The sequence below is a fragment of the Ziziphus jujuba genome, chromosome 10 (assembly GCF_031755915.1).
Source record: "Ziziphus jujuba cultivar Dongzao chromosome 10, ASM3175591v1".
Classification (NCBI taxonomy): Eukaryota; Viridiplantae; Streptophyta; class Magnoliopsida; order Rosales; family Rhamnaceae; genus Ziziphus; species Ziziphus jujuba.
Window position 1 is genome coordinate 23855296 of NC_083388.1, and position 138737 is coordinate 23994032.

At 33.9% G+C, this 138737-nt stretch overlaps 14 protein-coding genes and 1 pseudogene across 23 annotated transcripts; 11 read left to right on the forward strand and 4 right to left on the reverse strand.

Moving 5' to 3' along the window:
• Positions 1-5313: 5313 nt before the first annotated feature.
• LOC107412137 (MDIS1-interacting receptor like kinase 2-like) lies at positions 5314-9544 on the forward strand (annotated as a pseudogene).
• A 6995-nt stretch (positions 9545-16539) lies between these two features.
• LOC107412138 (ankyrin repeat-containing protein ITN1-like) lies at positions 16540-20500 on the forward strand. Its single transcript, XM_048469005.2, is given in 4 exon segments — positions 16540-17268; positions 18096-18371; positions 18373-18854; positions 19634-20500. Coding segments are annotated over 4 exon segments (2118 nt in total). The 5' UTR covers positions 16540-16679; the 3' UTR covers positions 20405-20500.
• Positions 20501-31034: 10534 nt separating this feature from the next.
• LOC107412191 (uncharacterized) lies at positions 31035-32037 on the forward strand. The gene has a single exon (XM_016019908.4). It carries the CDS (start codon positions 31228-31230, stop codon positions 31762-31764), a length of 537 nt encoding a protein of 178 aa, XP_015875394.3. The 5' UTR covers positions 31035-31227; the 3' UTR covers positions 31765-32037.
• Positions 32038-35331: 3294 nt separating this feature from the next.
• LOC107412220 (uncharacterized) lies at positions 35332-39598 on the reverse strand. The gene is made up of 2 exons (XM_016019942.4): positions 39156-39598; positions 35332-37934 (listed from the first exon to the last, which is right to left on the reverse strand). Exon 2 carries the CDS (start codon positions 37820-37822, stop codon positions 35567-35569), a length of 2256 nt encoding a protein of 751 aa, XP_015875428.1. The 5' UTR covers positions 37823-37934; positions 39156-39598; the 3' UTR covers positions 35332-35566.
• Positions 39599-42918: 3320 nt separating this feature from the next.
• On the forward strand, positions 42919-47718 carry LOC107412219 (myosin-binding protein 1). 3 transcript variants are annotated; one of them, XM_016019941.4, is made up of 4 exons: positions 42919-43245; positions 44171-45277; positions 45559-47080; positions 47197-47718. In XM_016019941.4, exons 2-3 carry the CDS (start codon positions 44275-44277, stop codon positions 47055-47057), a joined length of 2502 nt encoding a protein of 833 aa, XP_015875427.2. In that variant the 5' UTR covers positions 42919-43245; positions 44171-44274; the 3' UTR covers positions 47058-47080; positions 47197-47718. The 3 variants fall into 3 exon arrangements, with proteins under 3 accessions (XP_015875427.2, XP_015875426.2, XP_015875425.2); XM_016019940.4 differs by having other exon boundaries at positions 42921-43245; positions 44088-45277; positions 45556-47080; XM_016019939.4 differs by having other exon boundaries at positions 42921-43245; positions 45556-47080.
• A 678-nt stretch (positions 47719-48396) lies between these two features.
• On the forward strand, positions 48397-54513 carry LOC107412170 (phosphoribosylaminoimidazole carboxylase, chloroplastic). Of its 4 annotated transcripts, XM_016019879.4 has the most exons (16): positions 48397-48834; positions 49460-49675; positions 49836-49947; positions 50150-50212; positions 50318-50456; positions 50984-51039; positions 51789-51862; positions 52019-52166; positions 52259-52432; positions 52681-52768; positions 52872-52988; positions 53249-53346; positions 53420-53537; positions 53618-53712; positions 53870-53976; positions 54079-54513. In XM_016019879.4, the coding sequence occupies exons 1-16, from the start codon at positions 48590-48592 to the stop codon at positions 54170-54172; spliced, it is 1944 nt and encodes a 647-aa protein (XP_015875365.2). In that variant the 5' UTR covers positions 48397-48589; the 3' UTR covers positions 54173-54513. The 4 variants fall into 4 exon arrangements, with proteins under 4 accessions (XP_015875365.2, XP_024927044.2, XP_048325108.1 ...); XM_025071276.3 differs by lacking the exon at positions 48397-48834 and having other exon boundaries at positions 49535-49675; positions 49832-49947; XM_048469151.2 differs by lacking the exon at positions 48397-48834 and having other exon boundaries at positions 49535-49675; positions 49832-49947; positions 50322-50456.
• An 8294-nt stretch (positions 54514-62807) lies between these two features.
• Positions 62808-67436, forward strand: LOC107412171 (GRF1-interacting factor 1). 2 transcript variants are annotated; one of them, XM_016019880.4, is made up of 4 exons: positions 62808-63425; positions 65562-65638; positions 66055-66139; positions 66749-67436. In XM_016019880.4, the coding sequence occupies exons 1-4, from the start codon at positions 63345-63347 to the stop codon at positions 67175-67177; spliced, it is 672 nt and encodes a 223-aa protein (XP_015875366.2). In that variant the 5' UTR covers positions 62808-63344; the 3' UTR covers positions 67178-67436. The 2 variants fall into 2 exon arrangements, with proteins under 2 accessions (XP_015875366.2, XP_024926849.2); XM_025071081.3 differs by lacking the exon at positions 62808-63425 and adding an exon at positions 63837-64070.
• Positions 67437-80732: 13296 nt separating this feature from the next.
• On the reverse strand, positions 80733-93051 carry LOC107412172 (myosin-11). The gene is made up of 38 exons (XM_025070441.3): positions 92344-93051; positions 91250-91378; positions 90794-90937; positions 90543-90688; positions 90292-90448; positions 90100-90158; positions 89599-89758; positions 89350-89499; positions 89126-89262; positions 88888-89034; positions 88669-88770; positions 88423-88480; positions 88241-88342; positions 87936-87973; positions 87590-87716; positions 87330-87500; positions 87011-87142; positions 86793-86902; positions 86600-86660; positions 86181-86358; positions 85783-85988; positions 85583-85702; positions 85351-85449; positions 84911-85132; positions 84190-84329; positions 83788-83899; positions 83659-83703; positions 83291-83545; positions 83033-83188; positions 82733-82939; positions 82483-82623; positions 82179-82249; positions 81977-82076; positions 81842-81898; positions 81671-81727; positions 81497-81577; positions 81262-81344; positions 80733-81098 (listed from the first exon to the last, which is right to left on the reverse strand). Exons 1-38 carry the CDS (start codon positions 92344-92346, stop codon positions 80975-80977), a joined length of 4587 nt encoding a protein of 1528 aa, XP_024926209.3. The 5' UTR covers positions 92347-93051; the 3' UTR covers positions 80733-80974.
• Positions 93052-93534: 483 nt separating this feature from the next.
• On the reverse strand, positions 93535-96045 carry LOC107412145 (F-box protein At5g03970). Of its 3 annotated transcripts, none has more exons than XM_016019857.4 (2): positions 95759-96045; positions 93535-94947 (listed from the first exon to the last, which is right to left on the reverse strand). In XM_016019857.4, exon 2 carries the CDS (start codon positions 94928-94930, stop codon positions 93716-93718), a length of 1215 nt encoding a protein of 404 aa, XP_015875343.1. In that variant the 5' UTR covers positions 94931-94947; positions 95759-96045; the 3' UTR covers positions 93535-93715. The 3 variants fall into 3 exon arrangements, with proteins under 3 accessions (XP_015875343.1, XP_015875340.1, XP_015875341.1); XM_016019854.4 differs by having other exon boundaries at positions 93535-94993; XM_016019855.4 differs by having other exon boundaries at positions 93535-94930; positions 95759-96044.
• A 991-nt stretch (positions 96046-97036) lies between these two features.
• LOC107412169 (uncharacterized) lies at positions 97037-100896 on the forward strand. Its single transcript, XM_016019878.4, has 10 exons — positions 97037-97528; positions 97681-97722; positions 97832-97976; positions 98409-98638; positions 98882-98939; positions 99167-99244; positions 99429-99517; positions 99753-99834; positions 99998-100189; positions 100278-100896. Exons 1-10 carry the CDS (start codon positions 97356-97358, stop codon positions 100416-100418), a joined length of 1230 nt encoding a protein of 409 aa, XP_015875364.1. The 5' UTR covers positions 97037-97355; the 3' UTR covers positions 100419-100896.
• A 537-nt stretch (positions 100897-101433) lies between these two features.
• LOC107412180 (uncharacterized) lies at positions 101434-103724 on the forward strand. Its single transcript, XM_016019892.4, has 5 exons — positions 101434-101588; positions 101698-101770; positions 101951-101999; positions 102478-102601; positions 103492-103724. Exons 1-5 carry the CDS (start codon positions 101571-101573, stop codon positions 103576-103578), a joined length of 351 nt encoding a protein of 116 aa, XP_015875378.1. The 5' UTR covers positions 101434-101570; the 3' UTR covers positions 103579-103724.
• Positions 103725-104103: 379 nt separating this feature from the next.
• On the reverse strand, positions 104104-106700 carry LOC107412179 (large ribosomal subunit protein eL20z). 2 transcript variants are annotated; one of them, XM_048468095.1, is made up of 5 exons: positions 106604-106700; positions 105227-105346; positions 104878-105031; positions 104505-104622; positions 104104-104260 (listed from the first exon to the last, which is right to left on the reverse strand). In XM_048468095.1, exons 2-5 carry the CDS (start codon positions 105321-105323, stop codon positions 104207-104209), a joined length of 423 nt encoding a protein of 140 aa, XP_048324052.1. In that variant the 5' UTR covers positions 105324-105346; positions 106604-106700; the 3' UTR covers positions 104104-104206. The 2 variants fall into 2 exon arrangements, with proteins under 2 accessions (XP_048324052.1, XP_015875376.1); XM_016019890.4 differs by lacking the exon at positions 106604-106700 and adding an exon at positions 105490-105612.
• Positions 106701-106756: 56 nt separating this feature from the next.
• On the forward strand, positions 106757-111648 carry LOC107412159 (AT-hook motif nuclear-localized protein 14). The gene is made up of 6 exons (XM_016019867.4): positions 106757-107180; positions 108777-108829; positions 109194-109325; positions 110592-110744; positions 110890-111160; positions 111279-111648. Exons 1-6 carry the CDS (start codon positions 106799-106801, stop codon positions 111338-111340), a joined length of 1053 nt encoding a protein of 350 aa, XP_015875353.1. The 5' UTR covers positions 106757-106798; the 3' UTR covers positions 111341-111648.
• Positions 111649-113605: 1957 nt separating this feature from the next.
• On the forward strand, positions 113606-118295 carry LOC107412206 (protein EIN4). Its single transcript, XM_016019920.4, is given in 4 exon segments — positions 113606-114056; positions 114294-114731; positions 114734-116428; positions 117322-118295. Coding segments are annotated over 3 exon segments (2364 nt in total). The 5' UTR covers positions 113606-114056; positions 114294-114605; the 3' UTR covers positions 117865-118295.
• A 326-nt stretch (positions 118296-118621) lies between these two features.
• Positions 118622-122021, forward strand: LOC107412185 (uncharacterized). The gene is made up of 7 exons (XM_016019896.4): positions 118622-119077; positions 119594-119703; positions 120085-120296; positions 120389-120480; positions 121146-121248; positions 121361-121503; positions 121728-122021. Exons 1-7 carry the CDS (start codon positions 118832-118834, stop codon positions 121824-121826), a joined length of 1005 nt encoding a protein of 334 aa, XP_015875382.1. The 5' UTR covers positions 118622-118831; the 3' UTR covers positions 121827-122021.
• Positions 122022-138737: the final 16716 nt, after the last annotated feature.

Consider the following 138737-nt stretch of genomic DNA (forward strand, 5'->3'; position numbering starts at 1 on the left):
AATCTTCCACCTTCACCAATCACTTTATATTACAAGAACTCCCATGAGGATACTCCATTACATATCACAGAAAGGGCGGGGTGCCTGGAAGTTGTCCAACTATTGATAAACTGTCTAGAAGCTGGAAGCGGAGAGATGAAGAAGCAAACCAAAAGGCAATCAGACTGGTAAACATGGCCAAGGTCTGATACAGTGCTGCATGATGTTGTTCGAAATGGTCACGTTGATATTGTTGAATTACTAATGAATGAAGGCCTAGGATTGGCTTTTTATAAATGCTGCTGGTGAATCACCACTCTCCATGCAAGTGAAAAAACAGTTTTCTGATATTGTCCAGCATTTGTTATAAATTACAGAAGAATGTCGTCATGGTGAAAAGGATGGTATAAACTCCTAGCATTGCATGCAGTTGTTCTACGCTTGACCAGAGTGATCATTCCTCTTTGGGCACCTTAACTCATGAGAAAGTACTTTCTGCCCTCGTACGCAAGTAAGCAACTGGCCTTAGATTGTATCGAGATACGTGCCCTTCTCATAAGGTGTTGTAAGCTACGGGCCATAAAATCTCCAACAAAGCTTAAAGCAGGCATCAAGTGTAACACCCCGTCCCAAAGTACAACGGAAATTTTCCAACTTTGACCGAGATTCACCGTTGACCGTTGACTTTGATCGTTGATCGTTGATCGAAGGGGCCAAAAGTTGACTTTTTGACTCGGATGAAATTATAGGTTGACTGAGGTACCGTTACGAAGTACACGTTGGCACGAGTTCGTAGACTAGTAGCACGTTGAAAACGGAGCTATGGTTTGAAAGATATGAGCAAAACAAGATTGGGGTCCAAACTGTCTAAGGGTGCCGGAGTTGACTTTTTATTTGTGGGGAAATGAGCTTTGACTTATACGTGGTTGTGAAGTGCTCATCGATACGAGTCCACAGACTAGTGGCACGCCTGATTTAGACATCCTGTTAAAAAGATATAGACCTGCAAAATTTTAAGATACCGTATTATTTTAATATTATTTTTTAAACGTGTAACAATATGCCACGTGTGACTTAATAAATGTGACCATGCTTCACCATGATGAGATGCCATATGTCAACCATGTTTAATACCATATTATTTTATTATTGTTATTTTATATAATAATATTATTTTTAATATTATTTAATTATTTTATTTATTTTCTTTTTCCTTTTCTTTTGTTTTTTTCTTTTCTTCTTCTTCTTCTTCTTCTTCTTCTTCCTTTGCCCCGACGGGTCCACCTTCTTCCTCCCTCATCTCCGGCCGATTGACCACCGTGCGGATTGCAGTAGGCCGCACGCGCTGGACAGACCGGCGGCCCACAATGGCACGACCTTGGTCACTCAATCTCCGGCCGGTGGAGTGGCTAACGCACTAGGATCGGCGCGTAATGCAGGCAGTCGGCTCCTTCCCCGTCGGCTGGTTTTCCGACGACTAGCAGCCGTGCAACCGGTCCATTCGCACCAATTTAAACCCCTTGAGTCCGTTTCCAAGCTCAAATTGGCTCAAACTTCGCTCGTTTGTGGGACATTGTGGAGTTCAAAACCGGCCGTGACTTCCTGATGGGATTCCGGCCATCTCTGGCAGTGGTGGGGTAAATTGAAGGTATATTCTTGATGTCCTCGTTATAAGCTTCGATTTGGTACCTTATTTGTGAATTGTGATTGAGTATTTTGAAAGATGCCATTTTTGGATAAAATAATATTATTTTAATGTGGTAATATGAAAAATGTATGTGTGATGTTTAAATAATTGTTATTTATACTGATGATGTCCAATTGTGTTGAATTACATAAATATGGGTTGAATTAATGTTTTTTTAAGTTTGGAAAGCTGTAGATTTTAAACTGCTATTAAATTATTGTTAACTTTACTGGGAGGTTACTGTAAAGTTATGATAGCTAATAAAATGTATCTTTATATGCTTAATTATTTATGGAATTGTATGTGGTTCTACTGACATTTAGTATGAATTAATTTGAAAGTTTGCGGAATTGATTATATTGAATTATTATGGAAGAGACTAATTTTATGAAATTATGATTTAAATTTTATTATGTTTATTGATGCTAAATGGAAATTTGGTTTATTAACGAATTCTTGATTTTTATTGTTGGGATTTAATTGTATTCATTACGTATGAGCAAGGTGTTTTCATTTAATTAAGTGTACTTGGATTTTAATATTATTAATGAGCAAGGTGTTTTCATTTAATTAAGTGTACTTGGATTTTAATATTATTTTTGGGCATGAATTGGCTTTAAATATTTTGAGGAAAATATTGGTTAAGTTTGGTGGTTTCAAATTATATAATTATGCCCTTGGAATATTATTTAATTGATTTTATGATTTGGGGAAAAATTATTTGTATATTATTATCGGTGGATTTAGGCTGGTGTTATTAAAGAAAATGTGGGATGGTGAATTCAAAAAATGGTATAATTCCCACGGTGAATTTTGAAAAAAATTGCGTATTTTAATAATAAATATGGTTATTTATTTTAGATGCACCCATACACGTACTGGTGTTCTGTATTGTATATGTTATTATGATAAGCACGCAAGTTATAATGTCTCCCGTGAGTTGCCATAGGACTTAGGGCAGACAAGTTTTATGTAATGTGCATTAGCCGCCCCCTTCCGTGGCCGGGATGACGGTTTAAGCAGCGGCGCTGTCGGGATGCCGAAGCGACCGTATGCAAGTTTCTCTCTTTAACCCCCCCCCCCCCCCCGGTCAGTCGGTGCTCGGGACGCTGGGTACCTTTGGGCATCACTGGTATATAGTATGGTGCATCAAGTATATATATATATATATATATAAATATATGTGTATTCGTACATATATTTGTATGTTATATTATTTGATATTATTCTGTATATACCGCACCATATGGAGGCGGCGAACAAATGTGGTCCATTTAGAGCTAGCCCCATAATCATGTTGCCTACGAATCCAGGGGATCGGATGACCAACATAGGCAACCACCCTGGTTTGTATTGGTAGTAAGATGCGGCGACAGCTGGAATCATGGATCACGTACTATGTCAGAAGGTATCGTACATATCTCCATTACGAGCGTGCATATTTCATTTTATGCTATGGAATTTAAGATATGATTTTTATGTACTTATGTTATGTTATCTAATTGTGATTTAATTTCTTACCAATATTCTTAATCAATATTATTATATTAATATTACTACCATATGTTACCTTCGGATAAGTATAACAGCCTATGGGCAAGAAAGATAGCCATCGGGCAAGTATAATAGTTCTCAGACAAATCATCTGTAAGCTAGTTGTCAAAGGGGCCTGTTGGCCCCCTTCTTAGCTCTTGATGTCACCTACCCAAAGGCTATATTTCATCATCCAGATATTATGGAGGAGGTCATAGGAAAATGCCCATCAGCTATAGTAGAAGAAGATGACTAATGGCATACTCATCTTCTGTGATGCAATTTTTGGTCGCGTAGAAGTTACTGATTTGTTTCTCACAGATGATAACTAGCTTACAGAAAAAACAAGGTTGGCATGTCGGCTTTTCACATTTCAGACATGGAGAGAAAAGCTTATCAGCAACAATATAAAATGAAAATTTTGGCAACAATAAACAAATAAACATATATGGTGATTCAAAGTATTGACTGTAGAAAATGAAAATATCCCTTATGAATTACTAATGAATGATGACCTAGGATTGGCTTTTTGGGTAATAATCGACTAAATTTTATCCTCTTAGCACAGCACGTGCCTTGCTTCACTCTAATCTTGATTTGTTCTTCCCCTTTCTTCTTCTTCTTCTTCTAAATCTTCATCCTTGTAGAATAATTTAGGAAAAAAAGTAATAATAAAAAAAGGTTTAAAATACTTCAAGACTCATAAAAACTTTAAGTGTTTAAATTCCAATATAAAAATTAGTAACTTAAAATCCAAAAGAAAATGTGGAAGGTGTTCCAATATGGATATTGATCAGGAAGTTTTATCTTTTGGAAATAGCTGTTTGACTACAAATATGGATCCTGAACGAATTAAGTTTATAACTTTCATTAGGCTAATGCATTAAAATTGAAGCCTTTTTTCCATGAGACCAATGTCTATGTAATTAAAATTGAAGCCTTTTCTCCATGAGAACAATGTCTATGTAGTAGGCCATTTTTTAAATATATATTAAAAAAAAAAAAAAAAGGTCTATGCAGTAGGTAGTATTCACCTGAATTGCCCAAAAAAAAAAGAAGAAGAAAGAATTTGGCAATTAGAAAAAGTCAAACTGATTTAAGAGTCAAAGGGAGTGTTTTCTTCCAAACTAAAAAATATCAAAAGCTACCAATCGAAACATGCTTTAATTAATCGTAATAGTCAATATATTTGGCTGGAAGTGTGGCCCTGTATTGCAGGCCATAGGTTTTCTGTTATTGAATAAGATTCATGGCCAATAAAATAAAATAAACTAAAATATTGAATGCTATAGATAATTATATGCATATATACATATATATATATATATATATATATATATATATATATATATATATATATATTTAAATACAACAAGAAGAAGATTAATAGAAATAATTAGTGGCGGGTCGACGATTCCACCCACATGTGACATATGTGTAGATGGAGTAGATAATTTAGCCAAATGGACGAATTATGACTTTTATTTTTATTTTATTATTACTACTATTTTCTGCTGGACATGAAAGATCTCTTTAATGCAAGTTGGATACAAAAAATATAAATAAATAAATAAACCAAAAAAGTTCTGTTTATTTCAAATAAGGAATAAGGTTAATTAATTAACGTTCAAAGGCTTAAGGTTTTCATAACTACTTTTGGATATATAAATATATATATATATATATTATCTTCTTCCCATCCGCATGTAGTTGGTTTAGTGCTGAAATTCGTTGTTTTCTCAAACAATTTTCTGAGGGAAGTCGTTTGAGACATATTTTAAGTCAGACTATTTTGACCAACATGTTTATATATTTATTTATTTTTGATGTTTATGTCAAGCATAGATACATTACGACACATGAAATAAGTTCAAATTCTCTGTTGAAGCAATCAATTTCCCTTAGACTCTCGTCAAGATGAAAACATTGGAAAGCTCTGTGTGCGTGCCTATTGTCCATAATAAAACCAAATCTAATTAAAATATATAAAATGACCGTAATATAGTAATAATAATACTATTCAGGTAAAAAAAACCTAAAAGCCACTCTAAACTGTTAAAGTACAAATTAATGATTAATACATGATCATAGTAAGGTTTCTTTTCAATTCGGGTTTGTAGGCATGTTTAACGAGCAAAACTTTAAAAGTTATACATACAGAAATCAAAAGCCATGAAAACCAATCAAAAAACTCCACTTATTCTCCTCCTCCATTATTATGTTCTCTTGCTTCCCTTGCTTCCATTGAAGATGATAACATCTTCGCCAACTCAAGCTGAAGCTCTCATCAAATGGAAGAACAGCTTGTCTTATTCTCCACCCTTCTCTAAGTTCATGGTCTCATACCAACATAAGCAACCTCTGCAACTGGTATGCCATTCACTGTGAAAACACCACCGGGACACTCTCTCAATTAGACCTCTCCAATTTGAACATAACCGGAACACTGAACCACTTTAACTTCACTTCATTTCTTAACCTGACAGTGTTCAACCTTAACAACAACAGTCTCAAAGGGCCAATACCAACAGCCATTGGAAGCCTCTCCAAGCTGACTTTGTTGGACTTGAGCGACAACTTTTTGGAAGGGGAAATACCTGTGGAGATCAGCCGGTTAACAGAGCTTCAATATCTTAGTCTTCACCACAACAGTCTCAATGGTACCATCCCCTATCAACTCAGCAATCTCCAAAAGGTATGGTACTTGGACCTTGGATCAAACTACTTAGAATCCCCTGACTGGTCCAAATTTTCAGCCATGCCATCTTTGACCTACGTTGACCTTTATTTCAATAACCTTAATTCAGAATTCCCATGTTTCATATCTGATTCTAGAAACTTGGCGTTCCTTGATTTGTCTCGGAATATTAATTTGAAAGGGCAGATACCAGAATGGGAATTTGGCAAGCTGGGAAAGCTTGAATATCTCAATCTCTCAAATTGCCAACTCAGGGATGTGTTGTCATCAAACATTTCCAAGCTTTCCAATCTCTTACACCTTAATCTATCTTTTAGGGATGGTACCATTCCTGCAGATATTGGTTCTATACCCCATCTTGAACTACTTGATCTGCTTGGCAATTCTTTTGAAGGTCAAATTCCTTCCTCCATAGGCCAACTCAAGGAGCTCTCCTATCTCGATCTTGGAATGAATTAATTGAACTCTACAATCCCCCATGCGCTTGGTTCTTGTACCAATCTCACCTACTTGGCCTTCGCTATGAATCGACTTGGGGGGAAGCTGCCTTTATCACTGTCCCATCTGAAAAATCTCGTTGTTTTGCGTTTATCTGATAATTCATTTTCTGGTCGCGTCTCCCCTGTTCTGATCTCCAATTGCACTGATCTGGAGGTATTGCAACTTCAAAAGAATAGTTTTAGGGGGAAAGTTCCACGGGAACTTGGACAGCTTGTTAGAGTTTGTGACCCGAATTCTTGTTGACCCGACCCGAAAAGCTCGCGGTGCGACCCATTTGGTGAAACTAAATTTTGGAGAAAAATTTGGGGCTCTGTGGTGGAAGTCTTCTGTACTATATATATTTAGTTTTCGGCTGTAATTAGGGTTAGAAGGTATCGCGCAGTCAGGCTCGCCTTTTGTACCAATCTTTCGATATTGGATTTGTTCTCCCTGCCCGTGGTTTTTCCCGTCAAGGGTTTCCACGTTAATTTTGTGTTTGTTCTTCGCTTTCTTTGTTTCCGTTGCTATTTGTTTTTCTCTCATTTCCGTAACACAGCTGATAAAGCTCAATCTTCTTCATCTCTACAAAAATAATTTCATTGGTCCTATTCCTCCTGAGATAGGAAAATTGAACAACTTAAGAGCTTTAGACCTTTCCGGAAACCAACTTTCGGGGCATATACCCTCTTCTCTGTGGAATCTTAAAAATCTTCGGAACCTCCACCTTTTCTACAACTACCTGATCGGGACAATCTCTCCGGAGATGGGAAATATGACATTGCTGGTTAGCTTCGACGTCAACAACAACCGATTGTCAGGTGAATTTCCGGATACAATTTCTCGACTCAATAACTTAAAGAGATTCTCTGTGAACAGCAATAAATTCTCCGGAAGCATTCCAACAGATTTCGGAAAGAGCAGTCCTTCGTTGACCACCATTAGCTTTTCGAACAACAGGTTCTCCGGAGAATTACCCACTGAATTGTGCAGCGGGTTTGCTCTCCAAATTCTCACGGTGAATGATAACAATTTGACAGGGCCATTGCCTGAGTGCTTGCGAAATTGTTCGGAATTAAGAAGAGCACGCTTTGATAACAACCACTTCACCGGAAACATTACAAATGCATTTGGTGTTTATCCAAAACTCCAATTCGTCACTCTCAATGACAATCAGTTTGTCGGTAAAATCTCACCGGAGTGGGGCCAATGTGAAAATCTGGCAAACATGCAAATGGGCCGGAATAAAATCTCCGGTGGGATCCCACCTGAGCTTGGAAAGCTAAGCGAGTTGTATCGTCTGATGCTGGAGTTCAACGACTTGACAGGGCAAATTCCATTGGAACTGCAAAATCTAGGCAAGCTGGCCCTCCTCAACCTTAGCAACAACCATTTATCAGGGGAATTCCCTCAGAGTATGGGTGCTCTGGCTTCTATAAAACATTTTGATTTATCAGCAAATGATTTTTCCGGGAAAATACATTACGTGCTTGATAATTGTGTAGCATTGTTAAGCTTGGACCTAAGCCACAACAATCTTTCTGGTAAAATCCCCTCAAATTTGTTCAATCTCTATGATCTGCAAATTCTCAATGTCTCCTATGACCACTTTTGGGGCCCAATCCCATCTTCACTTTCCAAAATGGTTAATATACTTTCTGTTGATTTTTCTTATAACAACTTGACGGGTCCAATCCCAACTAATATAGGCTCTTCAAGATATCATCCTGCAAAAGAAGCTTTTGTTGGAAACTCCGGTTTGTGTGGAAGCTACGTTTATGGGGTTAATCCATGCACAGTTTCTAGCTCCAACAAAGGATCCCCCACCAAATCCTCTAACATTCTGACAGTCATCCTCGTAGCCCTCTGTGTTCAGGTAGTGATAGCCGGTATTGTCATTGCTACATTTCTCCTTATGTGTCGAAAACCCAGACCCCTGAATCATAAAATAAATAAAACTCTAATTGAAGAATTCGAGAAGTTGGAGTCCTTGTTGATATGGGAAACAGAAGGAAAATTCACATTTGGGGATATCGTGAAGGCCATCGAGGACTTCCACGAAAGGAACTGCATTGGGAAAGGAGGGTTCGGTATCGTTTACAGAGCGGATTTGCCGTCGGGTGTCGTTGTAGCAGTTAAGCGGCTCAATACAGAGGACTCGAGTGACATTCCCCAAATAAACTGGGTAAGTTTCCAGAATGAGATACGGAGTCTGACAGATATCCGGCACCGGAATATCATAAAGCTATATGGGTTTTGTTCCTGGAGGGGTTGCATGTACTTGGTTTACGAGTTTGTTGAGAGAGGCAGCTTGAAAGAAGCATTGTACAAGGAACAAGAAGAAGAGAATCTGGGGTGGGATAAAAGGGTGAGAATTATGCAAGGACTAGCTCATGCGCTTTCCTATTTGCAACACGATTGTTCTCCTCCAATCATCCACCGGGATGTGACTTTGAGCAACATATTGCTGGATTTGGACTTCGAGCCCAGGCTTTCAGATTTTGGCACTGCCAGATTGTTGAGCCCTGATTCCTCCAACTGGACCACTCTTGCTGGCTCCTACGGCTACATGGCACCCGGTAATCATATGACTACCCTTTTTTTTTTAATAAAAAAATAAAAAAATAAAAAAAAGATCGTCTAATTATTAATTTTGGTGTTTTGTTTTATATCTGAATATTTAATATTCGAAATGCTGCAGAACTTGCTTTTACAATGCGGGTGACAGAGAAATGTGATGTTTATAGCTTTGGAGTGGTAGCTTTAGAAATGATGATGGGAAGACATCCAGGGGAGTTTCTCCTTTCATTATCATCAACATCAGCGTCATCAAGAGCATTGTTGTTGAAGGATGTGTTAGACCCCCGGCTCCAACCTCCTAGACGTCAAGTTGCAGTGGCAGTGGTGTTAGTGGTGACCTTAGCCTTAGCCTGCACGAGATCCTCTCCGCAATCACGACCTGCCATGAACTTTGTGTCACAGCAATTATCTGCTCTTAATAGCAGGACTCGGGCATATTTGTCTGAGCCCTTTGACACTTTAACAATCAACAAGCTTTTAAGCCTCTCCTAATTACTTGAAGTAGTACAAAAAATGGAAAATTGCCGTGTCTCAATTTTGTTTACTTTCTTGTCTCAGTTTGCCCAGTTTTTATTCTGTTAAAACCACATAGAAACCGATTAAATCTTGTCACTATGCCGGTAAGATGGATGATCATTTTTTTTTTTTCCTTATAATTTCTGAAAAAAAAAAATCAAATCCCACGTGTCACCTTATCAAATGAGGACTTTCATCAAACTTGTGCTTTTCCTTTTGACTATGCTTTCTCTGTCTTCAACGACATACAGAGAAAAGCTAACAAAATTACACAAATATTTTGCTTTAGATACAGTGTTGTGGTTCTCTGACCACTTTAGAGAAGAAATATGAGAAGAAAATAAAAGAATTCTATTAATCTCTTAAAAATAGAATACAAAAATAAAAACTTCTCTCATGGAGGATTCTCTCGTGGAACCTCTCTCTGCACTCTCCAATTCTCTCTGGAATTGCTCACTCTTCTCTCAAGTTCTCTCTGGGAACTTAAACAACTCTCTCTCTTGGAGTTTTCTCTCAATTCTCCTCACTTAGGAGGATTGAGATTGCTCTCTTGGCTTGGTTTTCATGCAAAGGTAAGGAGCCTATTTATAGGCTTACAAGGCCACACTTTTCAACATCTTAGCCCACAATTGTTGATCAACAATGGTGGCTGTCAACAATGGTGGCTGTGGTTGGTGCGGCTGTGGTTGGTGAGGTTGGTTGGTGCGGCTGGACTTCACAATTCTCCCCCTCCAGCCGCATTTAAAACTGATGGTCATCTGCCATCTATTCCAGCTATGTCTCTGCATAGCTTCAGCTTATCTTGAGCAACAACTTTTGTTAGCATATCTGCTGGATTCTCTTTTGTGTGGATCTTCATCAGTTTCAGCAACTGTTGATCTATTACTTCGCGTATCCAATGATAGCGGATGTCAATGTGCTTTGTACGGGAATGATACATTGAGTTTTTGCTCAAATCCATGGCACTTTGATTATCACAATGTATCTTGTAGTCTTCTTGCTTGATGCCCAATTCTGTGAGAAAACGCTTTAACCACAACATTTCCTTACCCGCTTCCGCTGCGGCTATGTACTCTGCTTCAGTAGTGGATAAAGCAACACACTTCTGCAATCTTGACTGCCATGACACAGCTCCCCCTGCAAAAGTGTAGAGATAACCTGATGTAGACTTTCTATTATCAGGGTCTCCGGCCATATCTGCATCTGTATAGCCTTCTAAGATTGGATCACCTTCCCCGTAGCACAAGCACAGCTTCGATGTACCGTTAAGATACCTGAGAATCCATTTGACTGCTTCCCAGTGTTTCTTTCCAGGATTTGAAAGAAATCTGCTCACAACACCTACTGCATGAGCAATGTCTGGTCTGGTACACACCATTGCATACATCAGACTTCCTACCGCTGAAGAATATGGTACTGAAGCCATCTCCTCTATCTCTTCTTTGGATGAGGGGCACATTCTCTTACTCAACTTAAAATGATTTGCAAGTGGAATGCTGACCGGTTTGGCTTTATCCATGTTGAATCTCTTTATCACCTGTTCAACATACTTCTCTTGAGATAGCCATAACCTTCTATTCTTCCTGTCTCGGATTATTTGCATTCCCAAAATTTGTTGAGCTGATCCTAAGTCTTTCATATCAAAAGACTTAGACAATTCTTTCTTCAGCTGACTAATCTTCATTGCATCTTGTCCAACGATCAACATGTCGTCCACATATAGCAAAAGTGCAATGAAGTTTCCACCTGAAAATTTTTTAATATAAACACACTGGTCTGCTGCAGTCCTTTTATAGCCTTGACTCACCATAAATGAGTCAAACTTCTTATACCATTGTCTTGGTGCTTGCTTGAGGCCATACAAGCTCTTCTTTAGCTTGCATACGAGGTTTTCTTTCCCTGAAACCTCAAATCCTTCTGGCTGCTCCATGTAGATTTCTTCATGTAAATCACCATGAAGAAATGCTGTCTTCACATCCATCTGCTCAAGCTCTAGGTTTAGACTTGCTACTAAACCAAAAATGACTCGAATTGAAGTCATTTTTACCACTGGTGAAAAAATCTCATCAAAGTCAATTCCTTTCTTCTGAAGAAATCCTTTGACCACCAATCGGGCTTTGTGTTTCTCCACCCTTCCGCTGCCATCTTTCTTGAGCTTGAACACCCATTTATTCTTTAGTGCCTTCTTTCCTGTTGGAAGCTTAACCAACTCATAAGTATGATTTTTCTGCAAGGATTCCATCTCATCTTGCATTGCTTGCAGCCATTTTTCCTTCTCTTGATGAGAAACAGCTTCCTGGAAACTCTCTGGCTCCCCTTCTTCAGTAAGCAGAATATACTCAGATTCTGGAAATCTCTTTGATGGAATTCGGCCTCGCTCAGATCTCCGAACTTGTAAACCACTGGTTTCAGGAGGTGTACCATCATCTGACCGCTGTGATGGCCCTGCAGCTGCTTGAGAGGATTGAGTCTCCCCCTGCTCATTATCTCCTTCTTCCTCCTGGTCTGCTTCTGGTATATCTTCATGCACCTCATTATCCTCTGTGGCTATTTGTGCTGGTGCTGGATTAGGACAAAAATTCTCGGCACTAGAACTACAATTAGGAGACATTCTGGGCTTTTCAATGTCTTCCATTTTCTGGTTTTCTTGGAATACTACATCCCTGCTTCTAATAACCTTCTTTGTTTTCGGGTCCCATAACCTGTATCCGAATTCTTCGTCTCCATATCCTATAAAGATGCATGGAGTAGATCTTGCATCGAGCTTCTGTCTGAGCTCCTTGGATACATGTACATAAGCTATACAACCAAACACTCTTAAATGAGAGTAGAAGGGAATCTTACCCGACCACACTTTCTCCGGAATTTCAAAATTCAACGGTACTGACGGTGATCTGTTGATTAAATAGCGGGCGGCACGAACAGCTTCTCCCCAGAATGGCTTTGGCAGCTTAGCCATACTGAGCATACTTCTGACCTTTTCCATAATGGTTCGGTTCATTCTTTCGGCTATTCCATTATGTTGTGGGGTGCGAGGGACCGTCTTCTCATGTCGAATGCCGTGTCTTCTGCAGTAGGCATCGAACTCCTTGGAAGTATACTCGCCTCCATTATCTGAACGGAGACATTTCAACTTCTTTCCTGTTTCACGCTCTACCATGGTATGAAACAGTTTGAAGTAATCCAATACCTGGTCCTTTGTCTTCAAGAAATATACCCACACCTTCCGAGAAGCATCATCAATGAAGGTCAGGAAATACTTGTTGCCACCTAATGATTTCACCTCCATGGGACCACAAACATCAGAGTGCACCAGACTAAGCAACTCTGATTTTCTCGATGCAGAGGAACTGAAGGAGACTCTATGTTGCTTACCAAATAAGCAGTGATTACAAGGATCTAGCGCAGCATCCTTGCAAACAGTGATAAGCTTCTTCCTTGCCAAAGTGGACAATCCTTTTTCACTCATGTGACCGAGTCTCTGGTGCCACAGATTTTGAGACGCCTCTCTTTCTGCAATATTGAGGCTGTCTGCACATATCTTCACATGAGTCTTGTACAACGTTCCACAAATATGTCCTCGGGCGACAACTATGGCACCTTTCGTCATTTTCCATGTGCCTTTGCTGAAATAGTTGTCATAGCCTTGCTTGTCTAAGGCTGCTCCCGAAAGTAGATTAAGCCGAAGATCTGGAACATGACGGACATCCTTCAAAGTGATTGTACAACCAACATTCGTTTTTATCTGAATATCACCAGTTCCCATAATCTTTGCGAAACTGGAATTTCCCATCTTTACCGTACCAAAGTCTCCTGCTTTGTACGTTTTGAAGAAATCTCTATGTGGAGTGACATGGTAGGATGCTGCAGTATCGACTACCCACTCAACATCTTGGGTTGATATATGAAGGCATGTCTCTTCTTCGGTGGAGCAGAGCGCCACTTCTCCTGTACAAGTGACTAGTGTCTCTCCATCCTTCTTCGGCTGATTACCTTGGAGTCTCTGCTCTCTCAACAACTTTCTGCAGTTCTTCTTCATGTGACCCTCCAGGCCACAATGATAGCACTTATACGATGATTTTCTGCCGTCTGTAGATCTGCCTCTGCTCTTGCTCCTGCCTCTCCCCCTATCTCGACCACCTCTTTGCTGTCTTCCTCTCTCTGTGACGAGGGCATGTGACTGATCCATGCCAATGTCCTTTCTCCTGGCCTCTTCATTAAATAGGGCATCCTTAACCATAGCCATAGTAAGTTTGCCATTCGGGGCCGAATTGCTGAGAGAGACTACCAATGTCTCCCAACTGTCTGGAAGAGAGCTTAGAAGTAGGAGGGCCTGATCCTCATCCCCTAGTTGGTAATCCACAGCAGATAGTTGATTTACCAAGCTCTGGAACTCACTGGTATGCTCGGCTACAGAAGTTCCACTCTGTAATGTTAGATGTACCAATCGCTTAAGCAACAGGGCTTTGTTCCGAGCAGTCTTGGCCTGGTACATGTCCTCCAATTTTGTCCAGAGGGCATATGCATCCGTTTCCTTCGCTACATGATGGAAGACACTGTGGTCGATCCATTGCCTGATCTGACCGATCGTTTTCTTGTTTAATTTCTTCCATTCTGCTACTTTGCTGGGATCGGGGTTTTCGCCTTTAGCTTCTATAGGATCAAACAGATCCTTACAATTGAGGAGATCTTCCATCCGAGGTCTCCAAAGTGTATAATTTGTGGCAGTGAGCTTAACCATAGCTCCCGAAGATGATTCTTCCATTGACATTATGGCTTGACCAAAAATGGAGCTGAATTTGGCAAAACGGAGTTAACCGTTGCGTCCGGAACGGCCGAAAATGGTGGACTTGACTCTTCCGGGGTCAAAATATAATTACCAGAAATTTTGGGGCCAAAATGTAATTTCACAAAATTTCTGGGTCAACCTGCAAATACAGAAACTACAGGGGTCAATCTGTAATTTCCAATAGTTCAGGGGCTGCACCGTAATTTCAGAAAACTATAGGGGTCACTCTGTAATTTCCAATACTTCAGGGGCTGTTCCGTAATTTCCGAAACTTCAGGGGCTGTTCCGTAATTTCAGAAAATATTGCTGACGTGGCAGATGGTGCTGACGTGGCACCACGTGGCATATGACGTGTCAGATGACGTGGCGACACGTGGCAGATGACGTGTCGGCTGGCGTGGCAGATGACGTGGCAGGGGTTCGCTGACGTGGTCGTCTTCAACCTCCAGACGGCGCGTGGGCGCGTGAACAGTTGCAGAAAAATTTCAGTCGGCGCGTGAGGGCGCGTGTGACGTCCGTTTTCTCTCCAGCGAACTTCGTTGTTCTCCTCTCGTCGGGTACTTTCACCTGGGATTGTCAAATTAATTATTTGAGCAACTTTCCGAAACACCAACTTGAAGAACAGTAGCTTTGTTTCTTCAAATTTTGGACCCAAGCTCTCAACCAGGAGCTCTGATACCACTTGTTGTGGTTCTCTGACCACTTTAGAGAAGAAATATGAGAAGAAAATAAAAGAATTCTATTAATCTCTTAAAAATAGAATACAAAAATAAAAACTTCTCTCATGGAGGATTCTCTCGTGGAACCTCTCTCTGCACTCTCCAATTCTCTCTGGAATTGCTCACTCTTCTCTCAAGTTCTCTCTGGAACTTAAACAACTCTCTCTCTTGGAGTTTTCTCTCAATTCTCCTCACTTGGGAGGATTGAGATTGCTCTCTTGGCTTGGTTTTCATGCAAAGGTAAGGAGCCTATTTATAGGCTTACAAGGCCACACTTTTCAACATCTTAGCCCACAATTGTTGATCAACAATGGTGGCTGTCAACAATGGTGGCTGTGGTTGGTGCGGCTGTGGTTGGTGAGGTTGGTTGGTGCGGCTGGACTTCACATACAGATGTTGGTGATGATGATATATGCTTTCAATGAATAAAAATGGGGTCATGTGCAAGAACGATACTTTCATTCGACGGAAATTATCACGAAGATCAAGAAAACTTTGCCGAACTAGCAAAGCGCTTCGAATTGACTCCTCGAACTGCCTTACCATTTCCATCGGCAATACCTCATTCAATACCTCCATCCTAAAAACAAACAATTAAAAAGAAAAAAAGAAAAATTTGATCAAATCCCAATAACCATGCATACCTATACAATACATCAATACATGTCCATATTATTCTCATCGGGGACGACCCGCATCGACATCTCACTTGGTGGCGGCGACGGCGGCATCGCCTGTCTCATCAGAACCTTTGGATTTATTCTTCTTGGCCTTCTTAACGTTGGACTTGGTCCTCCTGTTGTTCGCCACGTAATTCATCTTCCATGAGAGACTCCATGGCTGAGCCAAATTTAAGCCAGTCGGCGGGTTTAAGATTTCGTTGAAGACAAAGAAAGCAAAGTCAAAGGGAAAGCCCCGTGTTTGATGAAAGACCTCATCTGATAAGATGACACGTGGAATTTCATTTTTTCCCTAAAAAAAATTTCAAAAATTACCAGAAAAATAAAATATTTAAACATATAAACGTCGAAAAGTGATCATGTGAAACACATGACATGCTTCGGTCTGTATGATTTTGATGGAATAAATAATAAAGGTAAAAATTGTCAAAAAAAAATTTACAATCCGTAAATAAAAAATATGAAAAAAATAAAAGGTACTAAAATTTATTTTGACCCCAAAAAAATATATTTTTTAAAAGTATGACTGCATCAGAAGATTAATCAATCTATAGCTATAGAAAATAAAGTGATTTCTTACTTGTCCTGGAAAATTATTATATCGTACATGGCATACAAGATAAACGTGACTCTTTATTATAATATCCTTGACTTGAGGATGAAAAAAGAATATATATATATATATATATTGAATTGATACTTTACTATATTTCCACCTCTAAGAATCTGCTTTGCTTCACCATTTAGTTATTCTTTCCCCTGTTCTATAGTTAACTTAATCTTGGTCCTTTCAGAATTCAGAAAAAATTATTAATAAATAAATAAACTTCAATATACTCCACGATTATCGAATACTATACATAAATAAGTCCATAATATATTGTTTACAATGGAAAATTAGTCGCTGCAAAATCCATAGAAAAAAAGTGGAAGCCCACCAATATTGCTAATTTTTATTTATTTATTTATACAGGGTGATCAACTAGTTTTATCTTCAGGCTATAGCAGTTTGAGTACTGTAATGGATCCTAAACTGTTCGAAGCAGCAGTTTCGAGTGACGAAGAACTTCTCGAAGGATTATTAGCCACTAAAGATTCAAGTATCCTACTGCAGAAAACTTTCAATGACAACTCTGTTCTTCATATTGCAAGACATGAAAAGGTAGCAGAAAAGATCCTCAACGTAAATTCATCGCTTTTATATTGGAAAAACGCCGATGGAGATACGCCATTGCATACAGCATCAAAAGTAGGGCGTCCTGAAATGGTGAAACTTCTGTTGAATAGTGCCAAAAATAACAATATCATTGATGCAAACCCAGAAGAACTGGAAGCAGGTGAAAAGCTCATAAAAATGGTAAATATGGAAATGGATACAGTGCTTCACCATGCCGCTCGGAATGGTCACGTTGAAGTTGCAAAGCTACTCATTGAAGAATGCTGTGAATTGACTTGTTGTGTCAATAGCAATGGAGAGTCACCACTGTTTCTTGCTGTGGATGGAAAACATCTCGACATTGCAGAATATATATTATCAACGTCTCAATGTTCTTACGGCGGAAGAGACGGTATGAATGCTTTGCATGCCATGGTGATTCGAATGTGTACAGGTAACACCACAAGACAATATTTTTTATATATATGTATAGTTTTTTGTTTTTTTGTTTTTTTTTTTTTTTTGGGATGAATATATATATATATAGTTATTTCTCACATCATGCACATGGAATATATAATCCATATAATAATTGGTTCCTTGTGAGTTATCTCATATCACTCGTTATAATGGAAGACACATGGTGATGTGATAAAGTTTTTTATATGTATATATATATATATATATATATGTGGTTTAACACCTTAATAAAAAATTTAAAATTTAACATTAAAAAAATTTGTTGGGAAAATGATAACCACTAGCATTTCATGTTAAATGTCTTCAATTATAGGTTTTCAGAGATCATACGTAGCTCCCTCATGACCAAATTAATACGTATATATATACATGTATATAAATATATATATATATATATATATAGGTACTCTCTTGATCTTATGTAGCACAAATTATACATAAAGTCCAGAATTTTAATTTTGACCTTTTGGATATTGATCAAGATTAAATTCAAGAAAAAATAAAATCTAACGTTACCTTCTCTCCATTTCCAATTTTCAGCAACCTGAAGGGAACGTACACATTTTTCCAGCACAAATACATGATTAGCAAAAATTGGTAAAATTATAGTATCTATATTAATTAGTATGTCGCTGCTTATGATCTACGTACTAAAGCTTCTTCTTTTTTTCGAAACAACTTAACTATATATATATATATATGTGTGCGTATAAAATAAGGGAAAAAAGCGCAACTTAAGCAGTCTGTCTTCAAATGTATTTTTTAATTAAACTAAAATAACTAGTGTCTTACGCCTTGCAGGTCCCCAATTTGGTGGTGGTCTCTTCAAAATTGTTCCTCGTTTCTTATATTGTCTTCGGCGATATCTGTACAACAAAGACAACCGTTATGAATTGAAAATACTAAGAAACACATATTCAGGTACACTCGTAGATGTTGTCTGTATTCTGTTTTTTTTTTCCCCCCATATATATATATATATACGTATGGTATATATTTGGTCTACTGATTATTTTAAACCAAGATTTAATCAAAGAGTTGGTGAGCAAATCTTCATCAGCAGCAAAATATGAAGCAGATAATATTAAAGGATGGGCTCCTCTTCACTATGCAGCTCGGTTTGATGCGGTAGACTTAGTTGAGTTGTTTGTGTCAGCTGACAGACTCCTGGCTTACAAAAGGGACAAGGAAGGCATGTTTGCTTTCCACATTGCGGCAAAATATGAAAGTATTGGAGCAATGAGAAAGCTCATAACAACACATCCAGACATATGCGTACAGTTGAACAACAAGGGTCAGACCGCTCTTCATGTTGCTGTAGAAAATGGAAAGAAATATGCTGTCAAATATCTATTGACCTTTGCTTCTGAGACTACTCTTTTAAACCTGCATGATCAAGATGGAAACACCCCTTTGCTTTTGGCTGCCGAGTGTGCAGACTTTGCCATTCTAAAATTGCTCACAGATGATAATCGAGTGAACACAAGGGCCGCAAACAAGAAAGGTTTGACAACTATCGACATTATTCATTCTTGTTCGGAGCTAAGTGAATCTGAAAAGGTACATATATTAGCTTCAAGCATACATACATGTATAAAATTTTTCTCTTATATGGAAAATCTTAGATGAAATTCTTCCAGAATTTTCTAGATGTGAAAATCACTATATGCATACATATATATCACAATTTTTATATCAAAATCTCATTTATGGGTGATTGGATTACTTTAATGACTGAAATTTTAAGATATTTTTGCGATTTAAATTTGTCTATGCAAAATTCATTTTACCTTTCTAATGTTTTAGTATTTCATCAAATTTATATAAACCCTAACGATACTTTATTATTTCACAAATCTCATTTTAGCATTTTTAATATTTCAATACATATTTAAACTTTAGATTTGGAAGCAATCCAAAAAATAATAATAAAATTGTTATGGTTTTTTCAATAAAACGGTTCTGATGGAAAAAATGACTTTTTCTTTGTATAGTGTTTTATACATGTAAAAAGGTTTTTTAAAAATATTTTGACAAGTTTGACCATTGTTTTTTTTTTTTTTTATAAAAATAATCTTGGAATCTTATATGCACTTTGGGATGAAATTCGTTTCAATTAAAAAAAATAAATAAATAAAAATAAAAATAAAAAGAAGCCGAAAACAGTTGTCAAAATTCTTAGTAAAAGAAACATGTCTTTAGCTACATGTATACCATATTAGGCCAAATTAATTTAAGTAGACTACATAAGTAGTTAATTTTGATTCCCTTATAAAATTAATAGAAATCAATTTTTATATGTAATTAATTAATAATCAAAACTTGACTACTGCTTACAGGAGTTTATCACATGGAAGCTAGGAAAGATGGGTGGCCTTTCAAGTTTGAAGCAAGGGGTACTTAGTAGAGATGGTGGTATGAAAGAAGGAGAGACACATGAAACGAAGAGCGAAAAATATAGTGAAAAAGACGAAGGCAATCAGCTGGAGGAAAGTAGTTTAAGGAAAGAAAGTAAAAGAAAGACATCAATCAGAAACATATCAAGTTCAGCATCTTGGGATCAAAGGATGTCTGATTCCGAACTTAAAGAAGCAGCCAACAATAACATACTGGTTGCTACAATCATAGCCACTGTCACCTTCTCAGCGGTTTTACAAATTCCCGGTGGATATGAGAGTGATGGTCTTCATAAAGGCTTTCCAATTCGAAGGAACAGTATAGATTTCTTTTACTTTCTCATGTGGGATTCTTTGGCACTTAGTTTGTCATGTGCATCAATTTTTGTCCATTTGTTTGCTTCCTTGGAGCAATCGCCTCGTCGTTTTCGCCTCCTTTTCAAGCTAGTTGTACTGATCAATTTCTCGTCCATTGTAGCAATGGGTTTTGCTTTTAATTCAGCAATAGATCTAGTTGCTGCAAAATCTCTGCCAATAAAACTAGCAGCCAATATAGGTATCGTGGTCGTCCTAGCAGGCTTTATCATCCTTGGGCGACAAATTATAACTTCCAGTATTATATACAAACTGGTTTCAGACATTGTCCAAGCAAAAAAAAGACAGATGACCCAATATTTCTACACATTGGTTATAAAGTGCAATCTAAGTGATTGATTGAGTTTGCATTTTATGTCACAAATATTCTGGCCTGCATTCTTCTATTTGGCATGCTGTTGGATGTGTACACTGAAATTTGTATCTACCATTTTAAAGCACAATTATTTGTAATTTAAATATCCTATATCAGTGGATGTTAAAATAGCAGAAATTTTTTTCCTTTTATGTTGGTAAATAACTTCTAAATTTTCATATAATTTTAAATATGTATGTTCAAATTCTACAAGTTTGTTTTGGGACAATATTTACAGGTTGTCATATTTTATGAAATTATGAATGGTGTTAGGGTAGGATGATAGACTTAAATATCATAGATGTATGTAAAACTAATAAGAATATTCATTAGATTACACCTTTTATTTTGTGGTCATATAATTTACCCCTCGCTGGCTAGTGATGGCCCAAAGAAACGGATAGAATGCACATTTGGGGACCTGTAAAGACATTAATTTGGCATTGAGAGTTTCCTTTTAGACAACCAAATTTTTTTAACCATAGATTATCTTTAAATTTCTCTTTACAATATCAAATTTTGTGTCGGAGAGTGGACAATCTACCTTATAATTGAACATTTAAACATATGATAGACGCAGATTACCAGATATGGCATATTCGGTAGCTTATGGCCCAACATCCTAAAGTGTTCGGTAATATGAGTTCAAACAATTTGAAAAATATTCAGCCAACCAAACAAATCTTTGGTTTGTATAAAGAGGATGAGTTTTCAAATTTGGACTTCATGGCAGACCCTATTCATGTCTAACTCTAACCCAAGGTTGGCATAAAATGTACCATTATATGAAAATTATACAATAAATATAATTTTTACACATGATGGATTGGACAATGTCACCCAACAAACTATAACTGACTGTACATCACTTTCCATATATATATATATATTTAAATGAATAGTTTTACACTTTTTTCTTAACGTGTATGTCATCAATTATTTAAATTTAATCATTTTTCATTCCGTGACTGAAATTGCATTATTTAATCTTTCTCGGGAAAAAAAAAAAATTTACAGTATAGTCATTTTGGTAATCGCCATGCCCTTTTTTTTTTTTTTTTTTAATATAGTCAGCTACGTTATGTAGCTAGAAGCATTTTTATTTCAGTTAAATAGTCATAATGTTTGATTTTTAATTATGAGTAAATATAAGACTATCTCTAATGATAAATGTCAAAAATATTATTTTTAAAATCTGATATTAACATATACTTTCTAATAATAAATGCTAATATCACTATTAAATTTAAGCATTTGCTCTCAAATTTGAGCATTGGCATTCTTTTTGGCGAAATTTGTCTAAAGAGAACAAGCCTCCATCTCCTTTTATTTTTTATTATGAGATACCATTTTTGCTGAAGAATTCGACGTATAGTTTCTTATCCAAATAAGCATCTTCTTCTGGTGAACACCACAAAACAACACCACTATTTATGTAGCGGCAAAACTTGGCAAGAAAAAAATTACCAGTGGCCACTATCACAGCCAACAGTGACCTTCGCAGCCGCCATCAATGCCTGGCAGGTACTAAGCCATACCAATACCTTTATTGCTTGTGTTGGGAGCTTGATTTTGGATTGGAAAAGGATCTTAGGATTTCATTAAAAATCTAGTCTGTCCCAGTGCTATAGTCTTATTATGGTATTGTAATTGCTATGCTATGCCTCTATGCAAACAAATTTATTACATTCTATGCGAATATATCATAAAGACTATATTGGGTTTTTCTTTTTTCTTTTTTTATGTTGGCAATTGATTTCAATATTTTTGTTATATATAATTGAAATATATGTGTGTAATCTATAAGATTATATTTTGTACAATCTATTTGAAGGTTGTCACATGTTCTGAAATATTTAATGTATGCTAGGACGATAGATTTAATTATTGTGTGGTGGTCATCAATGAAATTCATCTTAAGAAGACAAGTACTAATTGAATGCATTAAATTATATATTGATTTTTTATACTAAAATCCATTAATTAAACAAAATCAACCATTTTGGATAGCTAATTAAATTGCCAAATTGTATATGGGTTCCATCAATGATTGATCATTTTGGTAACAAATAGCATTTTTTGTATTTTTATAGTGCAGAGAGAGAGATGTATATATAGGTGGTTTAATAAAATATTAATTCCTCTATTATGACAGGGTGTTTGGTAACTTGGAGACCAAGGAAAGTTATAAGGGCCTAGAGTTGTGTTTGTAATTTTTTTTTTTTTTAGTACATATAAATATATAATGATATTGAGGATGGAGATTCAAACTTAAATTATTATCCAAGCAAACAGGTAATTTTTATCATTGGGCTATTCGGCAGGTACCTAGTGTTTGTTGTTGATGGCTTGGCTGGGTCAGTTCTAATTAGTTATCCTTTTTTTAGTCTTGGCTGGAAAATGATGGTGCTTATTCGTTCTACATTTAGATTGTCCCGTCCAAGATATGTATCCTTCCTGACTAACCGAATATTACGAATTTTGACTTTCTTTTATGTTCTTGTAAACTAATTAAGCTTGACATATATTCTTGATACAATAAAGCTATGGGCTACCAACCATATACTTGCAACATTAGTAGGTTGAAAAAAAATTAGAACAGACAATTGGGTCAATACACGGAAATTCGATTAGAATATATGAACCAGGAAACTTCAAGAGACCTCATTTACCATACTTGATAAAAGCTACTAGTTTCCAAATTTCCATTTGGGAGCTTTTTTTATTTTTTGATTTTATATTAGGTAACTTGGCATGCATCTTGGGACATCAATTATATTTTAGAAAGTTATAATATTAGTATGTTCCCTCTGCCAATTAATTAATGCTTTTTCTCTATTTTTTTGTCAGATAGAATTGTTAATTTTATATTAATAATGAGCTATAGTAGTAGTGATTTTCCACCAGAACCATGATCGAATTTGGTAGAATCATGATTTAATTTTTTGTGCCTATATTATATAGTAAAAATATATATAAGAGCTGCACATGGGTTTTTTTTTTTGGTTGGTTCAAAGTTTGATAATTTCAATCCGAATCCAATACGGTTTCGCTAGATTCTATTTTACTTGATTCTCCTTCTCCTTCAACCTTTTCATTTCTTTAATTGGAAACTAAATTAGTTTAGTTCACATTTCGTGTACAACAGCTACAAGAATATCTTCATTTTCTAATCTCTTTAAAAATAGAATTGGATTAGGTGCGTTGGTTTCTAATTAAAAAGATATTTTGTTGAAGAAAATAGCAGCCGAGGAAACCTGGAAGAATATATCCCGACCCATCAAATCATTTGGAAAATAACCTAAAAAAGCTCCCCACTATTTTTTTTGGGGGAATCTCTGCCCAACTTTCCTCTTTATTTTCTTGGATATAAAATTAATTTCAGTGTTTTTGACGCAAGGATCACTAGGATCGAAGATACTTTTCCAACTTTGATAACCTCCATAATATATTCTTTTAAAACATTATTTTAAAGCTCACTCCTATTCCATCATGCATAATATAAATACTCACCCTCTCTAGTCCTCACTCTCACCGAATCAAGTGTCGTCCATTAATTTTCACCATTTTTTTAAACCTTCACAACAAACCCATCTTCACTATCTGTTTAATTTTGTTCTTTTGAAATGGAAAATAACCATCATCATCATCATTTCAGTAATATGTGTGAGAAAATCTTTGGTGTTATTTATCCAACCTTTCATAAAAACCATCACCAAGACTACTCGGGCCCTGCAGCTATCCCAAACCATCATCCACATCATGATGGTTATGGGAGCAATTCTTATGTAACCCAAACCAAACCATCTTCGAATGGAATTCCACCAACCAGTGCCAAAGCTACCTCACAAGCAGTCCATGCCAGGCATATGCCCAATTATCTTGTGGCACAGAAGGAGAACTCAGGAGGAGTAGATGATATTAACAATGCCTTTTCTGATTACATAAACCATGCAAAAATTAAGATCAGAGCTGTTTCAAATATTGGTGATGGTGAGGAAATTGTCTCCCGGGTAGATAATGTTATTGACAGAGAGAAAGAAGATGATGATGAAGATGAATTTTCGAGTTACATCAATCGTGCTAAGCTCAGGATGAGGAAGACATCTAGCATTGGAAGTAGAAACATGATCTCATTTAAAAGAGAGTAATTAATTATAAGAAACTCGAAATAAACTGTGAGGCATAACACTCCCTGTTGATGCCTGACATTTGGGTATGGTGGTAATTTGGTTTCAAAAAAGGGTATGAACAATGGTGGTGCTGGTATATAATCAGCCTTCGTATAGCTAATTATTGATTAACGCTTCTATGCTTTCTCTCTCTCTTCCAGATTCAGATACTCTGTTCATTATTCATTGTAATATTAGATGATCGATCAGATTGATTTCGGAAGATTTGTTTCTCAAGTCATTGTAATAATGGGTGTACTTTTGATCTCAAGAAAATACGTTCCATATGTTTCTTTACTGTATCCATCAATACCATATATAGATATATATATATATATATATATTTTTTTTTAATCTGTTCTTTCGTGCAAACCACATAGTTACAGTAATATGCTTATATTATGTATATTAGCTGGATGATTGAGTTATTACTTTAAGACTTGTACTTGGTGGAATCAACTCAATATGAACATAAATATCATATAATTAGTTCGTTTAATCATTTAATTTGCCCCATTACAATTTCTTTTTGGAACGGTTGCTAGCTAGATGCTTTCCATTTCATATAAAAGGGAATTTACAGATTATACATTTGCTTACATTTTGAAGACGCTGGACCAAGTCAGCATGTATAACAATTAAATTAAATTAACAGGACAAAAAAGATATATATATATATATATATTTGGCTGTTATTCACCATTGAGTAATTCTTACACTTCTTGCACTTATATCTCTCAAAAGAACAATTCATTATATAAATCTATTCATATTTATATATATATATATATACACACACACACACACATATCACATGTTCAATATTTTCTTACTTATTATTTTCTTATGTTAGGGGTGGGAGATTTGAACTTTAAACCTTCATAACGGTGTCTTTTCTTTGCCACTGGGTTATCCAGACTATGGCGGTAGAGCAAAACTAAGAAGTTCCCATATACCATTCCTCGAATGATGGTGAAGCAAGGAATTAATTAATTAATATCTTCATTAATGGAGCTAGCCTAGCCAAACAAAACCATAAAAGCTTCTGGATTATTCATCTTTTGAGTCTAGTTTGGTGCTGAAGAATTAAATCCTTAGAAAGTCTTCAAATCTGTGGTTCTTTTTGATTTTGAAGGGATACAGTAATTTGGACAGTTTCATGTATTGTCAATTCTGGTAATTCCTTTTTTAATTTTTCTTCTTTTTTTTTCGATAAAATAAATTCTGTTGATTCTACAAGACTACAACTAATATGACCAAGTATTGAATGTAGCATGGCAAATTTGACTGCTGTTTTCTATAATTAATTTTTAAATATTTCAATTGTCCCTAAAAAGAATTACAAAAAATGGCTAAAAATTTTCAAATATGTATAAAATACGCAATAAAAATGAAAAACTTTAGAAGACAGAGGAGAAGTAATGTGCATATTAAACATTGATCATCTTCTTCCAAGTTCCAATCGTTGTAGTTTATGGAAATAAATATCTAGATAGTGGATTTAAACTGTTGTATTAAACAAATATTAGAATGCATCACGTTATACTAAACTTCCGTTCTTGACGGTCACAAAATATGATTAATTTTCAACTAATGGATTTATAAGCAAGAATATTAATTTACGGCCAAGAATTAATAAGTACCAACCGACAAAATTGATCTATTCGATTGGCTGTAAACTAGCTAATTTTTTAAGGTTTTATGTACATACCAAGACATAGAATTGTGATTTGTCTTTTCAAACTTCTTCAATGATGGGCAGCAGCATCATCTCTACAAGGAGAATCTTGCCGCTGATTTTATAGTATTTGATTTGTCAAAAAAAAATTGATTAATTTTCCAAGATGCTATTCGGACAAGTTAATTGACAACTCTCTTTTAACTAATGATTTTCTTGTTCCTTCAAAACTAAGCTTGTCTATCATATGTTGAATAAAACTCTTCATGGAGTATTTGAAGTCTCCTTTGGTGGGTCCTGACTTGTATTAGGCGGTGATTTGTAAGATTCTAATTTTTTCCACACACACACACAAAAAAAAAGTGAGAATATGATCCCTACTATATCTGTCATATATCACTCAGAAGGAAAAAACCCAATTGAAAATTGATTACATTTTCTCATGTTAAATTACGAATCTTAGCCAAACTTTTCTATCTATAAAAACCACCACTTATCATTTTAACTAAATACAAATTCTCTTGTCCTTACAAATTAAGCACTTGTTTAAACTTCTAGCTTTTGTGTGTTATCCAAAACTAAACCATACTCATTTTTTCCTTCTGTTTTCTCAATAGAAAGAGTCAAAGTCAGCTCAAAACTCACATGGGAAATGCAATTTTCTGTTGTCGAAATGATGAAATTTCGCACCACCAGCACGAATCCATGTCTCATGATCGTCATGCCATTGCTGAGAGAAATGAGCTTCCACAAATCCATCTTTCGTTGAAGGGAAAATCCAACCAGAACTCAGAACTGAATTCGCAAACAATGGTCGTTGTCGGGCCAAATCAGTCTTCCATGGTTGACAAAGAAGGTCACAAACAAGGTGTGGAAAACAACGATGCATTTTCTGACTACATAAATCGTGCAAAGATCAAGATCAGAACCACAACAAGTATTGATGGTGAGAAAATCAATGCTTTGCAAGATGGTAATGTTGGTGATCAAAAAAAGAAAGAAGAGAATGGTAGCAAAGACATATTCTCAGATTATATCAATCGTGCTAAAGTGAGGATCAGGAAGACATCGAGTATTGGAAGCAGAAAGAAATAAGAAAAACTACAAACAGAGGAACCTGATGATATATAGTCCGATTGAAGAATGCCTTGATGAGAGTGGTGTTATTCACCAAAAAAAAAAAAAAAAAAAGAAGAAAAGATGAGAGTGGTGTTCATAATGTCCTAAATATTTGCTTGAAGGTCTTGATGAATAATAATGGTAGTGGTACTTGACTACCACTCATGATTTTCCTTGTTAGTATATATGTTAAGCCTTTTCGTTTTATTTCATTCACTTTATAGATATAGGTTCCTTCTGTATCCTATTATTGATTTATTTAATTGTGAAACAATATAATTTTCTATTTATTATTCTAAAATGTGACCACCTTCGTTTTCTGAAGGATATTATATATTATGCCTCAAGTTTCTTGTTGTGATTGATCAGGTGTGGTTGGATAATTAATCTATGTCATATAGAAAAAGAAACTTCAACAACAAAATGTTTGCTGGTTTGGTCCATACGACAATGATAACTGATGTTAACCTTCATATTCTTGAATAGATTAGATCATAATGGAGCTGAAAAATCAATTCACCTTCCTCCAAGTTTATATATATTAAAAATAATAATAATAAAATATAAAAATTTCTGCCCTATTTCCACTATCACGTGCAAGGCATGTGAACTCCACCACATTACAATAATACCATCAAACGAAATGCACTCAAATTCATTGTTAGTCCATAGACATGATAAGGCCAATAGCTGCTTTACAGTCTCTGTTGAAACAATTAAAAGTCAAAAAATGTTACTGGAAAGAATAGTTTGTTTACCATCTTCTGTATGCTAACCAATATTATGTTGTTTTTATAAATGAACTTGCTATGTACATCTAGACACAATTAATTTGTCAATTGTTAACATGTTTAATTTTTTAAAAAGTTATTTATCTATATATTTAGATTGTATCCATTTATCAACTATTAAAGTATATATTGTCGTAACGTACTCATGGTCAAAAGGCAAGTTTGGAGTTTAGTTCGTTGTAATTAACAGATTGAATTCAAATCATGATTTGGCTAAGAACATGAACCAATTATTCAACTTCAATAAAACTAGCAAATTGGAGAAGCTACAAGTATGCTGTGATGTATCATAAGTAAAAAGGAGGGACATGTTCCTAATAACAGAACACTTTTTCAGAAATTGAATGCTACAATCACGAATTCCTCCTTAACGGTGATTGTTGGAGTAAATATTCATAGAGCAGATAATTGGGCTTATATCACGTAATTACCTATGAAAACCCATTTACTTAATTACCAATTAAACTAAGAAAAACAAAAGTAAATAAATATAAGTGAAGAATTCATTTGCAGAAAACAAATATGGTTAAATGCATTTTCGTACACTTAACTTATAGGATTTTACTTCAACTTTAAAAAGTAGCATTTTACATCTTTAATTTATAAATTTGTTGCAATTTAGTCTAATTTTTAATTTTAGCCAAACAAAATAAATTGGAAATAAGACAGTGAACCAACCAATCTTCTGAAAAACAGCTCTTTTGTTACAATAATTTAAGACTGGTTACTAAACCTAACAGCATTTACAAGTTTAAAATCTTTCAAATTAGCATAATAAATATCTATTTGAGTAAGCTTATCTTATGCCAATCTCTTATGTTTATTGCAGGTCTACAAACGAATGCATCCCGCTCTTGATAATCAAAATAAGGAATTAATTATATATTTTTAATCATATGATATTTATTTTTAATGTGGTATATAGAGCTCATCTTTCAATAATGCTCATATCCATCTACTATACATGGAAAAAAAAAAAAAAAAAAGAAAAGTACGTAAGCGCACCAATATTCAATTAGAAATGGCTACATGTATGTATCATATAGGCCAAAAAGTAGTCATACTTCTAGGAGGGTTAGGTTGATTAATACAAATCATCTTAAGAAGTTTAAGCTGTTCTGAAAAGGAGAAGGGAAAAAAAAAATGTTTTTTCAGGGATAATTGAGCTATCGTTTTTAATATTACACTCAAAAAGAAAATAAAGTAATAAATAAATCTTTTTTTTTTCAGGGATTACAATATTCTAAACTAATATTATGTTTGGATTAAATGATAGAAAAGAAAAGGAATGAAAAATAAAGAAAAAAAGTATTTATAATAATTGTTGTTTGAATTATTACTCATGAGAAGAAAAAGAAAAAATAATTAACATCTATTTATATTTTTTTTTATAAAAATACCCTGCATACAAACTATCTCAATCAATCAGTTTTTTTTTTTTCTTTTTTTTCTTTTTTTTTTTTTCCCTTTATCTTTTCCATCAATCCAAAACATAGTATAAAAGGGGAAGGAGATTTAATGTGGTTTTACCTTGGACTAACCCTATAAATATATACTACCAGTCTAATGTTTGTTTTCCTTCTTGATTTGCTTCATATATATACATATATATATATATATATATACACACACATTAAACATTGGAGATTTGGATCATTATGAAGATTTTTTTGTTTGTATTCGTAGACTTGGCTTACTGAGAATATACATTCAAATATGGGTTCAATCAAATGAAGATGATATTTCGTTTTCTTTTTTTGATATAAAATATACTATAATCTTGATAAAAAAAATAAAAAATAAAACTCGGATCATTATCAAGGAACCATTTTACTGTTTCTGGTCGTAGTGTTTGTTGTTGAATCAGCTGGATCAGTTCTAATAAGAATTTTGAATTTCTTTTATTTTCTTCTAAATTAATTAAAGCCTGTCATATATTCATGTGACAAGCCTATGAGCTACCAACCATATAAAGCAGAAGACTTCAACGGCTCATTTACCTTACTTGATTAAAGCTACTAGTTTTCAAATTTCCATTTGGGACTTTATTTTTATTTTTATTTTATATTTGGTAACTTGGGATGCATCTTGAGACGTAGATTATATTTTAGAAAGTTTCAATATTAGTATGTTCCATCCTCGAATTAATTAATGCTTTTTCTCAAATTTTTTTCTCTGATAGAATTGATTAATTCTGTATATATTAATAATTTCTTAATTAATAATGAGCTATAGTAGCAGTGATTTTCTACCAGAACCTTTTTCTTTTCTTTTTTTTCAATTAACCAACCATTCATTAATAATATTGAATTTGGTAGAATCATGATTTACTTTTAGTGCCTAATATTATAAAGTAACAATATATATAAGAGCTGTACATGGGTTTTTCTTCAAATTTCTTTTTTCCAAGTTTGATAATTTCATTCTGAATCCAATGCGGCTTAGCTAGATTTTTTCCATTTCTCAATTCTTCTTCTCCATCGACCTTTCATTTCTTTAATTGGAAATAAATAAGTCTAGTTCACATTTCGTGTACAACAGCTAGAAGAATATCTCTTTGCGCGGTACATATATGACTAAAATTAGGTGCATTGGTTTCTAAAAGATTCTTAGTGGATGAAAATAGGAGCCAAGGAAACGTGGGAGCATATATGCCAAACCATCACATCATTTGGACAATATAAGTCTCCCACTCTCTTTTTTTTTTTTTTTTTTTTTTTTTTTTTTTTGGGGGGGGTGGGGGGGGGGGGTGGAAATCTCTACCAAACTTAATTTCCTCTTCATTTTCTTGGATATGAGGGATCACTAGGAAGATACTTTTCCAACTTTGATTACCTCCATAATATTTTTTAAAATATATATATATTATTTTAAATCTCACTCCTATTCCATCAATACCATCATGCATAATATAAATATCCACCCTCTCTAGTCCTCAGTTCTCACCAAATCACCAAATCAAGTCTTGTCCATTAATTTTCACCATCTTTTTTAGACCTTCAAAACAAACCCATCTCCACTATCAGTTTAATTTTGTCTCATTTGCAATGAAAAACCATCACCATCACCATCACTTCAGTAGTAAGTGTAAGAAAATCTTTGGTGGTATTTTTCCATCCTTTCATAAAACTCATCACCATGAACAAGACTACTCTGCCCCTGCAGCTATCCCAAACCACCGTCCTCATCATCATAGTTATGGAAGCAGTTCTTACATAACCCAAACCAAACCATCTGCCAATGATGGAATTCCATCAAACAGTGCCAAAGCTACTTCACGAGTAGTTCAGCCCAGGCACATGCCCAACTTGGATTATTATGTCCCACAGGATAACTCGGCTGGTGCGGAGGATATTAACAATGCCTTTTCTGATTACATTAACCGCTCAAGGATTAAGATCAGAGCTGTTTCAAATGTTGGTGGTGGTGAGGAAACTGTCTCCGGAGTAGATAATGTTAATCATACAGAGAAAGAAGATGATGCTGAAGATGAATTTTCGAGTTACATCAATCGGGCTAAGCTCAGGATCAGGAAGACATCGAGCATTGGAAGCAGAAACATGATCTCCTTTAAAAGAGAGTAATTAATTATAAGAAATTGGAAATGAACTGTGTGAGGCATAACATTCTCTGGTAATGCCTGAGAGCTGCATTTGGTGGTAATATGGTTTTAAACAAGCATATGAATAATGGTGGTGCTGGGTCTTCCTATAGCTAATTATTGATTAATGTTTCTGTTGTCCATTCTCTCTCTGTCATATTCATATTCTCTGATCATTATTTATTGTAATCTATGATCTATCAGACAATGGGTCTACTTTTTATCTCAAGAATATACTTTCCATAAGTTTCTTCAATTTTCATTAATACTATATATATATATATATATATATTTTTTTTTTTTTCCTGCTTTATTTGTTCTTTGGAGTAAACCAGATTGTTACTGTAATATGCATATTATATATATATGTATAATATGTGACTGAGGAACTATACTTAAGACTTGTACTTAGTGGAATCAACTCAATATGAACATAAATATCATAGATTGTCTAATTATTTAATTTGTCCCCATTACAATTTGAATTTGGAACAGATGCTAACTAGATGCTCCTGCTGGTTACATTTCATATGGATCTTCAAAATTCCAGATATTTATTTATATATATATATAAATATAGAAAGGAATATACATATTATATTTTATGTGCTTACATTTTTGAATATGCCAGAGCGTGTCAGCATTAAATTAACAAGATAAAGGAGGGATAATTGTCGTTCACCATTGAGTAATTCTCACACTTTTGCCATAGTTATTTGACTTGGCCATTCACTATGCTGTTCGGACTATGGCGGTGGAGGAAAACTAGGAAGTTCCTAAAATGATGGTGGAACAAGGATTTAATCAATTAATATCTCCATTATGGAGCTAGTCTAGCCAGATGGAACGATAAATCTTCTGGATTCTGCAACTGTTGAATCCTGTTTGTTGGTGAAGAATTAAGTCTTTATAGGGTCTTCATATCTGTGATACTATTCTTTTTGAATTTCAAGGAAGCTGGACACTTTCATGTACTGTGGATTCTGGTGATTTGGTCTACAACTGAGATGATCATGGCAAATTTGATTGGTATTGTCTATTTTGTAAATATTTAGGTGGACCCTTTAAAAATAATTACAAAAGCGGCTCAAAATTTTCAATACATATAAACTCGATAAAATTAAAAATTTGAGAAGATTCCTGAAAGTAGTTATGCGTTTCAAGTTGAGAAGTAAAAAATGCTTCAAAGACAGAGGAGATGTAATATGCACAATTTAAACATTGATCACATTCTTCCATCTGTTGTAGTTTATGGTGCTAAATACTAGCTTTGTGATAATGCTTTCACTGTGCATTACCTTATACTGGACTTACATTCTCCAGTACCACACAATATTATTAATTTATCACTAAATAAAAATATTTACGGCCAAGAATACACCAAAATTGATCAATTCAATTGGCTGTAAACCAGTTTTAAGGTTATACATGTAAGAAACAAAATTTTGATTGGTCTGCCAGAAAAAAAACTAGGATTCTTTTCAAACTCTCATATGATGGGCAGCAGCATCATCTCTACAAGGAGATTCTTGCTGCTAATTATAGTATTTTATTTGTGAAAACTTTTGATTAATTTTCCAAGATGCTATTCGGAAAATTTGAAAGCTCTCTTTTAAGTTACGATTTTCCTGTTCCTTCGAATCTATGCTTGTCTATCATGTGTTGAATAAAACATCTACGAGTACTTGAAGTCTCCCTTGGTGGGTCCTGACCTGCATGAGGCGGTGAATTGTAAGATTCTACTTTCTATACACACACACACACACACAAAGGTGAGAATATGATCCCATCTATCTATCATATATCACTTACAGGGAAAACCCAATTGAAAATTGACAACTTTTTCATGTTAAATTGTGAATCATGCCAAACTTTTCTATATATAAAACATCACGTATCGTTTTGAATACCAACTTCTCATCCGCTTTACAAATTAAGCACTTCTTTTACTTCCGCTTTGCTTTTTGTGTGTTATCCAAAACTAAACCATACTTATTTTTCCTTCTACTTTTGTCAATAGAAAGAGTCAAGGGTCAGCTCAAAACTCACATGGGTAATGCAATTTTCTGTTGTCCAAATGAGGAAAATCCACACCACCAGCAAGAACCATTGTCTCATGATCATCATGCTGTTGCTGAGAGAAATGAACTTCCACCAAATCATCGTTCATCGAAGGGCAAATCCCAGCAGAACTCAAAAATGAACCCTCGTACGTTTGGCAAAGAAGGTAAGAAACCAGGTGAGGAAAACAATGATGCATTTTCTGACTACATAAATCGTGCAAAGATCAAGATCAGAACCACAACAAACGTTGATAGTGAAAAAGTTGGTGCCTTGCAAGAAGGTAATGTTGGTGATCATAAAAATCAAAAAGAGAATGGTAGCAAAGACATATTTTCAGATTATATTAATCGTGCTAAAGTGAAGATCAAGAAGACATCAAGTATTGGAAGCAGAAAGGAATAAGAAACTGCAAACAAACAGAGGAGCCTCATAACATATATAGTCGGATTGAAGAAGGTTTTTGATGAAAGTTGTGTACACAATGCCTTAAAATATTTGCTTGAAGGTCTTAATGAATAAAATTGGTGGTATTGGACCGCCACTGATGGTTTTCCTTGTAAGTATGTTAAGCCTGAAAATAATCAGGTTCCTCATGTCTCCTACTCTTCAATTAGTTTAATTAATTTTGAAACAATACAAGGTTCTATTTATTATTCTAAAAAATATGGCCACCTTTGTTTTCTGAAGGATATTATATTATGCCTTGTGTTTCTTATTGTGATTCACCTGTGTATGGATAATCTTTCCGTTAGTGTCCCAGAGAAAAAGAAGCTTCAGCAACAAAATTTTTGTTGGTCCTTTGGGAAACGCTCTATACTCTTATATGAGAATAGATTCTGGGCGAGATCATGTTGGAGCTAAACAATTCCGTTTCACCCGATTCATTATATGTTTAAATCACAGTAACTTGTGCAGCTGTACGTGCCGGGATTTCCACTAGCACGTGCAATACATGCGGACTCCCCCAATCCATCAAACGAAATCCCACTCAAATTCATCGCCAGACAATTAGACACGATAGGGGCATAGGGTCAATAGCAGATTTGTAAACCCTGATCAAACAATAGATGTCGAACAATGTCACCGGGGGAACTAGTTTTGTCTACCAACTTTCCTATGCTAACTAAGATCAAATTATTTTATTATTAGATGTACAGGATCACATTTAGACTGCATTAATTTGTCTATTAACATATTTTATTTTTGAAAAAACTATTTATCTACATAAATTGCATCCATTTATCAACTATAAACATATTGCCATACGCAATCAGTATTGCACTTCTATTTATCAAAAAACCAGTATGGTATATGTGGTCAAAAAACAAGTATTCGAGTTTAGTTAATTATAACCAGATAGAAATGATAATTTTGTTAAAACAGCATGAACCATTATTCACCTTCAACAATACTAGTCTGTCAACAAACATATTTGAGAAGCTACAAGTAGGCTATAATGTATAATATGTAAAAAGGTGGAGGCAGATACCTAAAATAACGCTTTCCAGAAATTGAATGCTACAATCACGAATTCCTCCTTAACATTGAATTATTGGAGTGAACATGCTTATACGATAGCAGATAATTGGGCTTAAAGACGTATCTAAGAAATACGATAATTACTTATCAATCTAACTAAGAAAAACAAGGTAATAATCACAAGGGAAGAATTCTTTTGCACAGAGCTAATACCCAGATCACGCAGCAGCAAACAAGACAAGTTATATAGGCGCTGCACAAGTTGTTCTAAAGTGGCCTGTCTGATTGCAGCGACTACAATGCACTACTCGTTTTACTCTGCCACGATCTTCTGCTCTAACCCGTTTCTTTCTTGGTCGTCCAGGCGGACGAAGAGATTTAGGTGGGTTAATCATAACCTCAACAGCTTTGTTATTAGAATTTGGATCGACATCAGGTAACTCCTTCCAGAGAGATTTATCTGGAATCGGATGAATTGTTTGTGAGTATGTCTTTCGATAGGTTGCAACTGTAAAGCAGCTCTCAGTAAATCGGTGAACATTCTGTCTGCAAGAGAGAAGTGCTGCCACAGCATGTGCACAGGGCAACCCATACAGCTGCCAACCACGACAAAGGCAACAGCGGTTCCTAATGTCCACAATGTTTGTTCCTTCATGAGATATAACTTCAAATTCTGCTTCATTAGCACGAAGAACCTGATAAGTGCGTGCACGTTCTAGTGCCTCTGCAACACGTTTCTCGGCAGAAGGTACAAGTATAGATGTCCACTGCATGCTGGTTTCCCGACGTTCATTAAACCATGTCATTAGCTGCCTTCTAATGCATTCCATCATCTGAATTATTGGAAGCCCAGAAGCCTCTAAAATCCAAGAATTTAATGCTTCGACTATATTAGCTGTCAAATGCCCAAACCGTGTCCCCTCAAAATAAGCAGTAGCCCACAAGCGAGGAGGAATTCTTCTAATCCAATAAGCAGCATCTTGTGATATCTCTTCAATCTCTAAAACTTTTGCTTCAAACTCAATTACAGTGAGAGCATGAGCAGCTTCCCATAAAAGGTTAACAAGCATTGTATTGTTGAACTCCTTACGAAAGCTATCACTCAAGTGACGCATGCAAAATCCATGAAAAGCAGTTGGAAAATTTGCTTCCACCCCATCAACAATACCCTTCTGTCTGTCTGACAAGATTGTAAGCCTAGGCATGTTTTCTGTATTAATCTCAAGCAGGTTATGAAGTTCAGACAGAAACCACATCCAGTTGTCATCATTCTCCTCATCAACGACACCAAATGCTAGAGGAAACAGAGCACCATCACCATCAAAACCAGTAGCAAGGAGCAAAGTACCCAGATATTTACTCTTCAAATATGTTCTATCAAGCCCAAGTAGGGGCCGGCAAGCATTTAGAAAACCATAGATGGATGCCTGAAATGAAATAAAGAGACGCTGGAAGCAGTTATCATTTGGGTTTCCATAAACAGATGCAATACTCCCAGGGTTTGTCCGTTTAACCTGTTCACAATATTGTGGAAGCAAGCGATACCCTTCTTCGAAGGACCCACGCATAGCAGCCATTATACGCTCCTTGCCTCGCCAGGCTTGCTTGTAGGATAAGGTGATCCCATGAACCCGATGAATCTCTTCCAGTATCTCCTTTGGCTTGTAATTAGGGTTCTCCTTAAGCCGTTGCTCCACAGAGTTTGCGACCCACTGAACCGAGGCTTGCGAATGGCCAAGATGAGCAATTCCTCCACATGTATGAGACTCATGGATGGTCCTGATCGTGAAAGTAGGAACACCTGGGAGTTTAGCAGCATGAATTCGCCATGGACATCCCTCAGAAGCACATTTGGCAGTGAAGCGAGTCTTATCAGATTTTATGGTCTGCATTTCAAAGTGTAAGGCAATAGCAGTATCCCTCAAGGCTCTACGACAGCTCTTGACATCAGGGAACTCTTGCCCCACAGTCAGCTGGTATGTAGGATTTGCGACAATGGTACGGGCTTGAATTACATGACTTGGAGAAAGTACAAGCTGGGAATCATGGACCGCCATATCCTCACCAGATTCAATCCCCATTTCTTGATTCTCATCTACTGCTAGTTCAATATTATCATCCAGTTCTGGGTTTTCTGAAACAGCCAACTCATTATTATCTGATAAAGCCAACTCATTATTCTGAGCAGTAAGACCCAACTCATGGTCATCATGATCAGGTTTACGATCCATAGCCAACTCGTGCCCATAATTGTGACTGTCATCCCCTTCTTGGTCATGATTCTGTCCTAAGCCCAATTCATGATCATGGGCATGCCCTAGACCTAATTCATGGTCATGGGTTTGACCCAATCCCAGATGATGCTCATGAGTTTGTCCCAATTCCAAATCATGGTTCTGGCCAAGACCAAGGTTGTGATTATGGCCCAGTACCAACTGCTGATTCTGCCCAAGCGCTAAATTATGACTTTGCCCAAGTATCAAGTCGTGGTTAGCCATTTCAAGAAATCAATCACAATATCCCACAACACACCAGCAACCAAGTCTGAAGTAGAAACTTCCAATTGACTATCAATTATAAAACTGCTTTTAGAACTGCATCAAAGCATGCCTGCCAAGAAAAATAACCACATTATTATATTTAAAACCACATTACTCAATGGCATCAGGCATCAATAACAGAAGTCACATCTTTTCCAGATAAAATAATAATGATTACATGAAACATATACTAAAAATTCAAAAGAGTATATGCAGCTAGGCAGACATCTTGCCAATCTTTCACTTCTAAAATCATTTAGCCAACAAATAAATAACCAACTTCAAATTGACAGACCTAGCCCTTCCAGCAGAGTGTTTATTACAAAGGAAACAAGCCCAGGAAAGAGTTCTATAGTATCATAATTTGTTATTACCAAAACAAAAAAGAAAAAAAAACCAGAAACAAACCAAAAATCCAGCATGGAGCATACAAATGCTTTTTCACTTTTCACATCTAGAATGTGTAAATTTGCAAACTGGCAAATCCATGAGTGAGACAGAATTGTCATCAAATTTCCGAGCGCTAATATTTCAACAACTCTAGCTTCACTAAAAGATTATGATCACTTCATCTACCCAGAACAATGGGAAAAGAAATGATCTTGGAATTTAAATCTTATCTTTCATTTTGAAGAGATCAATAAAAACTCCATCTACACTCAACTGGCCAATCTCCTGTCAACCATAACTGATGTGAGCTTCACTTTCTCTAAAGCAAAGAGATATATCACAAAGTCCAATGTATCTAATTCCCCTCCTTGTCCTTTGGTTTACCAGCTACCAAACAAGACAGAGTACAAAAGTCCTTCATGTAAGGATTGTATTCACAAGTTCAAAATACAGAACCAGAAAACATGCCACTCGGAAAAACATATATTTGGTTTGCAAGAAAATCTTCAAACACGATAAAGCAAAAAACACTCTTTTAACTTCTCATTAGCATTAAGTTCTAAATCTTACAATCTAAATCAACTAACCAAAAAAAAAAAAAAAAAAAAAAAAAAAAAAAAAAAAAGAAAAGGTTTTTTTTAAAAAAACCAAAAAAAGGAAAAAAGCACCAACCAAAAGCAACTATAAAACCAAAATTCAAAAACAAAGAACTTGAAATCAACCCAATAACACACTCATATCAAAAGCTCAAACTAAATCAGTTTCCAGAATAACAAGTTTCCAGAAAAAATAAATAAATAAATAAAAGCATACTCTCACAGAGGAAATTCCATTAACAAACAGAAATAGCAAAAACACAAACCAAAACACTCAAAACGTAAGAATTAAAAGGGGAAAATACCTGAAACTTTAAAAAACCCTAACTTCGAACTCAACCATCCCGAAACCAAGAAATCATGCGGAAGTAGAAACTGGGTATTACAAGAAAGTCCAGGAACCCAAGTCCGAAAGCAGAACAAAGCCGATCGAGGTAGGGAACTGAGAGAGAGAGAGAGAGAGAGAGTTGAGAAACGTTAATGGAGAAAGTGGAAAAAGAAGGTAGAAAAAACGAGAATTTGAAAAATGGAGAATGGTAGGAATTTTGGCGGGTAATTGGGTGGAGAAAATCGGAAAAGAAAGAGAAGGGCAAAGGAAGAGAAAGAGGTCAGAGGTGGAAGATTGGGGTATTACAGGGGCAGAAGAGGCAGAGTTTCAGGGTTGAGAAGGGAAATACAGGTTTGGGGGCGCTGAGAGAAAAAAGGGTATTTAGGTCAAAGAATTTTGGTCTTCGTTCTTGGAATTACTGTTTTGCCCCATGCCTTGGTGGTTTTTCTCCCCTTTTATTTGGAAAAGGCTTTAAAAAACTTTCTTTTTTTTTTATTTGAGTACAGATCCGATAAAAATTGATCAGCTTGACGTCGGATTTGACCTAAAAATTCAATTTTTAATTTATTATTAGGCAATTTTTTTTCTTTTGCTATTAGAAAATTAAAAACAATATTACTTTTTTATTTTTATTTTTTAAGCTATTCAAATTCAGTATGGAATAAAATTGTATAATTAGTATCATCCAATAAAACATTTTATAAGTAAAATCATTGAAAATTTTATTGTTAACCTAAAAGGGAAGACGAAAATAAAATAAAAAAATCATATGAATATTCAGTTTAATATAATTAATATCTAAAAGTAGTTTAAATTAGCATACCAACAATCAACATAAAGAGTTTACCTCTGAATTTTGTGATCTAGGCATATATATATATATATATATATGTTTTGCTATTATTATTTGTTTTTTGGAAAAAAATGAAGTTTCACTCAAGATAAAAGGCTCTCCTTTTTTTTATTTTTTACTTTTATTATTATTATTATTTTGTACAAAAGCTCCATCAATAATAATATGACATCTTGATTTGTAAACTAAAAAATTATGTGATTTATTTGATGTCCATACCAAAAAGTTCTATTATATATATATATATATACACATATATATCATAAAATGAATTTCAATTACTATGTTTGGGTTTAAAAGTGAAAATACCCTTTTGTGGTGCACATGGGGCAGAGGGCATTGATGGCATCCTAGCGCATTAAACAAATGCAAATGGCTGATATCCTTAAAAGGCAAGATTACACAAAGACAAAATGACACTTGGTTAAATAGGACATCGAATATAACTGTAGGTTTCATCATATATAATATAAGATCAAGTTTGACATATAAAATAATTATTTTTATAAAATAGAATTACTTATTTATAAAAATTAAAAAGGATAGTAATAGATATTTTCATTGATATGTTTGTTTATTGATATATTTGGATATTATTTTGAATTAAATTCAATATTAATCTTTATAAAAAAAATTTATTCTTTCAAAAATATTAAATTGGATAAACATTAATTAAAAAAAATATATATATATATATTAATTCAAAATAATTAATCTCGATTTAAATATATTTTAAATATAAAAAATTATTTATTCTTCAAACCAAACAAATGAAAAATAATTTTAAAGTTTTTGAACTGAATAATTATTTTTTGAAGGGAGAAAATAAATATTTCTATGAATTGATGTTCCTAAAATTTAAAATATACTAAATATAATAATAACTAATCTTATAAAATGGCTATTCTATTTTTTTGTAATCTACATATAGTAAAAAAACTATTGTTATATTTATTATGCATGTCAATGATCACTTAGTTCTCTGTGATAGTGGATAAAAAAAATACTTTCTTTTTAACTTTTTTTAAATAAACCTAAATTTCGAGAGCCTTTCAGAAAGATGAAAATAAAATTTTAAGAGAAATTTTTAATTTTTCTTATATATATTAATAATATTCTTATATTCTTTTTAAAAGTTATAAAACTATTCTGACAAGTTAAAATTTTTGTTTCCATCCAAACCTTTAATAATCTATAAATAAAGGATCTACTTCTAATACATCTATTTAAAACTAAAAATTAAAAAACTACCAACAAAATCTCTATCTATAAAAATTATGCCAAACAAACGATCAGTGATGTCTTAACATGCTTTTAATAGGTTAATGTATGCATTATAATTTTTTGTACATGACATTCATTAACTTGCTATACAGAATAAATATTAAATATATTTTTTGATATATTATTTTTTTTAAAGGAAAGAAAGATTTTGATATTAGGGAAAGGAAATTAAATTTAATGAAAATGTTTTAAAAATTTGATCTCAAGAAAATATTTAGTTGTAACTTGTTACAGCATTGAAACTAAGCATTTACATTCAATTTTCATCCCTTTATAAATTACAAATCCAAAACTCAATCTCAAACTGAAATTATTAAATCATTATTGTTTAGCTAAAGATATCCACTTGAAACTTTAGACCAAAAAAAATTATTATTATTTTTTTGCTGGATAATTATTTTTAAATCTGGTGCAATAATGCATAATATAAAAATTTATAATATATATACAAAAAAAATAATGTAATGATTTATCTAGCAAGATACCATGATATTATTATTAATTTGCTATGAATTAAATATGAACAAGCAAGGACTGGGTACAGCACGAAAAGAGACAGGTTCTCATGGATGGTGGCATATATTGTTTAATGTACATTCATAATTTTGCAATTGTAGGTAATTGGTGAAACAATATCCGACTATATGTAATTCTGGTATAACATATCAATCATAGCAGAACCAATATACACCATGGTACATATATAGCTTTTTTTCACTCCATATATATTATATTGATAAAATAAATCCAGTAGAATAATTTCTGTTGCAAAAAAGAATCATAATCTAGAATATTGTTTTTTTTTTTTTTGGGGGTGAATAATCAAATATCTATTTTGTTTTGTTTAGCAGTAAATAATACAAACATATATATTATAGTTTTTGTTGGTAATGCATACTTATATATGTTATTGCTTAAAAAATTGCATTTAATTAATTAATTAAGGTGGTGATAGGTGAGGCAATCATCATCTTCATGAATTGATGATGACATTTTTCCATTTAAAGAAGACTTTTGCAATCGAAGCAATCAAAAGCTCTCTGAATCTAAGACAGTGACATGGTTATTAGCAACTTCCAAGAAAGCCTTCACTTTCTTCTCAACTTCATCCGGTTTATATATGTATATACATATGTAGCAGCTGACATGCTCAAACTCACGCCGACACATCATTGGCCCGACACCTTTCATAAAACGGCGTCGCATTGGAAACCTCAGCTTCAGGGTAGAAAAAAGAAAAACGAAAAAAAAAAAAGGCTCTCATTCTTTTGGTTCATTACCTTTCTAATTCTACTTTTTATTTTTTTATTTTTTTATTATCTATTGCTATTTTTATCCACAGTTTTCTAATTTTACTTGTATTCATACATGAATGATTTTATGGGTAATTAGATGTCTATTTATTATACCATTTTGTCCTTAAATTTTCTCTTAAGAAAACAAATAAAAAATAAAAATAAAGAGAAGAAAAGCCAACTGACACGAATTTTCCCGGGAATCTTTCCTGTACGTTGAATAGCTATTAGCCAATCTGTTTTTATTTTATTTTATTTTTAATTTTTATCATTATTATTATATATTGCTACAATGTCTTTTCTGGGGCACTTTCGGTATTGGGATCATCTTCCGTTTATCTGCAGCCGACTTTTTGGCTTTGTCGGCTTATTATTTCAATCCCAACTTTTTCATTTTTCTAATGAAGATGTGACAACTACGTGCACAAATAGTTGGAAAGCTTCAACCTTTCGGTTGAGAGCTTTTTTTTCTTTTTTTCATTGTTGGAGTTTTTGTTTTTGTTTGTTTGAATCTCTCACAAACCAAATGATGGGATATTTGTCTTGGCCATGAGTTTGGAAATGGGTCTCTCTTTGATTTGACGCTCTGCCTCTGAATCTTCATTCATCGCTGATCATGTTTCTTACATAAACAGGTCAGGCTTCTTGTTTTCTTGTTTCTGAAAAGTGAAATCATGTTTTATAATTTGATATGTATTTTGGGTATTTGAGAGATAACCAATATATGATTGGTGGCTGATTTCTTCTTAGGAAATGATGATTTTGTTTTGATTTCTTGATATGCTTCTTTTTATGGGTTTTTTGGGCCCTTATTTTAGATGCTCTTATGCATCCTTTATGATTGTTGTTTGAAATTTTGTTTTTTGGCAATTATTGATCAGAAAAAGGTTTTGTCTTTTGCTGTGATTTTTAGTTTCTTTATGGTTATTGATCTTTTTAAGATCCATAATTCTCTGCCTTCCTAGAATCTACTTCCCACAGCTTGCGGCAGAGTTTTTGCTTGGCTTTAGTGAGAATTGTTCCCGAGCGAATTCGATGGATGTTTATAATATATTTTGTTTAATCTTCTAATGCTCTGTGTATACATGCATATCCATTAGAATTGATCTCATCCATACTTTTTTCTCTCTTGTTTTTTTATCTTTATTGTGATGATTATTGTGTAGATTCTTAAGCTTTTGTTATTGAATCATGCGTAGGTTTGTCTTTTTACTTATTTCCTATATTTGATGGCTTTTTGTTTGAATTCTCAATCTGGTGTGTTTGTTAAGAAGACATTGGACAATGATCCATATTTGTTAGGAACGTAGGAATTGGTTTTACTCAGATTTTTGCTGAGGAAGAATGTTGCAAGTTCTTTGTTTCCCCTTTTCGAGAAATATTTTGGCAGCTTTTACATGTATAGCTTTGGATCCTTTTCCATACTAAATGTCATGGCCACTGCCGGAATTTTTTTATTTTTTTTAATTTTTTGCAGAATGATGGATTGGGATATTGAGTTGTTACTCTGGATATTTCTTGATTGTTCTAAATGTCTATGCTTTCCACTTTTGGCTGCAGTGTCGAGTTTCAACTTGGATTACCGATTTCATATTAGAAGATTGGAAATTGTTCTGTTTTAAACGATCAAATTCTGCTTCTGAAGTCGCTGAATTAGCTGGGGCATGGCTGATACGGGGGTTTCATCTGCTAAACCGCAGAAAAGTTCCCAGGGTTTTACCACAGCTTTGGTCTCAGCTATTCTAGAATGGTTACTGATTTTCTTGCTGTTCACTGATGCCATATTTGCATATATAATTAAAAAGTTTGCTTTTGGATGCAAATTGCAAACACCATGCCTCCTGTGCTCTAGACTTGATCATGTCTTGGGCATGGAGAAAAGAGGATATTATTGGGACTTGATGTGCAGCAATCACAGGTCAGAGGTTTCTTCCTCAGTACTTTGCCGCGATCACAATAAGATTGTAGACGTCCATGGAATGTGTGAAAATTGTCTCTTGTCATTGTCAACTATCAATGAATCCAATTCTGAAGCGCACAGATTATTAGTGGGTAAATTGGGTGAGAATTCCACCTTAGATGCTGAGCAGGATCCATTACTTGGCAGTGTTGAGTCCAGTTTTTCAAGCAGAAAGCATTGTTCTTGTTGCAATGAACCATTGATTTCGAGAGGGCATGCCCGCAAGTTTGTTCAGAGAAAATTAAGTGGGCCAGTGGTTCCTGAAATAAATTCTGATACTGGGCTTGACCCTTTACCTCATGTTGTGTACACGGAGCTCAAGATAACTTCTGATACTGAATCTGAAATTGTATTTTCAGATGATGATAGAACAAATGCTCCAGTTTGTGGAACAGATGACTTCAAGGAAGAGCTTGAACCTCGTATTATGAATCTAGTTGATGATTTGGCTGCAGATAAACTGATAAATCCAACATCTGTGTCAATACCTTTACTTAAGGTGTCAGAGGTGCCAGTAGACACCATTAAGGTGCATGGCAGCAACTCTACGGAATCTAGTGTTTCTGTAGGGTATGGATTGGAGGAACTTAATTGGCATCAACCTAAAACTAAGGCTGATGTCTCTATATCGACTGAGCCAACCCTTGACACTGCTCTTTCATCATCAGATGCATTGGGAACCCCTATTGAAATATCCAAGGATGAATGTGAGTTCAAACTTTTTTCTCATTTCTCTTTGCTTATTCAGTTTTCCTTTTATGTTTGGTTGTTTGGTATCTGTCACATTTCAGTAACAATTTTCACCTCATCTGAAAAAAGAAGTATAGTTCATATTTTGAATTGGAACGAACTTAATTTCTTTTACTCTTGAATTAATGATGTTTACTCATTTTGCATGAAAAGCTTCTGCACTGAAAGCACCTCATTGTTCTTTGATGTTGGTTAACTTTACTATCCTTCCCATGTCATGGTTTGTCTCTTTCAGTAGACATTACAAGAACCAGTGAAAATGGGCAAACATCTTTGGTAGATGTTACAAGAACTAGTGAAAATGGGCAAACATCTTTGGCAGAATGTGAGGAAGTTGACAAGGCAGAAGATAGGCCAATTGCAACATCTGAAACAGCTGTAGGAACAAACGCTGTTGCAAGTGACACAGAAAACCAAGTATCCAATACTTTGGAGCTTGGTGATGCTTATAGGTTAGCTGTTGGCAATAGAGGAAAGCAGTTGTCTGACGTGATTTCAGAACAATGGAATGGGAAGGATTCTTCAAGAGCTAGTGAAGATTTCAAAACCTTACTTAAACAATTGTCTTCTTCTCGAGGAATGGAACAATCAGTTAGTGACATGAGTCCTAAAGTATCCATAAATAGCGATGATATGAAGACTTCTGATTCTTGTAATGCTATGGGGATGTACTTACTTCAAAAGAGGATCTCACTCGAACGAAATGAGTCCGGATTGTCTCTGGATGGAAGCATTATCAGTGAAATCGAGGGTGAGAGTGTCGTTGATCGGTTAAAACGGCAGATTGAGCATGATAAGAAACTTATGACTGCCATGTATAGGGAGTTAGAGGAAGAAAGAAATGCTTCTGCAATTTCTACAAATCAAGCAATGGCCATGATTACCAGACTGCAGGAGGAGAAGGCAGCACTCCAAATGGAAGCACTGCAGTATCTAAGGATGATGGAAGAGCAAGCTGAGTATGATAATGAAAAACTGGAAAACACAAGTGACCTTCTTGCTGAGAAGGAGAAAGAAATACAAGATCTTGAAGCAGAGCTTGAATATTATAGGAATAAATATCCAAACGAATCCATGTTAGATAATCTGGCGGGGACAAGGGATATTGGAGTGGATCTTTCAGAATCTGGTGGCATTGGAGATGAATTAAGTGTTCTGCCACATCCAGCTTCTGGAGAACCTAATCCCTATAATAAAGTTGATGTGAATGATATATTATTAGGCTTTGAAGATGATAAGAAATATATCGTACAATGTTTAAAGAAATTGGAGAAGACACTCTGTCTGCCTTCCAAAGATGTTAGCCTGTATTTATCCGAAGATCATGCTTCTGAAAATGGAAAAGATGGGATTAATGAGTCGGAAGTGCTTAGTGCTAATGGTGCTTCTCAAGAAAATAGTGGAAAAGAAGAGATTATTCTTTCAGTACAAGATGACACGTCTGTTTCTGGATTGAATTCAAATGCTGAAGGAGATATTTCGTCGCTCGAGAATACTCATCTTAATGGAAAAGATACCAATGATTTCAGTCAAAAAGCAGATTTAGCTTCTCTTGGAACCGAGGTTTCTCGTCTGACTAAGATGTTAGAAGCACTTGAGGCAGACAGGAAATTTCTCGAGCACACAATTAACTCACTTAGAACTGGGGATAAGGGCTTTCAGTTCATTCAGGAGATAGCTTTTCACCTGCAAGAATTGAGGAAGGTTGCAACAAAGCAAGATCAAACTGTAGCTTGAGCTGTCTGTAAATCCAAAACATTGTGAGTTCTTTACTTTTCATCCTACTCATGAAAATTCTTGTCTTGTATTGGTATCTACCCATTTTTTCTCTGTTGTGCTAAATGCTAATGTAACTTTTCTATTACCTGTGATGCAGCCCTGGTTTGTTATCAGCGAGCTTCATTCTTGATCAATTGTACAGAATTTAAAAGCAACCTATTTGGATCGATTGTCATGTTGGATTATAATTCTTGAAAATCGACTCAAAATCTGTTGCTGAAGCTTTACTCTCCAATGTACAGCAATACGACATCACTAGCTTTATTTTCTCCTGAGAGATGGGTGTGATAGGAGGACCTGACTTATACAGCAGTTTATTTGCTACCTTTTTCTCTTTTTTCTCTTCTCCTACTCTTTTTTTTTTTTTTTTTTGGGTGGGGGGTGTTTTACAAAATTGTCTTTTTTGGGATTTTGGCTCAACTACATACAGATTTGGCTAGGTATATTTTTCCTTGTTGTTTCCAAGTTCAAAAATTTGAGGTTACAGTTTGTTGATTTGTTTTGTTATTTCCCATTTTTGGCTTGTGCAGTTGATGAGTGATTTGATTGGGTGAGAGTGATTATTTTGTGTAAAGTACAAATTATTTGATGATGAAGAAGAATATGGTGATTGATGCCCTTTTTTTTTTGTCAAGACTGATGCCAAATGGTAGTTGCCTGACATGGTTAATAACTGTAATGGTCAGCAATTGAAAAGCCAACAGTTTCCTTGCTTTTATTACTCTTATTTATTTATTTTTTTAAAAAAATTATATGAAGATCAACAGCATCTACTGGTTCATAAAAGTTTTATCTGCTTGTTGGATCTCTATTATTATGACAATTTTATGTAGGTAAATTGAATTTTATTGGGACAAAACTCAAAATAAAAATCTTTTTCTTTATCCATTTTATTTTTTCCTTTTTCTTCTTTTTCAGTTATATTATATTACAAAACAAAACTTTCTACTTTAGTCATTCAAGATTTTGTTTGTTAATATAGGGAACAAAAAAGAGACAACTAATATAATAAAATTTCTACTTAAAACAAAACTGAAAGGAACACTTAAATTACTTCAAAATTAAATGAATAAATAACTACATATTTCTGGATTAGGATTCCAGTAAGATAAAAATAATAAGAATAATAAAATAAAATAAGAATAATAATTTTATGATATGGACTGGAGAGGACCCAAGCAGGGTTCGGACTTGGGAGCTGCCAGGTCCAGGAATCAGAAGCCCATTGGTTAGAATGATATAGCTCAAGACCAAGCCCAAGCTGGAGTGGAGTAAAACAGAGAGAAAATAGGAGGAACAAGTCCAGAGTCAAAAACTGAAATCGAGAGACAAACTAATAACAACGGAGACAGAAAGAAAGAAATCCGGTGTGAAGGAAAAGACATTAATTTTTAATTTATTTAATCGGTGAGAGTGAGAGTGAGACATAGACACGGAGAGAGAGAGAGAGAGAGAGAGAGAGCGGCGCAGTGTGTAGGTGTGGGTTAGCAATGCTTCAGCGGAGCTCATGCTGCGATTCTCTTTTTGCGTCGGATTTTGGGTTCGCTGATTCTTCCACTTCTCGTTTCTCTGCAAGTAAAGCTACCACCTTGGCTTTTTTCATGGACCGCTCCACAAAGAGAGACAAAGAAATATTATCACTTTCTTCTTCTTCTTTGTCAAAGCTGCCTCTGGGGAATCGCAATCCCATTTTGGCTTGCCGGGCCTCCAGTGGTTCTCACGATTCTTCACCAAGGTTTTTTTTTTTTTTTTTTTTTTTTTCTGTGTTGTTGAAAAGCAATAACGGATTTTTAAAAACTTTATTAGAAAAAGAAAATAGAAATATCTGAAATTTTTGGGATAAGCAATTTGTGAGAGTTCTGTTTTTGTGCCCGTTCTGTCTATGGAAAAAACCGAGTAAAATAAAAAGGAATTTTGAAGTGCAAGAATTTTCTTTATTTATTATTTTGTTATTTCCAATGACAGTGAAGTATTTAAATAAATTAGGGGATGTTTTGTATCGCATTTTGGAAGCAGCTGGATTTCTGTTGGTTATAACTTACAAGCGTTACTCTGTTTTTGTTTCATGCCTTTTATGTGAAAATAATTGTCAAAATGATATTTTAAATTTGTTACCATTCTTGAGCCAATAAGCAACGGTTTTTCAAAAGAATCTTACCCATTTTTCACAATGGATGGATGGTTAACTAAAAAAGTGATTAAAAAAAAAAAAAAAAGAAAAATAACATTTGGAATGTTTGATTTGTATTAGGCTTGTTGCATGGACATATAGAGAAGCACATTTTGATTGTTATGGTGAAACACATCCGGGAGTTGAAAGCTTAAACTAACCCCAGAACCTTTTATTTGAATTTTTACAGGAAACATGATATACCGGTCCATGGAATGTCTGAAATGATCGTTGGTGTTCTAGGTGGAGGTCAACTAGGTCGCATGTTATGTCAAGCAGCATCACAAATGGCTATTAAAGTAATGGTTTTGGACCCTCAAGAGAATTGCCCTGCAAGTTCACTTTCATATGATCATATGGTTGGAAACTTTGATGATAGCGCCACTGTCCAAGAATTTGCAAAGAGGTACACACTTTTGCAATTTGGTTTCATTTATATTCATGTATTCTGGCTTTTTTTTTTTTTTTTTTTTTTAACTATATCATGGAATATATCACTCTCTGAAAAAATATTATTATTCTCAATAATAATATGTTGGTGCGCTAATCTTCTTCTTGTTAGTTAGATGTGGAGTATTGACTGTCGAAATTGAACATGTGGATGCTGCGACATTGGAGAAACTTGAGCAACAAGGAGTAGATTGCCAACCTAAAGCTTCTACAATTCGAATAATCCAGGTTTTTGTCCCTTTGTTTTGATTGTCCTTTTTTAGTGTCTTACAACCTATAGTGTACAACGGAAAGAAAAGTTAAAAAAAAAAATAATAATAAAAAATGTTATTTGAAATCATGCCAGTATTTATCCTTCTTTGTCTGTTATTAACTTGTTTTCATCTTATATTAAACCAATCTTTTAGTACTCATTTTCAATGTTTGGCAGGATAAATATCTCCAGAAGGTTCATTTTTCTCGGCATGGCATTCCACTTCCTGAGTTTATGCAGGTTGGTTACTTTTGCTGCATCTGAGTGAAGGATTATGGATAATGATTGTACTTGTAAACTGTTAGAAATATTTACTTTGTTAATAATAAAATGTGTCAAACTTAGATAGATGATCTTGAAAGTGCCAAGAGAGCAGGGGACCTATATGGCTATCCTCTTATGATAAAGAGTAAGCGATTAGCTTATGATGGGCGTGGAAATGCTGTTGCTAAAAGTGAGGAGGAGCTTTCTTCTGTCATAACCGGTAACATGTTCATCCAAAATTTAATTAAATTGTTTTCTGATGTGGAGTTTGACCTTATTGGTTTCAATTCTTGAAGTAGTTTAAATGTAATCCACTACCCTCTTCCCTCTTTATACTTACATACATCTCCAGTCTATTTGTGTCCTTTTCTTGGACTAGCTTACTCATCCAAATATTTGCAGCAATAGTATTCTTTGGATTAGAAGAATATTCTAGATTAGCATTAACAGTGCTCAATATTGTGTTATGCAATCATTGAGTGTGGGTTGTTGATAGGCTTCTAGCAACTTCTCACATCCAGATTTCTGCTTTGTCAAGCAAAAATTAGTATTCACCTTATATTTCATTTAATGGTCTTATTGCCTGTAGTGTGAATTCTCATTTTCATTTGGTTTGCAAACTTGGTTTTTACTATGTTCTGATTTGTTTATAAGGAAATTGATCCTACATGTGTGTATGTGATTTTATTTTATTTTATTTTATTTTTTTGATAAATAAAATGCTTATGCTTTGATTTTTTTTTGCAGTTCTCGGAGGGTTTGATCATGGTTTGTATGTTGAGAAATGGGCCCCTTTTGTGAAGGTTGGTGTCTAGTGTTCACATTTAAGCAACTTTGTGACTGATTATTTTACTTTATGAATTTTTATTGTCTTTATTTATTTTCAGCCAATTCCAGGTCCTTTATGAATTACATATCAAATCAAAATTGCAACTTAATTGAATATGAAATACTTTGGAATGCATAGTTGTGAAGTTTTAGTTTTGTTGTTGTATATGTATGGTTTATTTGCATAACCTGCAAGAATATTCTTGTGGACAGTTTTCTATACGCTTGAAAATTTTGGCAACTATTGGATTGAATGGCCTTTTCTTTGAAAATATTAAACTTTTAATCCCTCTTGCGGTTGTGATCGGAGAAAATAAGGGTGAGGAATGAGCCTCTGTAGTTACTTTTGAGATCGAAGGGAAGAGTCAACTCACCAATAGGAGGATGATGAAAATATAGCATCAATAACTGTTCCACTTGAGTGGAACTTCTAACTGAACTGGTCATGTGTTTCAACAGAATCTTGCCTATGGTGTGCTTTTCCAAAAGCTGCTCCTGCTCTAATAACTACATACATGCATTAAGTTATGAAGGTTTTTTTAACAGTGTTCTTCAACATTCATATACTGGGGAATTGGCTAACAAGTAGTTTAGAATTTCAAGAATTGTTTGAAATATTCAATATTGTAGTTTATAGTAAATAAAATTTATATTTGTTACTTTGTGTGCTTTTTATGAAATCTCATTTAGGTTTTCATTTTTGTAAATTGCCACATTACTATAGGAGCTGGCTGTCATTGTGGCAAGAGGAAGAGACAATTCCATCTTGTGCTATCCTGTTGTTGAAACTATTCACAAGTAAGCTGCAGATTCAGTATAATGTCTTTCCGTCACCATTTGTTCTTTCTATGAAGTTTAATCTTCAATAGTTTAGACTATGGGACACATTAACCTGCTGATGCTGATATCTAACTCATACTACATGCATGATCAAGGATCTCTGTCTTACTGTAGGGAGAACATTTGTCACGTAGTCAAGGCACCTGCTAATGTATCATCAAAGATCCAAAAGATGGCCACTGAGGTTGCCTGTAAAGCTGTTAGTTCATTAGAGGGTGCAGGTGTGTTTGCTGTCGAATTGTTCTTGACAGAGGATGGCCAGGTAGGAATATGATTTCTGATAGTTGCTTCAATGATGCTTTTGAAAACTGCTGGATTTTACAAATTTATGCATGTGATTTCTCTGCTCATCAGATCTTACTGAATGAAGTAGCTCCACGACCTCACAATAGTGGTCATCATACAATTGAGTCTTGCTACACATCACAGTTTGAACAACATTTGCGGGCTGTAGTTGGCCTGCCACTTGGTGATCCATCGATGAAAACTCCAGCAGCAATCATGTATAATTTACTTGGTGAAGATGAGGTGGAGTTTCTGTTTATTTTTTCTCGTCTTCTTCATCTTCCCATACCATAACCTTTCCCTCTTTTTTCCTTTTAGCTTTGCATGTGGGGAGAAACAAGAGAAGGGAGAGAGTAAATGTTTTTTTAACAAATGACAGTGCCTTTTGTTGGCATTGTTAATATTTTAAATATAACTTGAATCTGGAAACTGTTTTGCCTACCGTTGCATCGATAGAAGATGAATGGTGTTTACCATATTTATTCTTTCAGGGGGATCGTGGTTTTGATTTAGCTCATCAATTAATTGGAAGAGCATTGTGTGTTCCAGGGGCTACTGTTCATTGGTATGATAAGCCAGGTTAGCTCCTGTTTACCTTTTGCTCGTATTTTGATGCCTTTTAGCATTGTTTCCTTATTCATGCTCAATAATTAATTATCTGCACGGTCATAATGATATGCAGAAATGCGGAAGCAAAGAAAGATGGGCCATATTACCATTGTTGGCCCTTCCATTTGTAAGGTGCAAAACAGATTGGATTCAATGCTGAACAAAGAAAAATTTAATTCCCAGTCTGCAGGTTAGATTTATATTCTTGTCTTGGGTAATTATGGTGGACTAAGAATTAACATATTCTGCATGCATCTAACTTCTTGGGAAAATGGACATATTCTGATTGTTTTCTTGGGTGATAACCTCTCCCCTCTTCTCTCAGATATTGTTTCTCATCCTTTGTTTTGAACCAAAGACGATGCAGATTGCATTTAACAAGTTCTGACTTTCAGCTACCTCTATGAAATGCTATTTGTATTGATGTTGCTTCCCATTTATCAAGTGTAGTCACACCGCGTGTTGGGATCATAATGGGCTCAGATTCAGATCTTCCTGTTATGAAGGATGCTGCAAAGATTTTGAATATGTTTGGTGTGCCTAATGAGGTTAGCTTTTATTGGATTAGTACTTTTTAGCTGTTTTATGCATCTTCTAACTTTCATTTACTATAATATACAGGTGAGAGTTGTTTCAGCACACCGGACTCCTGAGTTGATGTATTCTTATGCATCATCTGCCCATGAGCGAGGCATTCAGGTCATCATTGCTGGTGCCGGAGGTGCAGCCCATTTGCCAGGCAAGCTACATGAACTGTGCTCTGCATCTTATGATTTTCCTTGTTTCTATTCAGCACTAATTTATTTGTCTTCCATTTAGGTATGGTAGCTGCACTTACTCCTTTGCCGGTGGTTGGTGTTCCTGTGCGTGCTACTGCATTAGACGGAGTTGATTCGCTATTATCAATTGTTCAGGTGATCCTGCACAAGTCCAGTAGCTCACAATCTCACTCTTGAAATTAAAAGATTGGCACATACGTATTGAATGAATCTAAGATATGGATTGCCTAGAAAATAAAAAAAATGCTTGGTTCATAGTAGCTTATAGGACTTGTTGGCTGTTAATTTGCAGATGCCTAGAGGTGTTCCAGTAGCAACAGTTGCTGTAAACAATGCCACTAATGCAGGCTTGCTAGCAGCAAGGATATTGGGGGCCAGCGATGCTAACTTACGAGCAAGGTTAGGTTCTCCACTTGGTTACAAAATTAAATACGTAAAGAAAAAGAAAAAAATTAGTAGTTGTTCGACTGCATTTGTAACGTGAGAATTTATTATATGCAGGATGAGCCAATATCTAGAAGACATGAGGGACGAAGTCTTGGTGAAAGCTGAGAAGCTAGAAAGAAATGGTTGGGAGTCTTATTTGAATCCCTGAGAGTGAAAGAAATTCGTAATGAAGATTTTTCTATTTTCCTTATATTCTCTGGTTTGAAACAAATTAGGAATTTTTGTACTAATTTGTTCGAATTTCTGCTCTTTTTTTTTTTGTTTTTTGTTTTCCAAAAATTCTTAAAAGGAAAAACCTCAAAACCACATGGCAATTGGAGAAAAAGAGACCCTCACCAATTTATTTGTTATTCCCACATACTAACTTCATTCTATTTTCTGTAATGTTGACAAACTCATTAGAGACAAATTACTCAGTGTAAAACTTGAGGCCTAGTAAAATCAGCCTCTTGTTATATTTTATGAAATATTAATCTAATTTTTATGTTATTTTGCAAATAGGTCAAATTCCCAAGTTCTATGTTCCAACTTCCAAGACAAAGTCAACACAAGTTGGGTTAGATTTATTGCCGCTCTGTGTTTCCCATTTGCGCAGGTTTAGAATATGAATGGCTAAAGTCTTATCACCTTAAATATTTTTCTCACTAATGACTACACGCTGCGTATATTTTTAATTATTCGACATTCAAAGTCTTATCGTGTATTTCCTTTTTCTTTCGGAAATCAGAGTCTGCTAATATTAATTTGCAAAGTCAATGAACTTTTAGGCGAAATATCAAATGCAAGTCAACCCCACCCACAAAATGAACAGCCTATATAGCTACCCATTTAGCAAGCCAAAAATATAACTCCAAATTCATTAAGTTAATTTACAATTTAATTAATAAGAATTGAAAATTTGGTTAGTGTATGTGAATGGGTTGTCTTGCTATAAAAACTTCGGCTTATAAGCTTATACTTACTTGTAATCGTGTATTGAAATTGATGATCAAGTGGTATTAATTGACTTCCTCATTTAATTAATATTTATTTAGGTCCATAAGTCAATTCTTACATGTATACATATACATATATAGTAGCCTACCAATTAATTTACCCTCACGAACACCCCTATAATATCATGTATATCCTATGCATACAAAGAAGGATTTTTTTTCTTGCACATTTTTATTTTTATTTATTTTGGAAAATTATTTATGGATTATCAATTAAAATTCTGTGACGGGTACAAATACCGATTAATTCGTATTGTTTAAATTTGTGAATTATAGTCAAGGGGTCTGTAGACTTTCTTTATTTCATTCCTTTTTCTAAGTAGAAACGGTCTGGACAATCAAGTGATTTGGATCGAATTCTTTAATTTTGAGATAAAAGTCCAACTTTGAGACGTCCCAAATAATATTTCACTGCTTTTGCCTTTTTCTTTTTCTTTTTCTTTTTTTTTAATTTCGGGTGTGACAAAAATCATGGACTTTTTTTTTTCCCCCCTCTATTTTATAATTCATTGCGTAAAATAAGCTATATTTCTATTGTTTTATTCACACATATACAAACTATTTTGGATTTTGGTTGAATTAATTAATTATATAGTTAATCAAAAGGGGAACTGGGTACTAGTCCACACCCAAAGTTGAAAGCAGAAAAAGATAATTTGTTCCCCAAATACGAGCCCAATTTCAAAGAAAGCGATGAGTTGGGGTGTCAAATCAAAAAGTGACCATCTCACACATTGTGACACCCGCAGACTGGTTCAACTCAGATTTTATTGTAATAATATAGACCAAGCTTCACTTATTTAGTTTTCATTTTTCAAGGTTCCGTGTCTTTTGATTTTAAGACCAAAGATCTCTCCAATTCAAACTTTCAAACCGCGGGTCTAAAGTCAACTAAATGCCACATTTTACTACAAAAAATATCTACATATATGTATAGTATTACACGACCATCCATGCATATATATTTCTATATATATATATATATATATATAACCCTTCCTACCTCCTTCATTCTCATAAGCATTGCTCAAAATTAACAAGCTTTTTTTTCAAAAACCTTGTACGTATTCCGACCCATAAACATAAAGCCAAAAACAACCAAAAAAGTATATACCAAATCAACATACAAAACGAAAAAGTTCTAGTTTCCTTCAGTTTGGTTCATAGCAAATGGGTTTTCAAAAGCGTCACCAAATACTACTATTCGTTTATACGATTGTTTTGATATGTGGCTTTGAAGAAATAATGGCAATGAGACCATTGGAGGGAGAGCAGTGGAGGATGATGAAGAACAGTCTTATTTTGCAATCACTTCCAAAGGGTGGACAGGTGTCTCCGTCACCCGGTGGAAATCCATGCACGTACATTCCGGGACGTGGCAGTGGACGGTGCACACTGGGCCAAATGAATATCGCCGGCCATGTTGATCATGCAGGGCAAGCTTTCCCCGATCACATTCTCAATTTCGCAGCAGCAACTTCTCTTCCAAAGGATCAGAAGCCCAATCCAACTTCTTAAAGATAAATTGTTTCAATTAAAAACAGCTATCAATTAAATACATTATACATATACAGGAAATCCTACGGTGCAGAGAATTAGCATATAGATCTACATGGCTGTTCGGACAGTAAAATTTTCTTAATTATATATGAGATGTTTGCGATTTTTATGTTTTCATTTTATTCTTTTTTTTTTTTCCCTTTAATTTATTGTTTGGGAACCAACCGCATTCAAGGGAAAGCTCGGTTGTGAAACACTGGAAACAACATTTGTATGATTTATTAACTCATATTACACTGGAAACAACAATTGTATGATTTATTAATTCATATTAATTGGACTTTTTTTTTTTTTTTAATTTCAACTCTTTTCTCTCATATTTTACTTTTCTGCATGGAGGATTCGGATTCATTAACACCTTGGGTATTTTAGCTATGACTATCTTACACAAAAACAAATATTCAAATACATATACATAATCAATATTGCATGCCTGCACAGTAAATCGAGCTATATTTTCTAAGATTGCTATTTATGAAAAGAGAAGGGAAAAGAAAAAAAGAAAAAAATAAATAAATAACAATTCTCTTTATTTATTCTCTCTCTTTCCTTCTGGGCTTTAGAATTACTGTAAGGTCGATGCAATAACTCTATATATGCATGCGAGTGAGAGTAATTAATCATGCTCGTTGCTAAGTATATATGTCTTTCGATGACAAAATGACAAACTCACAAATCACAAAGTTACAATTTTACTTGGGATTTACGTTCTTAATTACTTGCAAATTAATCTTTAGAGATTGTGTACAACATTTAGGTCATAAATTAAAATTTGAAAAGGAAAGCTATCTGATTTGCGAAGCAGAAGGTGATCATCGTGGGGTTCTCCATTATAATTATGATTATTATTATTATTTTTTCCATCATGTTTTTATTTGCTTCCTTAGTGGCTGTTGATTAACCAAACATCATCTATATTCAGAGGGAGATGTATAATACAAAAAAGAAAAATAAAAAATAAAAAAATTATCAGACTGGCCTGTCATATATTCGAGGCCCCCATAACAAATTCTCATTGTGAGTGGGGGTCATAGTTCAGAGCCCATGGATACCATATTTTCGTTTATTGTTCTTATACCGTGTATTTTTCTTTTTCTTTTTTATTTGTTGGAAAAAAATCATACCATGTATTTATGTGGTTGGAAATCATTTGTGTAATGTCCATATATATAAATGAAAATACAAATAAAAATTGTAATGAAAGGTAAGCTCCTCTTCCACGTTCTTCTCCTCTTGCTCAAGTGTAAAAGCAACATCATACCAAACAAAAAATTTACAGTACGTATATATATACACCTACTTATTTTGACCCATGACATTAATATTCGTATATTATATATATATATATATATATATACAGCTAACCATGAGGGTCCAGATCCAGAGCTACTGTTTTCGTCTTGGATCTTCACACATAGGTTTCCTATTTTCTATATTCTACATTAATTTATGATTTTTTTGGGTAAATGTTGTGATTCATTTTTTATTTTTTCCTTTTCTTTTCTTCTCTTTTTTTTTTTTTGTTTTTCTTTTTTCGTAAATTGTGATCCATTTTTCTGATGACCGATTGATGAGCCATGCATTCACAAATTTAAAAAAAAAAATAAAAATTGATGAGCCATGGTGTACCTTGATCCCTCATCATGTACGTCTCATTTTGATTATATACCATTTAGGGTCTAGGGAAATTATTACCAAAAAGTAAAAAATAAAAAATAAAAAATAAAAATAATAATAATAATAATAATAATAATAATAATAATAAAGAGCAAGTAACAGTACTATGCCACTTTGAGAAATGTGCAATTAGATTTCTGCAGAGTAATATGGTTGGGACCTCCATCTGTAGTGTCAGGAGGGTATCAAAATACTTACCCAAATTCTATGTACATGTACTGAATTTGGCAACTCAATTTATATATATCTATATACATAAATACATACATGTAATATTCCTGACTTCAAAATAAATATATAAATATGTACATTTATATGTACAAGTCAGACTCATTTCCCTATTACCAAAACAAAAAAAAAAAGTCAGACTCATTTCCCCAGACATTTATTTATCATAAAAATTATTGTAAAGAGAAAAAGGACAGAGAGTTATATACATTCCCATTCAAGATTTTTAATTGAAATTCCCCTCAAGCATTTCTTCTTGATCTTCATATCCCATAACAAAAACTGTTTTTCATGGGGGTGTGAGAGGCTACAACAGTACCCAATTGAGTGGTCGCCTTTGTTCTGAGTACTACTCCAATAAAGTATTAGACAGGAGTAGGAAGCCTTAATAAATAAATAAAAGTTCAATAAAAACGAAACCTATTTCGTTTTGCTTAATTTGCAGTCAAATATGAAAGATTGACAGTAATTGAAATATATACCACTACCAAAGAGACTGGCCAAGAAAGATGTAGCAGTCATCATAAAATAAATAAATAAACAAACAAACAAGAAATAATTTCTTTTGTATGGATCTCAAAGAGGATAGAATAAGCTAGTAAAGCTTATAATAATAACAATAAAAATTGCCACTGCAACTGCAAATTTCCATGTTTGCCAAACCTTATAGCTACCTCCCAAGTTGTACCATTTCTCAATAATGATATAAATGGGGTTGGAAAATCCCAAATTGACAAAAGCACCAAAAATTGGAGTTTGGTACCACAGTCTACGCGAGAGAGAGAGAGAGAGTAAGGATGTCAGGATGGTATTTTTGATTTGTCAATATTGATGGTTGTTTTTTCAGCAATGAAAAGAGTGTGTTTGTGTGGACCCACAAGGGTTGTGAGAGATGTGGGACATGTCCCTCTTGGCAGTCACATGGTAAGTTGCAGGAGGTGAAGGGATAAAACCAAAGGAGCACATAATTACAAATTTTATAAGAGGAGGGAGAGAAAAAAGGCCTTGGCTTTGTTACTTGGGAAGGGAATGTGGTGTGACAATTCAAGGCAAGGAATACAAACATGTGATGTGTGTCATAAAGCTCTCCACTCATCATCAATTGCATTAGCTGTCCATTTTGACTAGTTTTCTGCAAAAACCTAGTCATATCATTTGGGCACCTTTTTCAATGGCAACCCATCTATACTTTCAACCTCCACCACTTCTCCATTCCAATCCACTGCTTTTGTACTTGTTTTTATATTTCCATTGAAATTAATTGCTCGACCCCTTCACCAATTCATTTTTCTTGCACCATTATTTCATATCTGTAATGGACTCATGGGTTTTATTGCATTTGAGGATATAAATCATGAATCATGAATCATGTTTTGTTGTGTTGTCAATTTAAGATAAAAATACAAGAACATATCAAAGGCTAAAAGTATTATGTCAATTATAATTTAAAATCAAAATTTAATTGGATAAATAAAAATATTTAGTATTTGCAACATGAATAGATTCTCAACTACTTAAAATCTTAAAAAGTTTTAGTATATCGTACTAACATATTGGATCAATGTTTAATTAATTTAAATCTTTATTTATCCGTATTTGGTAGTTGAATGCTGCCTAGAACCACAACTTCATCAAGCTCCTTAGTTATGTTTCACTTAAGAGGATTGTTTCCTACAAACTATAAGATGCCATGTGGACAGTGGAATTTTTTTATTCTCTTTGCAACAAAAGTGTATATAGGGAAAACAGAAAGAAAAACTCTGCAAGCTATTAAGGTACTAGAGCAGACTAGGTATGCTTTAGAATGATCAGCAGTACTAACATACAGTGTTCAGCAAGACCATGAAAAGTTGCCGCCATTCATATATACATCCTCTTTTTTTTTTTTGGTAACATACTATACATACTCTCTTAGCAGAAAATATTGCAGATGCTGTCAACCACAGTATGACACATGGTATATAAATGAAGCTTTCCTTCTTAACCATCTCAAGCAGCAATCCTTGGCTCCCAAAGCAATATATACATTGAGACAGAAGTGGATCCTCTAACGTGCATGGTATATGGAAGCCTAAGAATCTCTCTTGTCACTGAGTTGAATGTGAGTTTTATCTTCAAATTATAAGGGCTTACTAGGTGTTAATACTACAGGAAACAAAAATAGTTATAATTGGAGATGAGATTATTTATGTAATCATCCACACGTGCAAAGCTACAGCTTGAAAGCATTAAAACTAAAACCTTAGTTTGTTTGACATAGTTTCTGTTTGCTTTTAGAAATATGAAGTGCTTATGAAATTGAAAATTATCTAAACATTTTTAAAAATTATGCTAAAGAAAGGCTACGTCCCCTAGGGCTAAAAAATCCAAAGGGCATGAGAGGCAGGGAAAGAGAGTGACTGATAAACCAGGCGCGTGGGTTGAAGGAAGTGATAAAGGGCAGGAGGGTGGATATAAAGGAAGCAACAAAAGCAAATGAAAGGGAAGGAAAAGACAGGATTGGAATTTGGAAGAAAGAGAGAAAAAGAAAATGATGATGGGAATTGAGACACCCCAACCACCCATCATGCTAGGAGAGCTGGGAGCACAACCTAGCTTTCATATTACATAATATATATTGATTTGACTCCACCAATTTAAGTGATATTACATAGGGACTCACTCTTATAAAAGCCAGACAAACACACCCTAACCTACCACCACCCACCACCTTTGTTGTTGTCTATGAGACAATGTTTCAGACTGATCTTGTTTTGTGACCCACGTTATAACACTGGCTAAGATGCTTCAGTTGGCCTTAGCAAGCAATGGTAGCTCATATATATTATATATACCCCCTTTTCTGTTGGACATTGTGTGGGGTAGCGGATAAGTTTTGACCTTCAATGAGCCTCTCTTTCTCTCCCTTTCTTTCTTTCTTTCTTTCTCTCTCTCATTAAGGACAGTTGGATATGGACTGGATAACATACCAGTACAGGGCATGTGACCTCTTGGGTGCCCAGACAAATCTTATAATTTCAACCTATAATCAATGGGTTTTTCATTTTTGTGGCCAGTTCTTTAAATTTACTGGGAAAAGAATGTCAATGTAGCTTAAATGGTAGAGTGCTTGCTTTGCATCCAGGAGGTACAGGGTTTGAGATCCATTTCCATCTTTATATTAACCCAAAAAGAATTATTGATAAGGAAGAGCTAGCTAGCATTTAAATATCTTTGTGTAAAGTAGGATTAGATTCAGGTGTTTTATGAAAAAGAATCGATATATATATATATATATACAAGGTGTACGAAAATTGTAAATAAATTGATTCATATACCATAGTCTATTCCATCAAAATCAAGTGGAACATTGCATCAGAGTATTTATTTGTAACAATAAAATTTGTTCTTTGTGACTTTTCTTGCAGGCTGATGATGCTAGGCTTTTTTTTTTCTTTTTTTCTTTTCTTTTTTTTTGGGGTGAATTGATACTACTTGTCCTGGACCAGTGATTGCATAATTTTCATTGACATTGAGTACCTTTTTTTCTTTTTAAGGAGACGCGTATTTCTCAATCAAAACTTCATCATTTCCCTTTCCCAAGGTACCATTTAGATCATAAATCAAGTTTGAAACATAATAGAAGGGTTTATTTGATGCTACGTATTATGGCTCATAAGCACATTATTTAACAAAACGTGTAAGGGTTATGATTTTTAAGCAACATTTATTTAACATAAGGTGTAAGAATTAAATTAAGAAACTAACAATTCAGAGTATATTAATGCTGAATTTTAACATAAAAATTCTACCGACTTAACTGAAATAAAATAAATTCCAGAACACCAACTGTTATTCAATGTAACATTTCAACACAAAATTAGTGGGTTTTTCATTTTTGGGTTAAGGTATTTGCAAGTTAACCCAAATCCAACTTTTTTTTGGAAGTTCTATGACCCATATACAGATCAGTACCTTATGAGGGCCTAAACAATCCCAATTTTCAATTTTGACATACGAAAATTGAAAATTTCATAAATCCCACTTCATCACATATATATTATTATTGAATGCCCATTAGTTTCTTCATAATAAATTCATCAAAGCTTTACAAGGAGCAAGGCGCGTGAGGGGAGAGAGAGAGCGTGGGATTAAGAGAGAGGCAAAGCTGAAATGGAATCTGGTTGACAAAGTTCGAGCGTCATCAAATCAATAAGTGAGACCAAAAGAGTTTGGACCAAAGCGGTCTTCAAAAAGACAGAAACAGACATTGACATGTTAAATGTGATATATGCTTCAGCTTAATGCCATTCCTCTCTCTCCTCCTGCTGCTGCTGCCATACCATCTACACATTATATAGGATTCATTATTGTTTATCTATAGGTCTCCTACTCCTAAGATTTTCTCTCTCTTCTATATCTCTTCCATCACGTGACCACCTCTCTCTCGCTCCCCTGTCTTCAAGAACACTCTCCCCCCATAAAGCCAAAAAGCCCAACAACACCCCAAATATCTTTTCTTTTCTTTTTTTTCTTTTTTGGGTTTCTCATAATATCTAACTCTCTACCATCTATCTCTCACTATCTCACTGTCTCACTCACTGTCCCCTAATATCTGTGTGTAGTGGTGGTGTCATTGAAAGAGAGAAGAGAGTGAAAACAGAGGAAAAAAGTGCGGCATCTATCCAACTCTTTCTCTCTCTCTCTCTCTTTCTCTCTCTCTCTCTTTGCAACCCTTTGCAGTGAGTGTTCTCAGCCCTGTTAACTCTGTTTCAGACTTTAGAGTGAGAAAGAAAGTTAGAGAGAGAGAGATAGTGCTTGTGTGTGTTTGTCCTTGTGAGATAGATATATATATATATATATAAATAGAGAGTAAGAGAAATGCAGCAGCACCTGATGCAGATGCAGCCCATGATGGCAGCCTATTATCCCAACAACGTCACCACTGATCATATTCAACAGGTTCTTTCTTCTTCGCCTCTCTTTTCCTTGCTTATTTTTTTCCTCTCTTTCTATCTCGCTCTCTCTCTCTTTCTCTCTCTCTCTCTCTCTCTCTTCCCTTGTTGTGTCTGGCCTTCTGTTTAGTTTCTTCTGCTATGCTTTTTCGAGTCCTTTTCTGCCTTTTAAAATCAAGTTTTGATTAATGGGTACCCTTTGGTCGTTTATTTTTTTTTTTTCCTTTTTTTTGGTTAATTCTTTCGCTTTTTGCTTTTCTGGGTTGGTGTATTTGCATTTATGTTGTTCATTCTCAGCTCGAGTTGTTATTTTATTTGGTTTTCTTTTGCTGTTTATGGATCATTTGTATTATGTTTTATTTTAGTTGGGTATTTCGTGTTTCAATGTCTCGTCACGGTCTACTACTATTATTCCTTATAAAAATTTGTAATTTATCCGTAAAGACCAATAGACTCTATTGGTTAGTAAATTTTTTTTATTTTATTTGCCTATTTGCTTCTTCGATGTTGGTTTATATTCTCATAAGAGTTTGGTTTCTTTATGTTACGTCTTTGGTTTTATCTCTTTCATTTGATTCTAGGCTTAGGTTTTGGCTCCTCTCATGCCCCTTCGCTTTCTTAGATTGCTGAGTGATTTGGTAGCCTAGTTAAGGTATTGAAGTTGCGTCCTTGATGTTCTATAGTTCTTGTTTATTTGTTAATCTTGTGTTTGGTATGAAAGTATAATTTTTTATTATGTTTTCTGACATGTATGCAATTGCTCTTATGGTCTCAAGCTTAGTTTTTATATGGTAGCCTGAGAGTTCTTTGGTGTCTTTACCCGTGTGTATGCTGTTTGATATTTAGGATAATGAGTTGAAAGTCGTGACCGGTTAATAGGACGTTACTCCTTTAGATATCTGTTGTACTTCTCCCCTCTTTTTTTTATACAGGCTTCTTTAATCATACAAGTGTATATTAACAGCACTGCAAGGAACCATGGAAGTACTTTTCTGTACAGGCTTCTTTAAACATGTCAGTGTATTTTAACAGCACTGCAAGGAACCATGGAAGTACTTATGTTTGTTCCCATTTGTTTAGTTTCTCTTTTATCATTTTAAACATGTGTCCGTTGGGTACTCTGAATCATGCATTTACTTAGTAGGCCATAAGATGAAGATTTGATCCATCTAATTTTCAAAATTAATTGTTGTCTGATCTTGTGTTGTGTTTGTTTAATGGAGTACAAAACTGACAATGCTTTTGGAAGGTATTAAAATGGGGGAGAAAGAAGAGAAGAGGTGCTTCACTGTTAATTGGTCAAATTTACAGGGCGTATCTAGTGGGAATTGATACATATTGGTGGCTTGTTAAATAAATTCTAACTGTAAAAAGAGCAAAAGGTTGAGTAATTCTTGAAACAAATGGCTTGGGTGTTATTGAAAGGCATGAAGCAATCAAATAAGGTGGTTATATAACTCAAATGGGCTCCTTGAGATCTTAATCCCTGGTGGATCCTTTCTTGATCTTGAGGACAAACTTAGCGGCTTATAGAAGCTGTAGGGGAAAAAAAAAAAAATTGTGTGTTTTCTGATCCATCAGAGATTGAGAGGTCTATGTTTACCAAAAAACGTAGATTTGAGAGAGGTGTATAAATGCGGAAATTTAGATGGTTTTAGAGAAGAATAATAAGACAATGGTAATGTTGTCGACTAAGAGATGTTTCTGTAGAGTAAATAATTTCTTGCAGTGATTTGAAGCATGAATAAGATCTGACAACATGTAGACAAAATGGTCAACAGCTAAAACGAAGTAGAGGCCAACTGTGCAAGTGGAATAGGAGCATCTACAATCTGGTTGTCATGCTTGTCTGTCAATGGGATTGTATATATTTCAGATGTTATTAGATATTGGATTTGTAATTTTTTACCATTTTGTTATGCTGCTTCTTGAACTTTTTTTTTTTCATTTTCTAGCTGTCAGAGGTATCTGAAGTGGTTTGTGCACTTTTTTGGTTTTAAAATTTGTTATAAATGGCATGTCTCACTGGAAAGACTTGAAGGACCTGTTTCCTGGCCTTCTCTTTATTTTCATCTAGAATTTAATTAATATATTTGTCCACTATATTTCTAAAGGTTGCTGGCTTCATTATTACTTATTGCAGTATTTGGACGAAAACAAGTCATTGATCCTGAAGATTGTTGAGAGCCAGAATTCAGGGAAATTGAGTGAATGTGCCGAGTGAGTGCTCTTTTAGTTTCCTTTCTTGGTAGACTGCTGCTTTCTTTGTTGATCATTCTCATATCATTCAACCCCGTAGCTGATACTGTTATTCGACAATGTAGGACTACTCTCTGAAATTGCAATGCTAATATACGATTACCTATGCAATACAGTGGACATTTTACTAGTTAGTGTGTGTGTGTGTGTGTGTGTGTGTGTGTGGTCGCCTACAAGCTAGTATAGTTTAACTGAGATAGTGTCAAAAAATTAGACATTTACATTTCATTTAAAATCCATACTGGTTGATGCTTTGCATCAACTAGCTCCCAATAGTACTTGTCAGGTTGCATTTTGATGACCATTGTCTTGTTGAAAATTGTTTGAAATTCTAGTATGTTTAAACTGGTGGAAAAATGTATTTCCTTCTGAGGCAGAAACCAGGCAAGGCTACAGCGAAACCTCATGTACCTGGCTGCCATTGCTGATTCTCAGCCCCAACCTCCTACAATACATGCTCAGGTACAGCCTTCGTTCCCAAAATAAGAGCATTTCATGGTTATTAAATGCCGCCAAATAATTGTTTTTGAAAAGTAGCTGAATTTAAATCAACCCCCACGTATAACTACTTTTCTGGTTTATTCTGCGGGTCAACTTTACTCAACCTTGCTAGTTGAGTTATGTAATGAAGTGGAGTGAGGTTATGCTATCTGCCCATGTTGAGGGAGGAAATAATCTATGCTGCAGAGTTGCTTTCAAAGCAATTTGATCTTTACTTCAACTGTTCTTTATGATAATGTGATTGTCCACAAAATAGTGAATTGTTTCAGTTTAAATGATTACTTTATTTGAATATATGTGTTTACAATGCGGAACAATTTTGGGACTTATCTAATTCTACCGATAGATCCCTGAAAATGATATCATACTTCCTTATTGTTACTCGCTGCCTTTTAATGCCTTGAAATGTATACTTAGAAATATCTGAGAGTGCATCAAATATTTTTTGGTACAGCCTATATTAATGACAGAAATGTTGAAATAAATACACAAGACTAATTCTTAATATTTATATGCTGACTGTTCTTTTGCACACTGTGAACTACTGGCCTTGTCAAATACCCCATGCAGTACCCATCTAGCGGTATTATGCAGCCAGGAGCACATTACATGCAGCAGCACCAACAAGCCCAACAGATGACACCGCAATCGCTTATGGCTGCAAGATCCTCCATGTTGTACTCCCAGCAGTCATTTTCAACTCTGCAACAACAAGCCCTGCATGGCCAGCTGGGCATGAGTTCTGGTGGAAGCGCTGGACTACACATGCTGCAGAGTGACACCGGAAATGCTGGAGGCAATGGGCCTCTAGGAACTGGAGGGTTTCCAGATTTTGGACGTGGCTCTGCTGGAGAAGGCTTGCATAGGGCAATGGCTGGTGGGAGTAAGCAAGATATGGGGAGTGCTGGATCTGCTGAAGGCCGAGGGGGAAGCTCTGGAGGCCATGGGGGAGATGGGGGTGAGACTCTTTACTTAAAATCTGCGGATGATGGGAATTGAGAGGTAAGAAAGATGAAGTTTCTGGTATGTTAGCACCTGAAAGCTAGGGAAGAAGTTAGATGAGGAAGATGAATTTAAAGGCACAAGTTTAAAAAAAAAAAAAAAAAAAAAAAAAAAAAAATTTGAAAAAGAGCCAAAAATTTTCTGGTTGAAGAACTTAGTATTCAAGTAATATGTAAAACAGCTGTGAGGTTTTACCCTCAAACCTTTGCTCTATGTTTTTTTTAATTTAATAGTGAGACAATGCAATTCTGTGGTAGTGTAACATGTAAATTTGTAGCCTACGTTCTTCGTATGCTTTGGTCCTGCATATTTTTGGCATATATTTGTTTCGGCATTATGTGTTCAATTTTTCAATTTGTTGTTTATTACCAAAGATGGAACAAAATAGAGAAAAAAATAAAATGAAAAATAAACTAATTGGGCCGGCGCAGGTGTAGGATTGATATTCAGACCCTAGAGTTTATTGGGGGAGGCTACAAACATGGGCTCACAAACTATAAGGACTGAGCGGCCATGGCTTGGTTAGCTGGGCTTTTAATCCATCCTTAATTTGCAACTTGGCAGATTGAAAGTAATAATATGATAATAATAAAATACAAGAAAAAAATCCTATCAAAGTCGAATATTGCTATTATCATACAAAAACTCACATGTTGTTACACGTGAGCACATAGCTGACATCACTTGATTTTTTAAAATTTTTTTTAAAGATATTCTTTTGTGTTTATTTATTTATTTATTTTTCGGTTTAAATTAGGTTTTTTTAAGGTAGGGGGCATTGGATTGGGATAGTGTTAGAGCAGCAGGGAGTTTTGTTTTTACTGCTCTTTAATTATTTATATTTCTTAATTAATCATCAAAAATCATTGATTTTTAAAGATACGTCATAATATGTGATATAAAGTAACTTTCATGAGCATCTTTATAGAGTTTTTAGTTGTTTTTTGGGCTCTAATGATAATAAATAATAAAGTAAATTAAACATGTACTGCAAAATGTAGAGAGAGATTAAATATAAATCAAATGTAAATAGTTAAATAAGTCTCTTACTAAAATTTAAGGAAACTCCAGAATAAAGATACGTCAATTTTGTTGTAAAGTAAGCATCTTCTACATTCAAGGCTCTCATACTAACCATTCTACATGAAAGTAACCAAAAATTCTCAATTGATGAAAGAGAAGAATCTCATAAACTCTCCTACAAGCGAACTCCAATTTATTTTCATTTTTGTTAAGAAGATGTTCCTAACAGAACATAATTATATGTATACATATATGTCATGCAATAATATATCGCTTATAGTGTGTGAATGTTCACGCCAATAATTCACCGTTTAGGAGGAATTCATGATCATAGAATTGGAAAAATGTTCTGTTATGTATCCACTATTTTACATATTATTACAATTTAGCCTACTTGTGGCTTCTTCAATTTGTTGGTTGAGTGAGTAGTATTGTTGAAGGTGAATAATAAATACTTGATGCTGTTAGCCAAATCACAATTTGTATAGAATTATAATAATGTATAAACTCCAATTCTTGCTTTTTGACCACCAATACGATACCTGGTTATTTGGTTGATGGATACTATCTGAATAGTAAGTACATATACGTAGATAAATTTTTTTAAGTTGGTAAACAAAACTGGTCCCGCCGGTAACATTTGTTCGATTTTATTGTTTGAACAGAGAGTATGAAGCAGTTTTTAACATTTATCATGAGGTGGTTCCTTTAGTTGTCTTTGCTATACCATTTACAAAAGCAAAGTAGAAGTAGAAGTAAACATGTGCTTGATCTGTAAATGGGGAAGAGAATTTGGCATTTAAAAGAAGGGAAGGAAAAAAAAAAAAAAACAAAAGAAAGGTTAATTTTATTTACCTCCACTCAAGTTTGTCATAAATAGATACATATAACCACCCTTACCTTTAAAATTTATCACTTAAATTCCTACAATTAAACTATCTCACGTTAAAATAAACAATCAAAGCGTAAAACAATCTTTGCAAGTCTTCTGGCTTAAAAATATTTAAAAAACAACCTTAGAACAATGGTTTAGGTTCAATGTGCAAACACTTTTTTATTTTATTTTTTTCTTACCCTCCTTCATACGTTTGAAACCTGTGTTACCTCTTCTCCTATGATCAATGTCCATCAGACAAAAAAGAAAAAAGAAAAAAAAAATATTAATATATATATATATATATATCAAGAATCATTAACAATAAAAAAATAAATTTGCAATACCATTTTTTTTTTTTTTTTTTTTGGGTCAGTTCTCGTTCTTTGATGATTTTATGATTTTATGACCGGATGCAGTAAAAGGTATACGTAGGGATGCGTTACTTGAATTTAGATATCTGGTGTACTTTTCCCCCTCTTTATTATTTGTACAGATTTCTTTTAAGTATTTCTCAATATTGCAGTGTTTGGACGAAAACAAGTCATCGATCGTTGAGTGTCAGAACGCAGGGAAATTGATTGAAATGTGCCGAGTGAGTACTCTTTTTAGTTTCCTCTTTCTTGATTTTGTCGATTATTCTCTTGGCTTGCAATTCTGTAGCTGAGCTAATGGTATAGGACTACTATCTGTATCTGAAATTTGATATTTCACCTGTCTATGTTTATGGGTGTAATAAGACATAATATACCATTACCAATGCAATAAAATGGACATAGTAGCTAGTTTCTCACTTTCTCTCTTTCTGTATATGTATGGCTGCTTACGAGCTAGTGTAGTTTAAAGGAGATAGTGTCAAAGAATTAGACATTATTATTATTAATTTTTTTTTTTTTTTGTTTTACATTTCATTTAAAATCCATAGTGTTTGATGCTTTGCCATTAACTAGCTCCAAAATAGCATATCTTTTAAGGCTGCAGTCTAATGAGCATTGTCTGGTTTGGAAAAATGAGTGTTCGCTGTTGTTTAATGGGCATTGTCGGGTTGGAAATGACTGTTTATAAATAGTTTTAAATTCTATATATCCTGTTTAAAATGGTGGAAAAATAGATTTTCTCTTTATTGCAGGAACAAAGCAATGCTGGCTACCGCAAAACCTGGCTGCCATTGCTGATTCTCAACCCCAACCTCCTGCGATGCATGCTCAGGCACAACCTTTGTTCCCAAAGTAAGACCATTTCGTAGTTATTGAACGCCATTAAGTAATAGCATTGAAAAGTAGCTGGGTTTAAACCCAACCCCTAAGTATATCTAATTTACTGTTATGCTATCTGCCCATGTTGACCGAGGAAGGAGTCTATGCCGGTGGAGTTGATTTCAAAGCATTGTGTTTCTTTTCTTTACCTCAATTGTTCTTTACGATGATGTGATTGTCTAAAAAATAGTGAATTGTATCAATTTACGTAATTACTTTATTCGAATATATGTGTTCATAAATCTTGGAACAATTTTGGGACTTGTCTAATTCTACTGAGAGATCCCTGAAAATGAATTTCATTCTTCTTTTTGTTACTCACTGCCATTTTCATACCTTGAAATGATACTTGGACAATATCTGAGAGATGTATTTAATATGTTTTACTATAGCCTACTGATGACAGAAATCTTGAAATGAAATACATTGACCTATTCTGAATATTTATTTGCTGACTGTGTCTTTTGCAAAATGTGAACTGCTGGCCTTGTCTATAGCCCCTGCTGAAGGCTGGTGGAAGTGAGCATTAAGCAAGAAGGAAGCTCTGGAGGCCATGGCGCTTTGCTCTCAAACCTTGGCTCTTTGTTTTTTCAGTATGGTGAGACAATGCAATTTCTCTGGTGGGCTAACATGTAAATTTATACCCTATATTTGATCTTGCTTATTGCTTTCTTTTTTGGTGAATAGAGATCTTGCTTATTGCTTTCTTTTTTGGTGAATAGAGATCTTGCTTATTGCTTGCACATATTGATTTCCTCATTTTGTTATTATTATTATTTTTTAATAACTTGTGTTTATTACCAGTCTGCTTGCTTGGCTATGGTACATTGGAGCCTTGAAATAAAAAATTTCTAAAAAAATAAAAATAATAATTGGGGGTGTTAGTAATTCAAATTTAATGGAAAGCTAGCTTGGGTCTTGATGGGCCTAAAAGTAATATTTTGACCTGAACGGTTATTGGGTGAGGCAACGAGCATTGGCTAACAAACATGTAATATGTGACGATTATTTGGTTAGCTGGGCTTTATCCATCTTCAAGTAACAATTTTGCAGATTAAAAAGAATACAATTTAAGAAAATTGCTGCATCAAATTCAATAATTATTATCGTACAAAAAAAGAAAATTTCAAATATATGATTATTTTTAATTTTCTTTATACTTCTGCTACTGTTTATTTTTAGGTTGGGGGCATTAGATACGGAGTGCGAGTAGGGAGTTTATTTGTCTTGCACTTACATGAAGCACCTGCCCTTTTTAATTAATTGATAGTATTTATATTTCTTAATTAATTATCTGTTAAGATTTAAAATCATTAATTTCTAATAATGCTATTATATTATGTAATGTAATATAAAATTTTTGTAAACATTAAAGAATCTAACTTTTTAACTTTTCTTGAAAAATATAATCAAGTGATGGTGATTCGGATGATATAATATAAACCTTTTATATCCATAGTTGCAAGGTTTCAAAACCTGAAAAGGAAATAATAGTTATAAATAATTATAAATGATAAAGAAAATAAAAAAAATAAAAGCCTTTCATAAATATATATACTTTTTGGCTCTAACAAATAGACATTTTATGGAATAGAAATTAAAAGATAGGGTGGTTTTGCTGTAGAGGAAGCATCCTCCACCACATATTAGTAGAGACTCTCATGCTTGACTATTAATAATTAATACATGAAACTAACTAAAATTCTGGTTTCGAGCGGCCGAAACAATATAAAATACATCAAAGAGAAAATCCTATAAACTATAGCACTTGAAATGTCAGCAATCATTTATGCTAGAATAATGTTCCAAAGATATCATAAATTATATATTATATGTCGAGCAAATACTCATGGAGACTGGAAGTCAGAAAAAGCTTTCAGAAACTAATTGTGGGATGAAGTGACGACCTCCTTCATCAAGAAAGTGTGAAAGCGATGTCATGATGCTAGAAAACTGGTCTTCCACACTAGTATTCTCTGTAGTATATTGTGTTTGTGGAGCTTCATCATGGCTACCTATATCCCAGATGGTAGCTTCTTCGGCTTCGCTAATTGTCATGGAAGGTGAAGGAGTAGTAGCTTGGAAATTGGGAATTGATGATATTGAAGGATCAGAATTTTGGCCAGTGAGCTCTTGAACAATTTCTCGGAACTCCAAAGCACTGTTGGCTTGGACCATCATAGGGCTGGAAATATACTTTATCTTTATGGGTTTTTTCTTTGCTTCAATGGGTTTTTTGCTCGTAAGGTGTCGATCATATTGGTGTTTTGTAACTTTTTTCATTTGCACAGACACAGAGAGAACTAGAGAGAAACAGGATTGGGGAGGCCTTGTTTCTTGCTCTAATTCTTCAATGCCAGAAGGCATATATATAAGCTACTTGCTTGTGTTTGTGGGCCTCTTTTTATGTACATATATTTGTGTGTGTGTGTGTGTGTGTGTGTGTGTGTGGAAGGTGAAAATCAGGTCGTCGACTGAGGGATTGTGGGGCCCTTTATGTCTATATATATTTGTGTGTGTGTGTGTGTGTGTGTGTGTGTGTGTGTGTGTGGAAGGTGAAAATCAGGTCGTCAATTGAGGGAGGAAGCTTACAAGAAACTGGGAGTACATAAGACAAAATTGGAAAAACCAGAAAGATTCTCAAGTCTTTGACGTGAGAAACTTGGCTATTTGCCATTGGAGCACAGTAAAATATACATTCTAAAATGTCTGCTCAGTTTTTCCAATTTCTTTTATTTATTTATTTTTGTTGTCAATTTAATTAATTAACATTATCAATTCTCTATATAGAAACTCTAGGGGGCCCCCATCAGAATTACCAGATTCCTATAAGTTCTTTAAATTTAGTAGGAACAGTTATTTTCAATTACGATCCCATAATTCATGTAATATATATTTATATTTTTCTTGTAGCACATGCATTGATCTCAATTAAGCTATATAGTATGCGCCACCAAAATAACAAAGATTCAAGCATTAAATCAAGTCAAGCTGTATTGCAGTTTTCTCGGATAATGTATATATTAAAATGTACAGTTTAGCATAAATAATTGGAAAAAAATATATATATATTAAGGCCAAGTTAATTAATAGCAAATTAACTTTACACATTTTTCTTTTAAAAAAAAAGGAGAAAATTTTAGCTATAATTTCTGTGACCAAATGGTTTAATTGCAACCAATTTTTGTCGCCTAAATAAAACTTTAATTTCTGTGCTTTTAATTTTGAAGTTCCAAAATAAACTTTCTAGAACACCTTCTCTATTTCTTATGTATATGTATCATCCTCATCGAACATCGTCAAACACGTGGGCACATGACAAACTTCCAAAACGAGAGGGTATGACGGTAAATCGATAAGATCAATTATTTTATTTTTACATTTTTGGTCTGGAACACCAATTGTTCCATCATGAGGTCAATCATCTTTCTACAGCATTGAATCACGTGCTTGTGTAATTTACATGTAGTCAAAGTTCAATTGCATTCCTTGTTGTCAAACACAACCCCTCTTCTAGACACGATTAAACCTCTTTTTAACATTAATCAGTATATTATCACTAGATAATTAATTTATCCGTTAATTATATATGTATGATTACTAAGTTTTGTAAGCTACCTTAAAGAATTAGCTTATATAAGTTTTCTAGGTTGACTGGGCTTACATATATATATATATATGTGTGTGTGTGTGCGTGTGTATATATTCACTTACATTTCTTAGGTCGACCAAATTACTTAACATTTGATTTATGTGACAAGTCCAAAGTATGAACACACATAAATAAAGTTTTTGTTTTTTTTTTTTTTTCAATAATCAGGCTGGCTCTGTCAAGTGGATTTAATTGATGTAAAGAGAATTTCTTACAATGGAATTCAGAACTAAGGATTCTATTTCATATTTAAATATTTAATTTCACACAAAACGCTTATATATTCGTGGAAACTTCAAATTCTTGTTTTAAAAATTGGAACAAGTATTGCTCACACGTTGTGTTTTTATTATTAAATTTGAGTTTAATTTTCCACAAAACAGAAAAGAAAAAAATTTCCTTTTCCGAAATTAAAATCCAGAAGCTGAAATAAAACAGTTAAATTGATCTAAAATATTATATAAACTGTTAAGAATTTGCATGCACTAAATTTTAAGCTCATTTGCATGGAAAGAGTTAGGATTGAAGGTTTGGTTTTCCACGAAATTCTTATATATTTATTTATTTATTTTTCAGGAAATTAATTCTTATTACAAGAAAGAGACAAAATAAGGAAATATCTAAGCGTGAAGGCCAATGAAAATTGCTACAAAGACAGTCAAACTGACTGTTCTGTACATTGAGGACTTAAAAAATTAGGAAATACCATATGATTTGGACGCGAATTTATATTTACTTTTTCAAGTACTTTTTGTTTTTTTTTGGCTAAGATCTTTGCTTATCATTCACAAGTTTCTTTTTACTTTATTAAGTAATTTACTGTTCTTTGAGTAAACAAAAGTAATTTACTGTTCACATATATATAGTCCTCTCAACTTTTAGATGAATATCAAAATAAAAAAATTATATGAAAAATTGTGGCATTCCCATTTATTTGTCAAAAATATAATATATAATCTTAACATATGTATTCGCTAATTAAATATATAGATTGTTATAGAAAGTGAAAATTTACTCTTTGGATGGCCTGTTCTTATATATTAATACTTCACCGCACAACGTACAAGAAGATAGTCATATATTGTTTATCTGTTAATGCCCTCGTCCATCAACAATAGTCATTTCCTTCTTGGACTGGTTGATTAACTGGATTTAAGTTAATTTCTTTTCATGAATAGAATATTTTAACAATTTTTGTTTAATGTATAAAAATCTGAGGAATTATTAGACTCTTTTTTGGGATTTTCCATATAAAACATAACATTTAGAAAATAAATGAGTTAGTAAAAATGGTACTTTTAATTATTAAATTTTTAGCGGTCAAGATCACAGTGGAGGTGGCAATAGCCATTCTTGCTAAGTCCCAGTTCGATCCTGACGGTGGGTGGAAGCTAAACAAAATAATAATAACAATAATAATAATAAATAAATAAAAAACCCAATTCCATGGATTCTATCACACTCATCGCTAAGAAAATATGTATATATGTGTGATGAATATTAAAGTTACGTGTACACGTTTAAGAGGAAAGATCAAAATCACGGTGACTCTTCCACAATTCACGTAGCGGCTGGAAGTACGTCTGTCTGCCACATGCCTAAATACACAAGAATTCAAGATATATTAGCAATTACCCTGCACTCCAATGATTGCACCAAAAAAAATTTTGACTAATCAGTTTTAAATAATAATTAATATTGAATCTGGTTGCTAATCTCCCAATTTAAATTTTATTAAAAAATAAAAAAATATCTAAATGAGATGAGATTGATTGGATGATTAGATTGACATATGGGAGTTACATAGAAGTCCCCCTCAAAAGTCTCACACAAGCTAGATTCTTATTACCATAAACAAAATCCCATAAATGTGTAAGACGTAACATATATATATATATATATATATATAAGTTGCCATATTTCTCTCCACACATATTTCTTTACCTAATCTTGACCAATAGTTTGCTATTTTATTGTTGGTTAATAAGGGTAAATGAATTTTTAAATGAATAGATAAATTAAATTAATTAATTAAATATCACTATAATATCCAACATATTATTTGATCAACATATTTAGTGTATATTTTTGTAATTCTAGTATTTGTGTACAATCTTTTCATATTTGATATTTTTGGAAAATGGGCATAATTTATTTTTCCAAAAAAAAAAAATGTTATTTGATATATAAAATTTAAATTTGAGGTATTTAACAATAATTAACTATGCATATGGATAGGGATAAAAACAAAAACTTACCTTATTGCTTCACATTTATCTTTGTGTTTTGATTTTATTAGATACTTCCCTTTTATTTTCTTTTTCATTTAAAATAATTCATTGATCTAAAATTAATTAAAAAAAAAGACAACAATATCAATCTAATTAAAATCCAATGACTCTAATAAAAAGTTTTGTCTTCTTTATTCTCCTAATTAATCAGGGTAGGCTCATTTGCCATTATAGCTAACCAATCTGCAGCTTTAATAACTACTCACTAGAAATATATAGGTCTTGATCATCTGCCTCTAATTGCCTTAACATAATTGCCCTCCAAGATGTAGGATCTCCCCCAAATACTTTAGGATCCATCCAAAAGAACATCGAAGCAAAAAATCTTATCCACATCCATATGTTTGATAAATGAAATTCTTTTCTTAAAACATAAACATGAAAGACAATGTTTTAATAAAAGAGAGTAATATAATAAAAACAATAGCATTAAGATTACATAATTTGCAAACTTAAATTTCAAAAACAAAAATAATTATTGGGCTTTCTAAATAGATCCTATATTGGAAACAATTATTGATTGGGAAGAAGAAAGGGGAAGAAAGAGATTTTGGATTGGATTCTGTATTACAGTGGATTTTAGTGGATTTTAACGTGAGATAGATAAACCTAGGATAATAATCAATCTTTGATAATAAATTTTATGAAGTTAATAGAGTTTGTTTTACTTAATCTTGTGTTTTAACTAGATGGACATTATTACCTTTTCAATTTTTAATTTTAGATAAAATAATTATTGTGTATTTAAAAGGAATAATGCAAAGAAAATGAAACTAGAAGGGAAGTATTTGAAAAATAAAATAAAACAAAATCAAAACATAAAGATAAATGTGAAATAATTATAAAAGTACAAGGTAAGTTTGTGTATTTATCACCATATAGGTATTGTTGTGCATAAAATTATTTTTTAATTTATCAAATGAGATTGATTTAATTGATAAACTATTTACACTTATAACTAGAAGATCATAGATTTGATATACCGGAATAAACATAGAATTATTGTAAGAAGATAAAAAAATAAATAAATCTCTTTATTTTATTATTCCTTTTTCTAAGTGGATGTCTAGATATAAATAAAAGACAAATCTACGTTAAAAGCCAGAAGTAGTCGATATACTAGTGAAACCTGCTTAACAATATGCATATATATATATATATATATATAAATTAATAACCAAAGAGAAAAAATCTACACATTTCTGTCATCAAAAGCTTAGCTAGCTAAGAGAATTGAATGGTCCTCATAAGCTAGCATTAATTTGGGACACCCAGAAACCAACTATCAATATCGAACTCAATCATGGACATGGAGTTCATCAAAAGCGCCTCTTCAACAGTATCGTTCCCTGCAATCTTCGAATTGGGAGTTTCATGAGTGGAAAAGGCAATATTGCCTTCTTTATCTTCTTTACTGAATCTTTTATGGATTCTTCTCCGACGGGTTCTCTTAAACTGGTTATGGTTTTGACCCGTGAGTTGTTGAACTATTGCTCGAAACTCGGAAGCATTTCTAGCTTTCACCATCATTGGACTGGAAATATACTTTATCTTGATGGGTCTTTTGTTCACCTTCATGCTTATGAAAATGGTGTAATTTTGATGGAAGAGAAAGAGAGAGAAGTATGAGTCACTAAGAAATTATAAGACTTAGTTGATTAGCATGTGGTTTCTAATATTGTCCTACTTATATTTGGTCCTTGTTAATGGTATATATGGAATTAGGAAAGGAACTTCCAGGAAAGATAGGGCAAAAAATGAAATTAATAAAGTTGAAAGAAAAAACCAAGGAAGTAGATAAGAGAGGACTACGGATAAAGTTTAGTTTGAATGGCGCTTCAATTTCTAAAACCTTTTTGTCTTGCTTTGGGTCGTGGACGTCATAGTTTCAAAGCTTCTCGATCATTATGTTTGACAAATATTCATATAACTTCCATATTACATAAATAGACCTTTTATTTTTTTTATTTTTTTTATTTTTTTAATGAATGATATGTAAGCTATTGTTCAACGAATCCAACTATTTAACTATATTATATTTTTCTAAACTTCTCAATTGATTATATCTGAATGGGGAAAAAGAAAAAAGATCATTGTCGGTATATACAAAGGGAGGAACAATATTTTAATCTTTAATTTTATCAGATTCCTTTTTTTTTTTTTTTTTTTTTTTTTTTTTACTCTCACCTTCTATAATATATACATAGCTACGTAATTAACGTAAAGTCAAAAATATCAACTAATTAACCTAACTATTCTAGAAAATAAACGAAAAAATGCAAATCATCCGAGATCTCATCACATGCATTTTGCTCATTTTCTTTTTGGTCAACACATGCATTTTACTCAGATCATAAGGTTTCTTAAAAGTTGTGAACCGCTCTTGAATACTACTTGTTGACTGATTTAAATTACTTAATGAACTTTGAAAACTTTTTTGCTAGCTATATTCGAGCATGCATATATAAAATAAATGTTATGGCAAACATTAAACAAGCATAGAAAATTGATCAGACTGATCGACAAATCATATCGTTATCCTTAAAATTCCTATTTATATTTGATTTAGAATTCTTCATTAATTATCAGAAACTAAAATATGGATTACTTTAATTAATTAATAACATTAATCTATATCTAATTTGGTTAATCTCTGAGTTACGATCATAAGAGTTATTGCCTGCTAAAATGTTAATTTGAGGATTTGAAGTTTTTTGAGATTGAAGAGACACATTTCTACCAATGATCATCATTTATAGGCTGGACTGAATTTTGTTGTATATATATATATATATATATTTTTTTTTTTTTGGTCTTTTTTTTCTTTTTCCTTAACCTTGGCAGACATTTATTATTATTATTATTATTTTACATTTTAGCAGACATGAAATTGATCTGGTAATAAATAGGGTAGTGATGATGATGATAAAAATTAAAAAAAAAGAAAAAAAAGGTAGTGATGGTAATGGTAATTTAGTATGATTAGTTTCTAGTTTTAGCGGGTGACTGGCTATATTTAGTAGACGGGTTTCCCACATGTACAACATATTAATGAATCCTGTTGGCAGATGTTGCAATAATTGTAAACAATTATGGCAGGCTTGGTATGATTAATGATTAAAGTTATAAATAAATGAGGTCGACATAGACTAAAAAAATTACTACATGACGATGAAATAATTTTAATTATAAGTGTAATTTAGAATTTGGTGGCGAATTGAACTATGAATTATCTTATCAAATGTATCCATGACATTCTCTGTGTATCTTTGTAATTATTAATAATAGTTAAAAGAAGTCAAGCCCAAAAAAAAAATACCAAAAAAAATACCCAAAAAAAAAAAAAGTTAAAAGAAGAATATATTTCCACAAATTTGATAGGGCCGTAGGAAGGTAGGACTCTTGGGAATTCATGTGGACGACAATAATCCCCTTTTACCGTTGGAGTATTTCAATCCTACAATTTTTTTTTTTTTTTTTAATTTGAGTCTTTTTTAATATGAGTAATATACCAATTGAACACGTAGAGTAATATATCAATTGAACACGTCTATTTTATTGTACGTATCAACAAAATGCTTGAATAAGCAATTTATTTATTTTCCACAAAAAAAAAAAAAGGACTCTTCAAGACTCTAACTATATTGTATAATTTATCCATGATAGAGTAGCCAATTATAATTAAGTAAAGTCAATTAGAACATAGCATTGACTTGTTAATATATAATTTATAAATTATGCATTCATACATTGAATCCACAACAACCTTTTCTAGATCAAGAGGATGAAAGCTACTTTTTATGTAAATAATTTGGAATATTTAACTGAAGATATATCTATCTATATATATATATATATATCTAGAAGGAATGGATTTTTTAAATTTTTTTTTTTTTTTTTTCTTTTGGGGGTAGTCAAATAAAGTGTTAATTAATCTGAATGTCATCTTTTTCAGATAAGTCATTTTTATCTCATCAAAGTCTCATCTCTGGGCCTATAAGGGTATGATGTTCAATGTTTAATTAGTTGGAAAAATAGACCGTTGATAATATGATATATTTTATCAAAAATTAAATAAAAAAAATTTATATGATATATATTGTTGGAGAGAAAATTGGCAATAAATCCAAGAAAAGACTTAAAAGGAGAAAAAAAAAAAAAAGCGAAGAAAAATATGTGACTGGAAATGACGACGATGTATTAGTCATTTTCAAGTTAGAAGAGAGTTGGTTTTATAATTGCCAATATCATGCCAGTCGCACCATGTATCTTGACCTTGACTTATAGCTTAACCAACCATTACTACAATTAATCTTTATTATTATTACTTTTTAAATTGCCTTCCTAATTTTTAAATTATTATTTTTAATCAGTCTATTGCGGGGGCAGATTTAATAATTTGTTTGATTTATTTTAAAAGAGACTGATTCAATGGAGATACAAGGGAAGCTATATCAGAGAACTAAAATATAATAAATATATAAATAATTAACAGATAGCATGTGGTAGAAAACTGCTCTATGCCTTTAATTAATTTCATTTCCTTGACTAAAGATTAATGAGCTAGTTATACAACAGAATTTAAAAAAAAAAAAGAATCCAATATCTTTACTGGGAGCTATGCCACTGCTAATATTGTTGAAGTTGAATCTACCGCTTGCTTGAGGAAAAGCCATGATAATGTGATTAAAAAATTAATCAATCTGAGCGTGGCAACAAGAAACTAAAGCCTGAGTTCTCACGAATTAGAGGTGGTGGTTCGATGTCAGATATGTCAATTTGTTCCATGGATTTCGATATGTCATCTACTGAAAATGGTATGCTGCAACATATTATGAATGATTATGACAGTAGAAGAATAAACTAGTTAGCTTAACGAGCAAGACAACTTTGATCAATTCATATAATTTCCAAGATTTTCATAGTCATATACAGTTAAAAGACTAAAACAGGGAAAAAAAAAAAAAAAAAAATCGGTCACTAACCTGGAATCGTCATCTAACAGGAAAGAATTACTCACGGCGTTGTTGGAATCTTCTGTCATCAACACTCTCATGTTGGATATCACCTAGACCAAAAACATTAAAGCAAGAATCACAAACATGGTAAGCAACCAAAAAAGTGTTTTGGTATTCTATATGTGGAAATCTTAGCATACTTCCTTTGTGACAAAGATGACTCAAACCTAGGTTTGGAGTAATGGCATCCATAGAAACTTACATCCGTGGACACACTATGCGTGCCGTATTTGTCATCCCAGTACATTGTACTAATCCGATACAGCTGCTGTATGCTAAGAACCTATTGACAAACAATGAATTAGTTTGGTTGAGATTCATGGAAGAGTTAAGAGATTAGAATTTTCAATTTTAAGCTTGTGAATTAATAGCTTACAGGGCACAGATCATGACTTATTTCGTCTAGTGTTTTCTTCGGTTTTTGATGTATGACCTGAATAAGTAAATAGAAGGTCATGTCAAGAAAACTTCATCATCCGTAGCTTTATTACTGACCATCATAACAGGTAACAGTGAATTGGAAATCAGAAGATATTGAAAAAAATACCAGGAAGCCAATAGCCTGTCTTATATGCTTGAGCTCATCCCAAGCTGAACCTGCATACTGTATTTTTCTTTAATTTAGTCATTGTCTATCAAATTGAGAATCATACAAATAACATGACAGTAAAATAAAAGGTACCTCGTCCGTTGCCTTGTAACACCAATGCTCCAGTTCAGCCAGTCCAGCTTTAACATATTCACCGTTGCTAAACGAACAGCATTCTCGTCTTAAAAGAAGGCTGCAAGAAGTTTGAATGTGTGCAAGAAAATAAGAGATTCTATTCACAAACAAGATAAATAAATTCTACGAGTAGAAGTAGGAGTATACATAGACTCAATACCTGTTGAATAGTTGAACATTGATGAAGGAAAATATTTGTGTAAAAACTTTACGAACTAAGAATGGAGGTACCTGTAAAAAGAGGAGATATAAATAAATGAAAAGTGATAATTCTTCGAAGAAACAAACTTCTTTTAGAGTTCAGTTCACTCAGAAAGAAAACTCAAAAAAGCTAGACTTGGTTTGGACACGATTACAAATTACAAGTGATGCTGACATGTAAGGACACTGACAATCATATCATATGACGAAAATAGAAAAGCTTGACATAATGAACAAACAAAGCCAACAGAGATTCCACTGACATGATTTGCTTTCAGAGTATTTAAGAAGTTTCCGAGGCTCTTGACAATGCCTTGCCAATGAGCAATCAAAGCTCTCTGGGCCTCAGTGTTTACTGATCTTGATGATCCTTTAACCAAACTTGCCCTGGATGTTCTTGGTGCCTTCATGTTAAAGAAGGGAGAAAATTATTCAAAATAAGTAATCATGAATCCATAAAACCTTTTATTTTCTTCACAAATTGTTCTTCCAGTATATCAACAATCAATTAACCTGGATGCACAATCCAAGCAATGGAGAAATTTCCTTCTTTAAGTTATCTCGAATCATCCCATAAATCTTTTCAACATAGGCAGTGAGCTGCTGTTTGAAAAGTAAAGCAGGGTACTTGGCTTCAACTTGTCGTAAACTATCGACTCCCCCACCAATGCCACCATTTATCAAGGACATATTGACTCCTTGTGGAGCTCCACGGAAACTCTATATAGGAACATCGAAATGTAAACGTTAATCAAGCAAAGAAATGAAGCTCCTGAGCATTAAACTGATTCTGACAAGAAACTTGGTATTTACTTGGGTCATCCGTCCAAACAGAGTAGCAGATGATGATCGACGACGTTGGGGAGCCATTCCTGCAGCACCGCTTGCTTTTAAAGTGCGTTGGAGTAGTAAGAGAAGCGTTGAGGCATTGGATAACCAATATGCCAAGATATCATTGTTATCTTGTGTCTGTAATCCAAATAATATCCAAGTTAAAAGAGGATTTCATTGTTGAGAGGGTGAACAAAAAAAGGCAGAATATAACAGCAAATAAGGTTGGTTATTTAAGACCTCAATGGCATTCCCTATGGTCTGTATAATCCTGTCAAAGACACTAGTTCTTTCAACTTCAAATGATCTCCACTGCAAAAGGCATTTGTATATGATACAAGCAGCAATGGGTCTGTTTCCAGAAAAGCCAAGATGTTGCGCAATACAACGAATGAGCAACTCCTGATTCTCCTGTTGTTTTTCATTGAGTGATTTCTGAGGCTTATCCTCAACTTCAGAAGATTCCCTATGGTTTATTGAAGAGCTATGTAGTTCCTGAACCATTTTAACAATTAATGAACAAAGAGGAAAATTAGGAACTTAATTTGACCGGATCACAGTGAAGTCCTTTCAACTATAAACTTCCAAAATTAAAGAGCTTAATTTACCATAGCCGGCTTCACTTCCCCTGGAATATGAGCACCTTCAGCTCTCTGTTAAACATCAGAGGAAATAGTAAGTTATACGCAAAATTTAATATAACCAATCTAGAATATGAGGTTCATTTGTTTAAGTACCTGAATAATTGATCTGGAACGGCCTGAGAGGAACTTATTAGGTGCCATGGACACAGCTTGTTGACGTAAAACTTTATTCTCTGATTCTAAATTAGTAAGCTTCTCTTCTAGCCTAATCAATGAAGTTAAGTGTTCAGTTAACCATGCCAAGAAGTCATATCTGTGATCTTTTATCTTACATATAAAGATGTGGATTATGCTCTTCTATACTATAAACTTTGAAGTCCATAGATTATACTTTTTGGCACTTGCAAGTTTTTGTTTTTTGTTACATCTCTTCAAAGATTTCAGCAATTTTCTTATTCAAGTAACCTTGACAAACATATTCAGAGATGGCATTTAGTTAACAAGAAAAATATAATATGAGGAATAATTGTGTTAAAGATCATATATCAACATTACCTTGTTAGTGATTCCTGGAGCTGACTAACTTTCTTCTCTGTTTCTTCTAATTTTGTACGCCGCTCTTCACTAGTCTCTTGAACTTCACTGTATTTTCTTTCACAGTCATCAGCTCTTTGCTTCTCTGAATCCAATGAGGACTAAGGGACATAATGCCATGGAAAATATCAAAAAAATAAAATTAATTACCATCTACAGCAACAGAAGTAAACATCAATATATACTTCATGGATTCAAATGGCAAAGCCTTTCTTTGACATAAAGCAACCGTTCTGCTACATATACAAATCCTAAATTGCTTTAAACATTCTCTGAATATCTTGTTAAAAACCTTTACGTTTAGGGGTAAAATAAACAAGGCGTTGAATAATACGATTTGTGTTTCATATCAAAAATATTATTATAAATATAATGCTTGGTGCCTCTTCATTCAAAGCTTTACAGCTATTTCTATATAGCTCTGTCCTTAGCTGTTAACAGCTAACTGGTAAGTTAGTGTACGTGAATTCATTCTGATTTGCTAACTTGGATATATTCAGTTCCTCTTTAACATATACGGTTTACATTTTGTGGCAACTGGCTAGTAAATAAGAGACTTCTATATGAGATGAAAATACTAATAGAAAAGGAAAAATGCACATTCTGCAAATAATTTAAAAGAAGATTCATCTCAATAAATGACCAGAGAGTGTAACGTCTTTATCAATTTGACCCTCCATACCTTTAGGTTCTCTACTTCTGCATTTAAAGAATCAATTTTTTGTGTATCTTCAACAAGAACTTGAGTTTCTTTAATTACTGGAGGTGCTTCTTCTATTGCCTTCTTTGCAGCCTCTCGTTCCTTGGCAAGCAATCCATTTGTTTCATCAACTTTGTTCTGCATTTCTTGCAATGAATTCTGCAGTTTTGCAATCTCCTTTTCTTTTGCTTCTTCTAGGTCAGTCTGCAGACATGATTTCAACCTTGGGCATGAGGAAGTTTCCCAGAAAAATTGATAGGTTAGAATATCTGAATTGTGAAAATAGTGAAGGATCAAGTTTATCAGACTGAAGACTGTTGAAATAGCATTTTATTCCTTAAATGTATTGGTTGACAGTAGAAGAATGGTGCATTGGCATAGTCTGTCATTGTTGTAATGTATCTGCAAGACAGAAATATTACCCTTAAACGTTTCTCCAACTGTAGACGCCAAGTAAGTTCCTCCACATTCTTTTCTAGTTTATCCTTGGCTTCTTTAAGGGCACCTGTTTCCCTTGCAGCCTTTAAAAGTTTGGAGACCACAAATAAAATAGTAAGATATATAAATAAGAGGCCAGTTTCAAATTTACCAGGAAAGAATTAATTGGTTGAATTTCTTTGCATGCCAATGATAATTAATATATCTAGTACTGACCATCTTAAGCTTCCTCAGTTCTCTCTTTGCAATTCTTCCCCTCCATCTGCATTGTGCAGCTATTGAACCCCTCTTGAGTCTTTTGTAATATGAGGCAGCTTTATGACAACGCCACCGAGCCTGCAAATGTTGATTAGCATTTATTACTCGTCAAGGTCCAGAGTAGATCATCCACATTTCTTGATGTTTACTACTTTTACCTGAATAATTATTGCTGCTTTGGTTTGCTTCCTAAATCTAAACGCTTTATGAGCAGCCATTGCCCTTAAACCAGTTTGCAAGACCAGCACCGACATGTGGAGGCTCCTGAATTTTTTCCTGGCATGGTACCTGCGCACATGTTTCTGAATTTTCACAGCAGCTGCCTCTTTTTTCATATGATCAAAAAGTTTGCAAGCCATTCTTCCTACATCAATCCAAAAATGATGGTGAAACATATTGACAAAAAAGAAATGATATGCATACACAGACATGCAAGAACTGTACCAGTAAAGATTTGAAACAAGAAAATCAAAACTACAAATTTTTTACTAAATGCAGTTAGTACTCTTGAAAAATTTACATCATTGATGCTAATTACAAATTTTAGATGGTTTACCTCTCCATAATGATTGCACAACTATGGCAGCCTTTCGCATTGCAATAAATCTTTGGCGAGCCTGATGCGTTCGTACCCGACGCTGGATAGTCTTTGCGGCATTACTGAGTACCTCAGCTCTACGTGCATCTAATTCAGCCATCTGACCAGCTCTCAAGAAAACCTTTGTTTTACCTATCTGCATTACCATTAAAAATCTAATTTAAAAAAAAAAAAAAAAAAAAGCCACTCCAACAATATGTAACTGGATGCTTGCACGTTTTTATTATATTTAGACACTTCTGCATCCATGTGTGCTTGTAATACCAAAAAGTAATGTTATCATGTCCCAAATTGTTGGTAACATTGAATGTTAGAGAGCCATAAGAGTGGCATAAATTTTCGCCATTTCAAAATGCTGCAAAGAACTCATATATTACCTGAAACCCTTTAAGCCCCATTTTTTCCAGAATATTTTTGCAAGCAACTTTTTCATCAAAGCTGCTCATGATAGTAAAAATAAGTCAGAAAGCAGAAGATCCACAAATAAATAAGATGAGGAAGCTTGAAAAACAGATGGGATAAACTTTTCCCTACTTTAACTGAAACAATATGCTAAGAGAGAATACTTACTTTCCTTCTAAGAATTCAGGGGCAAGAAGCCCAAATCTATTGATAAATTCAAAGAAAGGTTTGCGAGTAGGGTATCCAGCGCAGCTAATTCTGATGGCCTCTAAAACACCCTACAAGGACATCATACAACGTTCACTGAAAGAAAAAGGGAGAAAAAGAAGCTGGACACATTTTATTAGGCTCAAAGAACGAAAAACGATAGAGCTTGATTTACTCACACCACAACGTAGTTGCTGCATAATGTTGACATTCTCAAAAATAGCTGGTTTTAGAAGGTTGTTTGGCTTTACACATCTAATGTAGTGGGGTTCTGTAGAATTAAGTGTGTCCATAAGCTGCTGCAGTTGGAGCTGCACCATTTAGACCACAGAAATGTTAGCTCTTAACTTCTTAAAACATAAGATGTCTTTGCAGAATATAAGGGAGGAAACCTGAGCAGTTACATTTAGATTCATTACATTGACTATTGACTTTTGATTTTTGATTTTTATGGTTAAATAAATTATGATACACACCAACACAATCTAAGAAAAGTACCTTAAAACGAGAACCAATTGAAGAAAACTTAGAAGATTTTGCTGACTCTTCTGGAAGTGGAGGGAAAAGGCCTGCTACAAAACTACATTTGGAAGCACTCAGTAAGTCTTGATGCTCAGGAACCACATAGTCCTTGTTTTTGTCCAAAAATTGATCAGATTGATATTGGACCTGAAATGAAAGTCTTAAGAAGGTAAAGGACAGAGTTGATGCAAGAGCAGCCTACACCAGCAGCAATTGGTGCTTGGTATCAATCATACCTCTCCAGCATAATGAGCAATGGTGAAATTCGTTCGGGAAAGTTTTGGTTTTATAAAGCGCTTATGTTTCATGAATGTCTGATAAAGCTTGTTGGAAAATGTTTCATGTGTTGACTTCGGGAACATGCTGAAAAAGAAATAGCAACTTATGAGATCGAGTGAAGAAAAATACTAACAGAGGAAAGTGAACTTCAATCTATCACTGGAGCTTTAATAAGGAAAATACATTCAAAAATCCATGATCATTTGTCCAATCTTCCAATTCAGAGGAAGTATAAAGTGATCTACCGCCTGCTTTGTTTAAGCAAGAATCTTAATAATAAAAATCTGAAAGAAAACTATTTACCAAGCTTCATCAAGAAGAGCAATGATTCCACCAGGTTTCTGCAAAAAAAGGAAAAGAGGGGGAAAAAAAATTAATTGTGAGGCAAAACATACTCTTATATATATATATATATATATATATATTAAGCAATTTTTCCAACCCTAAGAAAGATGACAAGAAAAATCTCAGTTATACGTATTAAATGCCCTTCTGGCCAAATAACTGAAGGTGATTGTGCCAACTAAGTTTCATTTAACAATTTTGTTGGCAATTTGTATCCAACAATGAACCAGATAGTGTTTTCATGGGAAGGACAGAAAATTAACCTTTTCAATAAGATCCAAGACATCTTGATTATCAACAAATTCAATGTAGCTCCAATTAATCTCCTCTTTTGTGTATTCTTCTTGTTCCATTTTGAAGACGTGCTGGCATATCATCAAATTATCTCAATCTAGAAGATCAGTCAAACGAAAACTGTAGAAATCAGGAAATTCTGAGACATTACCTGATTGAAATGTTGCTGCAACTTTTCATTTGTGAAATTAATACAGAATTGCTCAAAACTGCACAGCACGATAAGCAGGAATTAAGTTACAAAGAACTGCAAAACCATATATATATATACAGTTTCTTGCAATATCTTCAATAATGAATTTCTATTTACTTACTAGTACATTGTTATAAGCACAAAATCATGCATGTTGGTGTGCATTTATTTATATATCTGTAAATTATGATTGCTAGTTGTTACCTGTTACTCTTAAAGCTTTCAAAGCCATAAATGTCAAGGACACCAATCAGTGATTTTGAATTAGGATCTTGCCCAATTGAGACATTAATTTTTTCCACCAACCTGTGTATACATATACAAATGGACTAGCATCATATTACTACCTAAGTTCGCAATATGCATTATATATTTCTAATGGTGCTTACAATACATTGTGATAATCCAGTAATATTGCTTTACCAGTCAAACAAACGTGAATATATTGTCTTAGCTAAACCATCACGGTTAGTTGTTGCACTTTGAGGATCAAGGCTTCGCTTTATAACTTCTTCAGGGGTGATCATGACACGCTTACATAGAGCATCCTCTAAGGCAGCCGCATCACACCTGAAATAAAGTAAGATAAAACCTATTAGCATAAGAAAGGGACATGAATTCGGATGTAAACTATGACGGCAATATCAGACTGAATCCATACATTAGAAGCTCTGCAGTCATTTTTAGATGGAATTTGGCCTGATCATCTTTTGGAACTGATGAATCAACTTCCTTTCCCTTAGTAAATGCTACATTTCCAAGATGAAGGATTGCAGCAACAACTCTGAAAATAGCTTCCTGAGAGAGAGATAGATAAAGGGTAAGAAGATGGTGTTTCTTAGTTATGTACAATAAGAAGTACATCTGCTTTTGAAGAGGCCATACCTGCTCCTTGGCACTTACTCCCACAATGTCCATAGCTCTCCTTGTGGCAAGGTAGTCATGGGCATCACTTACACCAACTAATTCGTAGCAATTTGACTGGTTAAGATAGTGGAATGATTTAGGGTTTCCCAACTTGTATTTTTCAATTTCCTGTCAAAATAAACAACTTCAGCAACAAGCTCAGACAAAAGGGGACAAAAAAATGCAGTACTAACTATAGTTTAAGCTCTCATTTAGAAAGGAAGAGACCTCTTGTGGTGCAGCACAAAGAAGATAAAAGCAGTGGTAGTTGCGCTCAGGATCAGAAATTTGGCAAACACGAGACCGTTCCAAGAGATAAGTTCTGACCGCAGCTCCAGATATTCTTCCTTGCTTATCAAATTGGATCTCAACAAATTTACCAAAACGACTGCACAGGCAGTTTTATAGAAAGAACATCATTGTCAATTGACCAGCATGTTTTAGTACTTTAATCTGGTTTATTAGTTTTATAAACTGGTTTTATTAATAAGTGTTATGCATGAATTATGTGTGTTGAAATCACGATAACTCAATATCTGCTTCATCAAACAGAAAGATCTGTTACAGAGCCTGCAGCGGATTAATATACTCTTCTATTGATTCAGCGGTATTTTTCATGCACAAGACATGGTCGTGAGGTTGAACCTTGAGTCAAAGTTAATTTATGTATAGATGCAAAGAAGAAGAAATTAAAACCCTACTCTCTTGTCCAAGTGCAAGGTGTCTCACCTGGAATTGTTATTTCTAACTGTTTTAGCGTTGCCAAATGCTTCAAGAACAGGATTTGACTGCATTTAAACAAAGCAACAAAAAGTGTCACAAAGATTTCCATAAGAATTTAAGAAACTTAACATGTAAATTTTATGTTAAGTACTTCAAGAAAGTGATAGCAAAATGAAAGGTGGCAATGTTGAGGCATACTTCAAGAACTTGCTGTTCTACGGTCCGTCCTTCAGTAGCGGTCCGACCACCTAGAAAGGCAAGGTATCGCATAAGCATTTTCGTGGTTTCAGTTTTACCTGCTCCACTTTCACCACTGACCAGAATCGAATTGCTTTTCGTCTCGTTAATCATTGCCCTGGTTTTTAAGTCAAATATTAATTACAAACAAACATTTCATTCGTTTATAAAGAAGCATTATATAGATATTGTTAAAGTGAAGTATAAATAACCTGTATGCAACATCAGCAACTGCAAATACATGAGGACTCAACTCTCCAAAAGGTGCTCCCTTATATTGTTGCATCATGTGACTATCGTAGATATGAGGCAATCTTTGGAATGGATTAATGGCAATAAGGATATTTCCAGTATAAGTCTGTCATGACAGGAACCGATAAAAGAGTTAAAGAATAAAAGGTTCTTTCTTAAAATGGAAACTTTTATTGAATCTCATTTAAATAAATGGGGAAGAAACTCTTACATAAATTTCATTAAGTTCATATCGAGTCTTTAAGTTCTCGAGAACTCCAGGCTCATGCAAATAAGATAGTTTTGTCATGTCATCAACTCCACCAGCAGGAGCTTCCATGTCTTTTGGGTATATTTTTGACAAGTTCGCGACAACCTTAGAACAGCCAAGTGGAAAAATAGTACTCAGTTCACTACAACGATCTAATAATATAAGTATTTGCAGGCTTTAGTATCAAGTTGCATGTGTTAATATAACGAAAAATGAAGTTGATTTTTCCTCCATCTCAGCTCATTCTGAATGTAGCTGGCAAATGCAACATAGTGGATACAAAGTGAAGGTTGTAATTATATTTTTTGACATTAAAACATTGAAAGTTTTGATTTCTAGTGAAAAAAACTAAGGATAAGAGAACATAACAAGTAAAAAGAAAATCAAAATTGAAAATAGGCTTGTCAATCAACCTACCTTTTTGCCATTGGTAGCCTGGATCTCAACTTCTTTTCCATTAATCTTTGTTACTTGTCCATCAATCCAAGCTATTTCTGGGTCTTCAACCCAGACATGAGAACCAACAATGATATTTACTGGAGTTCCCTGTATATGAAGGTGTAACATGTTAAAACAAAAATATTTTGTCTAGAATGTATTTATATTTAGAAATCATTCATATGAATAAAAGCCAAATGCTAAAAGATAAAATTTAAATTCTTTAACCCCTTTATCCAATACTCAAAGGTTTCACCTACCATGTAGTTACTAACTTTTTCCTACACATCAATGTATCATTGCCAGTGGTAGCCTTTTTTCCCCACTGCAAATGTTTTATAAGTAAATTTATCACACCTATACCAAATAATTACCTTTTTTTTTTTTTTTCCTCTTTTCATTATATCTTGAGGTTTATCATGAAAGTCCATCACATATCCATATCTTGGCACAGAGGAAGTTTAACTCAATGGTAATTTATTATATTATGATCCAAAATTTAATTAAAATAAAACAGTAGTATTGCAAACGCCCTGAAAATGTAGCAAACTCTAAAGACATTTTTGTCCTTCATTCTCCCATTTATTCAGTGCAACTTCATCTAATTATAGAACCAAAAATAATCAAATTATTGAGCCCTTCCCTCTATTGAACCATGTTGTTCCAATTACAATACAATGTTGCTTTTAAATCATGTGTATATAGAGATCCAAATAACATACTTTCCAGAATAGCTGTTCCCTACAGCATCTCCCCCCCCCCAAAAAAAAAAAAAAAAAAAGAGGAGGATCAACCTACTATAAGAAAGAAGATTCTAACTTCCAACGTTAGGATTATACCTATGGCTTACGACTGAAATGAAATCTCATTCTTATGCATTCTGTCCAATGTTGATAATTATCAAAATGAACACTTTTAGCTTGGTTTGACATTACCAATTTAGATACAAAAGTGAGAATTTTCTAACTAATTATATATACAACCACAACCACTATAGGAAATGAGAATTAGCCTCAACTTTACAAAAAATCAAATTGAATTTGTAATTTAAACAAACAGAGTTACAGTCATACCATTTTTTTATGCTTTCAATCTCCAAAGTTCATGAACTCATGGATATTATTATCTTCATAAAACTTGAGCTAGCCAGCTGTCTATGACATAAAGTTAACGTTGTAGAAGATGACCCTTTTGACAGACAAAAAAAAAAAAAAGAAAAAAAAAGAAAAAGAGAATGGAGATAGAAAAATGGGATTTAGATAAAACAGGAAAAAATGGCAATGAACGCCATTTTTTTTCTTTGTTTTTCTGGGAAAGTGGATCAGTAAAGGAGAGAAAGAAGGAAAAAAGAAAATTGAGGAAGGGAAGGGAATGGAGAAAGAAAGGGAAAATTGGAGTGTGATTGGGAAAGTGAATGTGGATTGGATGGAACGAGGGAGTGACATTCTTCACAACCCCCTCTAACTTCGGTTGCTTCCAAAGGTCTCGCGCCATTTCTGTGGCTGCTAACTCAGTCTTATTTCTCTCTCTCGCCCCCTCCTCTCTTAACGGTATTTCATTTCAATATTGTAATGTACATAATGTTTTACTCTCTGTGGGAATGTCCCAACGCACTGTTGCTCACTGAATCCAAGCGTCATGGAACTCTCCATCATGACCGTTCAATTAAATGACTTCTTTCTCGGATTTAAAGGCCTAGATTCTTTTGCTATTTTTTTTTTTAATTTTCTTTTTCTGTTGTTTTTGTTGTGTTACTAATAAAAGTGTCTGCTTTTTTTGGTTTTTGGGGGGGTGGGTGGGTGTTTGGGGGGCGCCTGGCTTTAATATTAATAAAAGTGTTACATTGAATCTGTCCAGTCCACTAAAATAATTTTAAATGATTTTCTTCTCTTTTTTTTGGCAAAATTTTTATACATAAACAGATTCAAATAGGTAAGAATTTTAAAATTTTTTTATTTTATTTTAAATGATTCTTACATTGCCCCCTCGACGTGTAAAATAAGTTCTTAGCGCCAACAAACCAATTTTATCATCTTGTGACAATATACTAGCAAGCAAATGCCAAAGGAACATTTTTCCATTCAATTTCATCTACCTGTTTATGTTACTTTTTCACAACCATATATATAGAAGCAATGCCTTGTTTTCTTCTCTCAACAGGAAGTAAACTCATGAAATAGTTAGTACATGAACTTAAGAAACAAACTGAAAGAAGAGGGCAATAAAGAAAGACTAAGAAAGAAAGGAGAATTGGACACATCATCAAACAGGAAGGAGGAGATTTGTATGCACATATATACTACTCACCGACTTCAACATACTACAGCAAAATAGAAGCTACATCCCAATGCCTACAGTGTCATATTTTAATGATATTAAAAACCAGCTAAAGCAAACTCATAGTCATGGAATGGAATTGTATGAATCAAAGAACCAAACCATACTCTATACATTGTCACATATAGAAGAATGGGGCCAAACAGGTTTGAAGTAGGGAGCTACTTTGCTGAAATCCCACATAATGGTATTGCCACGGCCGGTATAATGAACTGCCTCCAGACTCTTGTTTTTTAGGTGGCAGAGAAATATATTGCTTCCGGATCTGATGAAGACAAATTCAGAATTCCGAGGAAGGAATGACAATATTTGAGATTCTTTAGGAGGCTTGCCTAAGTTTGGATTATGCTTCCACATTGTTTTGAAATGGAGCCTGTATCTCAAATTCCACCTGTTCTTCAGTTCCATATTGCTAATGTTATTGGATGAGAAACAACCTTCCTCCTTCTCAAGAACCCATATCTCGATACCCAAGTTACTACTCTGACCATACTGTAAAAGTCCATCAGAAGACTCTCCCAGAACAGTTTCATCATAATCATAAGACAGCTTACCAGTTGGTAGTTTAACCAAAACTATACGCCTATCTCCGAAACGTGGATCATAAATGGCTATATTTCCCTGTGTTGCAAACCAGTGAATGACACCATTAATCACAGTAGCTGCTGTCCAAGGAGACAAGCCAAAAGGTGAAGAGCAAGTTAGGGTAAAATGTTTCCACGTGCCCGTCACTGATGAGTACATCTCAATGGATACCGTTTTAACTTCGACAATTCTACATTCACATCTTGCACGAATAAACTTATAGTGAAGGGCCCCATCAGAGCAGTTCTCTGTGAAAAATGCCACACACAAATTTTTATAGTACCGCTGAGGCTGAGGAAGTTGGTCTGTTTGCTTGGTCAATGGGTTCCAAACACGATATATCATCGGGTGGTAACCACAAAGAAGAAGGCCATTGGATGAGTCAATGAAATAACCAAGCTGTTTGAGGGCTCCAGAAAACTTTAAATCATCACCTTCTCCACAAGTTGGCAACAACCGAAGTGCAGGTTCTGATCGAGGGCGATGTATGCCATTTTTACGTCTTCCAAGATACAAAAGATTGCAAACAAAGAAACCCACAAAGTGAAGATTTGACTTCCATCGAGTATGGTAACCATATTGGAAAGAAGAGCTACAAATTAAACGAAGCCACCTTTTTGATACAAGTATGAGTTGGAAAACAGATTTCTCAGGTAACCGAAGAAGGATTTCCTGTAGGATGTCATCACAGGTCAATGCAGCATGGACAATATCTTCCTTCATCCGCTTACTTTCCATCTACACAAGATAACCTCCTGGTGATGGCATATTTCATTGTATACAACACAATAAAGTTTAAAACTGCACAAACATCAGAACAAGCTATTTAAACACTTCAACCAAGATAAAGAGGTATAAATAGACGCATATTCATAACCCAAGTTCCGAAAGAATTTAAAAAAAAAAAAAAAAAAAAAAAAAAAAAAAAAAAAAAGACTCATCTCCATGTGTAATTGAAGCTATTAATTTGAAAGAATTCTAATACAATAAAAAATCTTGGCGATTCACATCGCAGTTCTTTTACCATGGAGTCAACCTTGGTTATATTTGCCATATTGGAGTTCGAAGTAAAATAAATGCATTGGCATTGCTGGAAGTCAATCAGACTTTATAATGGACATTCTAAGCTAATAGTTCTATAGATTTATGAATCAGATGGTGTTCTATTTCCAAATAAATTGGGTTACATGATCAGGACAACACTAAACCATACTAACCCTTCCACAATATGTAAAAGCACACTTCCCTGACTTATATAATATATATATATATATATATATATGTAGGAAAAGAAAAATAGAAAAACACCATCCAAATCCCTAATGCAAAAAAAGTTGAACGAAATCACTTTGGTTGATTACTAAATGATCCAACTTGATATAACACCCCAAAATTATTTTCTGACCCAAAAAAAAATAAAAATAAAAATAAAATAAAACCAGTAAAAGGAGTAAACTTTGCATTTGCCCATCAGCCATTTCCGCCCCAACAATCAAATGCAAACAACAAATCACAAGTAGAATGCTAGATAGATAGAGCTAAAAAGCAAAGAAGAAAAGAGAGAACCTGCGAAAATATGAATGCTTAGACGAACATGAAAGAAAGGTTAAACAGATTATGGGCTTTGGGAGCTGTTTTTTATTTCTACAAGGAAGCAAAGTCTTCTGCTTTGTAGTCCACAGAAGCCATGAACTACATCTCCATTTCTTTTATTGCCAATCGCCGTCGGTTCTACCACTTTGCCCTCCCGGTCCTCCGCCTCTTTTCCATCTATTCTTTTCCGATGTGCTTTCTTGTTTTCTTTCCTTGGTATTAAGCTGCTTATTAGTCTACTTTTTTGTTCTCTTTTTTTTTTTTTTTTTTTCATGTTTATTGGCACACTTTAAAATTAAAATAAATTGAAATAATATTTTTAATTTTTTTTCCTGATTTCTTTTAAACTCAGGCAATATATTTATTTATTAAGTGCGAAACTCTTAAAAATATGTTCTAACTTATTTTTTATTTTAATTTTATAAAATAAAAAATGAATTTGATATTTTAAATATGAAGAGTAAAATTCATTTTGAATATTTTATATCATATAATTTAATTTAATTTAATATTCAAATAAATTTTAAGCTATTTTCATGTTTTGATTATTAATTTTTTTAATTACTAATAATTGAGAAGAAATTCAAATAAAAAAAATAAAGGAGGCAAACGTAATCATAAATATTTATATAAAAAAATAAAAATAAAATACATTATATAAAAGATATTGGTGGAAAAATTTTTAAAATTCTACTTTTTATGTTAAAAGGTGTTTTTTTATCATAAAAAGTGTTCTTTATTTAAATTTTTTTTTTTTTTGAAACGCATCTTGAATGAACTATTTATTAATTTAATTTTCTAAAAAATAGAGGGCCAACTCTATTTTTTGATTTTCAATAAGTTTTTTATATTTACAAATTAAAATAAAGGCAAACCCGTTCTTTAAAAATAAATTTGTAATGCATTTATTTATTGTATTACATTTTGCTATGTACTACTATCATTTTATGTTGACTAAAACAACAAAAAAGAGTTCTACATGTTCTATGCAACACTATTACTTCACATTTTTCTATATAAAACAAAAACAAATTTAAAAATGTTGTTGAAGTAGTTTTATAAGTTTAATTCTTTTTCATTTTTTGGAAAATAATTACAAATTTAAATCTCGATACACCAATAAAATTTAATAATAATTTTATGTAATTTGTGAAATATGATCTTGCAAACAAAAATTCCAAAACTCATTTGACCATTTCCTTTTCTTTTCTTCTCCTGTCTAAACAATATATGATTTTTCATATAAAATAGAACCATTAATTTTTTTTTTCCTTTTTAAATAAGAAATATATCTCAGAAAACAAAAACAATAGCTTATACGGTGCCCGGATCGAACCATAGACCGATTGGAAACCCATTTTTGAGAGGAGCAGAACCAAGTTCAGAATGGGAGAGACAGGCCATTGGCTTCAGCAAGGATGAGGAAAATAACAACGAGCGTAAAACCTGTTCCGGAATTCAAAAATTTGTTTCATTAATTTCCATAGAAACCCAAAAAGCAAGACTTTTGCTCAAGCAATTTTACCCAAGATTTTTCTTTTTCTCTTGAAATTTTACCCCGAATCCAAGTATGCACTGCAAGATGTGCACTTTGTTCGATTCCATGGCGGTCCTGATGTTGTTTTTGGTTCTGGGTTCGAGTAATTTTGGCAATTGCATGGCATCCAGTTCCCTTTTGTCTTCTTCTGAGTCAACTATGCACACTAACAATTGGGCTGTTTTGGTTTGCACATCTCGCTTCTGGTAAATCAAAAAGCTTTCGTTTTTTGCTTCTTTCGTTTTTATGTTTTTCCAATCTATATTTATTACGTTTAATCACAACCATCAATATGCCCAGCTTTTGTACTTTCTACTTCAGGACCATTTCATTTTATTTTGCAAATGTCCTTGTTTAGGTTTAATTATCGACATATGGCCAACACTTTATCCTTGTATAGGTAAGTAAGCTGTCTTTTTATTTTTATTTTTATTTTTTCCCATATGTTTCGATAATTCTTTGTGTTAGTTTTGTTTTGGTCGATGATTTTCTTCTTCTTTGTTTTCCAGGACAGTCAAGCGACTAGGAATACCTGATGAGAGGATAATACTAATGCTGGCAGATGATATGGCCTGCAATGCTAGAAACAAGTACCCTGCCCAAGTTTTCAACAATGAAAACCACAAACTCAACTTGTATGGTGATAATGTTGAGGTCAATTTCTTTTGTCCCTGTTAGTGCTTTATTTATTTGGCTTTGTTGGACCTTAAAAAGGATGAAATTGGATCGGGACCTCTTGTAATCATGCTAAGTTCTTAGGAAGCTCCTCTTTCACCTATCTTATAATGACGTCCTCAAATTGTTTGTTTCAAAATCAAAAATAGGGAAAAAAAAAAAAAAATTATGATTACTACTCCACTAATTTTACTCATTGGGTTTCACAGAGAGATCCTGAAGAAGTGAAAGTTTTTTTTTCCTTTATTGTTCATCATTTGAAGTAATGTCTGATGAATTCACATGATATGTAGTCCATGCATTGGTACTTGCAGAATAGTTGATGGCCTTGGTCAATAAGTCTTGTCTATGCATTGAAGGCTTTTATAAATGCTGTTTCCAGATAGAAATCTGATTTACCAGTAATCATAGGTCGATTATCGAGGTTACGAGGTGACAGTTGAAAACTTTTTACGTGTCTTGACTGGGCGTCATGAAACTGCTGTTCCAAGATCAAAGCGTCTCCTAAGTGATGAAGGAAGCCACATTCTTTTGTATATGACAGGCCATGGGGGAGATGAATTTTTGAAGTTTCAAGACTCAGAAGAGCTCCAGAGTCATGACTTAGCTGATGCTGTGAAACAAATGAAAGAAAAGCATAGGTCTGTTGCCTTCAAAATTTCTTTTTGAAATACCACAGCCAGCAGTAATTGCTCCTTATATACTAAAATATGGTTATGTGGAACATTCTGTGAATTATCCTTCTTAATTTTGAAATGTTAAAAACTTATTTTTCCTTTTACATGAAACAACTATTTCTTCTTATCCATCTTGACAACTATTACTAGTAATTGTCAACGCTGAGTAATAAGCTCATAGGTTGTTTGACATTGTTATTAATTTAGATTCAAGGAGCTGCTGATAATGGTGGACACTTGCCAAGCTTCCACTCTATTCTCTCAGGTTTGTGATCTGTGTCTAAACAATTTGTTTTCTCCTAGATTTGTTCAGGACAGCTCTTTGCTATTGCTTTTCCAGGAATTTTTTTTTTTTTCTCCCCAGTGTCTCTGGATGGTTGATTCTACTATCGTCCTGTCCACTTCTCTGAGAATACTAATTATTACTAGGTATATGGTTAATGTGAAAACTGAATTTCATACTGATCGAAGGTAATTTTTTGAGTTTTGCAGCTTCAATCACCTGGAGTCTTGGCTATTGGAAGTAGCATGAAAGGAGAAAACTCATATTCTCATCACCTAGACTCTGATGTATGTCCGCATTTGTTAGTATTTTACCATTTTCTCAACTTTTTAAATAATATAAATTGGACAGAGGATAATATCATTTTTGTATCATATCCTTTTGACTATATTTTAAAATCAAGGGGTTAGGATACCATATTTGCATTATTCATCTTAGTATAAGCCTCTTTTTTCATTTTGTCCATTACAGGTTGGTGTTTCTGTTGTTGATCGTTTTACATTCTACACCCTTGCCTTCTTTGAGCGGCTAAATATGTATGATAATGCCTCATTAAGCAGGTACATCAAAGTAAAATTTGTTACTAGAACACTAATCACTGACATTTCAGTTTATTTCACTTGGTGGGCTACTTAAAATACTGTTTCATTTCTTGAGGGGCTACAGTGGCCTTTTGTTGTTTAATGACTTTAAGGGCTCCCTCGCTGTAAAAGCATTCCTTTAATCGGGTATTCTTTTTTCGATGAAACTTAAAATTTGGTATTCACTTTGGACTTTTGATGTATATTTTGGTAGCCTTTTCAACTCATATGACCCAAGCATGTTGATGTCAACTGCACATTATCGAACAGATCTATATCAGCGACGTCTGGATGAGGTATATAGGTTTTATAGACTTATTTCTCAAGTTATTTATCTTCTCAATATCAGTGGTTAATTGATGCTGGCAAGTGTGTGTGAAAATAGTCTGTTCCATGTTGAGTAGTTTTTGGGAATTGTGATCAAACAAATCTCTATACATTCTCCTGTCACTCTTTTAGGTACCTGTGACAAACTTTTTTGGTTCGGTCATGGAAACCATACATACTGATTCAGCTTACAGAGCTCTGCCTAGAAGAAGCTCTGCTGGTGTTGAAGTAAAGATGCCTTCAGAACAATCAGCCCACAATAATGAAAGAGAGATGCTGATAGATTCAAATATTGCAAATCAATCTAGCGGCTTCAAGACTGAGGTGACTTCCATATTCCATTTTTTGTGATCTTTTGTATAACTTGGTTTCTATGCCACTTTGTTATTGATGGAAAGGACACATGCTGCAGGATCAAAAGGGTGTTCTTACACGTCTATGGGATACTTTTGGTGACAGAATTGAAAAAATTGAAGATGTTGATTCCTTTGTGAGCTATGGCTTGTTTATGATGCCTCCAATATTGCTGCTATTCTCGTGGCTATCATGGTGAAGGTTTTGGACGTGGTCTTTAGAGTAAATCCATTTCTATCATGGCAGTTATGTCTTTTCTGACCATAAAGTTGATCCCTGAGAATACAGAATTACAACATAAATGGAAGCTTCAGCGCTCGGAGTATTACCATGGCTCCTATGTGACAAGAGATAGAGTGAGGAAGAGAGAGGGAGCTATTTGTTGCATTTTCAACTTCTTCACTATATCATGTTTCAAATCCAAGCTTTGTTCTCAGCCAATCACACATGGACTTTGTGGGGAACCAAGTTTTTCAGTGATTTCTCGATTCATCCATGTTTAAAAAATTGAATTGGTCGATGGAAGGCAATGATTTCGTACTTTAAAAATCGTTTATTTGACATTCAAAGATGAAATCGGGGGTATATGTGATATAACATGTTAGTAAGTGATCATAGTATAACAGTTTCACGTTTTGCACTAACAAAGAGAACCATTTAACAAGTTTATAATCAAACTACTTGGCAGCTGAACTATTCTATAACAGGTTCAAGATGAAAAGCAATGTAGCAGTCTTAAAGTTTCGACCATAAATTCCTCCTCTTTCAGCACACCACCACCAACAACTACACCCACCCCCATACACACCCCCCAAAACAAAAACAAAGAAAAGGCTCTTTTTGGAAAGAAAAACTATTCATCTTTAACCAAATATCCTCTGCCTCAGGGGAGCTTTATATAACATAGTCAGTAACCTTGTCTTGTAAGTTCTTTAATGATTTAGATAACGATGATATTACTAACTGTCGTCTAAAATCTTACCAGCCCACTGAGTTGAACGTGGGAAGGGAAAAAAGATAATAATAATAATAATAATAATAATAATAAAAGATTATGCCTGGATAGAATTCAGCATGAAATTTTGACATGGGATCTAAAAGGAAAAATCCATGTGAACTTTTTACTTAACATTTTAGGTTTAATTATACTAGAGAAAAAGATTGAGAAAATATTAAGTAATGCAATTGTTGGTGCCTGGACCCACTGATTTAGTAGACTGAAATATCAGAGACAGCCAAGCATAGCTGTTGAACTTCACGAGTAGGCCCAAATACCCACCAAAGAAAAGGAAATAAAGTACCATTACCAACAACAAAAAAAGCAAAGCAAAGCGATACAAAGAAGAAGATCATGATGCGGTACAAAGAGGTATAATTTTTAATTTTGAATTTTTATTTTCTATTCTTCCCATTCGATGGGTATGATTCTTTCTTTCAATGCGGATCTTATGATTGTATTTTCACTGTAAAATGCTCAGGAGAAAGAAGCAAAGAAGGAGGCTTTCAGGAAGTATTTAGAGTCCAGTGGAGTTCTTGATGTTCTCACAAAAGGTTTCTGCTTTATTCCAACTGCTTTGAATTTTCTCCTTCTTGATGTGAATTTCCATTCAATTTCATGTTTGTTTCTGTGGGTTTGGTTTTGTTTGGCTATTTGTTTGTTTCGTTTTTGTTTTTGTTTTGTTTTGTTTTGTTTTTTTTTTTTTTTGAATTTTACATTTATTGCGTTGGCAGTTCTGGTTGCTTTATATGAGCAGAATGATAAGCCTTCCTCTGCCCTCGAGTAAGTTAATTTGTTTGCTATTTTACCAAAAATCTTTTATTTTTCTTTTCACTTTTAAATTCAAAGACTGAATTTGAAGAATGTGGGTAGCTTTAAGATATACAGAAAAAAGTTACACATTCAATTTCGTTATTTCAGGTCTCCCACTAGGCTAGACTGAGTACTGTTTTCCCTGTTAGTGAGTAGGCATGCTAATATGCATTTTGAAGTGAATCTATAGGGAAAGAACCAGTTGGGTTGTGAAATCTCTGTCGGTCATTGTAATATTAATGGAGTAAAAGGATAAGATTCCCCTTAAAGTATTGCTCCTGGTGAAGATAATTGGAAAAACAGGCTTTAAAGATCAATAGCTTTTTAAGCAGCATTAACCTTAACTAGTGCGCCTAATGACTGTGCCCACTGTGCAAAATCACTTTGTATTTCTTTGTTTGTAATTGAATATATACGTTTTGTGGTTGATTTTGCTTCATTTTGACAGGTTCATTCAACAAAAATTAGGTGGTCCATCTGCATCCGAATATGAAAAGCTACAAGCTGAAATGTCAGATTTGCAAATAAAGTATAATCAACTTTTAGCAGCACACCAAGAAATATGCAAAGAGGTTCTTTTAGGATTTTCTTGTCTTTCTGTACCTTGACCTTATGCAGACTTGATCCCTAAGTCACTGATTCTAAGAACATCCATTATGTGTGATATAATGCATGACAATTACACTGATGAATGAATTCCAAAATCAGAATTCTCTCTCCTAGATGAATTTAAGATGTTTCAAGATGTGACAAAGATATCCATTTGCGTGTCACTGATCTGTTTCTAATTGTGTATATATATAAATATATATAGTAATTAAAAAGATTGACTAACTACTCTGGATTTGTGTTGTTATAAAGAGGGAAACACTTGATTGCATTGTTTTGATGGAATTATAGGTGATTGTCTTCCTTCAAGTCTACATACTACATATTTGAACCCCTTGATACTCTCTCTCATCATATTTAGGCAGCCTCTTTACGCTTATTAATTGTTTGGAATTTTAATCAAAAGATAGACACATAAACACAAGCAAAGAATATGTTGTGTTTATGAGGGTCTTCTCACTATTGTTGACAGACTTAGCGCTCCTGACTTGGTGCTGCTTTTAACACCACAGAGAAATATGCACCTCGTTACTTCTTGTTCCAACTAATAAATACAGGATAGAAACTTGAAGCATACTACTTGCTAAATTTCTCATTTCATATCTCCTGAAAACTCATACAAGGTGACAATTTATATATGTGTAAAAATGTAGTTTCGAGCGGTCAGCATAGTTATCTTTTTACCAAAAGAATCAGCATAGTTATCTGGCAAGACAACTATTTACTATTTTGTCCATTTGAGCTCCATATTTACTATTTTTTCCATGTTAGATCTATTTTCATTTGAACTCACATATTTACTATTTTTTCCATGTTAGATCTGTTATGTTAATGATAACAGTATTGTTTGTAGTCAGAGGAAGTAAAGCATTCACAGGATGTTGCACCACCATCATCAAAGGAGACGGTTGATGAGGAGGGCACAAAATATAGGCTCTGAAAGTGAGATCATCGATTTGATGCTTTGTTAAGTGAAATAAAAAACTTCATTTCTCTTTAAGCGAAGGCTGGAATTGTTGTACTTATAATCCATAACAGGCTCCAAAACTTCTTGCAGTAAATGTTAGATCTTCTTTTTCCCTTCTATTTTTGGTGAGAGGAGGCATTTTTTTTTTTAATTTTTTAATTTTATATTTTTAATGAGATTCTTTGTTTAAAATCCTAAACTGCTATTATTCTTCCTTTATGAAATTCCTCCACTATTTGATGATACATGGATGACTATTTCGGTTACGGCTTTCTTCAAGTTCTACATAAAAATGCTCTGATTACTTCATAAAATGAAAGTCTGAAACACATTTCATCAAGAAAATAATTACACTTGCAGAGACAATTACTTGATACAAGCTTCGTACTTAGTCGGCTATTATAGCATTTCGCAGCAGAAAATTGAAAGACCTTCCTTGTTTTGAAAGTGTTACATTTAAGAGGGTCATATCAATAAATTCATCTTTGCAACAACACATTACACTAAACAACAGCTCTGCTCCCAATTTATTCTTTGATAGGGACTCTACAATTGTGGCTGAACGTTATACATTTTCCGGGGAAAAATTTCTTACCATGTGCTAACAGAAAACAACAAGCAGAGAAACCAAGAGAATGACAGAGCAAATTAAAGCCTGCAGCACCAAACATTGTTTCAGTCATTAAAGAAAACGTTACATACATAGTAATCAGAGTAATGCTTCAAATAATTGCTGTACAACTAAGATTTGGATCCTGCATTGGTCATTCAAAAGGTAAAAGAAAAAGTTGTATTTTACTGAAATTTGGAAAGCAAAATAGATGAAACATTTGCCGATATAAATTTAACTGCATGCATTTTTTTTGTGTCCACAACTCAAATACAACTTATTTTCTTACTGCAATAGCAGAGGCCGCAAGTCCAGGTCTCTCTCTTGGATCTTTATGATAGTAATTCCCAAAGTAAAGCACTGTAGCATAATACCAAAGTGGTGGAAACGCAAATCCCAAGAGAAACCTGTTAGAAAACAATTTGAAAACTCAGCAAAGGTACTAAGAAAACTGTAGCATAATAGTTCCACAGTTTTTGTGAAAGATTGTAGCCAAAAAATAAAAAAATCTGTATTTCTTTATCTTATTCAAACATGAGCAAAGGACATATATTATGTGTCTGTGGCTTTTGTTAAAGTACCAAGAAAATGCTGTAGTATATACAATGAAGGAAAAAAAAAAAAAAAAAAAAAAGTGACAGAAACATGATGTATTGACTCACGAGAACCATCCAATGCCACAACCAAAGCATGAAAGAGGCTTATCATACAGTCCACCAGAGAATCTGACTGCTTCCGGCGTTAGCAAAGAGAAATCCCTTCCATCACCATGGAATTGCATCACCACCATCTCTCTTTTATGATCATGATCTCCACCTATAATTAACCAACACTAAAAAAATAATAAAGCATCCCACAAAATCATTATCCTAGTACAGCCACTATGTATTTCTTGTGAAATTCCAGATTTTGGGGTCAATCATGGAATACCCAACATTGGAAAATTACTGTTTCAGCACCAAAAAAAAAAAAAAAAAAGAAAAAAAAAAGCATAGAAAAAATTCTAATCACCTTGCTGCATCAATGTAAGCCCAGTACTGTTTTGCTTGTCTGGATGGAGTTTGTCAGGCTTGGGGTTGTGATTTAATGATTCCTGTGCTGTCTTCATGCATTATCAAGTGGACCAGCTTTCTGAAAATTTTGATGAGAAAAAAGCATCACAAACTTGGAAAAGAAAAACAATTTTCCTGTTATTGATTTTTACAAACCAATTGTGTGATTCATAGTCACAAAAGTGAGATATGTGAGACAGAACAGATAAAATAGAGTCATACCAGAGATATGGGAACGAAGAGATAGAAGATCACAATGTTTCATTGTTTGAAATTAAAAACTGTTCCCTCCTTTTAACCGAAACAACTGCCACCCTTTTTATCAATTTTTTGTTCCTTTTTCCTGGGAGTTCTTTTTTTTTTTTTTTTAATATATATTATATAAGCTTGTTTAATTTATATATAATGTTTATCATATGAATAATTTTTTTTTTTTCCTATTAGAGATGGACTTTGTCCCTCAAAAACTCAACATTTCACATCCACCACATGAAGTCTACTAAACAATCTTATATTCTAACAGTTGGTCCTAGAAAAAAAAAAAAGGTATTTTAAGAAGTCAAAGAAACAAATGGATTTTAGTTAACCAGATTTCATGTACATACTATTTGCTATTCACGTTAATTTCATGTCAAGGCCTGTTTTTATATGATTCATGTTAATTTTTCCCATCTTTATTTTTTTAAAACAAAAAATGTTATTCTTATTCACCTAAAAAAATGTTAAATTGTCACATCTGCATAACACATTTATTCTTTTTATCTTTTACAACATCTTGGGATTAGTCTCTTTTCTTATATGATTAAAATACTGTCACAATTCCACTGATCTCCAAACAATTGGAGTCACTAATTATCTTTTTTTTTATTTTTTTTTTAAGTACATTATTCATCAGAAGTAGTTTATTAATAGAAAGAACATATAAATATTCAGTTTCAATGAGAAAAAAGAATTGAAATCTCTCAATAAAATATAATAAGTTTATCCCTTACGTCCTTTTATTTTATTTTCTTGTTTTTAAAATATTGCGGTATCGTATAAAATAAATATGGGATGGGACATTAATAAAATATACATTATTCTAAGCCAGTAATTGACAGTCGAAGTATTTAAACTTTCAAGATATGTATATTGTTTTTTGGTAAAAAAGTGTTAAAACTTTCATGCTTTTAGAATGAAGTTAATTGTTAAATGGGTGTTGTCACTTTTTACAAACAGTTTGAAAAAAAAAAAAATTTCCTAATTGAAATAAATTAAGAAAGAAAGAAATATTAAAGAAAATAAAATATAATAAAGATATGCACAAAAGTCAAGGAAATCAGAGTCAAAATCTTACCAAAATCCGATCCGACGGCTGAAATTGCAACTATCCCCTAAAAAAAAATATATATATATATATATGAATATGAAAAAAACCCTCAAAGAAAAAAAAAATTATTAAAAAAATAAAAAAAAATTACGTTCCACACAGACACACACACTCTCTCTCTCTCTCTACAATCCTTCTCTTTTCTCTCTCTCTCTAAGTCGAATGGAACCCAATGAAAACCAACTGAGCTACTACCACCACCACCACCAGAGCCCAACGACGACGACGACCACCGCCCCCACCGCCAACAACGCCGTTGCGTCACCAACCAATGGGCTTCTGCCAAATACCCACACCAGCGATGGGACCCACATGGTGTACCCTCACTCCGTGCCCTCCGCGGTGACGTCCCCACTCGAGCCTGCTAAGAGGAAGCGAGGGAGGCCCAGGAAGTACGGCACCCCCGAGCAGGCGTTGGCCGCCAAGAAGGCCGCTACGACGTCGTCTCACTCCTCCTCTTCCAAGGACAAGAAGGACCATGGTGGTGGCGCTGCTTCGCCTTCCTATTCTGGTTCCTCCAAAAAATCTCAGTTGGTTGCTTTAGGTGGGTGTTTTTTTTCCTTTTCTTTTTTTTTTTTTTTTGAAAACCCTTTTTTTAAAATTTTTTTGGGTCAATTTTTTCCCCCTAAAGTTTGCATCTTTTTATTGGGTTCTGCCCAAAATTGCATAAACTTACAAGGGTTTTTGGTGCATTGGTCTAAAGCCGGCTTTGGTGCGGCTTGTTGTTTAGTTTTCGGGTGGTTCTTTCATAATGCTTCTTTCTTTCTGTTTTTTGTTGCAATTTTTCTGTGTATGGAGGTTTATGTTGCAAATTGCCTAGAGTTGAATCGGTTTTACATTATCTGCACGCTTTTGTCTTCTATATCGTTAGCCTTCTTGTCGTGTTGTTTTATTTCGTTCCTTGTCCATCTGGTCTTTGAATTATCTTAGTTCTTTGCTGCTTTTACTGTGTTTTAAGAGTATTCTTTTCCATAGTGCATTATTTTGGGGTATTAAGTGCATTCTTTCTGTGAGTCCTCACTCTCTCTGTTTTACATCCTCTCAAGTCCCAATCTTTTTTTGGGCCCTCACTTGGAGCACTTTGTAGACTTCTATTGCTATGCTAGTCAATTGCGCCTGAAGCTTAATACTCAAATGTGTTAAATTTTCGTACTGATATAAATTATTACTATAATAAAAATTTTGTTGGTTTAAGCCGCTAGTCTAGTTTTTTTCTTTGTACGCTCATTGGTCTGCTCTGAGTTTCGATTTCTTTGATGTATAGGATAGATTCCATGTGTTTTCATTAGAAGGATATGAACCCAGATTGCTAATGCAAAATGTCACATTAAGTAAAAATTGGTATAGTCCTTTATGAGATTTTCAATGCATGTTCCCCTTTTTCTATCATTTAAAGATTCTTTTCTATCTCAAATCAAACTTCTTCGTAGCAATTTGTTTAAGACCACCATAGCCCGGAGTGGCATGCGTTCTGACAGCAATTATGATACGTTTAAAATTCTTCTCATAAATAGTAAAATAGCGCTAGATTCCTAGATTTTCTCTTGGAGGAACACAAATTTTTTTTTATTGAGTTCTGTAAGCTGATTTTCTGTTAGACTTTAGAAGACTTGTTCTTCTTGCTTGCTTGCTAAGAAGATAACATTATAGGCTTCACAGTTAGCGTTGATGCATCTCAATGTTTTTTGTGCAATATGTAAAAGAGTGACCAGGAAATTTGGCATTTACTAAGTTGTAGCAACGTTGGTTTTATGCTTTACGTTTAGATTTAATACTTTTTTTTTTTTTTTCCTCCTGATTCTTCCTTTTTATTTTTATTTTTTTTAAATAATAATTTGATTAATAATGTTGCATGCTATAAATAAAAATATATTTCCACTTCTAAAGGTTCTCTTTATTTTTTCTTTTATAGTTTCTCTCCTTATAACATTTGATATCTTTCAGTATCATATTGCTTGCTGAAAATATTGACCGATAATAACTTATGCTATGAATTTTTTTGGGGACAAAGTCTTATGTGATGTTCATAAGACAATATATATTTTTTTTATGTCATTTATATTTGGATTGCACTACATTGGCTAGTGATAAGGTATGGTTAGAATACTTATGTTGTTCTACTTTTAATTGGTTGATGCAGGCAATGGAGGGCAAGGTTTTACACCACATGTTATCACTGTAGCAGCTGGTGAGGTATGCATTCATTCTCAGTAGTCCTTGATGTTTTCATTTTTCCTTTTCAATGTCCAAAGTGGCCATGGAAAAGATACTTGTTGGATTGATGACTCTTCTACTAGATGCCTCTTAGTTTTGCTCTGCTATTAAAGCATTTGAAAGGAAGACATATGTTGCTTAACATTTTGACAAAGAACAATAAAAACATGCTATTTTATTGTGATTGGTCAAGGGGCACCAAGTTGTTACTCCATATTTTAGTTCTACTATTTATATTTCAAACAAAAGCAAAGTTACAGACACACTGAAGCATTTTCTTAAAGAGTTATCTATCTGTTTATTTGTCACTCATGCTCACATGATACCTGGATGCATTTAGTAGGATGTCGGACAGAAAATTATGATGTTTATGCAACAGAGTAAGCGTGAAATATGCATTCTGTCTGCCTCTGGTACAATCTCAAATGCTTCTCTTCGTCAGCCTGCTACATCAGGAGGCAACATTACATATGAGGTAAAATTGTCTGATTTTCTGTTATGGCCTCTTAATTTTGAAATGGAAATCGGCAATCTTCATTAAAGAAGTTGCTTTGTAATTTGCACATCTGTTAACGAGGCTTGGTCCAATTTCACTTCTAATGCTATGAAATAATCTGTCAGATTAAAGAAAGGAATAAAACTGTTTGATTGGAAAATGGATGCATGTGAAGTTTTCAATTCGGAGTTTAATTATGCCTATGTCAAAAATTAGAATGTAAAAAGGAAAATAAAGAAAGGAAGAAAAAAAGAACATAGATGAGTTTTTCTGAAGTTAAGGTTATCTATATTACATTCCTTAATGAAAGTTGAAGTTACTCCTTCAAGAGCAGTTGGGACAGAAGCCTGTACCTTGGTTCAGTCATACTTATTGGATTTTACCCATACTTAAAATAGTGTATTTTATATTGGTGTCCCCGCATTCACTTTCAGTAAATAATCATATGGAAGCAAATCTATGAAGTATACTAGAGGAAAGTAACTAAACTGCTTGTTTTGTGTTGCATGAAATTTGTTCAGTATCTCACTGTATGCGTTTCTTTGTAAATTGTATTTTCAAAGACATATTAATTGTAGTATATAAATAATTGAAAGAAAATAAAGTTGAAATACATCCAAAGCATAGACATAGTAGCCACATTTAATAAGATAGCATATGACATGCAAGTTAGTACGATACCCATTGCATCTAAGCCACATTTAATAAGATAGCATATGACATGCAAGTTGGTACGATACCCATTGCATCTAAAATGATGAACCTTATAGTCTTTAACTTTTAGAAGAAATCTGTGTACTTTTTATAATTGTGTAACTTTGGTGGATGCTAATTACAGACAGTTTGTCTGTGTTTGTACCTTGCAAGAATACAAAGATGTTTAATAGCTAATTGAATGTGTGTCTGTGAATACCTTATGTGTATCTTACCTTTTAATTGATATTGGAAAAATTATATTTTATGAATAAACATACAATAATGTTGGCTTTGATTGATGGATGTGATATTTAAAAAATTATTTAGTAAAGCCCATAGTCAGGGCAATGAAGTAGTTGGAATAGGTGTATTAAGGACCAAGGTGGTTGATAACAACTGTTCATTAATTGTCTAGGAGGTTGCAGTTTTATCTGGTCAGGCCTATTTAATGTGTGATGGCTTGGCAAATTAAATTGTGATTGCTTAAACATCTAGGGTGGGTTTATTTCCCCATCAAATTATAACAATTTTTACATATTCTGATACTAGGGTCGCTTTGAGATTATATCATTCTCTGGATCATATGTACGTACTGAGCTTGGAGGGAGGGCTGGAGGGCTCAGTGTGTGTCTGTCCAGCACAGATGGTCAAATCATTGGAGGAGGAGTTGGTGGACCTCTAAAGGCAGCAGGGCCAGTGCAGGTACTAATATGGATCTTGATTGGAGTTGGATTATACGTTTTTTTGGGTGAAGAATTGGATTATATATTGGTTAGAAAAATGTAAGGTGCATGTGCAACTGATACGGGGCAGTAGCTTATAATGTGTCTGCATGATTTGTGCTCAGGTTATTGTTGGTTCATTTATGATTGATGCCAAGAAAGATGGTGTGAAAGGTGATGTGCCTGGCAACAAGTTGCCATCGCCAGTTGGTGGGGCATCTTCCTCAAGTATAGGCTTTCGCTCTGCAATTGACTCTTCTGGAAGGAATCCAGTAAGGGGAAATGATGATCACCAAGCTATTCCAAGTCATTTCATGATTCAACCCCGTGGCATGCATATGGCCCCTCCACGGCCGACAGATTGGAGGACTGGCCCTGCTGGTTATGAATTGACAGGTATGAACATAGCATATTTGGTATGATATTTATACACACTAATAGCAGTATATTTAAGTATGCTCTGTGATGGAGAGGAAGGCAGAGAGAGTCTGAAAATGGGTTATTCTGTTTGCAGGACGAGGTATTGGAGCACACCAATCTCCAGAAAATGGGGACTATGATCAAATTCCTGACTAGCTAGGGATTGTTTTGGAAGTTTTTGAAAGGCAATGTTTTGTGGTAGATAGATGATGTATAATCGTACAAGCACTCTTTTGTTAGGTTATGATGTTCATAGTATGCAACATACACTAAAAGATATTGGCTCTTCCTAATACCTGTGAGCTCCACGAAAGTGTTTTCCTAGCTCCAATTGCTTGTGGGACTCATGGTGTATTTGCTTGTTGGGTTGATGCCTAATTTTCAATTACTGTTTACTAGGACGAATAAGTAGTTTCTTTTGTATGCATTTTCAAATTATCATAGTCTTTCTTTTTTTGCTTTTATCAGAATTTATGTTACAGAAAAGTAAAATATATATATATATATATATATAAAAGAAAAATTAACTAATGGATTTGTGCGAGCCTTTTATTGTGTTAATATGTGTTGGTGAAGTCAAATGTTGGTTACAAATCTGTGACTAGTTTTCGAAGTAATTGTATGAGGGACCAGTTACAGGTTAAGGACAGCACTTGGAAAATATCTTTGTCGCTTTTGAATACAAGTCAAGAGGATTTTAAAGCTGATTTGAAAAAAAGAGAGCAAGAACTTATGAGTTGGGAGTACAATATTTCAAATACCTCTCTCAATTTATTCTGAAATCCAAATCTTCGTTTCCATTAGGACTTTTTAACAGCCATTTTTTTATGTTTGTTTTATTTTTATTTGTTTGATTTTTATGCAACTCTTGAATGGTTGGGTGTTTATGATCCTTAAAAAGTTGGGGTGATTGTGGGATGGTGAGTGGTCCTGTCATGAGAAAGGCTGAAACTATTGGACTTTTTGGGGTTGGAAGTTAAAAAGAAGGGAAAAAAGTTGTATTCCAGCATCATACAAATACAATAGAAAAGCGAAAAAGAAAAAAGTCGAAAGCTTGGTAAAATTCAAGTTCGCCATCAGTCAAGCTTTTGCCTTTCTTTTTCCCTACAATAAATACGATCTGCAGAATCAGACTAGTCAATTATCACATATAATATAAACTTAATAATATATAATTATACAAGTATTTCATTATTATTATTATTATTATATATATATATATACTTTTTTTTTTTTTACTACAACATTGGAAGATGAGGAAGTTTTTATTCGGATTGGTTTTAGCACCAGATTGAGCCTGGAAACACTTAAAAAGGATTGTAGGGAAGAAGAATTCTATAAGTACTCTCTTTAGAAAATCTGGTTTTCAATTTTCATAGTGGGTTGGTCTTACAATTATACCTTTCCCTTTGCACATTTGTCAATTTTGTCCAACTTGTGTGTGCTGGAATTTTTATTACTATTATTATTTTACCAACTTTATTCTCTTCCCAACATCTTTTAGCTTATTGCATTTCAAAGATTTTTGTGAAATTTTGATGGCTTTTAGTGTGTAAAAGAGCTCGTATGTGTGAATAGTCAAAGTTTGGTAGCCTGTCTATATTCCGACAATCCAAGGCTTTGATGCATGAGATGCCACAAATGATATAATATATATATATATATATATATATATAATTTAGGGTCAACAACTATATAGCTTTTAATTTTTTCAAATACTTCAAATTGGATCAATATTTTTTCATTTACACATGAAAATGGGATGTGCAAATATATATATATATATATATATGTATCTTTTCATTATGAATCTTGTTTTTTTGTACAAGTTGCGAGTTGTTACAATTTATACGGACGAGTATACTTTATTACATTAATTGGATAGCTCTCGTTTACCGTGGAATACTATATAATAATTTTATGCCAAAAAAACAAAAAAAAAGGTGATATTTTTAATTTTATTTTTGAAAAAAAAAAATATATATATATATATATATGTGTGTGTACAGTCCAAATCTATTAGAAAAGTGAACAAATATCAGCTCCAATTTGCGATTCTCGATGGAGCGTCATCGGCACGTGTTTTTGCATTTCATTTTATATTTTTGTCCAAAGTGGGAAACCAACCGCCCATTCTACCCGACTCGACTCGACGAGTAACCGCCATGATCTCGTTTCGGGCCTAAAAAAGTGTGCCACGTCAACAAGTCAAAGAGAGGGAGTAGATCAATCGGACGGCGGAGAGCGTAGGTTGCACGTGAAAATAAAATATGTCATTGCTTACACAATCCAGATTTAGATATTATCATATATTAATAAGAAAAAAAAAAAAGGAAAAAGAAAAAGAAAAAAATAGAGTATAAAAGTAGTATTTTATAAATGTAAGTTGTTGTCTGTTGCTGACGGTGGAAAGAGGCAACGGAGCCGAAATGGAAGTCCAGGTTCTCTTCACGTAAAAAAGACTGGGACCCACTTGCCCTGCTTAAACCCTCTCAATGTCTCTCTTCCTCTCTGTCTGTCTCTGTTCAAAGCGTCAAGCTTTGGTTTTTTTTTTTTTTTTTGGTTGATTTTGACACATTTTCTTTCTTTCTTTCTTTCCCACTCTGCATTTTCTTTGCTCTGCCGTCCATCTGTCACTTCCGTGGCTCTGTACCTCGTAGACTCAAATATAGATGGACAGAGGATTGAAAATAATGGAAACTTTAACCAGCTTTGTCTGAAGAAGTCTTTATCATCTTCTTCTAAAGAGTTTTGGTCTGGAGGATTTTTTTGGGGGGTTCTTCAGAATTGATGTGGTATGGTGGATTGGTTTGCTGAGAAAGTTGAAATTTAGCTATCATGCTTTGGTTTTGATTAGTGGAAGAGTCACGAGGTGTGTGTTCTTTTTTTTTTTTTTGTTTTTTCTGTTTTTAGCTATATAGCTTCTCTTTTCTCAAGAAATTTTCTTTTTGGTTTCTCTCTCTTTTTTAACCTTTTTAGTTTTGTAAGGTCAATATGGGAGGTTTTCCTCTTTCTGGTAAAATTTTACTTTGATTGAGTAGACTGAAAAATTTTTGTTTGTGGATTCTGGTTGAAGAAATCACATTGTTTTCTTTTCTTTTTCTCTAAGGTGGTAAAGAGGCCAAACGCCTTCGGAGATTTATGCAATTTTGTGAATGTTGAATACAATTTCTGGTTAGAGAAAAGGAAAAGAGTATTATTGTTTTGAGTGGCTGGGTATGTTAGATCTTAAATCCGGCAGATGGGGATAGCACTTCCAAAGAAACCAGATGGGTATTTCAGATCTTGGAAGATGGCAGATTGTTTTCTGGAAATATTCAGTGCTGATGGGCGTTTCACAGAAGACTTCGGGTTGAGGAAATGAGAATTCAACTTGGGTATTTGTCTTCACCTTTTGTTTTCTTACCAACTTCACCTTTTTATGGGTATTCAGAGATGCAAACTTTCAATAAAAGAAATGGTTTACACAGCTAAATCTAATCACTTGGGTGCAATGTTGAGAGCATCGGCTTTTGGATTTATGATCTCTTACCTGATTATTTCTGTTTGAGCTTTTCCATAATGAACTCGCTAAGTTGTAATTGTGATGATGAGGGTCTCTGGGGCATACAGAGCATTCTAGAGTGCCAAAGAGTGAGTGATTTCTTGATTGCGGTAGCATATTTTTCGATTCCCATTGAACTCCTTTACTTTATCAGTTGCTCTAACGTTCCCTTCAAATGGGTACTCCTTCAGTTTATTGCATTCATAGTTCTATGTGGATTGACCCATTTGCTCAACGGATGGACTTATTATGGCCCCCATTCATTCCAGTTGATGCTTTCTCTCACCATTGCCAAATTCCTCACAGCCTTGGTCTCTTGTGCAACTGCCATAACCCTTTTAACTTTGATCCCTCTTCTTCTCAAAGTAAAAGTGAGAGAGCTTTTCTTGAAGCAAAATGTGTTGGAATTAGACCAGGAAGTTGGGATGATGAAGAGAAAGAAACAAGCTAGCTTGCATGTTCGAATGCTGACACGAGAAATTCGAAAGTCACTTGATAGACATACCATATTGTATACAACTCTGGTTGAGCTTTCCAAGACACTGGACTTGTACAACTGTGCAGTTTGGATGCCAAATGAGAAAAGAACAGAGATGAACCTGACCCATGAGTTGAAATCAGGATATTCAAACAGTTTCCACCGTTCTATACCTATCAATGACCCTGATGTCTTAGAGATAAGAGAGAGCAATGGGGTGAGGATTCTTCGGCCTGAATCAGCACTTGCAGCTGCAAGCAGTGGTGATTCTGGAGAGTCAGGTGCTGTGGCAGCAATTCGAATGCCTATGCTTCGTGTTTCAAACTTCAAAGGGGGTACCCCGGAGTTGGTTGATCCTTGTTATGCTATACTGGTTTTGGTTCTTCCTTGTGCAAATTCTAGAATCTGGAGCTGTCATGAAATGGAGATCGTGGAAGTGGTCGCGGACCAGGTGGCTGTGGCTCTGTCTCATGCTGATGTCCTTGAAGAGTCCCAGCTAATGAGAGAGAAACTGGGTGAGCAAAATCGTGTACTGCAACAGGCTAGGAAGAACGCAATGATGGCCAGCCAAGCAAGAAACTCATTTCAGAAGGTGATGAGTCATGGAATGAGAAGGCCAATGCATTCAATCTTGGGTTTGCTTTCAATGTTTCAGGATGAAAGTTTGACCAGTGACAAGAAGACTATTGTAGACACAATGGTTAAGACCAGCAATGTCCTGTCAACTCTGGTTAATGATGTGATGGAGATTTCAGCAAAAGATAATGGGAATTTCTTATTGGATATGAGGCCTTTTCAACTACATTCAATGATAAAGGAAGCTGCTTGCCTTGCCAAGTGCTTGTGTGTGTATAATGGCTTTGGTTTTGAAATTAATATTCAGACCTCGTTACCTAATCAGGTGATAGGTGATGAAAGAAGGACTTTTCAAGTAATTTTGCATATGGTTGGATATTTATTAGGTGTCTATAATGGAGGGGGATCTGTCATCTTCCGGGTTTTCTCCCAAAATGGTAGTGAAGGGAGGGATGATAAGTCGCTGGGACTGTGGAGATCAAGCATACAAGATGAGTACATATGTATAAAGTTTGAGTTTGAAATTAGCAAAGGAAGTCCTCAGGTGGATGGATCAATCTCTGACACACTATATGCTGGTAGGAGGCACGATGGCAATGAAATTAAGGAGGGCCTTAGCTTCAGCATGTGCAAAAAGCTTGTGCAAGTAAGTTGTCAAGATCTTTCCATTGTAAATTATTATCTCTATATGATGCTGTACTCCGTAGTTATTGCTGAACTATAAGAGTGAACTTAACTATTCCTAGGCGTCCCAGAAAAATGGAATTTTGGCATTTGAATTATTTGCAATTTCAACTGTTAAGTCCTTTTAGATTGCATGGAAAAGTTCATAGTTAAATTCCTCGTGTTTGACCCATAAGAGATCAGTAGTTGAACTCCACATCCAAGTGAGAAATGCAATACCTCTACCTCTTTCCATGGGTTATTAATTCCCCCCCAAAAAAAATAAAATTATATATATATATATATATATGTATTTGTTGGAGTATTTTGATGATCCATGGTGGTTTCTTTACTTCGGTAATTATGATTTCAGTGAGTTAATTTTTAGTCTTCTATTATAGTTGGTCAGATTGCGACAAATTTTTTTTTTTTTTTTTTTTTTTTTTTTTAAATACATGGTAACAAAATACTGCCTCTAAATTTGCAGCATAGTTTCTTTAATTTCTTGTTGACATCTGAAAGTGGTCAACTTAGTGAACCTCTGCAATAGCTTCTACCTGTAACTTTGGCAATTGAGGACATACTCAGTAGCAAGCCACATGAGATTAGTTTTAAGCATATTCCATTGGTATATCACTGTACAAGCCTCCATCTCCTCCAATCCATCATAAAATGTTCCATATATAATTAACTTCTTGACTTTCTTCTTTTCCTTTGATTTTTCAACCTTTTTATATGTTGATTCCATGTTGCAACCACTATGCTAGTTTTCAATTCCCTATGTGGTTTACATTAAACCTGCGATGCAAAAGGGAAACAAAATCTTGTCTGCTATGGATTTTTGCTAACTATGAACTTTCTTGAAATTGTATGCAGATGATGCAGGGTAATATCTGGACTTCTGTAAACCCACTAGGTCTTGTACAAAGCATGACACTTGTTCTCAGGTTTCGGATCCGACCATCTTTTGGAAGAAACATTTTTCTCCCTGGAACTTCAATAGACCAGCCAAAGCCCATCACACAGTTCAGAGGCCTCCGGGTTGTACTTGCTGATGATGACGATATAAACAGGATGGTGACCAAGAAGCTGCTTGAGAAGCTTAATTGTCAAGTACTAGCTGTTTCTTCTGGGTTTGAATGTCTTAGTGCTCTCACTGCAGCTGAAAATCCCTACCGCATTGTTCTTCTTGATCTTCACATGCCTGAAATGGATGGTTTTGAAGTGGCAAAGAGAATCCGGAAATTCCACAGCCGTAATTGGCCTCTGATAATTGCACTGACAGCAAGCGCGGAGGAGCATGCATGGGAGAGATGTCTACAAATGGGAATGAACGGATTGATTCGAAAACCTGTTCTCTTACAAGGAATGGCAGAAGAACTCCAGAGAGTCCTTCAACGAGCAAGTGAAGTTTTATAAAAGAGGAAGTCAGTCTTGCAGTTTCAAGTGGCATTACAAATTTCTGCCAAATGTTTTTTCGAGGATCTCAAAAGAGCAGGCCGTTAGGAAGAAATCGCACTCAAAGATGTTAAAATCTTAGTATTCAGTTGCGCAATATAGCTGCCAGTTTCTTCTAAATGCTTAACCATTTTGGGTGATCAAGCAAAATATGAGAAATATAAATATCATATTTCACTTGGCCAAATGATAGCTGCAGGAAATTTCAAAATGATAAATAAAAACAAAGATTAAACCATGTAGACCGACTTGAGGAAAAGTCTTTGGACTTGGGAAATGTACATCTTTTTAACATTACAACTACTTTGTTATGAAGCTAGGAAAATGGTACATCAAAATCAATTGTGAATTTCATTTTCATTTATGAGAAAGTTGAAGCTCTTATCATATCACTATTTACTAGAATGCCAATGTGTGTGGCTTTAGAATCCGATGCTTGTTGTCGTTCATGAATGATTATATATATGACTTAAAACAAATTTGTTGGATTTGCAATCAAAATTTAAACCCAATAATTCATTGTACAAAGTGGGAAGAACAGGAAAGGATAGAAAGGTGGTGTTCTTGTTGATCAAAGTCTCAATCATGGAAAAGATGAAAATTGGCATTTGTTTTAACATTGAAACCCTTTACACATTAAAGCTAATTGATACTGATTTCTAGTTAATTCGAGTAGAACGACAATCATTTATTTACAAGATTTCACTTTAAAATAACAAATATTGAGGATGATAAATTTTAAAATTAAGTTTACTTTTTTTTTTTTGGTAGAATAATAAATTCAGAATCCGGATCCAACTATGGGGCGAAACCCGGTTGTTATTTGGGACGGGTTTCAGGGTACTGACTCCTGACTTGACTGTACCTTGCGATCAATCAGCGAAGAGGAAGAAGAAGAAGTAGAAAGCAGAGATAAACTGATAAAAGCATGCGCAGAACAGTTGGTGCAGAAGAAGGAGACAAGGAAGAGGAAGAGGCAGAGGCACAGTATCACAGCAAGGACTTTGAGTGGGAAGAGCTGAGGGCGGAGGTGGAGAACGACCCGTCATTTTGCCAACACTTGCTTCCTTTCCAACCTACCTCTACCTCCTCCTCATCATCCCCACAAGCCCAATCAGATTCAGACGCTTGGAAACGCTTTCACATCCGTCACTCCGCTGGAAAGTTCTTTAAGGTTCACGCTTAATTTTGGAAAAATTACTTAAAAGTTCATCATTTTCATGATTGGAATGTTGGGTATGGTTTTATGTCAATGATTTTGTTAAATCCCATTGCAGAACTAATCAAATTGCATTCTACTAAATGTTAAAATGCATGTATCTGCTACTTGGCACTTTAAAAAACACGCCCTTTTTATTGTACAATTAAGGAATGTAATTTCTTATACAAATTTTGTATCTTTGTGGATATAAACCAAGATAAGGTCCTGCTGAAAATGGGTTTTTGGGCGGCTCTATGTCTGTAATGCAAAACAGAGATTGAGTGGCAGTGTCCCATGAGTCATCGAATAATAGCAGTATCAGGTCTCTATTTCTTGCTTTATGGTAAATTATTTTTAGTTTATTTTATATTTTTGGTTGCGTCTAAATTTTGCTTGTGCAGTTTATAAAAAGTACCTCAGTTATAGGATTTTCTTTGTTTCAGTTTTAAATTTCCTGTGCTTCGTTCGAGATTATATGCTTTGATGCAGGAAAGGCGGTATTTATTAAAGGAATTCCCAGAACTAGCTTCTTGCAACGAAAATTCTAAAGTTTTAGAGGTGGGATGTGGTAATGGCAGTACTGTTCTTCCACTATTACGGTAATTTCAATTCCTTTGCAGTATTTTCTTTTGATTCATATGCTTCTGCTGTATACTCGACATAATGGATGATCTTTTCATTATCTACTTTCTAAATCCTTGTCTGGCTATATAACTTAGAATCTCACTAGAAGGTGTATAATCAGGAAACTAGCTGTTGTCAGAAACTCAGAATTTAACATGATCTGCCCATTCATTATAAATGTATTATATTTAGTTGTATTATTGTTTACATTTAAGTCATAGTTACAATTCTCATACGCATTTTTTTCCCTAAATCCTTGGCCAGTCATAAAAACTGAAGGTGCTTGAAATAGTTTACAGACTGCTGATGACTTTTTTTCTGTTATCCTTTCTTACACAGCACTATTTTCTGTGTAGTGGCAACGAAAATATCATTGTTTATGCTTGCGATTGTAGCACTGAGACTGTTGAGAGGGTAAAAGAGATCATAGATGCCTCTAATATAATTTCCATCAAACAGCGTTTCCATCCATTCTATTGTGATTTATCTATAAATAGATTTCCAACATGGTTGGCCTGCAATCAATGCCGGGATATATATCTACAATCGCAGCATAAAAGCATTTCAGGTTGGTTTATTTTTCTACTTATCTTATTAACCATGGACCATCATTTGGTCCCCGCACAATGGAAAAGTAAAGAATTTGATTTGTTTCTTCAGATGTCACAATGAACAATATAATGGATTCGAACAATCTGTATCTGTTGAGAGAAAGTGGGTGTTGCAATGGAGGGGTGGATTTCATTACCTTGGTATGCACTTCCTCCCCCCCCCCCCCCCCTACATGAGCTAACTTGCATGTCTATGGCACTTGTAGATTTAAGTTGGAAATATAGATAATAAAAGAGAATATCTTTTGTCAATTTCCTTGTCTTAATTATGAACTTTGAATAAGTTACTTCTTATTATATTCCCATACAAAATTATGACAATCTTCTTGCTTTTCCCTAGTCCCTACAGAATTTTCAGTTAAAAAGCGAGACAAATGTACATGTTTTTTAGCTCATTTGACTTGATATCCTAAACCCTAAAACCTATCTGGTCATTACAGGGCAGCAACTCTCTCTCTCTCTCTCTCTCTCTCTCCCCCCTACAGCAAGTAGATTATTGGCAGAGTAGAAAATAGTAACACATAATTAATGTTATAGAGTTAGTTTTGAACCCTACTTTTCTTAAAGCTAAAGTCAACTTAATTATGCATGTGGATCTGTATTTATTTTTCAATTTACTTACCTGTCATGCTGTTGTTTTTTACAAGAATCACAGTACCAGCGTATCAATCTCATTGTGCATCCATATTTTGTGCCTCAATTGGTGCTTCATAGGTTTTGCTATTGTAATCTGGAAATTGTATGTACAAGAAAGAAAAAAGTTATTGGGATGTTTAATTTGCTTCTTCTATTCTGTAATACACCAGATATTCACACTCTCAGCAATACCACTTCAAACGATGCCTGTTTCAATCAAGGAGTGCTTTTCTGTTTTAAAACCTGGAGGCCTGCTCTTATTTAGGGATTATGGTAATGCTCCATTAAAACGTTGTTTTAAGTTAGAATTTCTTGCTGATATAGGGACCTTTGGATCCTTTAACATATCCTGCACCTGCTGAAAAAAGCTCTGTTATGAATACAGGCCTTTATGACATGACAATGCTTCGATTTGAACTTGAGAAAAGAGTGGGATTCAGGGAATACATGCGATCAGATGGAACCCGTTCTTATTTCTTCTGTTTAGATACTGTTAGGGATCTATTTGTTGGTGCAGGCTTCACTGAGGTACTGATTCTCTTAATAAAGAATTCTGTTACCCCTAATCTGATTAATGTAAATTTTTTATACTTGGATTTCTTGTCTACCAAACATTTAATTGATTGAAACTCTTAAAACTAGCTGTTTTTCTTGGATTTGTCAACTAATATGAATAGATTGGAGTCAGCTTCCTGAACTACCTTCAGTTTGCTAAAATTGTTTGTTTTTTGCATGACTCATGCTCCTACCAGCTCGAGCTCGAATATTGTTGCATTAAGTCAGTAAACCGCCGAAATGGGAAGAGCATGCGAAGGGTGTGGGTTCATGGAAAGTTCCAGAAGCCTCTATGATGTTAATGGTTAGAACTCTCTTGTTGAGATATATTTTTCAAAGATAACTTCTCAAACTTGTTCTTTTACTCTGTACTTTTTAATTGAAGAGCTGTTGCTGAAGTTTTGGAAGATAGAATCATTTTTGGTTTGGCCGGTACTGTCAATGGAAGTATAAGATAATATTGTAATACTATTATGTTGCTTTCTTCTTTCCACAGTTTTTTGAGCTTTATAGGATGAAATGGAGTATATGATTGGATGGAAAATATAGTAAAACTTGTTACTTGAAATTAGAGTTCCTGAAGAAATCTGCAAATGACATTCAAGGGGATGGTCCAACAGTTGAAGCCGGTTTATTGCTCTTTTCCCTCTCCCAAAAGTTCTGGCCCAAGGCTAAGACCAATAAGTGGCAAAACTGTGGAAAAACTTTAAAATGCACCGTCACTTGAAAGTTTCTGCTTCAATAATGTAACTAAAGAAAAAAAGAAAAAAAGAAAAAAAGAAAAAAAGAAAAAAGAAAATCTAATTAAGGCCATCATATCCCATACATTTGTGTATTTAAAAAATGAATAAATAAAAAAATTGGACTGCAGTGAAGTGGTGTGGTGTACAATTATGATGATGTGGCATCTTAAATTGTATCTAACTACCAAAAATAAATAAATAAATATATATATATATATATATGTATATATATATATATATATTGTTGAAAAGAACATTAGCAAATGAAACTATAGTTGATTGCATGTAAAACGCCATGTTCTTAACAGATAGAAAGTTTATTATTTGTTTATCTATTTATTTATTTACATATGTGAGATAAAGTAAGACGTCATAGATGAAGAGGTTGAGAAAATGAAAGGATTGAAACAAAGTTACAAGTGGGGAAGGTCATCAACTTTAATCCCAATGTATTAGGTGATAGGGAGTGTGGAAATTTTTTACAACCTTCTACTCTAAGATTGCATGATTTTCATTTAAACTCGTTCATATCTAAACACAATTTTGTTTTTTTGTTCACCATTTTCTTTATTTATTTAGAATCATCATCATCTTCGATCATATATATATATATATATATATAGCCATCCAGGTGTATGTGTGGGTGTGATTAGAACCATTAGATTTGTATTGTGGATATAGGATTCTATATTAATTGAGCTACCTAGCTAACAAATTTATATATATATATATATATATATGTAAATGTTCATTTTGCTTGATGAAAGACAAACGAGGACATATGCATCAATTCCTTTCCGGAAAGAAAAAGAGAGGAAAAAAAAAAAATGAACTTATCATATATATATATATATATATAATTAGCAGCAGATTGGAACAGTATAACTATTGATAATTATTCGAGTAATTGAATATTAAATGAAGAGAGGAGAGCGAGTCAGAGAGAATAAAATTAACTGGTTATATTGCTGCCATATATCAGAACCTAGCTATAGCTAGGTTTTTGGGTATATTGATCTTAATTTATTTGTAATTCATTTTCTCAGAGACTAGAAAAATCATCAGCTAGAATATTAATATATAATGTGTATTATTAGTTACTTTTCCTGAATACATAAAGTATATACTCTAAGTGAAGAACGAAAACTCTAATGCTTGTTTTTGTTACTTTCGATTGTGGTTTTGGTTTAGAGGGAAAAGGTATAACTTCAAGTATGGAATTTAGATTAATCAGCAAAAACTTAGATATAGCCAGGAAATTGTTTATTTAATAATTTGACTCTCTCTCTCTCTCTCTCTCTCTTCAAGTTGTAAGAACTGATCGATTATTAGTTAAACTAATACACACCAGCTAGAAGCTAGCTATCTATGATACTAATCTTTTTTTTGTCCCTTTCGATGATAATTGAATGTCCAATAGCTAGCTTAATTAATTTAATTAGCCCAGATTTGTGCTTTAAACCGTTGCATAATTTCCATAAGTAGTATACACTATATATATATTATTCAGACGCCAAAATTTGCTGCAAATTAATGTGACAATCACCGTGAAAACTACAAATACTAAATGCATTTGGTCACCATAAAGTCATATATAATATTAAACAGAAAAATAAAAATAAAAATGCAGAGGCTCCAATCAAAGAACTGGATTATAAGGATGATCAAGTGGTCAACTATGCAGCATCTACCCTGACTAGACTAGACACAATCCAATACAAATTTTCACCATCACCACCATGGACTTGGAAAGTGAACATATTTGGTTTTTGTTTTTGTTTTTTTTCATTTTTCATTTTTTAAAAAAAAATAATTAATGTGCAACTTGGGGCTTTATTTTTATATGTATTATTATATTATATTCATCATTTTAACAATAAAATTAATATAATCAAATTAACAACATATTTACCTTTTTTTTTTCTCATTAATATTAAAAACTATATGAAAATTTATTTAATTGATCAATACAAAAAATTTTTAAGCTCAAATAGCAGAGCGGTGTTTAATGAAATAACACCAGTCAAGTAGGGATGTGTTTTGTAAAATAACCCCTTATATTCTTTTTCTCATCACAAAAAAAAAACTATAGTAATATTAAATAATATATAAAATTTATTTAATTGATCAATACAAAAATAATAACATTAAAAAATATACTAAAATTTATTTAATTGTTAGGGTATGTTCAATAAAAAACATCGCCCATCTGTCACCCGTCACATACTACATTCTTCATCATCAATCGGTTAAATTTATTTTCAATGCATTGTGCAAATTATGGCTTGTCAATCTCAATCCAAGCCACCGCTCTTCCCAAATCATTGAGTCCAACATTCTTGTGATGCTTCTACATATTCACCATCTGCCAAATACACTTAATCAATCACATTGCTTCCCATTTCCAAGTTATAATACGCCTCCAGCTATTTTACATCTTTACGAATCCATACCCCCATAATGCTTTTATGGAATATCAGGTACCAATGCCCCACACACAACTGTAAGATTGCTATTGGGTTTCATTTTCTGCTGAACCTCGGACGTTGTTCCATGTCCAGACCCATGGTTAGGTGATCTGGTCTGCATCGGTGGATACATGTGATCTCAGTATGAGTGGTTGGTTGTTCACCTTCATATCGTAAAGGTTGTACACATGATGATTGGATCTATGTTATGTTCAACATTATGGTCTAGGGTTGGGATTGGGACTAGGACTGTGGTCGACATTGGACTACCATGTAAGCAAAGGATGAAGCCAAAAATTTTAATCTAGTAGGGACGAAGCATATTAAGTAAGTTATAAAAAAATATATTTCATTGATCATACAAAAATTTTATAAATCCAAATAGGGATGTGTTTAATAAATTACCATTCAAATATGGATGTTTTAATGAAATCATACCACATGCCACATTTTTAATTTTTTCAACTACAATAACATTAAAAAATATAAAAAATTATTTTATTGATCAATACAAAAATTTTATAAACTCAAATAGTGAAGTGATCAGACGTATTGTTATTTGTAGAGGGTGATTCTTCATGAATTGTTTGTAAAACAAAGAAACAAATATGGACCCATGGTGATTGATTTCAAAGTATGATTGAAGTAATATATGATTAAACTATTACAAAATATTCCATTCAAATGGTTCTGAATGGATTGGTGAAGGAGATTCTGATCCTAAACCCAATTTCAACCACTACAAGCTTTGAAAATGGTATAATTAAGAGATAATAAAATTTAAAGGATTTTGGTTTCTTACGTTCTTCTTTTGAATTTGAATATATAATTTAATAATGATTAGATATTCATATATATATATATATATACATTTCTAAAAGATATATTAAATTAATATCATCAGCTAGGATATATACATCAACAAAAACAAGCCCATATACATATGTAAACTATCCAAAATATTAGGAATAAAGTTAGAATTTTGCAAATACTGCAATAATAATAATAATAATAATAATAAAAGAATACTATCCATAACAAAAGCTGTAGTTAAAATTCTACATTTTGGTGCTAAATACTTTTAGTCACATAAGTATCATCACTATGTTATGGCTGATAACCCATGGCTAATGGTTTTGCCAGAGCAATTTGTTATGGCTATGCTGCAGGAACAACCATTTTACTCTTTAGCTGGATTTCTAGTGATGTTTGAGATTGCCAATTTGAAATTTGTTATTGGAGGAATTTAAGAATTTTATCTCTTTAAAATTTTTAACATATTTCAAATCTCTTTTTTCCTTTTCATGAATCTATTTTATGATTGTTACCGCTAATTATTATCATTTGAACTATTTTAAAAAGACAAGTGGTCCAATAGTTGAAGTTGCTGTATTGCTCTTTTGCTTCCCCAAAGTTCAAGGCTAAGATGAAAATGGTAAAATTGTAAAAAACTAAAAAATGAATTGCACTTGAAATGCTTCCAATAAGTTAATTCAAAAAAAAAAAGAAAAAGAAATCTAATTATAAGCCATCATATTCCATTTATTTGTGTATTTTTCAAAGATTAATATTGTTTATCATCATTAGTAACCATTATTAAGTGAAACCAATATATCATATAGCAATTTAAATAGTAGTCCAAAAATGTTTACTTTCTTAAATTAAGTTTTTTAAAATAAAAAATTAATATATAATTAAACACAATCAATTAATAATTGTTATGTGAACAAAAATTTCATTAATGATCATTACTATTAATGACAAATAAAAAAGAAAAAAATATGTATTTTTATTCTTTGTGAAGAGCATCCATAAATGAGATTCTAGTTGACTGCATGTAAAATGCTATATTCTTAACAAAGAAAGTTTATTATTTGTTTATCTGTTTATTTATTAACAAATATAAGGAAAAGTAAGACGTCAGTAATGAAGAGGTTGAGTAAATGAAAGGATTGGAACAAGGTCACAAGTAGGGAAGGTAATAAACTATAATCTCAATGTACTAGGTGATGAGGCAGGAGGTGTTTGGAAATGGCTCACAACCTTTTACTCTAATATTGCATGATTTTCATTTACATTTGTTCGTATCTAAGCACCATTTTCGTTGAATTGTACAATAAAGTTACTATTTTCTTTAACAGTAAGTTTGAATTATTGCTTTTTTATAATGCATGCATTTTTTTCCAAATAAAATGGATAAATAAATAAAGTTTGAATTAGGAACATGATAGAATTTAACTGGACCAAAAAGCAAAACTTTATTGAAGCTATGGCACTAGTTGAGACGATCACACTTGGTGGAGAAACCAAACTTCAGTTAAGAATAGATCGATTCCGGTTCAGTATACGGTTATCCATGTTCTGGACAAGGATAGCCAAAACCCCGAGGGTTTTTTGAACGATTCTGAGTTGTAGCTGAGTCAAAGCCTGCTTCCATTATTACAATGTCAATAAAAGGAACCTAATTCCCTTTGAATTACTAACCCAGCCATCTTTATTATCTCATCCCATATGTATGTTTTTGTCTTTTAGGTCAAATTCTGATAATGTTTAAGCAAAAAAAGAGAAATTTCTGATAATTGATTTGAAATAGTTAGAAGATTGAACAGAATTAAAAAAAAAAAAAAAATTGTTTGATTGAATGCAATGCATTAAATTATGTTGGCTGGAGGGATCGAATATTTTATAATATAAGAAAATATTAAACTTACATAAATGTGCGAGGTTTTTGAATAAAATATCTTGTATATGTATATATACCCTAACTGTTTTTTATATATGTACTATATTACATAATTTGTGAGGTTTCGATTATATTTAGCAAAGATTTGAAGACTATATATTTTGCTGTTTTTTGATAGAAGATTTACAGACTATATTATACCTAATTTTTTTATTATATTTTATTTTTTTTCCTTCTGAATACGCTTGAGGTTTTAAGGCTCAAAGCCAAAAGCTGGATATAGAAGTTTGCAAACTATTTTTCGAAATAAGAAAAATGGAGCATTAATCAACAAGCAAGAATGCAATAACCTAAAATGAGAGAGATGTTGTTACCAACCAAAAAAATCTAGGCTAACTTTATTTGTGTTGATAATAACTTCCGGGTTTTGGGTTCAAGATCCAAAGCTAAAATCCTCTTCCTTGATTTACAAACAAATAAAAAAAAATTAAAAAAAAAAAAACAAAGAAAAAAACTTTTATTTGTCAGATTGATACCAGCAATTTTTTTTCTGACAGTTTTTTCCCCCCTTTTTGTTTGGAAAATTTAATTTGTTGTTCCAATAGAAACCCAGGGCCAAACCTAAGTTATATATTCACTTTAGTGCAGCTGCACTTAAACTTCAATGGAACCCAAATCTCTGATCGAATGGAAATTATTAACAGGGAAACACTTTGATCTTCAAGTAATTTCTTGATTAATATAGCATCAATTCAAAATAATTCGGTCTAAAACTTATACTATATATATAATCAATCCTTATGAACAATAATTAAAAATAAAATAAAATCAAACTTTAAGTATGCATCAAATAAGTTCTTTCTTGTAGTATGTATATATGTAGTCCTTAGTGATGAAAATATCAATATCGATGGAAATATCGAAGGTACGATTTTACTAAAATATCAATAAAATTACGAAAACTATAAATATTGAATTTAAAATATATATTTTTGCATATGAAATAATTAATAGAGTAAAATAATATAATAATTAGAATATAATAATAATAAAATAGTTCATAAATATTAAAAATTATTATAAAGAAATAAATATAATATTTATTAATACCAAAATATAGAAAATTTAACAAATATTTTCCTATTCTCATTTCATTTCAAACTATTTTACAGATTGTTTTTTTTTTCTTTTTTGATTTTTTGGTGGATTGTTTTCTTTTATCAAAGACCTTTATATATATATATATATATATATATATATAGTCCGTCTATGGTACGGACGGTTCTCATGTGGACTACAGTATTGGTGACGATTTTTCATAGTATTGGTGACGATTTTTTAAGAAACCATCGTTAATACTATGAAAAACCGTCACTAATACTGCGGTCCTCATGCGGACCGTCCTCACCATAGAATTTCCATATATATATATATATATATATATTTTACAGGATGATATAATTTTAAAGCCACTTTGGGCAAATCATAATAATTAATGAAATTTGTTCACTTTTCTTTATGGTAAAATTACAAAATTCGATGCAATTACATTTATTGACATGATTATAGCGGATACCAAGGCACCAACTAAAACAATTATGAAAGGAGCTAAGTTCTTAACCTTTTGCTACCATTATTCATTAAAAAAAAAAAAAATTGCTACCATTTACGATGGATAAAAATTGCTTTATTATTATTGGTCCATCTCAAAGATGTTTAAGAAGCTCTTGCCACCATAATGTCACGGGCCTAGCTTTTCCAACACTCCCGTGCGGCACTTAGCACCTCCCTTGCTAAGTAAGCCTTGCTCACAAGCTATGAAAATGCGGAAGCTAAGAGTGAGAGAGTAGGAAGTAGGAGAGTTTGAGAGAATGTGGAGAATACTTGTATTGCTAGAATTCTTGGATTCTTGGATATGTTACAAATGAGAGAGTCCAACCCTTTATATAGAGGGCTTGGCATGTAGGAAGATTCTAGATATGTACACATGTCACCTATCTAGTTAGGGTTCTAGATTATTCTAGGGTTATGTACAAGATATTTACATGGAGTATTCTAGAGAGATTCCAATCTACATAAGTCTAGGTTGCTCTTGAATCTTCTAGAATCTTCCGGGTTCCTCTTGTATCTTCATGGAGAGTGTAGAGTCTTCCGGTTAAACCTCAAGGGTTTTACTCCTTTTGCGCGGGACGTGACACTCTCCCCCACCTAAACTCGCGACGCCCTCGTCGCGCCTTCTTCCTTGCCCGCCGAATGTGATCTTTGAGTTGCCGTTGTGTATCTTCATGCTCCCCACTTACTTCACCATCCGGCAGGTCCTTCCCCTTCACCAAGTAGTTAGGCACGCCTTCACGTTGAACTACTCGATCCGCAGGTGTGGCTTCCACATCTTTGTCGGGTGAAGTCGCTATTACCATGGGTGCCCTTCTTGACTTACCTTCATTTGGGGCTTCCTTGCCCCCTTTCCCTACAATGGGAGGTGACCTCTCATAGGGTCCTATCACCCCCTCATGCGTCTTGTGCAGTTGGGGTAGTGGTTTGACTAAGGCCCCGCCCTTAGCCTCCACATGCTTCCTCTTGTTGTCTCCACAACTTGAAGCCAACGCACGCAAGCTCCCTTGGTGCAACTCCTTTGGCACATCTTGTACCTTAGGAGGTGTCTTGGCATGGCTTGGGACATCCTCACTAGGCTTTTGGGCAGCAACCAAGTTGATTTGCTCCTCCCTCTCAACTTGCAATGCCGACAAAACCTTGGCCTCCCGCTTGCTAGCTTGTTCCGTAGGCACCATGCATGTCGTTCCCCCATCCATGATGCATAACTTGTTAGCAAATGGGAGTGGGAAAGCCTTTACTTGGTTGAAGAAGTCCATGCCAAGGACAACCTTGTAGTCATCCATGGACACCACCGTTAGATTCAATTGGCCCTCCCAATCGCCGATGGTGGTTTTCACACCTCGAGCAACTCCTTGGAGCGGCTTCGCGTCCGAATTTACCGCCTTGACGAAGCCCCTTCCTTGTGTTGCCTTAATCCCAAGCCTTTGTGCCTCCTCCACCGATAGGAAGTTATGTGAGGCACCCGTGTCCACCAACGCCTTGGTGGGCACTCCATTGAGTTTCGCCTCCACGAACATTAGGCCACTCTTCTTGGTCTCCTTAGGAGCAGCCTTGATAGCATTCAACAATTGTAAGGAACCTATACTAGTTCCTTCCTCTTGCTTCTCGTATTGGGTGGTCATGGCATTCAAAGCCTTCCTCTTCGGACAATCCCTAACCCAATGCGGTCCATCACACAAGAAACAAGAGTTTTTGGGTTTGGAAGCATCCTTACCTTCTCTAGGCGGCTTCCACCTTGAGCTTTTCGGCCTATGTGCACTTTCCTCCCTTTCATCCTCTTTGGACCTACTAGGTTCTCCCCCACCTTTTCCATGGTTGTCTTTCCATTCTTTTGGCTTTGGAGAGTCTCTTTGGTTGGAGTAGTCGATGAAGCCTTCGGCATACGCAATGGCACTAGCCAAATCTTGTACTCCACGCCTCTTCAACTCCGTCTTGGCCCAAGGTTGTAGTCCATCCATGAAGTAGAAAAGGGAGTCTTTATCCGATAGGTCCGGGATCTCCAACACCAAGTTGGTGAACTCCTTGATGTATTCCCGGATATGGCCTACTTGCTTGAGTCGTCGAAGGCGACTCCTTGCCTCATCTTCGGCATTCTCCGGATAGAATTGCCTTTTGATATCCTTTTTAAAGTCATCAAAAGTATGGAAAGTGCACGTACCTCGCTCAATGTCGTTATGCCTCCTTCTCCACCATAACATTGCTGTGTCGCTAAGGTAGAGAGTGGCAGTCCTAATCTTTGAAGCATCGTCCACAATGCCCATTGCTTCAAAGTATTGTTCCAAGCCCCAAAGGAAATTCTCGAGCTCCCTCGCATTCCTTGCCCCGGAGTAGGACTTGGGCTTTGGCACATCGATTCGTGGCCCCTCGCGTATGGTGGTTGTCCCCGACGCCACCGCCCTCTTGCAAAGAGCCCAATCACCCCGCATATCCTCCATTTGGGTGCGGATAGCATCCAATTCCCTCTCCAACATTGCACGAAGGTCTGCTACCTCCCCCATGCATTGGTCGCGTGTCGCACGGAGCTCCCTCCTTAAGGCATCGTCTAGTCCGTTGAGTAACCCCCTCACGGCTTGATTGATGGCAATGTCCTCCGACTCTAGCCCATCTAGGCGACCCTCCAGCGCCTCAAACCGTTCCTGTACTCGGGATGCATGCTCCTTCAAGCGTAACTCTACGCCCATCATCACATCCTTGGACTTGGACTTATGCCTCTGCTTCCCCGCATTGGGGTTGCGTTGCACTTCACGACCTCGCACTTCGGTATCTCCCTCCACATTGATGGTAACATCCGAGTTAGCCATCTTGCCTACTTCCACGTTACACCAACGATATGCTTGAGCAGCAATTGGCTCTGATACCAACTGTCACGGGCCTAGCTTTTCCAACACTCCCGTGCGGCACTTAGCACCTCCCTTGCTAAGTAAGCCTTGCTCACAAGCTATGAAAATGCGGAAGCTAAGAGTGAGAGAGTAGGAAGTAGGAGAGTTTGAGAGAATGTGGAGAATACTTGTATTGCTAGAATTCTTGGATTCTTGGATATGTTACAAATGAGAGAGTCCAACCCTTTATATAGAGGGCTTGGCATGTAGGAAGATTCTAGATATGTACACATGTCACCTATCTAGTTAGGGTTCTAGATTATTCTAGGGTTATGTACAAGATATTTACATGGAGTATTCTAGAGAGATTCCAATCTACATAAGTCTAGGTTGCTCTTGAATCTTCTAGAATCTTCCGGGTTCCTCTTGTATCTTCATGGAGAGTGTAGAGTCTTCCGGTTAAACCTCAAGGGTTTTACTCCTTTTGCGCGGGACGTGACAATAAGCTCACCTTTCTAATTAATTTTTTATTTATTGAAAAGGCCAATATTTTAAACTTTGTTTTTGATTTTTGTGCCGCCCCAGAGACCTTTCTTCTTCCTCTTTTCTCTATCCCTTCGGATCTCTTTCCCTTCTAGCAGATCTTTTTCCCTTCTGGTTGATCAGATCTTCCTCTTCCAATTACAAATACACCAGATCGTAGATCAGATCACAGAAGGCCGGCTGAGATTTTCACTGACAATTTCCACCAACAAACGGCTTCTCCATTTTGTTCCCACCATTATCCATCGAAAAACCAAAATTCTCATCGATTTTTGACGATTCAGATGATATCTTTCGACTCCAACGATATTTCTCTGGCACTCCTTCCAGAAAATTCTTCCCCTCCCCTACCGGTATCACTGGTCATCGATACACAATATTATTGCCGATATATCGAATCTCTTGGCGATTTTTGCTTCATTGTGTCCCCAAATCTCTATACGCAAAGCAATTAGATAAGTTAATTATGAAAAACTCATCTAAAAAAAATTTGAATCTATCTAGCTAACTAGTGGATTCTTAGGGATCTAACTGGGTAAGGTAAATTTAAAGAGGAAACAAAAAAAAAGAGTAGAAAAATGACTTTACTTAATTAAATAATTTTAATGAGGATGTATTCAATTTAGAGTTTAATGAATATAAAATGAGTAATAGATTTTAAAAAATTTGATAGATTATTATACAATTTTATAGACTTCATAAATAAATTTTATAGACTCCATAAATAATTTATAAAAATCTAACAAAATATTTAAATAAAGGCCAGATTTCATTAATAATTTTCTTCACCATTTCATTTTTAAAATCCTTTCAAATATATTAAATTCTATTATTTTTTAAAATTATTTAAAATTAATAATTTTTTAAATATGGCTAAATTTTAAAATAATTTTATAAAATCTTAATTGAATACTTTGTATTTTAATGAACTTTTATAAAATTTATTAAAATCTGCATTGAATATCATTGGATTTGTATAAACTTTTTTAAAATCTAAATCGAATACTTTTAAACTTTTAAACACTTTTAAAAATGATCCTGCCAAGAAAAACTTCTCATACTCTGCCAAGAAAACCTTCTCATACTTTACTGACTTGTTAGAATCACTTAATTTGTTGATGGTTTGAAATTTGAATCATCATCTCTCTTTTTTCTTTTTTCTTTTTTCGTAATAGAATAATCATCTTTTTCAACCAAACATATATATATATATATATATAAAGCTATCCAAGTGTTTGCCCGTGGTGTGATTAGACATTGTGCATATTGGATTCTATATTCAATTGACTTAGGTAATATATATATATATATATATATAAAAGTTATATTCGTATTAGATTCATTTTATGGTTTTAATATTAAATTTTTTATTATTAATCTTAAACTCAATTATGGATGAAATAAAAATTTAATGAAATAATAAAATGTTATTTAGAAAAAATGAATGCTAATCATGGTAATTATAGGATGATTTAATATGTCAGTTATGTATAATTATATATATATATATATATATATATTTATGTATGTATGTATGTGTGTGTGTGTGTTCGTTTTGCTTAATGAAGACACATAAGGACTTATGCATCAATTCGTTTTCCCTAAATAAAGAGACATAAGTAATGGTAAGTAGTATGTATCTGGCCTGTATCAGATTGGATAACTGATTACAATAATTAATAAAGTAATTGAATATTAAATGAAAGGAGGAGAGTGAGTCTGAGAGAATAAATTGACAAGTCACACTGCTGCCATATATCTGAACCGCTCTAGCCATAGGTTCTTGGGTATAACTGATCTCGATTTGTTTCGTTCTTGTGGAATCCCCACTAATAGCTTCAGATTAAAATTCCCTTCTTTAAGACTATCTTTAGAGACTAGAAAAATCATCAACTAGAAGATTAACTATAAATTTGTATTAATTTTCCTGAATATATATACGAAAACTCAAATTCATGCTCCTTTTTTATTACTTCAATGGGGGTTTTGCTTTGGGGAAAAAAGAAAAAGGAAACAAAGAAAACGTATAATTTCATATATAGAAATTTTGATATAATAACCACCAAAAGCTTAGTTGTAAACCAGGAAATTGTTTTTTTTAATTTTACTCTCTCTCTCTCTCTCTCTCTCTCTCTCTCTCTCTCTCTCTTTCTCCCCCTCTACAAGTTGTAGGAACTGATCAATTAATTAAACTAATACACCCTTCATATATATACATATATGCATGTGAAGGTACTGGATTCAAATAATCCTAATGATACTATTAAAAGAAAAAAAAAGCATCACCTAGCAGCTGACTATAATATTTGTCCCTTTCGATGATAGTTGAATGTCCGGTAGCCAGCTTAATTAGCCCAGAATTGTTTGATTTCAAACCCTTTGCATCATTTCCACATGTCTATATATATACATATACACAGACACGCCAAACTTTGCTGGATATTATTGTGAGGAAACAAAGTCATGAGATAAACTACAAAACCCTCAATGCATATTTGATCGCCATGTAATATATAAAAAATCGCAAAGACTCTGCTAGAGTACTCTAGTCGATTGATCAATCAAACAACTTGGATGATGGACTTCGAATCATCAAGCTAGTCAACTATGGAGCACCTACTCCGGCTAGGCACAACGTATACTCCACGGCATGTTCATGCATCGAACACAAATTTTTTCACCATCATCATGGACTTGGAAAGTGAGTACATGTTCTTGGGGTTTTTTTTTTTTTTTTTTTTAAGTTTTTTTTTAATTATTTTTTTCCCACTGCTGATGCATAATTCCCCAATATCAATGTGTAGTAAACTATATGCAAATATTCTTTGATCACTTTCTTTCTTTTCTTATTTTTTTATAATTAATGTGGAACTTGGGGGCTTTATCGCGTGGTCCTCTATTTCTTTAACGCTGGTTTTACGGATTCCCTTTCAATGGAGATTAAGAAAGCTAATTGGCTTGTTATACTTTGAAAGACAGCTAGGGCTTTGCAAAAATAATATATATATATATATATATATGCTTAATACTGGTAAAACTACACAAAGACAACTGGTGCAGAAAAAGGAGGATTCATTTGTTGTTAGTCTTAGTCGATGATTATTTTAATCAAAGATCGTTTGATTATTTTAATATTAAAATTAAAAAAAAAAAAAAAACCCCTAAGGTGGGTTCCATCGGCATCACTGCTTTTTCTCTGTTAGCTTGTTGTTTGCAAATGACTTTGTATAATAAACATCTATTAGGGTTCATTAACAATGACACGTGAATCCATGTGAAGAGGGTCCTCCATGTTGCTAACAGCTCTAGGATCCTTTGAGTGTCAAGTAAAACATCCTTTTGAGGACATCATAGAAATTTTGGCCATAGAAATAAATTAAAAAAAGAAAAGTAATGTTTAGCTGCTTTATTGGGTTAATTTATTTATTTATGCTTTTACACTTAATTAAATAATAATTAAATACTGAAGTATAGAAGTATAGAAGATGGTGGAATAAGCCTAATCAACCATCTTGAAAAATTCAAATTTTAAGTTAAGTTTTCTCCGGTTATCTTAAAGGCATTATTAAAACATTTATAAAAAGCATAATCTAACTTGAATTTTTTTGTCGTACATATCGCTCGGCACTCCTTTTCACATCACATCAAAATGAAAATCAATCACTAACTCTTTAAGATTTATTTAAATATTATACATATGAATGGCAATGTTTTGGACTTTAGAATAGCATGATCATGGTCTTTTTTTTTTTTTTTTTAGTCATTCTACATATGATCATGGTTAAATGGATGATTTTTGTTAATGATTGTGTCTTATATATGATATATCTATGACCAAGTGATTTCAAAAGCATATTGATGAAATGGTGAATAAGAAAATGGATTCCTAATAAACTAACCATTTGTTATTATGGTCAAATTACATCCTTAAATCGCACAAACTTACTAGATTAATTTTACTAATTAATTAATGGTTTATATTTTGGCAAGAGAAGCAGCTGAATTAATGCTTTTTAATAGCCATTGCAGATCGAGCTTGATCTTGGGGCATATATACCTTCAGATTTGTCAAATTTTCTTCATATAGATATTGATTTCATATTTTCCTTATCATGGGAAAAGAAAAAAATAAACAAAAGAGTATTAGATATATAGCATGACAAAATTTTCTAATACAAAATATACTGACCAAGTTAATGGGGCAAAATGTAATAAAACTTACCCGTTGAGCGAATGTACTTAAAAATTGGATTTTCTCGTTTTAGAAACAAAGAGGTTATTCTTTCATTGAACAATTATATATTTATAAAAAAAAAAAAAAAAACACTAAAAAATAGTACTGATCTAACAAGTCCTAATTAGAAATTGAATATTTTTTTCGTCTTAATATTTTATAAGAAGTAACTCTCATATGTACTTAAACGGATAGATATTCTTGCCAAGTAGGTTGACTATATGTGAGAAGTACTAATTACAGAAACCGAAAAAAGAAAGTAAAAGAATATAAACCAATTGCATAAAAGCTCGATCCATCGACAGCAGTAGCAGTACTGGGAAATATTCTTAACTCATATCGTATCAGCTATATGAACAATATTATGTTCTAATAAAGAAGAACCACCAAATGTATAAGTATATATATTCAACTCAAAATGAGGCAATAGTGGTATCAATTAAACTTCAACAACAATATGTCAAAAAGAAAAGACAAAAAGTTTTAGTAGATTGGTCGGCATGATTGTAATCCACAGGAAACCACTAGACTCAACCGTCCAGGATTAGTTTTGCAGTGGAGCTTTTAGTGATGTTCCATTTCTTTGACATTTACCATCATCGTAAATAGCACTTGGTCTTAATTTATATAATATATCCAATATGCATGACATGTGCAATGTGCTATTTTTTTTTAAATTTATTATGATGCTCTTCTCTTCACTTTGTGGCCTTCGATCCCCACAAAAAAGGTTTCCCCTTGCCATTACATCTCTCTCTCTCTCTCTCTCTCTCTCTCTCTCTCTCTCTCTCTCTCAATTCCACACATTAATCTTCTTTAACTAATGCCACTGCTGGTGAATAATAATAATAATAAAACACACTCAATTTTGTCATCTTATTCCTATATCCCGCATCTCCTTGTCTCGAATATGACCTAAGAATATGATCTTCATTTTCAAAAGCCTGCTTTCTAAATATTGGAACTATACATGCCTGCTGGTACAAGACAAATGAAAAAACTGCTTAGGTGTATGTTTTTTTGGCCTTTGTATATATGAGTTCCTTATAAACATAGGTTTATAACTTGTTTGGTATAACATGAGGCTGTGTTCCTTATAAACCATAATAATGTTGGCCACAATCTATATCCATCATAGCAAGATTGATGAGTTATGTTATATAAGGTGGAAACGGTGATAATATGAAAAATGAAAAAATGATATATCAATTAATGATTTAAATCTAAAAATAAAAATTAAGTTAGGTAAGGTAATAATTTTTAGTATTTGTCATAACAATTGATTTTAATAAAATATAAGAACCAATATCCCAATAAAAATTTTCTATTAAGGAAATTTTTATTTTAGTAAATCAAATATTTTTATGTAATAAATGTTAAAAATTGTCACATTTTATTTTCGATTCAAAATTAAATTCAACTATTATTACTAATCTATTTAATGATTCTTTTTTGGTAAATTACTCTATTTAATGATTAAACCTTCACTATATTAACATCTATAATTTAATTAAATCTGAAAATTTTTGATAAGATACTTACTCAAATTTTCAATGTATCAAAATAGAATATAAATTCTTAAATTTCACAGTACTAAAACACCTCTCTCTCTCTCTCTCACACATTTATATATATATATATATATATATGTAATCCTACTTCATCTTTCTGATTCAGGGTATCCACATAATATATTATGTGCAGACTTTCAGTGTGGAGGGAATAATTAGTAGACCTTAGAATATAAATTGTTTCCTCTTAATTTATAAAGATTGTTGAATTCAATAAATATACGTAGTCTTGGGTTATTTAAAAAATAACAAAAAGTTGTTCATGATTAGCTGGCTATACCATCATATATATATATATATATACACACATATATGTATAGAAAACTGTACGGTAGTTGATTGTTTGATTAAATATTTCTCCATTATATTATATAAAAATTTTGTACCTCAACTAACCCGTGAATTTTTTAGTAAAAATGGAAGAGCTTGATTGATGAAAGACCAACAGAAAAAGGCATGGGCGAGGAGGAAGAACAAGAAGACAGGAAGTCAACACCTTGAATTGCAAACATAGAGCAACAAACAAGAAACA

What these genes read in the sequence shown, in the direction of transcription:
- LOC107412191 (XM_016019908.4), top strand. Translation starts at nt 31,228, where the DNA reads ATGAAAAACCATCACCATCACCATCACTTCAGTAGTAAGTGTAAGAAA.
- LOC107412220 (XM_016019942.4), bottom strand. Translation starts at nt 37,822, where the DNA reads ATGGCTAACCACGACTTGATACTTGGGCAAAGTCATAATTTAGCGCTT.
- LOC107412219 (XM_016019940.4), top strand. Translation starts at nt 44,275, where the DNA reads ATGGCTGATACGGGGGTTTCATCTGCTAAACCGCAGAAAAGTTCCCAG. An exon ending in TGAAATATCCAAGGATGAAT is followed by an intron (nt 45,278 to 45,555) that starts GTGAGTTCAAAC and finishes TGTCTCTTTCAG; the next exon opens with TAGACATTACAAGAACCAGT.
- LOC107412170 (XM_016019879.4), top strand. Translation starts at nt 48,590, where the DNA reads ATGCTTCAGCGGAGCTCATGCTGCGATTCTCTTTTTGCGTCGGATTTT. An exon ending in ATTTACTTGGTGAAGATGAG is followed by an intron (nt 52,433 to 52,680) that starts GTGGAGTTTCTG and finishes TTATTCTTTCAG; the next exon opens with GGGGATCGTGGTTTTGATTT. An exon ending in AGGTGCAGCCCATTTGCCAG is followed by an intron (nt 53,538 to 53,617) that starts GCAAGCTACATG and finishes TCTTCCATTTAG; the next exon opens with GTATGGTAGCTGCACTTACT.
- LOC107412171 (XM_016019880.4), top strand. Translation starts at nt 63,345, where the DNA reads ATGCAGCAGCACCTGATGCAGATGCAGCCCATGATGGCAGCCTATTAT. An exon ending in CCACTGATCATATTCAACAG is followed by an intron (nt 63,426 to 65,561) that starts GTTCTTTCTTCT and finishes TACTTATTGCAG; the next exon opens with TATTTGGACGAAAACAAGTC. An exon ending in CTCCTACAATACATGCTCAG is followed by an intron (nt 66,140 to 66,748) that starts GTACAGCCTTCG and finishes TACCCCATGCAG; the next exon opens with TACCCATCTAGCGGTATTAT.
- LOC107412172 (XM_025070441.3), bottom strand. An exon ending in CCTGAATTCTTAGAAGGAAA is followed by an intron (nt 86,661 to 86,792) that starts GTAAGTATTCTC and finishes TATCATGAGCAG; the next exon opens with CTTTGATGAAAAAGTTGCTT. An exon ending in CCATAGGGAATGCCATTGAG is followed by an intron (nt 83,189 to 83,290) that starts GTCTTAAATAAC and finishes TTTGGATTACAG; the next exon opens with ACACAAGATAACAATGATAT.
- LOC107412145 (XM_016019857.4), bottom strand. Translation starts at nt 94,930, where the DNA reads ATGGAAAGTAAGCGGATGAAGGAAGATATTGTCCATGCTGCATTGACC.
- LOC107412169 (XM_016019878.4), top strand. Translation starts at nt 97,356, where the DNA reads ATGCACTGCAAGATGTGCACTTTGTTCGATTCCATGGCGGTCCTGATG. An exon ending in TGTATGGTGATAATGTTGAG is followed by an intron (nt 97,977 to 98,408) that starts GTCAATTTCTTT and finishes CAGTAATCATAG; the next exon opens with GTCGATTATCGAGGTTACGA. An exon ending in GATAATGCCTCATTAAGCAG is followed by an intron (nt 99,518 to 99,752) that starts GTACATCAAAGT and finishes ATATTTTGGTAG; the next exon opens with CCTTTTCAACTCATATGACC.
- LOC107412180 (XM_016019892.4), top strand. An exon ending in TCTTGATGTTCTCACAAAAG is followed by an intron (nt 101,771 to 101,950) that starts GTTTCTGCTTTA and finishes TTGCGTTGGCAG; the next exon opens with TTCTGGTTGCTTTATATGAG. An exon ending in AAGCCTTCCTCTGCCCTCGA is followed by an intron (nt 102,000 to 102,477) that starts GTAAGTTAATTT and finishes TCATTTTGACAG; the next exon opens with GTTCATTCAACAAAAATTAG.
- LOC107412179 (XM_048468095.1), bottom strand. Translation starts at nt 105,323, where the DNA reads ATGAAGACAGCACAGGAATCATTAAATCACAACCCCAAGCCTGACAAA. An exon ending in GCTTACATTGATGCAGCAAG is followed by an intron (nt 105,032 to 105,226) that starts GTGATTAGAATT and finishes GGTTAATTATAG; the next exon opens with GTGGAGATCATGATCATAAA. An exon ending in TTGCGGCCTCTGCTATTGCA is followed by an intron (nt 104,261 to 104,504) that starts GTAAGAAAATAA and finishes TTGGTGCTGCAG; the next exon opens with GCTTTAATTTGCTCTGTCAT.
- LOC107412159 (XM_016019867.4), top strand. Translation starts at nt 106,799, where the DNA reads ATGGAACCCAATGAAAACCAACTGAGCTACTACCACCACCACCACCAG. An exon ending in ATCTCAGTTGGTTGCTTTAG is followed by an intron (nt 107,181 to 108,776) that starts GTGGGTGTTTTT and finishes TGGTTGATGCAG; the next exon opens with GCAATGGAGGGCAAGGTTTT. An exon ending in TGCTGGTTATGAATTGACAG is followed by an intron (nt 111,161 to 111,278) that starts GTATGAACATAG and finishes TTCTGTTTGCAG; the next exon opens with GACGAGGTATTGGAGCACAC.
- LOC107412185 (XM_016019896.4), top strand. Translation starts at nt 118,832, where the DNA reads ATGCGCAGAACAGTTGGTGCAGAAGAAGGAGACAAGGAAGAGGAAGAG. An exon ending in GCAGCATAAAAGCATTTCAG is followed by an intron (nt 120,297 to 120,388) that starts GTTGGTTTATTT and finishes TTGTTTCTTCAG; the next exon opens with ATGTCACAATGAACAATATA. An exon ending in GGGTGGATTTCATTACCTTG is followed by an intron (nt 120,481 to 121,145) that starts GTATGCACTTCC and finishes GTAATACACCAG; the next exon opens with ATATTCACACTCTCAGCAAT.